General features: G+C 46.1%; 1 protein-coding gene and 1 long non-coding RNA gene across 9 annotated transcripts; one reads left to right on the top strand and one right to left on the bottom strand.

Moving 5' to 3' along the window:
- Positions 1 to 42388: 42388 nt before the first annotated feature.
- LOC138680800 (mothers against decapentaplegic homolog 4-like) lies at positions 42389 to 138173 on the bottom strand. Of its 8 annotated transcripts, none has more exons than XM_069768057.1 (13): positions 137569 to 138173; positions 130934 to 130973; positions 130167 to 130415; positions 129056 to 129230; positions 128952 to 128972; positions 128626 to 128847; positions 67863 to 68018; positions 67644 to 67748; positions 67497 to 67550; positions 67240 to 67426; positions 66992 to 67160; positions 66475 to 66613; positions 42389 to 43237 (listed from the first exon to the last, which is right to left on the bottom strand). In XM_069768057.1, the coding sequence occupies exons 3-13, from the start codon at positions 130401 to 130403 to the stop codon at positions 43026 to 43028; spliced, it is 1677 nt and encodes a 558-aa protein (XP_069624158.1). In that variant the 5' UTR covers positions 130404 to 130415; positions 130934 to 130973; positions 137569 to 138173; the 3' UTR covers positions 42389 to 43025. The 8 variants fall into 8 exon arrangements, with proteins under 8 accessions (XP_069624158.1, XP_069624161.1, XP_069624174.1 ...); XM_069768060.1 differs by lacking the exon at positions 130934 to 130973 and adding an exon at positions 133242 to 133597 and having other exon boundaries at positions 137569 to 138127; XM_069768073.1 differs by having other exon boundaries at positions 67240 to 67423; positions 137569 to 138071.
- On the top strand, positions 100631 to 116842 carry LOC138680856 (uncharacterized). Its single transcript, XR_011321814.1, has 2 exons — positions 100631 to 100690; positions 116667 to 116842. It is a non-coding gene; the product is annotated as an uncharacterized lncRNA (long non-coding RNA).
- Positions 138174 to 144179: the final 6006 nt, after the last annotated feature.

The raw sequence follows: 144179 nt of genomic DNA, 5'->3' as shown, positions 1-144179 counted from the left end.
GTAAGTCTCCACACAGCATCATCCAATAGAAGTCCTAAAGCCAAAGCTGCAGCTTTAAATGTATCCTGCAATACTCTGTTAACTGTTTTCAAATCCTCATAACTTGTAGCTTCTTTGACACGCAATATCTTTCTTGATCCTTGACACTAACAGTATACATGCGTCCAATTATTCAGCTAACTCCTCGTTGTCTTGGATTCCAAGTTTTATTCCAATTGTAATGCTTTGGAATCTCTCGGTACAAATACTGCCTTGCATTTTTGTCACGTTGGTTCAGCAAAAACCATTCCATTAATGTTGACGTCGTGCTTAAAGTTTTTGAGACATCTTTGACTTCAGCATCTTCAAAGAAATAAAGCTGCTGCTGATTTGGCAAATAAATAGCGAAACGTATAATGGCATAGGACTGTGAATGCATTGGAAACGCAAATATCCTCCAAGCAGCTTCTGGAGCACTGACGTATCTTGAGTCAACAAAAGTTGATGATTCATCATGATTGACTGTTTTCTGTTGTATTTCAAGGTTAGCTTTGTCATGCCCCTTGTAGATGTACTTGAAAAGATATTTGTCACAGATCTCTTCTTCGTGGTGTCACTTATTCGTCATTTGCCTGCTCGCACACATGACTTGGGGTTGTGCCTGCAAGGGTTAATCTATTTCCCCACTCTCAGTCCAGCATTCAACCTCTGTCCTATGCTGTAATGGGAGCATAAATCATACACCGACCCAGGCCACACACCCGTTCATACACGCTGCCACCACTCATCGAATACACGGGCGATGAGTCCCAGAAATAACTAATAAAAATATGTTTATCACTCATAAGGCTCACACACCTCTAGACTATGGATTCTTTAGAACATTCAAGGTTCAACTTATTAAAGTTTATACTTTAATAGCAAAAGGTTCAATGCTTACAATAGGAAAAAGGTATAAAAATATAATAAGACATACAACTTATGCAAACAATGTAAACAATCACAGGATAAACTTACAGAAATCATCTAACTGCTTTCTGCTCCCTGAGGGGGGGTGAATGGAATTGTGGAACACATCAGCTTCTCAGGCTGCCCTCACATGTGAACACAATTCTCTGTCTGCAGCCTAAATTTATAACTTTGGTCTGAGGTCAGGTTTCTAGACCGGCTCCTCCGGCCAATATCATAACTGCTGCCTGTTTGATTGGGCCACGGCCGTGCTACTAATGAATATATATTATTTTCCGCTGGAGACTTGTGAGATGGTTCCCAGGAATAGCTAACCCTCAAGCCGCAATTAGCATCTCCCCTCTAAGCACTCAGAGGTGTCAGGTGTTCCTTTGTTCTTGGCTCTAGCTAGGCCTCCTGGTGAGATCTGGAGACAGAGGTCTTAAGGTACCGTTACACTAAGCGACGCTTCAGCGATAGACAACGATCCGACCTAAACTAGATCGCTGGAGCGTCGCTGTTAGGTCGCTGTAGACTTCATACACAGCAACTCCAGAACGATGCAGGAGCGATCCAGTGACGTAACGGCGACTCACTTATCGTTCACGCTCCATGTAAAAACGTTGCTGGCGTCGTTGCTTTTGCTGTCAAACATGATGATACACGCCGATCTAGCGACCAAATAAAGTTCTGGACTTCTAGCTCTGACCAGCGATATAACAGCGGGATCCAGATCGCTGCTGCGTGTCAAACACGAGATCGCTATCCAGGACGCTGCAACGTCACAGATTGTTGTCGTTCTCGTTGCAAAGTTGCTGAGTGTGACGGTACCTTTACTCATCCCAAGGAAGTACCTATCAACACCTAGGTGCGACTTGCCTTCAGAACAGATGCTACATTATCACTAGTCACGCATATGACATATGACATATGCTTCCTACACACAGATATATATATATATATATACATACACACACACACATATATTTCACCACAATATTTTAAACTTATTGAAGCAGATTTCTACGTTGATGTGACAGTTGTAGCGTTTTGATAAGTACGGGTTGTATGGGACTATCCATGATTTATTTATAATTTTTTTGTTGCAAACAATGTTATCAATGTGTTGTCGCCGGTAGGATGGGTAGCCATCCAAGTCTTTAATAGTTTGCTGTTTCAACTCCTTTGGAAACCCTTTTGTACACTTTCCGTTTTCCATGCATAGACTTTTTAGATTTGCTACACCACATGGGCCATGAACCATATGAGACTACAATATTATACAGTTCAGGATACTTTTCTTGGTTAGGAATTTCAGCCCACACTATGTTGTCAATTTCTTCCTCCGTACGAAACTTGGAATCTGCGTCCAAGATAATTAGTATATGCGCATGTGGGAGACCTCGTTTCTGAAACTCTGACATGTACCATTGCTACGACTGTTCCAAAAAGCCCATTTTTTATGTCTTTCAAAAGGCTGCTGAGTTTCAGACGAAATACGAATGTCCGGTCTGTGTTCAACTTTTTGCCAGGGTTCTAGATTTTCGATAATTTCCTGCCATTTAGGATTACAGGTCATTGTCACAAAAGTGTCAGGTCTTCCATACTTTGTTACTATTGTCATTGCATCTTGATAACGCTGTTGCATGTTGCGGGGGCTACCTTCAAACGATGACGGGAGAATTACTGTTTTTCCAATTGGAATTCCTTTTTCAATTGATTGTTTTTGCAAGTGTTCTTGAAGAACGCAGTAGTCTTCAACTTTAAGTTGTTTTTGGTTCATTCTTATGAAATTTAGACAATTAGCTTAAATTTGAACATGCGTCAACTACGTACTGTTGTGTCAGTTTCCCACCGTTTAAAATAGGATTGAAGCAACTTCGGACAGACAGGAGAAAACTGTAGTATTGCAACTGTGTAATTCTTCTTGAAGTTCCTTGCTGGTTTAGGTTTTCAAGCCACCCTTGATCACCTCTTGGAAAGAATAGCGGATACAGAAGAGCATCAAGGTTGCTGTGCAAAATGCTAATTCGTTGTGTCTTAGGAGCCAAAGGATTGTTTTGTTTTAAACGATGTTTAAATCCCGTGCCAATCAGCGACAGGTGCAGTCTGGCCGCGAATTGGCACGGGATTTGAAGCACGATTCACTGAATGGTCGCGGCACGCCCAATCAGAGACAGGCGCAGTCTGGTCTGAAGCGTGGTTCAAATCCCGCGCCAATTCATGGCCAGACTGCGCCTGTTGCTGATTGGTCACGGCCAGACGGGCATAACCAATCAGTGAAGCGGTGTTTAAATCCCACGCCAATCAGCGACAGGTGCAGTCCGGCCACGAATTGATGCGGAATTTAAACACCTCTTCACTGATTGGCGTGGGTTTTAACGACAGTGTGCGACCAATGTCGGTGATCTACGTGGCATAGTTACTGACAGAAAATGTTCATTAAACGTGACAGAACTATGACTCAGTGTGACTGACAGAAAGTGTTCATTAAACGTGACTGAACTACGTGGCACTATGACTGACAGAAAGTGTTCATTAAACGTGACTGAACTACGTGGAACTATGACTGACAGAAAGTGTTCATTAAACGTGACTGAACTACGTGGAACTATGACTGACAGAAAGTGTTCATTAAACGTGACTGAACTACGTGGAACTATGACTGACAGAAAATGTTTATTAAACGTGACTGAACTACGTGGCACTATGACTGACAGAAAATGTTCATTAAACGTGACTGAACTACGTGGCACTATGACTGACAAAGTGTTCATTAAACGTGACTGAACTACGTGGCACTATGACTGACAGAAAATGTTCATTAAACGTGACTGAACTACGTGGCACTATGACTGACAGAAAATGTTCATTAAATGTGACTGAACTACGTGGCACTATGACTGACAGAAAGTGTTCATTAAACGTGACTGAACTATGTTGCACTATGACTGACAGAAAATGTTCATTAAACGTGACTAAACTATGTCACATTGTGACTGACAAAGTGTTCATTAAACGTAACTGAGTGACAGAAAACGTTCATTAAACATAACTGAACTGTTACTCAATGTGACTGACCGAAAGTGTTCATTAAATTTGACCGAACTACATGGCACCGTGACTGACCTGACAGAACTTATTCAGTAAACTTCAGTGAACTACGTCTCACTGTGAGTGGGGGTTAAATTGCGCGCCAATATCACTGATTGGTTGCGGCAATCAGAAAAGCTTGGTTCAAATCCCGCGCCAATTCGCAGCCGGACTGGGCCTGTTCACCCCAGGCCTCGAATTGGCGCGCAATTTAAATCACGCTTTGCTGATTGTCGCGGCACGCCGGCGGCGACCAATCAGCGACAGGCGCAGTCCAGCCGCGAAATGGAGCAGCAATGTCGCTGATTGGTCACGCAGTGCATTGCGGTCTCGCGAGATGATGATGTAGCAGTCTCGCGAGACCAGAACGTCATCATCTCGCGAGATCGCAATGTATGGACCCGAGCGCCGCAAGGAGCGGGAAAGGCCTGGGCTGGATCCGGGGGGCCAACAGAAGGTGAGTATATAATGATTTTTTATTTTTTTTTTACCATTTTTAACATTAGATCTTTTTACTATTGATGCTAATAGTAAAAAGTTGGTCACACAGGGTTAAAAGGAGCATTAACGGACTGCGTTACACCGTGGCATAATGTGGTGTGGTAACGCTGCCATTAACCCTGTGTGAGCGCTGACTGGAGGGGAGTATGGAGGGGGCACTGACTGCAGGGGAGTAGGGAGCGGCCATTTTGCCGCAGGACTGTGCCCGTTGCTGATTGGTCGTGGCTGTTTTACCGCGACCAATCAGCGACTTGGGATTTCCGTTACAGACAGAAAGACAGACAGAAAGACGGAAGTGACCCTTAGACAATTATATAGTAGATGGAGTTTGGCTAAAGAGCCTCAAAGTCATTACATTTAACCATTGTTTTGTCCGTGAATGTGAATATACAGTGGGGCAAAAAAGTATTTAGTCAGTCAGAAATAGTGCAAGTTCCACCACTTAAAAAGAGGAGAGGCGTCTGTAATTTACATCATAGGTAGACCTCAACTATGGGAGACAAACTGAGAAAAAAAAAAATCAAGAAAATCACATTGTCTGTTTTTTTAACAATTTATTTGCATATTATGGTGGAAAATAAGTATTTGGTCAGAAACAAACAATCAAGATTTCTGGCTCTCACAGACCTGTAACTTCTTCTTTAAGAGTCTCCTCTTTCCTCCACTCATTACCTGTAGTAATGGCACCTGTATAAACTTGTTATCAGTATAAAAAGACACCTGTGCACACCCTCAAACAGTCTGACTCCAAACTCCACTATGGTGAAGACCAAAGAGCTGTCAAAGGACACCAGAAACAAAGTTGTAGCCCTGCACCAGGCTGGGAAGACTGAATCTGCAATAGCCAACCAGCTTGGAGTGAAGAAATCAACAGTGGGAGCAATAATTAGAAAATGGAAGACATACAAGACCACTGATAATCTCCCTCGATCTGGGACTCCACGCAAAATCCCACCCCGTGGGGTCAGAATGATCACAAGAACGGTGCGCAAAAATCCCAGAACCACGCGGGGGGACCTAGTGAATGAATTGCAGAGAGCTGGGACCAATGTAACAAGGCCTACCATAAGTAACGCACTACGCCACCATGGACTCAGATCCTGCAGTGCCAGACTTGTCCCACTGCTTAAGCCAGTACATGTCCGGGCCCGTCTGAAGTTTGCTAGAGAGCATTTGGATGATCCAGAGGAGTTTTGGGAGAATGTCCTATGGTCTGATGAAACCAAACTGGAACTGTTTGGTAGAAACACAACTTGTCGTGTTTGGAGGAAAAAGAATACTGAGTTGCATCCATCAAACACCATACCTACTGTAAAGCATGGTGGTGGAAACGTCATGCTTTGGGGCTGTTTCTCTGCAAAGGGGCCAGGACGACTGATCCGGGTACATGAAAGAATGAATGGGGCCATGTATCGTGAGATTTTGAGTGCAAACCTCCTTCCATCAGCAAGGGCATTGAAGATGAAACGTGGCTGGGTCTTTCAACATGACAATGATCCAAAGCACACCGCCAGGGCTACGAAGGAGTGGCTTCGTAAGAAGCATTTCAAGGTCCTGGAGTGGCCTAGCCAGTCTCCAGATCTCAACCCTATAGAAAACCTTTGGAGGGAGTTGAAAGTCCATGTTGCCAAGCGAAAAGCCAAAAACATCACTGCTCTAGAGGAGATCTGCATGGAGGAATGGGCCAACATACCAACAACAGTGTGTGGCAACCTTGTGAAGACTTACAGAAAACGTTTGACCTCTGTTATTGCCAACAAAGGATATATTACAAAGTATTGAGATGAAATTTTGTTTCTGACCAAATACTTATTTTCCACCATAATATGCAAATAAATTGTTAAAAAACAGACAATGTGATTTTCTGGATTTTTTTTTCTCAGTTTGTCTCCCATAGTTGAGGTCTACCTATGATGTAAATTACAGACGCCTCATCTTTTTAAGTGGTGGAACTTGCACTATTGCTGACTGACTAAATACTTTTTTGCCCCACTGTATGTATGCTTTTCTATTCAGTTATCCAAGAAGTATCGTTTCACCTTGCGGAGATCGACATGCTAAGCATGCCGAGATGAGGAGAAAGCCACAATGCTCCTCTGGATAATATGCTAATCATGCAAATTGTCTCTTCAGAGGAAGAGAGCTAAAACTCTATAGTGCCACCTATTGGAAGGTAGCAATCCTACAAGTCAATGTTGACCCTTTAACGAGCCTTGTCACATGACTTAGGATAATAGCCAAACCAGAATCTCAATTTGCAGACACTGTTGCGGGGTACTGCCCCTCGTCAGTGCAAAGCAGAAATCTGGTTTGGCTGTGTGAGAGGCGTCAGACCGTTATCCAAGAAGTATTTTCTCCTTGCGGAGATCGACATGCTAAGCATGCCGAGACTTCAAGCCACAATGCTCCTCTGGGTAATATGCTAATTATGCAAATTGTCTCTTCAGAGAGGAAGAGAGCTAGAACTCTAGTGCCAATAGGTGGGACAGGAGGGACATTGCGTCTCGTAAGGATATGGCGGGGGAGATCCCTTGCTCGAGATACCAACCCCACCATCTTTTGGATTTTCTCTAAGGGTAGACAACACTCCTGATGGACAAAATCTAGTATGATGCCCAGATATTCCTGCACCTGGTTTGGTACTAATTTGGACTTTGCCAGGTTCAAAAGCCAGCCCAAGTTTTTTTTTAAGGAACGCATGACCTTTTCCAACTGAGCTTTGCAATATTGGGGGGGAGTTGCCGATTACCAGGAAGTCGTCTAGATATGGAACGATTAGGGTGTCTTGGTCTCTAGGTGGGCCATTACCTCTGACACTAGTTTGGTGAACACTCGAGGCGCTATGGCCCGTCCAAAGGGAAGGGCCACAAATTGGTAATGTCTTATTACCCCCTTAATTTAGACTGCTACCCTGAGGAATTTTTGATAGTCTCTGTGGATGGGGACATGATAATATGCGTCCTTTAGATCTAGCACAGGAAACATTTTTACTGACATTTTTGTTTCCATTTTGAATGGCTGCACTCTTAAGTGTTTGTTTAGACACTTCAAGTTTATAATTGGCCTGTAGGACCCATCCGGTTTCTTTCTGAGGAAAAGGGGAGAGTAAAGCCCCCGTCACACATAGCGAGATCGCTAGCGAGATCGCTGCTGAGTCACAAGTTTTGTGACGCAACAGCGACCTCAGTAGCGATCTCGCTATGTGTGACACGTAGCAGCGACCAGGCCCCTGCTGTGAGATCGCTGGTCGTGTCGGAATGGCCTGGACCTTTTTTTGATAGTTGAGGTCCCGCTGGGTAGCACACATCGCTGTGTTTGACACCTTACCAATGACCTCATGACAGGACGTCCCTCATTAAGGTCTGTTAATCGTCATGAAATAGCTGCCATGTGACATCGTTGTACAGGTCGCCGCATCGCTGCTGCGTCGTTGGGGAGATCTCACAGTTTGACATCTCACCAGCGACCACATAGCGACGCAGCAGCGATCCCTGACAGGTCGTATCGTTGTCGGGATCGCTTTAGCGTCGCTAAGTGTGACGGCGCCTTAAAACCCTTTCCCTCTTTCTTGGAGGGGAACCTCCAGAAGAACTCCTTTCCTCGACAGTCCCATAACTTCTTGTTCCAAAGCTAGTTGTTCCTCCATTGAGGATCGCCGAGATGTTATCAGTAAGGATGGTTGAGGGTGTGGAATTTGAGTTTTAGTCCCAATTTAATTATGTCCAGTATCCAGGAACTGTTTGTTAATTTCTCCCATGCTGAAAGAGGGACAACCTTCCCCCCCCACCTGGGAAAAGAGTTCATTGGGAGGTTTTTCTTATTGTCATTGGGGCCTTTGTTGAACATGAACCCCTTATTCTTTTTGCCTTCCCATCGATCTTGTGTTCTTGGTGGCCTTCTACGGAAAAACCCCTTACTCCGAAAGGGCCGCTTGTAGGATGGGTAAGATAGGATAGAGAAGGACTTTTTCTTATCCCCCGCCTTATCCAGGATGTCATCCAGGGTGGAACCAAATAGCAACTCTCCCTCACTGGGAATGGTGCATAGGTTTGATTTGGTCTTGAGATCCCCTGGCCAACAGTTATGCCAAAGGGCTCGGCAAGCTGCATTAGAAAAGACTGCTGATCTGGCAGCAAGTCTGACAGAGTCTACGGAAGCATCCGCCAGGAAAGCAGCCACCCCCCTCATTACTGGCAAAGTGTTCAATATAATGTCTCGAGATGTTTTCCCTTTAAGCTGAGATTCTAATTGATCCAGCCAGACCATTAGGGAACGGGATGTACAGGTGGCAGCTACTACTGGTTTTAGCCGTCCCCCGGCTGCTTCCCATGAACCTTTCAGGAATGCATGTCTTTTTGTCCATGGGGTCTTTTAACCCCTTCCCGACCTGTGACACGGCGTATGCGTCATGAAAGTCGGTGCCAATCCGACCTGTGACGCATATGCGGTGTCACAGAATGATCGCGTCCCTGCAGATCGGGTGAAAGGGTTAACTCCAATTACACCCGATCTGCAAGGACAGGGGGAGTGGTAGTACAGCCCAGGGGGGGGTGGCTTCATTCCCCCGTGGCCACGATCGCTCTGATTGGCTGTTGAAAGTGAAACTGCCAATCAGAGCGATTTGTAATATTTCACCTATTAAAACTGGTGAAATATTACAATCCAGCCATGGCCGATGCTGCAATATCATCGGCCAAGGCTGGAAACACTGATGTGCCCCCACCCCACCGATCGCCCCCTCAAGTCCTCCGATCAGTCCTGCACACTGCTCCGCTCCGTCCTCCTGTCCGCTCCCCCCGTGCTCATGTCCGCTCCCCCCGTGCTCCAATTCCACCCCCGTACTCCAATCCAACCCCCTGCACTCCGATCCATCCCCCGTGCTCCGATCCACCCCCGTGCTCCGATCCACCCCCCGTGCTCCGATCCACCCCCCGTGCTCCGATCCACCCCCCGTGCTCCGATCCACCCCCCGTGCTCCGATCCACCCCCCGCGCTCCGATCCACCCCCCGCGCTCCGATCCACCCCCCATGCTCCCCCCATCCCATCATACTTACTGAGCCTCCCGCGGTCTGTCCGTCTTCTCCATGGGCGCCACCATCTTCCAAAATGGCGGGCGCATGCGCGGTGCGCCTGCCGAATCTGCCGGCCGATTCATTCCAATGTGCATTTTGATCACTGTGATAAAACCTATCACAGTGATCAAAATAAAAAAAATAGTAAATGACCCCCCCCTTTGTCACCCCCATAGGTAGGGACAATAATAAAGAATTTTTTTTTTGCCACTAAGGTTGGGGTAAGAACTAGGGTTAGGGTTTCAGTATGTGCACACGTATTCTGGTCCTCTACGGATTTTTCTGCAGTGGATTTAATAAATCCGCAGTGCTAAACCGTTATCGTTTTTCTGCGCATTTCACTGCGGTTTTACAACTGCGATTTTCTATTGGAGCAGTTGTAAAACCGCTGCGGAATCCGCAGAAAGAAATGACATGCTGCGGAATGTAAACAGCTGCGTTTCCGTGCAGTTTTTCTGCAGCATGTGTACAGCGATTTTTGTTTCCCATAGGTTTACATTGAAATGTAAACTCATGGGAAACTGCTGCAGATCCGCAGCGTTTTCTGCAGCGTGTGCACATACCTTTAGAATTAGGCTATGTGCACACGGTGCGGATTTGGCTGCGGATCCGCAGTGGATTGGCCGCTGCGGATTCGCAGCAGTGTTCCATCAGGTTTACAGTACCATGTAAACCTATGGAAAACCAAATCCGCTGTGTCCATGGTGCGGAAAATACCGCGCGGAAACGTTGCGTTGTATTTTCCGCAGCATGTCAATTCTTTGTGCGGATTCCGCAGCGTTTTACACCTGTTCCTCAATAGGAATCCGCAGGTGAAATCCGCACAAAAAACACTGGAAATCCGCGGTAAATCTGCAGGTAAAACGCAGTGCCTTTTACCCGCGGATTTTTCAAAAATGGTGCTGAAAAATCTCACAACGTGGGCACATAGCCTTAGGGTTAGGGTTGGAATTAGGGTTGTGGTTAGGGGTGTGATTAGGGTTACGGGTGTGTTGGGGTTAGGGCTGTGATTAGGGTTATAACTACAGTTGGGATTAGGGTTAGGGGTGTGTTGTGCTTAGTGTTGGAGGTAGAATTGAGGGGTTTCCACTGTTTAGGCACATCAGGGGGTCTCCAAACGCAACATGGCGCCACCATTGATTCCAGCCAATCTTGTATTCAAAAAGTCAAATGGTGCTCCCTCACTTCCGAGCCCCGATGTGTTCCCAAACAGTGGTTTACCCCCACATATGGGGTACCAGCATACTCAGGACAAACTGCGCAACAATAACTGGGGTCCAATTTCTCCTGTTACCCTTGTGAAAATAAAAAATTGCTTGCTAAAACATAATTTTTGAGGAAAGAAAAATGATTTTTTATTTTCACGGCTCTGCGTTGTAAACGTCTGTGAAGCACTTGGGGGTTCAAAGTGCTCACGACATATCTAGATAAGTTCCTTGGGGGCTCTAGTTTCCAAAATGGGGTCACTTGTGGGGGGTTTCTACTGTTTAGGCACTCCAGGGGCTCTGCAAACACAATGTGACGCCCGCAGACCAATCCATCTAAGTCTGCATTTCAAAAGTCACTACTTCCCTTCTGAGCCCCGACGTGCGCCCAAGCAGTGGTTTACCCCCACACATGGGGTATCGGCGTACTCAGGAGAAACTGGACAACAACTTTTGGGGTCCAATTTCTCCTGTAACCCTTGGGAAAATAAAAAATTCAGGGCTAAAAAATTTTTGAGGAAAGAAAAAGTATTTATTATTTTCACGGCTCTGCGTTATAAACTTCTGTGAAGCACTTGGGGGTTCAAAGTGCTCACCACATATCTAGATAAGTTCCTTTCGGGTCTAGTTTCCAAAATGGGGTCACTTGTGGGGGGTTTCTACTGTTTAGCCACATCAGGGGCTCTGCAAACGCAACGTGACGCCCGCAGAGCATTCCATCAAAGTCTGCATTTCAAAACGTCACTACTTCACTTCCGAGCCCCGGCATGTGCCCAATCAGTGGTATACCCCCACATATGGGGTATCAGCGCACTCAGGAGAAACTGGACAACTTTTGGGGTCAAATTTCTCCTGTTACCCTTCGGAAAATAAAAAATTGCGGGCTAAAAAAATCATTTTTGAGAAAAGAATTTTTTTTTTTTTTCATGGCTCTGCGTTATAAACTTCTGGGAAACACTTGGGGGTTCAAAGTGCTCACAACACATCTAGATTAGTTCCTTTGGGGGTCTAGTTTCCAAAATGGGGTCATTTGTGGGGGATCTCCAATGTTTAGGCACACAGGGGCTCTCCAAACGCGACATGGTGTCCGCTAACAATCGGAGCTAATTTTCCATTTAAAAAGCCAAATGGCGTGCCTTCCCTTCCGAGCCCTGCCGTGCGCCCAAACAGTGGTTTACCCCCACATATGGGGTATCCGCGTACTCAGGACAACATCATTTGTGGTCCAATTTCTCCTATTACCCTTGGCAAAATAGGAAATTCCAGGCTAAAAAAATCATTTTTGAGGAAAGAAAAATTATTTTTTATTTTCATGGCTCTGCGTTATAAACTTCTGTGAAGCACCTGGGGGTTTAAAGTGCTCAATATGCATCTAGATAAGTTCCTTGGGGGGGGGGGGGTCTAGTTTCCAAAATGGGGTCACATGTGGGGGAGCTCCAATGTTTAGGCACACAGGGGCTCTCCATATGCGACATGGTGTCCGCTAACAATTGGAGCTAATTTTCCATTCAAAAAGTCAAATGGCGCGCCTTCTCTTCCGAGCCCTGCCGTGTGCCCAAACAGTGGTTTACCCCCACATATGAGGTATCGGCATACTCGGGAGAAATTGCCCAACAAATTTTAGGATCCATTTTATCCTATTGCCCATGTGAAAATGAAAAAAATTGAGGCGAAAAGAAATTTTTTGTGAAAAAAAAGTACTTTTTCATTTTTACGGATCAATTTGTGAAGCACTTGAGGGTTTAAAATGCTCACTAGGCATCTAGATAAGTTCCTTGGGGGGTCCAGTTTCTAAAATGGGGTCACTTGTGGGGGAGCTCCAATGTTTAGGCACACAGGGGCTCTCCAAACGTGACATGGTGTCCGCTAAAGAGTGGAGCCAATTTTTCATTCAAAAAGTCAAATGGCGCTCCTTCCCTTCCAAGCCCTGCCGTGCGCCCAAACAGTGGTTTCCCTGTTATGATCTGGTGGTTAGGACAAGAATGGACCTGATAGTCAAGAGCACCCGGAAAGACCTGATAGCTACAAAGACACAGGACAAGCTCTGGGAAGTGGAAACTCTGCTGACCGCAATCCCTAATCCTATCACACACACTAGAAATAGCCGTGGATTGCTCCCAACGCTCCCTATGCAACTCGTCACAGCCTCAGAACTAGCTAGCCCTAAAGATAGGAAAATAAAGCCTACCTTGCCTCAGAGAAATTCCCCAAAGGAAAAGGCAGCCCCAGGGGCTGGCTGGCAAATTTTAGCTTGGGGGGCAGGCACACAACAGTGGCCCAGAAGTTGTGGCGGCCCATTTTTAAACAACTTGTAGCATGTGGGGTAGCACGGTGGCACAGTGGATGGGGCAGCACGGTGGCGCAGTGGTTAGTACAACAGCCTTGCAGCGCTGGAGTCCTGGGTTCAAGCCCCACTACGGACAACATCTGCAAAGAGTTTGCGTGGGTTTCCTCCGGGTTCTTCGGTTTCCTCCCACATTCCAAAGACATACTGATAGGGAATTTAGAATGTGAGCCCCAATGGGGACAGCGATGATAATGTGTGCAACCTGTAAAGCGCTGCGTGAGTTTGCGTGGGTTTCCTCCGGGTTCTTCGGTTTCCTCCCACATTCCAAAGACATACTGATAGGGAATTTAGAATGTGAGCCCCAATGGGGACAGCGATGATAATGTGTGCAACCTGTAAAGCGCTGCGGAATGTGTTAGCGCTATGTAAAAATAAAGATTATTATTATGCTGCATAAAACAGCAACCAAGCTTACCAAATAGATACGGGAGCAAAACCGAGCTTAACACATTGATATGGGAACAGAACTGAGCTCAGGACATGTACAGTATATGGGAACAGAATCATGCTTACTACAGACACACAGATACAAGAACAGATTCGGTTATCAGAAACATACGTTTGTTGCCTGGAAGTTGCATTTTATCCTCATAATTTCTGCCACATTCAAACTGCATATTTTCTGTACTTGTCACGTGACCGCTCCATACATGATGCACACGCAAGTATGAGCCAACCTCGCATTTAAATTTCTCTCAGTTGTTACCACAACATTTGCTCGTGATTGGTTATATGCAAACTGAATAAATACTTGATGAGCACAGAGAGAGTGAAATCAATGGTATGTTAGTAGTATATTACAAACTGTGAGGGTATGTGCCCACGATCAGTAATTGCTGCAGGTTTGACGCTGTGTACTTATGCAGCGTCAAACCCACAGCGGCCGGATGGTACAGCAAAGTGGATGGGATGTCAAGACATCCCATGTCCACTATGCGTCCATAGTCGCCTGCGGATCACCCGCGGACACGGACATGCAGCGCGTCTCTCCAAACCACAGCATGTCTATTTCTCTTGTGGAGCGGCTAGTGACCGCAAGAAAAATTTCACCAATAGAATGTATTAGACGTGGTGAATCTGCACGGTTCAGTGAACACATGCGGATTCACCTGCGTTCAATAGACAGCAGCGCTTTGGACATAGCGGACATGCTCTGCATCCACAGCGCTGCCAATTCCCGATGGTGTGCACCCGGCCTTAATCTTCTGCATGTGAAGGCAGATTCACACAAGTGTACATAAAATCATTTAATGAGTTTCAATCCAGAAAAGTCGGACGACTTTTTCTCACTTGTCATCTGTGTGCTGTCCATTTTTTTTTTTTTTTTTTTTTTTTTACAGGAGCAGCTATTGATCATTTACAGGAAAAAAAAAAGGGAACATTTAAACAAAAGAAAATAACTCCAAGTAAATCAAACTTCTGTGAAAGGAAACTGTCCACTTAGGCTACTTTCACATTAGCGTCGTGCACTGCACGTCGCTATGCGTCGTTTTGCAAAAAAAACGCATCCTGCAAAAGTGCTTGCAGGATGCGTTTTTTCTCCATTGACTTACATTAGCGCCGCATTGCGACGCTTTGCCACACGTCGCAACCGTCATGCGACGGTTGCGCCGTGTTGTGGCGGACTGTCAGCAGCAAAAAAGTTACATGTAATGTTTTTTTCAGCATTGTGCCCGCCATTTCCGACCGCGCGTGCGCTGCCGGAACTCCGCCCCCTCCTCACAATGGGGCGTTGAAAAACAGCATCCACTGCCCCCGTTGTGCGGCGCATTCACTGCTAGCGTCGGTACGTCGGGCCGACGCGCTGCGACGGGCCGAGTACGACGCTAGTGTGAAAGTAGCTAGGAAGCAACACTGACAATCAATTTCACGCACTCGGATTCGTTTGCCAATCCGCTCACGGATCCGCAGCCAAATCCGCAACGTGTGCATATAGCCTTACATTTCTTTGCCACCACAACATAGCAATAAAATGCATTAAGAGACGATCAAACTATCAATAAATAATAAAAACGTCAGCTCAGGACACAAAAAATAAGTTATTACCCAGTCCCTAATCCCAAAAAACTGGAAACGCTACAGGTCTCTGAAAATTATGATAAATGTCCCAAAAAAAAAAAAATTTTATACAAATTTTGGAATTTTTTTGCCCAACTTAAATAAAAAATAAACTACACATGTTGGGTATCTGCGCACTCATACTGACCTGCAGAATCATATTGCCAGGTCAGTTTTACCATATAGTAGACATGGTACATAAAAACATCCAATAAACAATTTTGGAATTGCATTGTTTTACAATTTCGCTGCACTTGAAATTTTTCCCCCATTTTCCAATACACTATATGGAAAAGTCAATGGTACCATTCAAAAGTACAACTCGCCCTGCAAAAAATTAGCCCTAATACAGCTATATTGATGAAAAAAATAAGAAATATATGGCTCCTGGAAAAAGGAGAGGAAAAAATGAAAACGGAAAACGGCCCCTGGGCGGAAGGGGTAAAAGGGGGTGGTCTGAAACGAAATTTGAAGTTCATCCTAAATGTCTATATCTAATGTAATCATTGAATCACATTTCTAAAATATTTTAAGTAACAATGTACGACGGCTCCCTCTCTGCTGTAGCTCTTCTTTTTTTTCCACTTCCATTCTGAATACATTAAATTTGCGACCCCTTAGCGCATGCTGGGATACTCCAACGGATCTTATCAGGGGGCTCGGCTGCGGTCACTAGGGAATTTTTAATTAAAAGTATACTAGAAAAATGATTCTAATTATTAAATTAAAGGGGTTGTCCAGTCTTAGGCTACAAGTCTGCAGTCACTCTATGAGACTGCAGACTTGTGAATCTTCACATTGGGTGCACCACACGCTGTGAGGATTCTCAGGAGCCAAAAGCCGCAGACACATGTCTGCTAGTATGTGATTTACATACTTCCGTCCACATTCCAGCTAGCCTGTTTCCGCCTCTCTCAGTATACTGGCATTGAGTGAAGCTGCGAACATCTAGTCGGCATGTGACCGCATGTATGAAAATGATACATACTGTCAGTCATGTGCCCACAGCTCCTGGCTCCAGAGAAGCCTCACACCGTGCAGCGTGACATAAAGTGACTGCAAACTTGTAACCTAAGGCAAGACAAGTAGACAACCCCTTTAAATAGACATTTAGGGTGAAATGTTGTTGCAGACCGCCAGACCACCCCTTTAGCCTCTGCATGCTTTCATCCAGATCCACAAACTTCTCATTTGCTCAGGGAAAATTCACAGAGCTCGTGACACACAGTGTACAGTGTAACACCCCCAGCCCATCACACCACATACTGTACAGTGCAGCACAGTGTAGGATTCCCCAGCAAATAGCATTACATACAATGCAGCACAGTGTAGGATTCCCCAGGCCATAGCATTACATACAGCTCAGCACAGTATAGGATTCCCCAGGCCATAGCATTACATACAGCTCAGCACAGTATAGGATTCCCCAGGCCATAGCATTACATACAGCGCAGCACAGTATAGGATTCCCCAGGCCATAGCATTACATACAGCGCAGCACAGTGTAGGATTCCCCAGGCCATAGCATTACATACAGCGCAGCACAGTGTAGGATTCCCCAGGCCATAGCATTACATACAGCGCAGCACAGTATAGGATTCCCCAGGCCATAGCATTACATACAGCGCAGCACAGTATAGGATTCCCCAGGCCATAGCATTACATACAGCGCAGCACAGTGTAGGATTCCCCACCCCATCGCATTACATACAGCGCAGCACAGTGTAGGCTTCCCCACCCCATAGCATTACATACAGCGCAGCACAGTATAGGATTCCCCAGGCCATAGCATTACATACAGCGCAGCACAGTGTAGGATTCCCCAGGCCATAGCATTACATACAGCGCAGCACAGTGTAGGATTCCCCAGGCCATAGCATTACATACAGCGCAGCACAGTGTAGGATTCCCCAGGCCATAGCATTACATACAGCGCAGCACAGTATAGGATTCCCCAGGCCATAGCATTACATACAGCGCAGCACAGTATAGGATTCCCCAGGCCATAGCATTACATACAGCGCAGCACAGTGTAGGATTCCCCACCCCATCGCATTACATACAGCGCAGCACAGTGTAGGCTTCCCCACCCCATAGCATTACATACAGCGCAGCACAGTATAGGATTCCCCAGGCCATAGCATTACATACAGCGCAGCACAGTATAGGATTCCCCAGGCCATAGCATTACATACAGCGCAGCACAGTGTAGGATTCCCCAGGCCATAGCATTACATACAGCGCAGCACAGTATAGGATTCCCCAGGCCATAGCATTACATACAGCGCAGCACAGTATGGGATTCCCCAGGCCATAGCATTACATACAGCGCAGCACAGTGTAGGATTCCCCAGGCCATAGCATTACATACAGCGCAGCACAGTATAGGATTCCCCAGGCCATAGCATTACATACAGCGCAGCACAGTGTAGGATTCCCCAAGCCATAGCATTACATACAGCGCAGCACAGTATAGGATTCCCCAGGCCATAGCATTACATACAGCGCAGCACAGTATAGGATTCCCCAGGCCATAGCATTACATACAGCGCAGCACAGCATAGGATTCCCCAGGCCATAGCATTACATACAGCGCAGCACAGTATAGGATTCCCCAGGCCATAGCATTACATACAGCGCAGCACAGTATAGGATTCCCCACCCCATAGCATTACATACAGCGCAGCACAGTGTAGGATTCCCCACCCCATAGCATTACATACAGCGCAGCACAGTGTAGGCTTCCCCACCCCATAGCATTACATACAGCGCAGCACAGTGTAGGCTTCCCCACCCCATAGCATTACATACAGCACAGTGTAGGATTCCCCAGCCCATAGCATTACATACAGCGCAGCACAGTATAGGATTCCCCAGCCCATAGCATTACATACAGCGCAGCACAGTGTAGGATTCCCCACCCCATAGCATTACATACAGCGCAGCACAGTGTAGGCTTCCCCACCCCATAGCATTACATACAGCGCAGCACAGTATAGGATTCCCCAGGCCATAGCATTACATACAGCGCAGCACAGTATAGGATTCCCCAGGCCATAGCATTACATACAGCGCAGCGCAGCACAGTATAGGATTCCCCAGGCCATAGCATTACATACAGCGCAGCACAGTATAGGATTCCCCAGGCCATAGCATTACATACAGCGCAGCACAGTATAGGATTCCCCAGGCCATAGCATTACATACAGCGCAGCACAGTATAGGATTCCCCACCCCATAGCATTACATACAGCGCAGCACAGTGTAGGATTCCCCACCCCATAGCATTACATACAGCGCAGCATAGTGTAGGCTTCCCCACCCCATAGCATTACATACAGCGCAGCACAGTGTAGGCTTCCCCACCCCATAGCATTACATACAGCGCAGCACAGTATAGGATTCCCCAGGCCATAGCATTACATACAGCGCAGCACAGTATAGGATTCCCCAGGCCATAGCATTACATACAGCGCAGCACAGTATAGGATTCCCCAGGCCATAGCATTACATACAGCGCAGCACAGTGTAGGATTCCCCACCCCATAGCATTACATACAGCGCAGCACAGTGTAGGATTCCCCACCCCATAGCATTACATACAGCGCAGCACAGTGTAGGCTTCCCCAGGCCATAGCATTACATACAGCGCAGCACAGTGTAGGATTCCCCAGGCCATAGCATTACATACAGCGCAGCACAGTATAGGATTCCCCAGGCCATAGCATTACATACAGCTCAGCACAGTATAGGATTCCCCAGGCCATAGCATTACATACAGCTCAGCACAGTATAGGATTCCCCAGGCCATAGCATTACATACAGCGCAGCACAGTATAGGATTCCCCAGGCCATAGCATTACATACAGCGCAGCACAGTGTAGGATTCCCCAGGCCATAGCATTACATACAGCGCAGCACAGTGTAGGATTCCCCAGGCCATAGCATTACATACAGCGCAGCACAGTGTAGGATTCCCCACCCCATCGCATTACATACAGCGCAGCACAGTATAGGATTCCCCAGGCCATAGCATTACATACAGCGCAGCACAGTGTAGGATTCCCCAGGCCATAGCATTACATACAGCGCAGCACAGTGTAGGATTCCCCAGGCCATAGCATTACATACAGCGCAGCACAGTGTAGGATTCCCCAGGCCATAGCATTACATACAGCGCAGCACAGTATAGGATTCCCCAGGCCATAGCATTACATACAGCGCAGCACAGTATGGGATTCCCCAGGCCATAGCATTACATACAGCGCAGCACAGTGTAGGATTCCCCAGGCCATAGCATTACATACAGCGCAGCACAGTATAGGATTCCCCAGGCCATAGCATTACATACAGCGCAGCACAGTGTAGGATTCCCCAAGCCATAGCATTACATACAGCGCAGCACAGTATAGGATTCCCCAGGCCATAGCATTACATACAGCGCAGCACAGTATAGGATTCCCCAGGCCATAGCATTACATACAGCGCAGCACAGCATAGGATTCCCCAGGCCATAGCATTACATACAGCGCAGCACAGTATAGGATTCCCCAGGCCATAGCATTACATACAGCGCAGCACAGTATAGGATTCCCCACCCCATAGCATTACATACAGCGCAGCACAGTGTAGGATTCCCCACCCCATAGCATTACATACAGCGCAGCACAGTGTAGGCTTCCCCACCCCATAGCATTACATACAGCACAGTGTAGGATTCCCCAGCCCATAGCATTACATACAGCGCAGCACAGTATAGGATTCCCCAGCCCATCGCATTACATACAGCGCAGCACAGTATAGGATTCCCCAGGCCATAGCATTACATACAGCGCAGCACAGTATAGGATTCCCCAGGCCATAGCATTACATACAGCGCAGCACAGTATAGGATTCCCCAGGCCATAGCATTACATACAGCGCAGCACAGTATAGGATTCCCCAGGCCATAGCATTACATACAGCGCAGCACAGTATAGGATTCCCCACCCCATAGCATTACATACAGCGCAGCACAGTGTAGGATTCCCCACCCCATAGCATTACATACAGCGCAGCATAGTGTAGGCTTCCCCACCCCATAGCATTACATACAGCGCAGCACAGTGTAGGCTTCCCCACCCCATAGCATTACATACAGCGCAGCACAGTATAGGATTCCCCAGGCCATAGCATTACATACAGCGCAGCACAGTATAGGATTCCCCAGGCCATAGCATTACATACAGCGCAGCACAGTATAGGATTCCCCAGGCCATAGCATTACATACAGCGCAGCACAGTGTAGGATTCCCCACCCCATAGCATTACATACAGCGCAGCACAGTGTAGGATTCCCCACCCCATAGCATTACATACAGCGCAGCACAGTGTAGGATTCCCCACCCCATAGCATTACATACAGCGCAGCATAGTGTAGGCTTCCCCACCCCATAGCATTACATACAGCGCAGCACAGTGTAGGCTTCCCCACCCCATAGCATTACATACAGCGCAGCACAGTATAGGATTCCCCAGGCCATAGCATTACATACAGCGCAGCACAGTATAGGATTCCCCAGGCCATAGCATTACATACAGCGCAGCACAGTATAGGATTCCCCAGGCCATAGCATTACATACAGCGCAGCACAGTGTAGGATTCCCCACCCCATAGCATTACATACAGCGCAGCACAGTGTAGGATTCCCCACCCCATAGCATTACATACAGCGCAGCACAGTGTAGGCTTCCCCACCCCATAGCATTACATACAGCACAGTGTAGGATTCCCCAGCCCATAGCATTACATACAGCGCAGCACAGTATAGGATTCCCCAGCCCATAGCATTACATACAGCGCAGCACAGTGTAGGATTCCCCACCCCATAGCATTACATACAGCGCAGCACAGTGTAGGCTTCCCCACCCCATAGCATTACATACAGCGCAGCACAGTGTAGGCTTCCCCACCCCATAGCATTACATACAGCGCAGCACAGTGTAGGATTCCCCAGGCCATAGCATTACATACAGCGCAGCACAGTATAGGATTCCCCAGGCCATAGCATTACATACAGCGCAGCACAGTATAGGATTCCCCAGGCCATAGCATTACATACAGCGCAGCACAGTGTAGGATTCCCCACCCCATAGCATTACATACAGCGCAGCACAGTGTAGGATTCCCCACCCCATAGCATTACATACAGCGCAGCACAGTGTAGGCTTCCCCACCCCATAGCATTACATACAGCGCAGCACAGTGTAGGCTTCCCCACCCCATAGCATTACATACAGCACAGTGTAGGATTCCCCAGCCCATAGCATTACATACAGCGCAGCACAGTATAGGATTCCCCAGCCCATAGCATTACATACAGCGCAGCACAGTGTAGGATTCCCCACCCCATAGCATTACATACAGCGCAGCACAGTGTAGGCTTCCCCACCCCATAGCATTACATACAGCGCAGCACAGTGTAGGCTTCCCCACCCCATAGCATTACATACAGCGCAGCACAGTGTAGGATTCCCCAGGCCATAGCATTACATACAGCGCAGCACAGTATAGGATTCCCCAGGCCATAGCATTACATACAGCGCAGCACAGTATAGGATTCCCCAGGCCATAGCATTACATACAGCGCAGCACAGTGTAGGATTCCCCACCCCATAGCATTACATACAGCGCAGCACAGTGTAGGATTCCCCACCCCATAGCATTACATACAGCGCAGCACAGTGTAGGCTTCCCCACCCCATAGCATTACATACAGCGCAGCACAGTGTAGGCTTCCCCACCCCATAGCATTACATACAGCACAGTGTAGGATTCCCCAGCCCATAGCATTACATACAGCGCAGCACAGTATAGGATTCCCCAGCCCATAGCATTACATACAGCGCAGCACAGTGTAGGATTCCCCACCCCATAGCATTACATACAGCGCAGCACAGTGTAGGCTTCCCCACCCCATAGCATTACATACAGCGCAGCACAGTGTAGGCTTCCCCAGGCCATAGCATTACATACAGCGCAGCACAGTATAGGATTCCCCAGCCCATAGCATTACATACAGCGCAGCACAGTATAGGATTCCCCAGGCCATAGCATTACATACAGCGCAGCACAGTATAGGATTCCCCAGGCCATAGCATTACATACAGCGCAGCACAGTATAGGATTCCCCAGGCCATAGCATTACATACAGCGCAGCACAGTGTAGGCTTCCCCACCCCATAGCATTACATACAGCGCAGCACAGTGTAGGCTTCCCCACCCCATAGCATTACATACAGCACAGTGTAGGATTCCCCAGCCCATAGCATTACATACAGCGCAGCACAGTATAGGATTCCCCAGCCCATAGCATTACATACAGCGCAGCACAGTGTAGGATTCCCCACCCCATAGCATTACATACAGCGCAGCACAGTGTAGGCTTCCCCACCCCATAGCATTACATACAGCGCAGCACAGTGTAGGCTTCCCCACCCCATAGCATTACATACAGCGCAGCACAGTGTAGGATTCCCCAGGCCATAGCATTACATACAGCGCAGCACAGTATAGGATTCCCCAGGCCATAGCATTACATACAGCGCAGCACAGTATAGGATTCCCCAGGCCATAGCATTACATTCAGCGCAGCACAGTATAGGATTCCCCAGGCCATAGAATTACATACAGCGCAGCACAGTGTAGGCTTCCCCACCCCATAGCATTACATACAGCGCAGCACAGTGTAGGCTTCCCCACCCCATAGCATTACATACAGCGCAGCACAGTGTAGGCTTCCCCACCCCATAGCATTACATACACACAGTGTAGGATTCCCCAGCCCATAGCATTACATACAGCGCAGCACAGTGTAGGATTCCCCACCCCATAGCATTACATACAGCGCAGCACAGTGTAGGATTCCCCACCCCATAGCATTACATACAGCGCAGCACAGTGTAGGATTCCCCAGGCCATAGCATTACATACAGCGCAGCACAGTGTAGGCTTCCCCACCCCATAGCATTACATACAGCGCAGCACAGTGACGGCTTCCCCACCCCATAGCATTACATACAGCGCAGCACAGTGTAGGCTTCCCCACCCCATAGCATTACATACAATGCAGCACAGTGTAGGATTCCCCATCCCATAGCATTACATACAGCACAGTGTAGGATTCCCCAGCCCATAGCATTACATACAGCGCAGCACAGTGTAGGATTCCCCAGGCCATAGCATTACATACAGCGCAGCACAGTATAGGATTCCCCAGGCCATAGCATTACATACAGCGCAGCACAGTATAGGATTCCCCAGGCCATAGCATTACATACAGCGCAGCACAGTATAGGATTCCCCAGGCCATAGCATTACATACAGCGCAGCACAGTGTAGGATTCCCCAGCCCATAGCATTACATACAGCGCAGCACAGTGTAGGATTCCCCACCCCATAGCATTACATACAGCGCAGCACAGTGTAGGATTCCCCACCCCATAGCATTACATACAGCGCAGCACAGTGTAGGATTCCCCAGGCCATAGCATTACATACAGCGCAGCACAGTATAGGATTCCCCAGGCCATAGCATTACATACAGCGCAGCACAGTATAGGATTCCCCAGGCCATAGCATTACATACAGCGCAGCACAGTATAGGATTCCCCAGGCCATAGCATTACATACAGCGCAGCACAGTATAGGATTCCCCAGGCCATAGCATTACATACAGCGCAGCACAGTATAGGATTCCCCAGGCCATAGAATTACATACAGCGCAGCACAGTGTAGGCTTCCCCACCCCATAGCATTACATACAGCGCAGCACAGTGTAGGATTCCCCAGGCCATAGCATTACATACAGCGCAGCACAGTGTAGGCTTCCCCACCCCATAGCATTACATACACACAGTGTAGGATTCCCCACCCCATAGCATTACATACAGCGCAGCACAGTGTAGGATTCCCCACCCCATAGCATTACATACAGCGCAGCACAGTGTAGGATTCCCCAGGCCATAGCATTACATACAGCGCAGCACAGTATAGGATTCCCCAGGCCATAGCATTACATACAGCGCAGCACAGTATAGGATTCCCCAGGCCATAGCATTACATACAGCGCAGCACAGTATAGGATTCCCCAGGCCATAGCATTACATACAGCGCAGCACAGTATAGGATTCCCCAGGCCATAGCATTACATACAGCGCAGCACAGTATAGGATTCCCCAGGCCATAGAATTACATACAGCGCAGCACAGTGTAGGCTTCCCCACCCCATAGCATTACATACAGCGCAGCACAGTGTAGGATTCCCCAGGCCATAGCATTACATACAGCGCAGCACAGTGTAGGCTTCCCCACCCCATAGCATTACATACACACAGTGTAGGATTCCCCAGCCCATAGCATTACATACAGCGCAGCACAGTGTAGGATTCCCCACCCCATAGCATTACATACAGCGCAGCACAGTGTAGGATTCCCCACCCCATAGCATTACATACAGCGCAGCACAGTGTAGGATTCCCCACCCCATAGCATTACATACAGCGCAGCACAGTGTAGGATTCCCCACCCCATAGCATTATATACAGCGCAGCACAGTGTAGGCTTCCCCACCCCATAGCATTACATACAGCGCAGCACAGTGTAGGCTTCCCCACCCCATAGCATTACATACAGCACAGTGTAGGATTCCCCAGCCCATAGCATTACATACAGCGCAGCACAGTATAGGATTCCCCAGCCCATAGCATTACATACAGCGCAGCACAGTGTAGGATTCCCCACCCCATAGCATTACATACAGCGCAGCACAGTGTAGGCTTCCCCACCCCATAGCATTACATACAGCGCAGCACAGTGTAGGCTTCCCCACCCCATAGCATTACATACAGCGCAGCACAGTGTAGGATTCCCCAGGCCATAGCATTACATACAGCGCAGCACAGTATAGGATTCCCCAGGCCATAGCATTACATACAGCGCAGCACAGTATAGGATTCCCCAGGCCATAGCATTACATACAGCGCAGCACAGTATAGGATTCCCCAGCCCATAGCATTAGTCTCACATCCCCACACACAGTGTAGTAGCACCCCAGCCCCTTATAACATACATGGTAACATACAGCCATCACCTCATATACTTGTTAGCAGCAGACCCTTACTATAGCCCCTCCCCCAGCCCACCTCAGTACACAGTAATGCACACAAGGAAACCTGTTACCACACCACCTTCCCTCACTACACACAGACTATTAGATGCTTTTTGCATCTTACCATTATTTCCCGTCCAGAGGCTGCTGTGTGCAGCAGGAGAAGGAGAGAAGCCACAACGGCAGCCCAGCAGGAGGCAGAGCCAGCACCGAGCACCGCACATGTCCCGGCTGCAGGGGTCCAGGGAAGGGAAGGAGCCCATGAATCCTCACCAGCCGCTGCTGCTGACAGGAAGTGCCGGCGTCCTGGCTGCAGAATTTAAAGGTGCAGTGCTTCTAAAGCAGCAAGTGGTCAGGAGGCCCTAAATAGCTGCTCAGGGACTGGCCCGGGGGGCATATGCCACCCTGCCACCTGGCCCAGTCCGCCCCTGGGCAGCCCCCACATATATTGACTGAGTAAGATGAAATCACAAACACAGAGATGAAATAGATTTAGCAAAGAGAGGCCCGACTTACTGAACAGACAGAGGATAGGAAAGGTAACTTTGCGGTCAGCACAAAAACCTACAAAAAGCCACGCAGAGAGTGCAGGGAAAAAAAAAACCTTCCGCACCGACTCACGGTGCGGAGGCGCCCCTCTGCGTCCCAGAGCTTCCAGCAAGCAAGGCAATATTCACAATAGCAAGCTGGACAGAAAAAATAGCAAACAAGAAAATAGCAAAGAGGAACTTAGCTTCTGCTGGAGAAAACAGGTAACCAGAACGATCCAGGAGCGAACTAGACCAATAGTACAACATTGACAGCTGGCATGGGGCAAAGATCTAAGTGGAGTTAAATAGAGCAGCCCACTAACGACTTAACCTCGTCACCTGTGGAAGGAAACTCAGAAACACCCACAGCCACCAGAGGAAGTCCATGGACAGAACCAGCCGAAGTACCATTCATGACCACAGGAGGGAGCCCGACAACAGAATTCACAACATTTCCCCCCACATGAGGTATCAGCGTACTCAGGACAAATTGCACAACAACTTTCATTGTTCAGTTTCTCCTTTTACCATTGGGAAAATAAAAAAAATTGTTGCTAAAACATCATTTTTGTGACTAAAAAGTTAAATGTTCATTTTTTCCTTCCATGTTGCTTCTGCTGCTGTGAAGCACCTGAAGGGTTAATAAACTTCTTGAATGTGGTTTTGTGCACCTTGAGGGGTGCAGTTTTTAGAATGGTGTCACTTTTGGGTATTTTCAGCCATATAGACCCCTCAAATGTGAGGTGGTCCCTAAAAAAATGGTTTTGTAAATTTCGTTGTAAAAATGAGAAATCGCTGGTCAAATTTTAACCCTTATAACTTCCTAGCAAAAACAAAATTTTGTTTCCAAAATTGTTCTGATGTAAAGTAGACATGTGGGAAATGTTATGTATTAACTATTTTGTGTCACAGAACTCTGTTTTAACAGAAAATTCAAAATGGAAATTTGGCGAAAATTTTGAAAATTTCGCAATTTACACATTTTTATCACAAATAAATGCAGAATTTATTGACCTAAATTTACCACTAACATGAAGCCCAATATGTCACAAAAAAACAATCTCAGAACCGCTAGGATCCGTTGAAGCGATCCTGAGTTATTACCTCATAAAGGGACACTGGTCAGAATTGCAAAAAACGGCCAGGTCATTAAGGTCAAAATAGGCTGGGTCATGAAGGGGTTAAGACTCCCATATCCTCCAACTCGAGGGTGAACTTTTTAGATGCCTTGGCGAAGGCTACGTCTAATTTGGGTGCTTTTTCCCAAAAGGAGCATGTCGGGTACTTAAAGGGGTATTTCCTTTTGGGTGTAAGTATGGCCTTCCTTATGGGTTTTTTCCATTCCTTTTTAATCAAGGCCTGAATTTTTTCATTAAGCGGGAAGGCTCTTCCTTTCTTCTGTTCAAGGCCTCCGAACATAATATCTTGTACTGTTTTTTGGGGGGTGAGGATCAGTTAATCCCATTGTGTTCCTAACTGCCTTAACGAAGCTATGTGTCTCTTCTGGCGGAAAACAGGTGCGACCTCCAGAGGAAGATTATGTTGATGATGAATTAGAGGTATCTGAATCACCTTCACTATCCATGTCACTAGACCTGGGTTCAGGAGACCTGTCTGGTCTTCCTTCGCTTTTTACCCACCTGGGTTTTAATTACCGATCTAAGTTCTGTTGCAAACCCGGGAAGCCCTTCACAGACTGTTCTACACATGAGCTACAAAGTCTTTTTTCCCACATGGAGGGCAAATCTTCCCCACAGAGCGCACAGATCCTGTGTTTAGATTTCCCTGAACTTTTTCTCGCCTGAAGAAAAAAAAAAAAAAAAATAGGGCCCTGTTAGCCGTGAACTTTCATGAAGATCTGGGAAACACACATTCGCCAGAAGACTCGCTACACTCATCAGGAGGGCGTTAAACTAGAAGAAGAGGGGACGGGAAGAAAAACATTAGACTCGAACAAAGACGACCCAGGAAAACATACTCAGAAGGGAGGTAAGAACATTTCTAAAACAATCCACAGTGAGGAGATTGGAACAAAACAAAATCCTCTAAACTGCATGCTCGCAAACGCCAGAAGCCTGACAAACAAGATGGAAGAACTAGAAGCAGAAATATCTACAGGTAACTTTGACATAGTGGGAATAACCGAGACATGGTTAGATGAAAGCTATGACTGGGCAGTTAACTTACAGGGTTACAGTCTGTTTAGAAAGGATCGTAAAAATCGGAGAGGAGGAGGGGTTTGTCTCTATGTAAAGTCTTGTCTAAAGTCCACTTTAAGGGAGGATATTAGTGAAGGGAATGAGGATGTCGAGTCCATATGGGTTGAAATTCATGGAGGGAAAAATGGTAACAAAATTCTCATTGGGGTCTGTTACAAACCCCCAAATATAACAGAAAGCATGGAAAGTCTACTTCTAAAGCAGATAGATGAAGCTGCAACCCATAATGAGGTCCTGGTTATGGGGGACTTTAACTACCCGGATATTAACTGGGAAACAGAAACCTGTGAAACCCATAAAGGCAACAGGTTTCTGCTAATAACCAAGAAAAATTATCTTTCACAATTGGTGCAGAATCCAACCAGAGGAGCAGCACTTTTAGACCTAATACTATCTAATAGACCTGACAGAATAACAAATCTGCAGGTGGTTGGGCATTTAGGAAATAGCGACCACAATATTGTGCAGTTTCACCTGTCTTTCACTAGGGGGACTTGTCAGGGAGTCACAAAAACATTGAACTTTAGGAAGGCAAAGTTTGAACAGCTTAGAGATGCCCTTAATCTGGTAGACTGGGACAATATCCTCAGAAATGAGAATACAGATAATAAATGGGAAATGTTTAAGAACATCCTAAATAGGCAGTGTAAGCGGTTTATACCTTGTGGGAATAAAAGGACTAGAAATAGGAAAAACCCAATGTGGCTAAACAAAGAAGTAAGACAGGCAATTAACAGTAAAAAGAAAGCATTTGCACTACTAAAGCAGGATGGCACCATTGAAGCTCTAAAAAACTATAGGGAGAAAAATACTTTATCTAAAAAACTAATTAAAGCTGCCAAAAAGGAAACAGAGAAGCACATTGCTAAGGAGAGTAAAACTAATCCCAAACTGTTCTTCAACTATATCAATAGTAAAAGAATAAAAACTGAAAATGTAGGCCCCTTAAAAAATAGTGAGGAAAGAATGGTTGTAGATGACGAGGAAAAAGCTAACATATTAACCCCTTCCCGACCTTTGACGCCACGTAGGCGTCATGAAAGTCGGTGCCAATCCGACCCATGACGCCTATGCGGCGTCATGGAAAGATCGCGTCCCTGCAGATCGGGTGAAAGGGTTAACTCCCATTTCACCCGATCTGCAGGGACAGGGGGAGTGGTAGTTTAGCCCAGGGGGGGTGGCTTCACCCCCTCGTGGCTACGATCGCTCTGATTGGCTGTTGAAAGTGAAACTGCCAATCAGAGCGATTTGTAATATTTCACCCATTATAACGGGTGAAATATTACAATCCAGCCATGGCCGATGCTGAAATATCATCGGCCATGGCTGGAAATACTAGTGTGCCCCCACCCCACCCCTCCGATCGCCCCCCCACCCCCCCGATCTGGCCGGTACACTGCTCCGGCTCCCCTCCGCCCTGTGCTCCGCTCCCCCCCGTGCTCGTGTCCGCTCCCCCCGTGCTCCAATCACCCCCCCGTGCTCCAATCACCCCCCCTGCACTCCGATCCACCCCCCCCCCGTGCTCCGTTCCACCCCCCCGTGCTCCATTCCAGCCCCCCCGTGCTCCGTTCCACGCCCCCCGCGCTCCGTTCCACCCCTCCCGCGCTCCGATTCCCCCCCCGTGCTCCGATCCCCCCCCCCCGTGGTCCCCCCCCACCCTATCATACTTACCGATCCAGCCGTGGTCCCGTCCGTCTTCTCCCGGGCGCCGCCATCTTCCAAAATGGCGGGCGCATGTGCAGTGCGCCCGCCGAATCTGCCGGCCGGCAGATTCGTTCCAAAGTGCATTTTGATCACTGAGATATAATCTATCTCAGTGATCAAAATAAAAAAAATAATAAATGACCCCCCCCCCCCTTTGTCACCCCCATAGGTAGGGACAATAAAAAAATAAAGAAATTTTTTTTTTCCACTAATGTTAGAATAGGGTTAGGGTTAGGGGTAGGGTTAGGGGTAGGGTTAGGGGTAGGGTTAGGGGTAGGGGTAGGGTTAGGGGTAGGGGTAGGGTTAGGGGTAGGGTTAGGGTTAGGGCTAGGGTTAGGGGTAGGGTTAGGGGTAGGGTTAGGGTTAGGAATGTGCACACGTATTCTGGTCCTCTGCGGATTTTTCCGCTGCGGATTTGATAAATCCGCAGCGCTAAACCGCTGCGGATTTATGGCGGATTTACCGCGTTTTTTTCTGCGCATTTCACTGCGGTTTTACAATTGCGATTTTCTATTGGAGCAGTTGTAAAACCGCTGCGGAATCCGCACAAAGAAGTGACATGCTGCGGAATGTAAACCGCTGCGTTTCCGTGCAGTTTTTCCGCAGCATGTGTACAGCGATTTTTGTTTCCCATAGGTTTACATTGAACTGTACACTCATGGGAAACTGCTGCGGATCCGCAGCGTTTTCCGCAGCGTGTGCACATACCTTTAGAATTAGGCTATGTGCACACGGTGCGGATTTGGCTGCGGATTCGCAGCAGTGTTCCATCAGGTTTACAGTACCATGTAAACATATGAAAAACCAAATCCGCTGTGCCCGTGATGCGGAAAATACCGCGCGGGAACGCTGCGTTGTATTTTCCGCAGCATGTGAATTCTTTGTGCGGATTCCGCAGCGTTTTACACCTGTTCCTCAATAGGAATCCGCAGGTGAAATCCGCACAAAAAACACTGGAAATCCGCGGAAAATCCGCAGGTAAAACACAGTGCCTTTTACCCGCAGATTTTTCAAAAATGGTGCGGAAATATCTCACACGAATCCGCAACGTGGGCACATAGCCTTAGGGTTAGGGTTGGAATTAGGGTTGTGGTTAGGGTTAGGGGTGTGTTGGGGTTAGTGTTGTGGTTAGGGGTGTGTTGCGGTTAGGGTTGTGACTAGGATTATGGCTACAGTTGGGATTAGGGTTAGGGGTGTGTTGGGGTTAGTGTTGGAGTTAGAATTGAGGGGTTACCACTGTTTAGGCACATCAGGGGTCTCCAAACGCAACATGGCGCCACCATTGATTCCAGCCAATCTCGTATTCAAAAAGTCAAATGGTGCTCCCTCACTTCCGAGCCCTGACGTGTGCCCAAACAGTGGTTTACCCCCACATATGGGGTACCAGCATACTCAGGACAAACTGCGCAACAATTACTGGGGTCCAATTTCTCCTGTTACCCTTGTGAATCTAAAAAAATGCTTGCTAAAACATAATTTTTGAGGAAAGAAAAATGATTTTTTATTTTCACGGATCTGTGTTGTAAACGTCTGTGAAGCACTTGGGGGTTCAAAGTGCTCACCACATATCTAGATAAGTTCCTTGGGGGGTCTAGTTTCTAAAATGGGGTCACTTGTGGGGGGTTTCTACTGTTTAGGCACACCAGGGGCTCTGCAAACGCAACGTGACACCCGCAGACCATTCCATCAAAGTCTGCATTTCAAAAGTCACTACTTCCCTTCTGAGCCCCGACGTGTGCCCAAACAGTGGTTTACCCCCACATATGGGGTATCAGCGTACTCAGGAGAAACTGGACAACAACTTTTGGGGTCCAATTTCTCCTGTAACCCTTGGGAAAATAAAAAATTCTGGGCTAAATAATTATTTTTGAGGAAAGAAAACGTATTTATTATTTTCACGGCTCTGCATTATAAACTTCTATGAAGCACTTGGGGGTTCAAAGTGCTCACCACACATCTAGATAAGTTCCTTTCAGGGTCTAGTTTCCAAAATGGGGTCACTTGTGGGGGGTTTCTACTGTTTAGGCACATCAGGGGCTCTGCAAACGCAACGTGACGCCCGCAGAGCATTCCATCAAAGTCTGCATTTCAAAACGTCACTACTTCAATTCCAAGCCCCGGCATGTGCCCAAACAGTAGTTTACCCCCACATATGGGGTATCACCGTACTCAGGAGAAACTGGACAACAAATATTGGGGTCAAATTTCTCCTGTTACCCTTGGGAAAAATAAAAAACTCTGGGCTAAATAATTATTTTTGAGGAAAGAAAACGTATTTATTATTTTCACGGCTCTGCATTATAAACTTCTATGAAGCACTTGGGGGTTCAAAGTGCTCACCACACATCTAGATAAGTTCCTTTGGGGGTCTAGTTTCCAAAATGGGGTCACTTGTGGGGGGTTTCTACTGTTAAGCCACATCAGGGGCTCTGCAAACGCAACGTGACGCCCACAGAGCATTCCATCAAAGTCTGCATTTCAAAACGTCACTACTTCACTTCCGAGCCCCGGCATGTGCCCAAACAGTGATTTACCCCCACATATGGGGTATCAGCGTACTCAGGAGAAACTGGACAACAACTTTTGGGGTCAAATTTCTCCTGTTACCCTTGGGAAAATAAAAAATTGCAGGCTAAAAGATCATTTTTGAGAAAATAATTTTTTTTTTTTTTTTCATGGCTCTGCGTTATAAACTTCTGTGAAGCACTTGGGGGTTCAAAGTCCTCACCACACATCTAGATTAGTTCCTTTGGGGGTCTAGTTTCTAAAATGGTGTCATTTCTGGGGGATCTCCAATGTTTAGGCACACAGGGGCTCTCCAAACGTGACATGGTGTCCGCTAATGATTGGAGCTAATTTTCCATTTAAAAAGCCAAATGGCGTGCCATCCCTTCCGAGCCCTGCCGTGCGCCCAAACAGTGGTTTACCCCCACATATGGGGTATCAGCGTACTCAGGACAAACTGGACAACAATATTTGGGGTCCAATTTCTCCTATTATCCTTGGCAAAATAGGAAATTCCAGGCTAAAAAATCATTTTTGAGGAAAGAAAAATTATTTTTTATTTTCATGGCTCTGCGTTATAAACTTCTGTGAAGCACCTGGGGGTTTAAAGTGCTCAATATGCATCTAGATAAGTTCCTTGGGGGGTCTAGTTTCCAAAATGGGGTCACTTGTGCGGGAGCTCCAATGTTTAGGCACACAGGGGCTCTCCAAACGCGACATGGTGTCCGCTAACAATTGGAGCTAATTTTCCATTCAAAAAGTCAAATGGCGCGCCTTCTCTTCCGAGCCCTGCCGAGTGCCCAAACAGTGGTTTACCCCCACATATGAGGTATCGGCGTACTCGGGAGAAATTGCCCAACAAATTTTATGATCCATTTTATCCTACTGCCCATGTGAAAATGAAAAAATTGAGGCGAAAAGAATTTTTTTGTGAAAAAAAAGTACTTTTTCATTTTTACAGATCAATTTGTGAAGCACCTGAGGGTTTAAAGTGCTCACTAGGCATCTAAATTAGTTCCTTTGGGGGTCTAGTTTCCAAAATGGGGTCACTTGTGGGGGAGCGCCAATGTTTAGGCACACAGGAGCTATCCAAACGCGACATGGTGTCCGCTAACGATGGAAATAATTTTTCATTCAAAAAGTCAAATGGCGCTCCTTCCCTTCCGAGCCTTACCATGTGCCCAAACAGTGGTTTACCTCCACATGTGAGGTATTGGTGTACTCAGGAGAAATTGCCCAACACATTTTAGGATCCATTTTATCCTGTTGCCCATGTGAAAATGAAAAAATTGAGGCTAAAAGAATTTTTTTGTGAAAAAAAAGTACTTTTTCATTTTTACGGATCAATTTGTGAAGCACCTGGGGGTTCAAAGTGCTCACTATGCATCTAGATAAGTTCCTTGGGGCGTCTAGTTTCCAAAATGGGGTCACTTGTGGGGGAGCTCCAATTTTTAGGCACACGGGGGCTCTCCAAACGTGACATGGTGTCCGCTAAAGAGTGGAGCCAATTTTTGATTCAAAAAGTCAAATGGCGCTCCTTCCCTTCCAAGCCCTGCCGTGCGCCAAAACAGTGGTTTACCCCCACATATGAGGTATCAGCGTACTCAGGACAAATTGGACAACAACTTTCGTGGTTCAGTTTCTCCTTTTACCATTGGGAAAATAAAAAAATTGTTGCTAAAAGATAATTTTTGTGACTAAAAAGTTAAATGTTCATTTTTTCCTTCCATGTTGCTTCTGCTGCTGTGAAGCACCTGAAGGGTTAATAAACTTCTTGAATGTGGTTTTGAGTACCTTGAGGGGTGCAGTTTTTAGAATGGTGTCACTTTTGGGTATTTTCAGCCATATAGACCCCTCAAACTGACTTCAAATGTGAGGTGGTCCCTAAAAAAAATGGTTTTGTAAATTTCGTTGTAAAAATGACAAATCGCTGGTCGAATTTTAACCCTTATAACTTCCTAACAAAAAAAAATTTTGTTTCCAAAATTGTGCTGATGTAAAGTAAACATGTGGGAAATGTTATTTATTAACTATTTTGTGTCACATATCTCTCTGGTTTAACAGAATAAAAATTCAAAATGTGAAAATTGCGAAATTTTCAAAATTTTCGCCAAATTTCCGTGTTTATCACAAATAAATGCAGAATTTATTGACCTAAATTTACCACTAACATGAAGCCCAATATGTCACGAAAAAACAATCTCAGAACCGCTAGGATCCGTTGAAGCGTTCCTGAGTTATTACCTCATAAAGGGACACTGGTCAGAATTGCAAAAAACGGCAAGGTCTTTAAGGTCAAAATAGGCTGGGTCTTGAAGGGGTTAAACACCTTCTTCTCCACGGTATTCACGGTGGAAAATGAAATGCTAGGTGAAATCTCAAGAAACAATGAAAACCCTATATTAAGAGTCACCAATCTAACCCAAGAAGAGGTGCGAAACCGGCTAAATAAGATTAAAATAGATAAATCTCCGGGTCCGGATGGCATACACCCACGAGTACTAAGAGAACTAAGTAATGTAATAGATAAACCATTATTTCTTATTTTTAGTGACTCTATAGCGACAGGGTCTGTTCCGCAGGACTGGCGCATAGCAAATGTGGTGCCAATATTCAAAAAGGGCTCTAAAAGTGAACCTGGAAATTATAGGCCAGTAAGTCTAACCTCTATTGTTGGTAAAATATTTGAAGGGTTTCTGAGGGATGTTATTCTGGATTATCTCAATGAGAATAACTGTTTAACTCCATATCAGCATGGGTTTATGAGAAATCGCTCCTGTCAAACCAATCTAATCAGTTTTTATGAAGAGGTAAGCTATAGACTGGACCACGGTGAGTCATTGGACGTGGTATATCTCGATTTTTCCAAAGCGTTTGATACCGTGCTGCACAAGAGGTTGGTACACAAAATGAGAATGCTTGGTCTGGGGGAAAATGTGTGTAAATGGGTTAGTAACTGGCTTAGTGATAGAAAGCAGAGGGTGGTTATAAATGGTATAGTCTCTAACTGGGTCGCTGTGACCAGTGGGGTACCGCAGGGGTCAGTATTGGGACCTGTTCTCTTCAACATATTCATTAATGATCTGGTAGAAGGTTTACACAGTAAAATATCGATATTTGCAGATGATACAAAACTATGTAAAGCAGTTAATACAAGAGAAGATAGTATTCTGCTACAGATGGATCTGGATAAGTTGGAAACTTGGGCTGAAAGGTGGCAGATGAGGTTTAACAATGATAAATGTAAGGTTATACACATGGGAAGAGGGAATCAATATCACCATTACACACTGAACGGGTGTTGTGAATTCTGTGGCTGAGTTCACTTCTGTGGTCACAAGTGGTATTGCAGTCTCTGGGCTTCCTCCCTCAGGTGTTTTGGTGAGCTCGTTGGCTGCCTTGCTATTTAGCTCCACCTGAGTCTGTCTTCCTTGCTCCTTGTCAATGTTCCAGTGTTGGATCTGAGCTACTGCATCTTTCCTTGGGCCTGCTGCTCTGCTAGATAAGTGCTTCTAGTTTGTTTTCTGTTTTTTCTGTCCAGCTTGTTATTATCTTTTGCTGGAAGCTCTGAGAAGCAAAGGGGTGCACCGCCGTGCTGTTAGTTCGGAACGGTGGGTCTTTTTGCCCCTTTGCGTGGTTTTCGTTTTAGGGTTTTTTGTAGACTGCATAGTTCTCTTTGCTATCCTCGCTCTGTCTAGAATATCGGGCCTCACTTTGCTGAATCTATTTCATTCCTACGTTTGTCTTTTCATCTTGCTAACAGTCATTATATGTGGGGGCTGCCTATTCCTTTGGGGTATTTCTCTGAGGTAAGTCAGGCTTGTATTTCTATCTTCAGGCTAGTCAGCTCCTCAGGCAGTGCCGAGTTGCATAGGTAGTTGATAGGCGCAATCCACTGCTGCTTCCAGTTGTGTGAGGATAGATCAGGTACTGCAGTCTACAGAGATTCCACGTCTCAGAGCTCGTCCTATTGATTTGGATTATGCTAAACGTTGTGGATTTTTCTTGGAGCCTTTGCGGTGTCCTATTCCGTTGAGAGGAATTGATGCTACACCTCTGGCCAAGAATAAGCCTCAGTACTGGGCCCAGCTGACCATGTGCATGGCTCCTGCACATCAGGAAGTTATTCGCTTTTTGGTACTGCATAATTTGCATGATGTGGTCGTGTTGGGGTTGCCATGGCTACAAACCCATAATCCAGTATTGGATTGGAACTCTATGTCGGTAACCAGCTGGGGTTGTCAGGGAGTACATGGTGATGTTCCATTTTTGTCTATTTCGTCATCCATTCCTTCTGACATCCCAGAGTTCTTGTCGGACTTTCAGGATGTATTTGAAGAGTCCAAGTCTGATGCCCTTCCTCCGCATAGGAATTGTGATTGTGCTATCGATTTGATTCCTGGTAGTAAATTCCCTAAGGGTCGTTTATTTAATTTGTCCGTACCTGAACACACCGCTATGCGCAGTTATGTGAAGGAGTCCCTGGAGAAGGGACATATTCGCCCATCGTCGTCACCATTGGGAGCAGGGTTCTTTTTTGTAGCCAAGAAGGATGGTTCGCTAAGACCGTGTATTGATTACCGCCTTCTTAATAAGATCACTGTTAAGTTTCAGTATCCCTTGCCATTGATTTCTGACTTGTTTGCTCGGATTAAGGGGGCTAGTTGGTTTACTAAGATTGATCTTCGTGGTGCGTATAATCTGGTGAGAATCAGGCAGGGAGATGAATGGAAAACGGCATTTAATACGCCCGAGGGTCATTTTGAGTATCTGGTGATGCCGTTCGGACTTGCCAATGCTCCATCTGTTTTTCAGTCTTTTATGCATGACATTTTCCGTGAGTATCTGGATAAATTCTTGATTGTTTACTTGGATGACATTTTGATCTTCTCAGATGATTGGGAGTCTCATGTGAAGCAAGTCAGAATGGTTTTCCAGGTACTGCGTGCTAATTCCTTGTTCGTGAAGGGATCAAAGTGTCTCTTCGGTGTGCAGAAAGTTTCATTTTTGGGGTTCATCTTTTCCCCTTCTACTATCGAGATGGATCCGGTTAAGGTTCAGGCCATCCAGGATTGGACTCAGCCGACATCTCTAAAAAGTTTGCAGAAATTCCTGGGCTTTGCTAATTTTTATCGTCGCTTCATCTGTAATTTTTCTAGCATTGCCAGACCATTGACCGATTTGACCAAGAAGGGTGCTGATTTGGTTAATTGGTCTTCTGCTGCCGTGGAAGCTTTTCAGGAGTTGAAGCGTCGTTTTTGCTGTGCCCCTGTGTTGTGTCAACCTGATGTTTCTCTTCCGTTCCAGGTCGAGGTTGATGCTTCTGAGATTGGTGCAGGGGCGGTTTTGTCACAGAGAGGTTCTGGTTGCTCAGTGTTCAAACCATGTGCTTTCTTTTCCAGGAAATTTTCTGCTGCTGAGCGTAATTATGATGTGGGCAACCGAGAGTTGCTGGCCATGAAGTGGGCATTCGAGGAGTGGCGTCATTGGCTTGAGGGTGCTAAGCATCGCGTGGTGGTTTTGACTGATCATAAGAACCTTACTTATCTTGAGTCTGCCAAGCGCTTGAATCCTAGACAGGCCCGTTGGTCGTTATTTTTTGCTCGTTTTGATTTTGTGATTTCATACCTTCCGGGCTCTAAAAATGTGAAGGCGGATGCTCTGTCTAGGAGTTTTGTGCCCGACTCTCCGGGGTTATCTGAGCCGGCGAGTATCCTCAAGGAAGGAGTCATTGTGTCTGCCATCTCCCCTGATTTGCGGAGAGTGTTGCAGAAATTTCAGGCTAATAAACCTGATCGTTGTCCGGCCGAGAAACTGTTCGTCCCTGATAGGTGGACTAGTAAAGTTATCTCTGAACTTCATTGTTCGGTGCTGGCCGGTCATCCAGGAATCTTTGGTACCAGGGAGTTGGTTGCTAGATCCTTCTGGTGGCCATCTCTGTCACGGGATGTGCGTGCTTTTGTGCAGTCCTGTGGAATTTGTGCTAGGGCTAAGCCCTGCTGTTCACGTGCCAGTGGGTTGCTTTTGCCCTTGCCGGTCCCGAAGAGGCCTTGGACACATATTTCGATGGATTTCATTTCTGACCTTCCCGTTTCTCAAAAGATGTCTGTCATTTGGGTGGTCTGTGATCGCTTTTCTAAAATGGTCCATCTGGTGCCCTTGGTTAAATTGCCTTCCTCCTCTGATTTGGTGCCTTTGTTCTTCCAGCATGTGGTTCGTTTACATGGCATTCCTGAGAATATTGTTTCTGACAGAGGTTCCCAGTTTGTCTCGAGGTTCTGGCGAGCCTTTTGTGGTAGGATGGGCATTGACCTATCTTTTTCCTCGGCCTTCCATCCTCAGACTAATGGCCAGACCGAACGAACCAATCAGACCTTGGAAACATATCTGAGATGTTTTGTTTCCGCTGACCAGGATGATTGGGTGTCATTTTTGCCGTTGGCTGAGTTCGCCCTTAATAATCGGGCCAGCTCGGCTACCTTGGTCTCTCCATTTTTCTGCAATTCTGGGTTCCATCCTCGTTTCTCTTCAGGACAGGTTGAGTCTTCGGACTGTCCTGGTGTGGATTATGTGGTGGACAGGTTGCAGCAGATCTGGACTCAGGTAGTGGACAATTTGACCTTGTCCCAGGAGAAGGCTCAGCTTTTCGCTAATCGCAGACGCCGTGTGGGACCCCGACTTCGTGTTGGGGATCTGGTTTGGTTATCTTCTCGTCATATACCTATGAAGGTTTCCTCTCCTAAATTTAAACCTCGTTTTATTGGTCCGTATAGGATTTCTGAGATTCTCAATCCGGTGTCTTTTCGTCTGACCCTCCCAGACTCCTTTTCCATACATAATGTATTCCATAGGTCGTTGTTGAGGAGATACGTGGCACCTATGGTTCCATCTGTGGAGCCTCCTGCCCCTGTTTTGGTGGAGGGGGAATTGGAGTATATTGTGGAGAAGATTTTGGATTCTCGTGTCTCTAGACGGAAACTCCAGTATCTGGTCAAATGGAAGGGTTATGCTCAGGAAGATAATTCCTGGGTTTTTGCCTCTGATGTCCATGCCCCAGATCTTGTTCGTGCCTTTCATGTGGCTCATCCTGGTCGGCCTGGGGGTTCTGGTGAGGGTTCGGTGACCCCTCCTCAAGGGGGGGGTACTGTTGTGAATTCTGTGGCTGAGTTCACTTCTGTGGTCACAAGTGGTATTGCAGTCTCTGGGCTTCCTCCCTCAGGTGTTTTGGTGAGCTCGTTGGCTGCCTTGCTATTTAGCTCCACCTGAGTCTGTCTTCCTTGCTCCTTGTCAATGTTCCAGTGTTGGATCTGAGCTACTGCATCTTTCCTTGGGCCTGCTGCTCTGCTAGATAAGTGCTTCTAGTTTGTTTTCTGTTTTTTCTGTCCAGCTTGTTATTATCTTTTGCTGGAAGCTCTGAGAAGCAAAGGGGTGCACCGCCGTGCTGTTAGTTCGGAACGGTGGGTCTTTTTGCCCCTTTGCGTGGTTTTCGTTTTAGGGTTTTTTGTAGACTGCATAGTTCTCTTTGCTATCCTCGCTCTGTCTAGAATATCGGGCCTCACTTTGCTGAATCTATTTCATTCCTACGTTTGTCTTTTCATCTTGCTAACAGTCATTATATGTGGGGGCTGCCTATTCCTTTGGGGTATTTCTCTGAGGTAAGTCAGGCTTGTATTTCTATCTTCAGGCTAGTCAGCTCCTCAGGCAGTGCCGAGTTGCATAGGTAGTTGATAGGCGCAATCCACTGCTGCTTCCAGTTGTGTGAGGATAGATCAGGTACTGCAGTCTACAGAGATTCCACGTCTCAGAGCTCGTCCTATTGTTTTGGGTTATTGCCAGATCTCTGTATGTGCGCTGATTACTGCACGCTGTGTTGCCTGATTGCCAGCCATAACAACGGGAAACCACTGGGTAAATCTGACAGGGAGAAGGACTTGGGGATCCTAGTTAATGATAAACTTACCTGGAGCAGCCAGTGCCAGGCAGCAGCTGCCAAGGCAAACAGGATCATGGGGTGCATTAAAAGAGGTCTGGATACACATGATGAGAGCATTATACTGCCTCTGTACAAATCCCTAGTTAGACCGCACATGGAGTACTGTGTCCAGTTTTGGGCACCGGTGCTCAGGAAGGATATAATGGAACTAGAGAGAGTACAAAGGAGGGCAACAAAATTAATAAAGGGGATGGGAGAACTACAATACCCAGATAGATTAGCGAAATTAGGATTATTTAGTCTAGAAAAAAGACGACTGAGGGGCGATCTAATAACCATGTATAAGTATATAAGGGGACAATACAAATATCTCGCTGAGGATCTGTTTATACCAAGGAAGGTGACGGGCACAAGGGGGCATTCTTTCCGTCTGGAGGAGAGAAGGTTTTTCCACCAACATAGAAGAGGATTCTTTACTGTTAGGGCAGTGAGAATCTGGAATTGCTTGCCTGAGGAGGTGGTGATGGCGAACTCAGTCGAGGGGTTCAAGAGAGGCCTGGATGTCTTCCTGGAGCAGAACAATATTGTATCATACAATTATTAGGTTCTGTAGAAGGACGTAGATCTGGGGATTTATTATGATGGAATATAGGCTGAACTGGATGGACAAATGTCTTTTTTCGGCCTTACTAACTATGTTACCATGTTACTCACCACCTGGCGGAAGAGTACTGGTTGGGGATGATCCGTATCCACTGTAGGATTCTCCCTCACGCCGGACGCCACGCCGAAGCCTTTGCTGTGCTGGGATTCTAAGCACCCTTTCCCGGTGGTATCGTGTTGCTGGTTGTGGGAAGTTTGTTTTCCTTTCACCTGTGGCCGCCGTTTTTGCTGCTGCTGTGGTGGTGATCTGGACTGCGGGGATTTCAACTCTGGCAGTCCAGATCGCTCGATTTCTGGGGAACACTGGCCGAGCTCCATTAGAGGCACTGGGCCAGAGCACTGTCCCCCTTAAATAGTGCTGTGACTGGATTACCTAGTCCTGCGCCAGCGTGCCATTACGCCCTGACTGGTTACCCAGTCATGCCTTGCACCTATTCGCCTGATCACGCTCACGCACTGACCGGCTCACAGAGGTGCTTTGCGGTGGAGCCGCCCCGAACAAAGAGACGTGCCTCTCTGCACAGGATTCCTGGTTCCCAGAACCCCCGGGAGACCCAGGGACGGCAGCCATCATTCTGGGGGAGGCAGCTGCCTGTTACTGCCTCCCCCTCGCGGTGGCGTGCTGTCGGCGACCTGTCGCCATGAAGAGGATTTCTGGGAGAGGCGGCCTCGTGGTACTCTTCCTTGCCGCCACTCCCCGCACACCCTAGAGGCTCATTAACCCCAGCGGTGGCGCTTCGGGTAACCACGCCAGCTGAGGCAGGGAACCCCCACTGCCTGGATCGGTCCAACTGGCCCCGGCATCCCACGATGATTCTAGGTAAGCTTGTGACGACTGCAGGTTCCCTATCAAGGACAGGAAACCAAACGGATGATAGAGATACCGCTTTTTTATCAGTAGGTTTCCTGTCCTTGATGGGCGAATCCCCTCTCTCCGTGGTGCAGTCATGGGGGACAGAGAAAAGAACAATTTACATTTTACTCAAAAATATACCTATAAAGAGAAAAAATCAGGCAAACTGGCAAAAATTAAGAGACCACTGCAAAATTTTCAGAGCTGTAAAGTGCCGTGATCAACTGAAGAGGAAGAGATGTGTGAGGTTTATATTGAGCCGCATGATCACATGAAGAAGAGACGTGTGAGGATTATATACTGCCGCGATCACATGAAGAGAATTGTGAGGATTATATGGAGCTGTGATCACGAGGAAGAGACATGTGTGGACTATATAGAGCCGTGATCACATGAGGAAGAAAGGACGTAAGGATTATATAGAGCTGCAATCACGAGGAAGAGACATGTGAGGATTATATAGAGCCACAATCACGAGGAAGAGATGTGTGAGGATTATATAGATGCGCGGTCAACCGGAAGTAGAGACGTGTGAGGATTATATAGAGCCGTGATCATGTCATAGCAGGCTTATTGATTTGTGTTCTGTCTTTTGACGTCTGTTCATACAGGTCATAGGACTTTTAAGCAATAGTAGATAAATATTTTATTTAATATAAGTCAGTTTGAATGTGGAAATCCCATCAAAAAGCAGGGTAGTATTTTTGGCTTTGCTCTTATTAAGATACAGTCCATATTCTGTCCTTGTAAAGCAACTTATATATAAAATTTATGATTGTCCCTTCGATGTCAGGATCCTGCAAGTGAACTGTCCCAATAATGGCATAAAAAAAACACAACTACTACTACCACATTTTTCTTTTGTTCTACAATTTGGAGACAATCTAAAGCTTCTCATGGTTCCCACCAGGCGTATGACTTGTGATATTCTGAGCAGAGAGTGGTTCCTTCATCGTGTGCAATTAAGAGAGTTAAAATAAAGAATTATCGTAAAGTGTTTTCATTGTCCACAACCCGATGCAAATCTCATGTTAGATTCTTTAAACATTTTGTTGAGCAAGACAAACCCAGGGCAAGGTTTAGCCCATGTAGTTCACTTCTCAAAGCTGTTGTCTGCCAGTAAAGTTCATTTTTATCAACAATAACTACAACAGTAGAAGATATCTGGCTCATCCTCGGTAGCAGGCTGCACCACCTAGTGAGATTTCCTTTGGCAGTAAGAAGCCAATTACAGCATCCATGTCTCTTCTCAGTACCCTTTGATGGCTAGTTGACTGTATTAGGATCCGCCATTGGTAACGTATGAAGAACTTCATCTAGGAGTTGAAGAGATCGGTGGAGGTGAACTTCTATCCAGCATGGTGTCTGTTTGATACTCTGACGGGGGTAGTCAGGACCCCAGCCTTTAACAAAACTGAGGCGGAGAATGCAGAGTCGACGGAGATCATCAACTCCAATACCGGCAGCTGCCGATAAACCTGTGTGGGGAACACAAAAAATAAATAAAATATCATGGCAAAGCAAAGGCACGATAAGTATATGGGCCAGAGTTGCCACCATGACCATTCATCCCGACTACATACAACACAGGAATGGAGGTCTGATAATTCATGTAAAGGGATTTTTAGAGATAAAAATTGTCAGAGGATCCAGCTCTCGACAAACGCAATGGAAGTGGTTGTAGCTTATGGGCATGGAAATTCCGGTATGTGCACAATGTTTAGGAACTTTAACCCCTTAACGACCACTGATACACTGTTTAACGGCTGCAGTTAAGGGTAATTATTCTTCAGCCCTGCTTTTTAATGGCGCTGAGAAATAAAGGTATAGCGTCCCTCAGTGTCGCAAAATCTCCGGGGTAGCCGAGACCCTGGAGAACATGATCAGTCCGATTTTCTGTTTCAATAGATTATTTTTCCAAAAAGTTTTTTTTTTTTGAACAACAACAACAACAAGCTGTGCATGTGGTATATCACTTCTATCTTTTAAGTACCGTATTTTCCGGCGTATAAGAACTTTTTAACCCCTGAAAATCTTCTTAAAAGTCGGGGGTCGTCTTATACGCCGGGTGTCATCTTGTAAGCCGGGTGCAGACCAATGTGTATATGGTGGGTGGGGTGGGGTTGGGGGAGTGGTCCCGATGACGAAGAGAGGGGGCGTCTCACAGGAAAGTATGAGGGGAGTATCACCCTATTACCTCATTGTAGCAGCGTGGGGTCTCTGTGCTGGGGAGCGGCTGCTCCTCTTTGCGCCGCGTGGGTGCTGTGGGGCGGCGGCGTATCTTCGTGCGTCAGGGCTCTGTGGGGCGGCGTATCTTTGTGCAGAGTCGGGGCTCCTCCGGCATTTCCTCAAAGCCCGGAGGCACCGGCAGCTCCATTGCTGCGATGCGGTGGCCTCCGGGAAAATGGCCGCTGGGGGCGGCGCATCTTCAGATTCAGATCTCGTCCCGAGATCTCGGGAGACGAGATCTGAGTCTGAGCATGCGCCGCCCCTAGCGGCCACTTTCCCGGAGGCAACCACATCGCAGCAATGGAGATGCCGGTGCCTCTGGGCTTTGAGGAAATGTTGGAGGAGCACCGACTCTGCACTAAGATACGCCGCCCCACAGCACAGAGCCCTGACGCTGCACGAAGATATGCCGCCGCCCCACAGCACATCACCCACGCGGCACAAAGAGGAGCAGCCGCCGCCGCTCCCCAGCATAGAGACCCCACGCTGCTACAATGAGGTAATAGGATACTCCACTCACACTTTCCTGTAAGACGCCCCCTCTCTTCATCATAGGGACCACTCCCCCCCAAAAAAAAGGGCACATTAGTCACCGGCCCTATAAGACGACACATGGCATATACGAAGACCCCCCTTTTAAGAAGATTTTATATTTTAACTGGAAAAGTTGGGGGGTCGTCTTATACGCCGGAAAATAGGGTATATCTTCTTTCAATATTTTACTATACTTACGACATATTTATCGTAATGGGAGAGATGGACATGGGAACGGCAAGGAGGGGGGATTATAAGAGTAAGGCTGTGTGCACATGTTGCGTTTTTTCGCTATAAAAAACGCACACATATGCAATCCTATCATTTAGAATGCATTCTGCAATTTTTGTGCACATGATGCGTTTTTTTTCTGCGAAAAAAAACGCATAGCGGTAAAAAACACAGCATGTTCATTAATTTTGCGTTTTTCCCGCTATATAATGCATTGGGAAAGCTCTGGAAAAAATCCGGTAAAAACGTGGAAAAAAAAACGCATGCAGTTTTCTTGCAGAAAATGTCCGGTTTTCTTCAGGAATTTTCTGCAAGAAATTCTTACGTGTGCACATACCCTAAAGAAATGGGTATATACAAATCTAGGATAAACAGGAGTAAATGCTGCATAATTCATTTTCTCAAAAAACAAAACAACAATAAAAATATCTGTTGAAACAAGTATAAACATACTATTACCTATTAAAGAAAATACAATTATACCAACTTTATATCCACCAATAATACACAATATATTTACCTTTATTTACGTTTCAAATAATTCTACTTTTAATAAAATAAATTCTTGCATTCCAAGCTGTGAGGATTTAAAATGGCCACTTACTAAAGACTAAAAGGACAAATGGACATAGAGCAGAGTCCACAGCTCTAAGAGACAGAGACTTTTTCCAGCACGGAGCACCGGTTTTGCTGTGTTTAACCCCTTCCCGACATGCGCAGTACTAGTATGGCGCATGTCGGGTCCCCTGCTTTGATGTGGGCTCCGGCGCTGAGCCCACATCAAAGTCGCAACATGTCAACTGTTTTGTACAGCTGACATGTGCGCGCAATAGCGGCGGGTGAAATCGCGATTCACCCGCCGCTATTAACCTGTTAAATGCCGCTGTCAAACACGCGGCTGGAAATGAGCACATCGCCGACCCCCTCCCATGGAGGCTATAGAAGCATGGCAAAAGTAAAAAAAAAAAAAAAAGATGTTTTTAAAAATATTAAAAAAATAACAAAAAATAAAAAAGTTTAAATCACCCCTCTTTCACCCCATCCAAAATAAAAAAAATCAAACCTACACATATTTGGTATAGCCGCGTTCAGAATCGCCCGATCTATCAATAAAAAAAAAAAGCATTAACCTGATCCCTAAACAGCGTAGCGAGAAAAAAATTAAAAAACACTAGAATTACATTTTTTTGGTCACCGCGACATTGCATTAAAATGCAATAACGAGCGATCAAAAGAATGTATCTGCACAAAAGTGGCATCATTAAAAACGTCAGCTCGGCACGCAAAAAATAAGCCCTCACCTGACCCCAGATCACAAAAAATGGAGTTGCTACGGGTATCGGAAAATGGGGCTTTTGTTTATTTTTTTTAGCAAAGTTCTGATTTTTTTTTCACCACTTAGACACCTAACATGTCTAAGTTATTTTTTATCTATGAACTCGTACTGACCTGGAGAATCATAATGGCAGGTCAGTTTTAGCATTTAGTGAAGCTAGCAAAAAAGCCAATCAAAAAACAAGTGTGGGATTGCACTTTTTTGGCAATTTCACCGCAATTTGAATTTTGTTTCCCGTTTTCTAGTACAAAACATGGTAAAACCAATGGTGTCGTTCAAAAGTACAACTCGTCCTGCAAAAAAATAAGCCCTCACATGACCATACTGACGGAAAAATAAAAAAGTTATGGCTCTGGGAAGGAGGGGAGCGAAAAACGAAAACACAAAAACGGGACGCGGCGGGAAGGGAGAGGGAGAGGGAGAGGGAGAGAGAGAGAGAGAGAGCTGGTCGTGATCGTTGGAAAGTCCTTGTGTGGTCGCTGGAGAGCTGTCACACAGACAGCTCTCCAGCGACCAACGATGCCAAAGTCCCCGGTTAACCAGGGTGTTCACTGGTAACCAGGGTAAATATACTTTCCGGCCGCTGTGCTCACAGTGAGTGCAGGAAAGCACAGCGCCGGAGGACAGACAGCGGAAGGTAAGTATGAAGCGTTTGGGTTTTTTACTTTTAGGATGGTAACCAGGGTAAACATCGGGTTACTAAGCGCGGCCCTGCACTTAGTAACCCGATGTTTACCCTGGTTATCGGCATCGTTGGTCGCTGGAGAGCGGTCTGTGTGACAGCTCTCCAGCGACCAAACAGCGACGCTGCAGCGATTGACATCGTTGTCGGTATCGCTGCAGCGTCGCTTAGTGTGAAGGTACCTTAAATGCAAAGCAATCATCCCATCAATCCCCTCGGTATCTCAAGGTCTTGCATCATAGTACTCCCACTCCTAGGCCCATTGTGTGGAAGGAAATAGTAGACCCAGGGAAGCCGTCACCACAGGGGGTCTCACATCAGCTTCTGGTGATGGAATAGGTTTTGTTCTGTGAACTAAAGAATAATGTTTAAGGGGAGGGAGAAACAAACACAGGGTGTTGAATCAGGCAGTTTTTGAGGAACTTCGATGGATCCCAGCTGCGAAGGATGGATTAAATATGGAGTTTTGGAGACTGATTGTTCGCTGGAGGGTTATCCATGAACTATGGTCGTGATATCCATATTGCCTGGAGGAACATAGGCTGTGACCGCACACTATACCAACTGGAGATACCAAAAGCTGTGGGCCAACGAAAAGTTGGGAGACAGTGGGTATTTCCTGGTACAGGGCCAGTGAAACTACCGATCTCAGATTGGGAACTTGTGGACTGAGGACATTGTACGTTGGCCATCTACATGGATCTGTTGTACAACCATGGATATATGGAATAAAAATAGCTGCATCGTTAACCTGCCTAGGTGATTTTTATAAGCCACAAGCTCACATCTTCACACAAGCCTACATTTCTTTTGCAATTGTTAATTCTCCCATTGCAAAGGAGGTATCCTTGGCACCCACCCGAAAACTTCTCATATTAATTTTGTTTCCTACTCTCCGATGATTAGAGGGGACTAGGTGAATAGTGTTGTGAATTCTTTATTTCAGGGGGCCCAATTTTTTGAGTATTTGGGAAATCTATTGTATATTATGGCATGATTAAATTCGTACACATTATGTGTAGCTATTCTTTCTATGATGTCCTCTATTTTTGAAGGGTCTTTCCTTTACCAATGGGATGCAATTAAACGATTTGTTACCATTATTATATGTGAGACGATATAGATATTTTCTTTTGGGAAATAAATTATCCCTAGTGATAGAATTGTTAATTGTGGAGTCTTATATTATTGTGTGTAATCTGTTATATCATTTGTTCCACTTTTTTTTTCCATGTTTCTTTAATCGAGGTACATTCCCAAAAGATATGCTTGAGGTCTCCCTTTTTCCCTGCATTTCGTCCAACACAATGGTGACTGTGCTGGGAAGATTTTAAGTCTAGGGGGGTAAAGTACCATCTTGTGATGAGTTTATAATAAGCTTCATGCAGGGTAGCGCACGTATTGGATTTACATAGTGTTTTAATAGATTTTTCCCTTTGTTCTGAATCTTGAGTAAAGTTCAGATCTTTCTCCCAGTTGGTCATGTTAGTTGTCTATTTAAGAACAGTGTCGCTATCAAAAAGTTTATATACAGCTCTGGCAAAAAATAAGACCACTGCAAAATGTTCAGTTTGTCTGATTTTTCTCTTTTTAGGTATATTTTTGAGTAAAATGTATATTGTTCTTTTATTTTATAAACTACTGACAACATGTCTCCAAAGTTCCAAGCAATTAATTTTGCATTTATTTTCTGAAAATGAGAAATGGTCAAAATAACAAAAAAAATGCATTGCATGCAGACCTCAAATAATGCAAAAAACAAAAACAAAAAAACAAGTGCATAATTATTTAGAAACAACAATACTAATGTTTTGACTCCAGGAAGAGTTCAGAAATCAATATTTTGTGGAATAACCATGATTTTTAATTACAGCTTTCATGTGTCTTGGCATGCTTTCCACCAGTCTTTCACACTGCTTTTGGGTGACCTTATGCCACTCCTGGTACAAAAATTTAAGCAGCTCTTTGTTTCATGGCTTGTGACTATCCATCTTCCTCTTGATTACTGTAGTGAAATATGTATATGTATACATATATGTGCAGTGAACCATGTATAGGTTTATTGTGTGACTAGTAATGATGTAACATCTGTCCTGAAGGCTGCAAGTCTCACCCAGGTGTTAATATGCATTTTCCTGACACAGCAGACTTCTGTCTCCAATCTCACCAGAGGGTCGTGCTGGGAACAAAGAAAAAAGGGAACATTTGACATCTCCTAGCTCTTTGAAGAGAGATGTCAATTACAGCCTGACACTATCCATGGGAAGCTTTACACACAGATCAAATAATATATTCATTGGGGGAGATCAAAACCAAGCAATTAGAATATCAACTTGAGGGGCTGGTCTAGAAATGTGACCTCCAGGGTGACTCTATAAATTTGGGTTGTATACATTCAAAATTGTTCACATGTGAGGGCAGCCAGGGAAGCTGATGTGATCCAGTCTATATTCATCCTACCCTCAGGGAGCAGAAGCAGACTACAAGTTAGCTATTTTTGTAAGTTTTCTCCTGTTTATTTTATACTGTTTTGCATACCTGTAGGTCTTTTTATTACCATATTTTTGTATCTTTTTCTTTACTGTAAGCACTGTACTTTTTGTATTAAAGCATAAACTTTAACAGTTGAACCTTGTATGTTCTAAAGAATCCATAGCCTAAGATGTGTGAGCCTTATGAGTGGTAGACAGCATTAGTAGTGTTTCCTGGACTCATTGCCCGTGTTTCGGTGAGTGGTGGCAGTGTGTATGAGAGGGTGTGTGGCCTGGGTCGGTGTGTGATTTATGCTCCCATTACAGCATAGGACAGAGGTTGAATGCTAGATAGAGAGGGGAGATAGATTAACCCTTGCAGGCACAACCCCATGTCACGTGCTGAGAGCGGATACGTGACGAATTAGCGGCAGCACAGAGAGGGACCCGTGACAATTACATTCCACAGGTTTTCAATGGGGTTCAGGCCTGGAGATTGGGCTAACCACAACAGAGATTTGATGTGGTGGTCTTTCATCCACACCTTGATTGACCTAGCTGTGTGGCACGGCAACAGAGTTGGGGAACATTGCCTGAGCAGAAGGAATAAACTTTTTCCAAGATAACCTTGTATGTGGCTTGATTCATATGTCCTTTGCAAAGATTAGCCTGCTCAATTCCAGCCTTGCTGAACATTCCCAGATCAACACCTGGTCGTTTAATGGTTAGATGGAGAATTGGAGAGGCATACAAGCCACAGTGTCTTGCACCCACTGTGAAATTTGGAGGAGGATCGGTCATGATCTGGGGATGCTTCAGCAAGGCTGGAATTGGGAAGGTTGTTCTTTGCGCAGGACGTATGAATCAAGTCGCATATAAGGTTATCCTTGAAAAATAGTTGATTCCTTCTGCTCAGGCAATGTTCCCCATCTCTGAGGACTGTTTTTTTTTCCAGCAGGACAATGCACCATGCCACACCGCTAGGTCAAAGTGTGGATGAAGGACCACCACATGAAATCCCTGTCATGGCCAGCGCAATCTCCAGACCTGAACCCTATTGAAAACCTCTGGAATGTAATCAAGAGGAAGAAGGATAGTCACAAGCCATCAAACAAAGAACTGCTTTAATTTTTGTACCAGGCATAAGGTACCGTATATACTTGAGTATAAGCCGACCCCCCTAATTTTGCCACAAAAAACTGGGAAAACTTAATGACTCGAGTGAGTATAAGCCTAGCTACCGGTAAATGTCAAAAGTCTATCTAATTGAAGCTTGTAGGGTTGGAAATTGTGGCAGTTCAAGAGATAAATCTAAGATATGGGTTAAAATGATAGATTTTAATCACTTGTTATTGTTTAATACTTTTTCAAGTAATACCCATCATGTGTTATCATTACTGTTGATCTATTTTTGATTTTGCTGCATAAAGTTGGTTATATAGTAGTTCATGATATTTGGTACACTTAAGCCTCCATTATTTTTTTTTTTTGCAGTGTATGGTGTTTGCAACCCTTGGTCTTTTACGGCTCCAAATAAATCCAGAAACCTGGGTTTGTAGTTTCTGTAGCCAGTTTTGAGAAACCTCAAGGGGATTGTTCTGAATACATAAAGTATGCCCTTATTTTTCCCAACCAAGATATGTCTTGTTTGGCAAACTTTATGATATAAATCTTTATGCTGTTCTGAATTAAGGCCAGATTTGTATTTATTAAGTATTTTGTTTTCTTAGTTACAGTATATACTCGAGTATAAGCCGACCCGAGTATAAGCCGACCCACCTAATTTTGCCACAAAAAACTGGGAAAGCTTAATGACTTGAGTATAAGCCTAGGGTGGGAAATGCAGCAGCTACCGGTAAATGTCAAAAGTAAAAATAAATACCAATAAAAGTAAAATTAATTGAGACATCAGTAGGTTAAGTGTTTTTGAATATCCATATTGAATCAGGAGCCCCATATAATGCTCCATAAAGTTTATGATGGCCCCATAAGATGCTCCATATTAAAATATGCCCCATATTATCTTGCATAAAGGTTAATAATGGCCCCATAAGATGCTCCATATACACATTTGCCCAATATAATTCTGCACAAATGTTGATTATGGCCCCTTAAGGATATTTGCCCCATATAGTGCTGCACAAACCTTGACTATGTCCCCATTAGATGCTCCATACAGACACTTGCCCCATATAATTTTCCACAAACGTTATGGCCCCATAAGATGCTCCATACAGACATTTGCCCCATATAGTGCTGCACAAACGTTATGGCCCCATAATATACTCCATACAGACATTTGCCCCATATAGTGCTGCACAAACGTTATGGCCCCATAATATACTCCATACAGACATTTGCCCCATATAGTGCTGCACAAACGTTATGGCCCCATAATATACTCCATACAGACATTTGCCCCATACAGTGCTGCACAAACGTTATGGCCCCATAAGATGCTCCATACAGACACTTGCCCCATATAGTGCGGCACAAACGTTGATTATGGCCCCATAAGATGCTCCATAGACACTTGCCCCCATATAGTAATGCACTTGCCCCATATAGTGCTGCACAAATGTTATGGCCCCATATGATGCTCCATACAGACACTTGCCCCATTTGCTGTTGCTGCGATAAAAAACAAAAGTCACATAGTCACCTCTCCATCGCTCAGGCCCCTGGCACTTTCAATATTCACCTGCTCCTCGTTCCAGCACCGCTCCATCTTCAGCATCTTCTGCACAAACGATCAGGCAGAGGGTGCGCACTAACCACGTCATCGCGCCCTCTGACCTGAGCGTCACTGCAGAAGACGGAGCGGCGCCCAGAACGAGGAGCAGGTGAATATCGCGCAGCGCTGCGCTCCCCATTATACTCACCTGCTCCTGGAGCTGTGCAGTCCCTGCTTCCCCGGCGCAGGCAGTTTCTTTCTGTACTGAGCTGTCACCGTTACTGCTCATTGCAGTAATGAATAAGCGGCTCTGCCCCTATGGGAGGTGGAGCAGCATATTCATTACTGTAATGAGAAGTACCATGTGACCACTCAGTACAGGAAACTGCCGGCGCCTGCGAAAAGACGTGCAGGGACCGCACCAGGAGCAGGTGAGTATAATTAGACAGCCCCCGCTCCCCCTCCCCTGCCGACCCTGTGTATGACTTGAGTATAAGCTGAGAGGGGGACTTTCAGCCCAAAAAATGGGCTGAAAATCTCAGCTTATACTCGAGTATATACGGTATTTGAATTCACAAACATGGTATAGTGTCTTTTTCCTATACATACTTGAAATTATTTCTTAATACTCTCCTTTTGTTCCTCATGTAACCACAAGTCCAAAATTTGTGATTTGTTCTGGTTGATTTTATAAAATGAGATCTTGGAAATGTTATCTATTGTTTTGGTTCTCTCACTAAGTGATTCTAAAGGATTAGATATGGTGAGAATTACATTGTCTGCAAACAGACTTATTTTATAATTTGTGACTTTTGTTGGAATACCTTTAATTTGAAGATTTATGCAAATTTCTGTGAATGGCTCCATTAGGCCGGGTTCACATTGCGTTAATAGCAGCCCGTTCAACACATACATTAAACGGGCTGCTATTAACGCAAGTGCCGTTATGGCAGTGCGCTAGCGCAGATAGAGCATCTGCTAGTTCTATCTGCGCTAGCGGTGTCTGACCCGGAAACGCTGCAGCCCGCGTCTCAGGGTCCGTCACTCAATGACGGCACATCGCTAGTGCACGCCCATTGTGGGTGTGCGCTAGCGATGCGTCCGACATTGTATTCAATGGCGCCGTTATACGGACCGCTTTACACCGTATTATGTCGCGGTGTAACGTAGTTCGTCTAACGGGACACGTAGAACGCAGTGTGAACCCAGCCTTACTATTGCAAATTATATGGGGGAGAGAGGGCAACCGTGTCTTACTTGAGCTGAGGGATTTTTATACAGCGCCATTATTTCAGTCATGATGGGACCACTAAAGCCAAATTTTTCAACAGTGGAAGTGAGAAATCCCCAATGAATCCTATCAAATGCCTTCTCTGCATCCAGGGTGAAGAGCCGAGAAGGCATTTGCTCAACTTCTACTAGGCTAATGAGGTTGATAAGCCTTCTGGTAGGCATCAGAGGCCTCTCGACCACATGCAAATCCTACTTGGTCTTGGTGTATAATTTTGGTTAATATTTTTTTTAGTCTATTGGCAATAGCTTTTGAGTATATTTTTTCTGACATGTGATGTATGCTGATGATTTTACATTAGGTGAGTCACTAAAATCCGTTCTTATTCTCTGCTGGTTTGGACTATTTGAAGGAGATGAGTATTCAGAATCTTCTTCATCTTGGTGAAAAACCTCCTCTGCTGCAGCTGCCCCTTTAAGGCATTGCTTGATTCCAGTGTTTTTCTTTTAACACTGTTTGTGAGGGGTTTGTATTTCCATTTCTGATCCCTCTGTCTGTGAGGCTATGTGCACACGTTCAGGATTTCTCGCAGAAAATTCCTGAGAATTCCGGACATTTTCTGCAAGAAATCCGCAAGAAAACCGCATGCGTTTTTGCCGCAGTTTTTACGCGTTTTTGCCGCGGTTTTTTCCGGACACTTCCCAATGCATTTTGGAGTGGGAAATCCGCAAAAAAAACGGAAAATTAATTAACATGCTGCGTTTTTTACATGCAGAATTCATTCTAAATGATGGGATGCTTATTGTATGCGGTTTTTTTTGCAGTTTTATAGCGTTATTATCGGGAAAAACCGCAAAAAAACCCGCAACGTGTGCACACAGCCTGAAAGCTTATCTGCTGCTGTCCTCAACTGTACCAGAGGTTTGTGTACATAATGAGTCATCAGACACATTCTGCCCGGACTGCTTGTAGCTGCTGTTCTTTACTTCCTAACTCCATGAGGAGCTGCCTGATGTCATCCCTTCATCTGCTTTCTGTAAAGACCAGTGCCTTGTCTGCGTCTGGTATGGGGTAGCAACCACACAGGGAGCCAATCACTAGTCAGTGCCAGCCCACTTAACGAAGTATTATAAATGTTTAAAACCAATACCAAAGTAAATATCAGACATATGAGTGAACATATAATATATACATACAGAACATCGCAATGCAAATCGCTACATTAATCCAAACAAAACAGTGCGGGTGCATGATATTTATCTTATAAACGTTGCATCCTCGTTTCCATGACAATGAATAGCCAATCTGGTATCTCTTCTTCAGCGCTTCCTATAAAGCTTCTACCAATCCTGGTTAGTGGAGCAGTTTTCCAGATTAAACCAACCGGATTCCTTCATATAGTTTAAGTGCTGAATATTATCCAATCCAATTACCCCTTACTTTAGTGGTTTGTTACATACTCACATTCCGATGTCTGTCATGTCCCCCGCCGTCAGCTTCCCTGCACAGACTGTCAGCGCCGGCCGTAAAGCAGACAGGCTGCTTTACGGCCGGCGCTGACAGTCAGTGCAGAGAAGCTGATGGCGGGGGACGTGACAGACATCGGAATGTGAGTATGTAGTGTTTTTTTTTACTTTTACAATGGTAACCAGGATAAATATCGGGTTACTAAGCGCGGCCCTGCACTTAGTAACCCGATGTTTACCCTGGTTACCCGGGGACTTCGGCATCGTTGAAGACAGTTTCAACGATGTCGAAGTCGTTCCCCTGATCATTGGTCGCTGGAGAGCTGTCTGTGTGACAGCTCTCCAGCGACCACACAACGACTTACCAACGATCACGGCCAGGTCGTATAGCTGGTCGTGATAGTTGGTAAGTCGTTTAGTGTAACGGTACCCTTAGTGCATCTTCTCCCCTATGCAGCACTCTCTGAGTGTGGGTGCTTTGATGTCCTATCTTCCTGTCCTATCTTCCAAAGACATACTGATAGGGAACCTAGATTGTGAGCCCCATTGGGGACAGTGATGATAATGTGTGCAAACTGTAAAGCGCTGCGGAATATGTTAGCGCTATATAAAAATAAAGATTATTATTATTATTATCTTCTCCTTTTTTCAGGCAGCTCTTATTAGGTGTTGGTAGTGCTGGAAATGGATCTTGAACAGGACCCAGGACAGGGGTACAGCCTTCCCTTTGTCCTGTGGGTGTCTCAAGCCACGCTTTACCCGCAGGCTGAGGAAGTTTGCTGTAGGCCACAACTTTCTTGGGGGAATCTCTTCCTCCTTTGGGGGTCTTTGGGGCCCATAGGCAGCATCTTTGTAGTCCAGGAGGGTTTATGAACCTGGACGGCGACTTATTTTCTTCAATAGTCTGCTTTGAACGACCTTTATTTATATAGCTTTTTCCCTGGCAGCTCAGACTTACTGCTGCTGCATGGACTGAGAGCAGACCACACCCCCACCAATCCGATTTAATTAATTTCTCTCTCCTCTGACATGATCTAACATCAGAGGTGAGACAAATGGGGTCCCCCCGAGCCCCCTCCCGGTACCTCTGCAATCCCCAGGCCCTCCTGCTCCATCCCTCCACGTCACCTTCCTGGAAGAAAATAGCGCGCGCATTCGTAGTGCGCCCGCCGAGATCTGCCGGCCGGTAGCTGGGAACAATAGGAGAGTTTTCCTTTTGATCACTTGATAAGGTCTATCACAGGGATAAAAAAAAAGTAGTAAATCAAACTCCCCTTTGTCACCCTCATAGTTAGATAAAAATAATAAAATTGTAAATTTTTCCATTCTCTGCAATTAGGGTTAAAGCTGTGGTCAGGATTAGGGTTGTGGTTAGGGTTGGGATTAGGGTTAAGTTGTGTTAGGGCTGTGTTAGGGTTGGAGTTTAGAATTGGGGGGAGGATTTAAACAGTAAAAAAAAATTAGGACGATATGACGGCCAGTGTTGAACGCAAGTGCTCACTCTACTCGAGGTTGCGCTCGGTGCATATTTGAGCACCCAGGGCAAAGTCGATACCCGCATGTTATTTTTGTGGTGTCTAATATTCACAAAACACGCGGGACAGGGACTTGAGCATGTCACTCGAGCACCCGTGATATTCGGTGCATAGCCGAGCACCCGATGCAAGCTGCAGTAGCAAGTACTTGTGCTCAACACTAATGACAATATTAGGTCATCATATTAAATAGGTTATCAAATTCTGTGACATACCTGTGGGTTAAAAATGCTCACTATAACCCCGCATAAAATCCTTGAGAGTGTGGTTTCCAAAATGGGGTCACTTGTGGGTGGGGGGAGGGGGGGGGTTTCCACTGTTTAGGCACATCAGGGGATCTCCAAACACTACATGGTGCCTGCTATCAATTCCAACCAATTTTGCATTCAAAAAGTAAAACCATACTCTCTCCCTTCTGAGCCCTGCCATGAACCCAAACAGTGGCTTTCCCCACATACAGGGTATTGGCGTACTTAGGAGAAATTGCACAATAAGTTATGTGGTCCATTTTCTCTTGACACCTTTGTGAAAATAAAACAGTTTGGGTCTAATGTACATTTTTAATGAAAAAATGTAAACGTTATTTTTTTTTTTTCTTCCACATTGCTTTAGTTCACGTGAAACTGCCTGAAGGGTTAATAAACTTATTGAATGTGGTTTTGAGCACCTAGAGGGGTGCAGTTTTTAGAATGGTGTCACTTTTGGGTACTTTGTCATATAGACCCCTCAAAGTCACTCCAAATGTGAGGTGGTCCCTAAAAAGAAATGGTTTTGTAAATTTTAACATCCTAAAAAAAAAAATTGTTTCCAAAAATTGTGCTGATGTAAAGTAGACATGTGGGAATTGTTATTTATTAACTATATTGTGTGACATGACTAATTAACCCCTTCAAGACCCAGCCTATTTTGACCTTAAAGACCTTGCCGTTTTTTGCAATTCTGACCAGTGTCCCTTTATGAGGTAATAACTCAGGAACGCTTCAACGGATCCTAGCGGTTCTGAGATTGTTTTTTCGTGACATATTGGGCTTCATGTTAGTGGTAAATTTAGGTCAATAAATTCTGCATTTATTTGTGATAAACACGGAAATTTGGCGAAAATTTTGAAAATTTCGCAATTTTCACATTTTGAATTTTTATTCTGTTAAACCAGAGAGATATGTGACACAAAATAGTTAATAAATAACATTTCCCACATGTTTACTTTACATCAGCACAATTTTGGAAACAAAATTTTTTTTTGTTAGGAAGTTATAAGGGTTAAAATTCGACCAGCGATTTGTCATTTTTACAACGAAATTTACAAAACCATTTTTTTAGGGACCACCTCACATTTGAAGTCAGTTTGAGGGGTCTATATGGCTGAAAATACCCAAAAGTGACACCATTCTAAAAACTGCACCCCTCAAGGTACTCAAAACCACATTCCAGAAGTTTATTAACCCTTCAGGTGCTTCACAGAAGCAGAAGCAACATGGAAGGAAAAAATGAACATTTAACTTTTTAGTCACAAAAATTATCTTTTAGCAACAATTTTTTTATTTTCCCAATGGTAAAAGGAGAAACTGAACCACGAAAGTTGTTGTCCAATTTGTCCTGAGTACGCTGATACCTCATATGTGGGGGTAAACCACTGTTTTGGCGCACGGCAGGGCTTGGAAGGGAAGGAGCGCCATTTGACTTTTTGAATCAAAAATTGGCTCCACTCTTTAGCGGACACCATGTCACGTTTGGAGAGCCCCCGTGTGCCTAAAAATTGGAGCTCCCCCACAAGTGACCCCATTTTGGAAACTAGACGCCCCAAGGAACTTATCTAGATGCATAGTGAGCACTTTGAACCCCCAGGTGCTTCACAAATTGATCCGTAAAAATGAAAAAGTACTTTTTTTTCGCAAAAAAATTCTTTTAGCCTCAATTTTTTCATTTTCACATGGGCAACAGGATAAAATGGATCCTAAAATGTGTTGGGCAATTTCTCCTGAGTACACCAATACCTCACATGTGGAGGTAAACCACTGTTTGGGCACATGGTAAGGCTCGGAAGGGAAGGAGCGCCATTTGACTTTTTGAATGAAAAATTATTTCCATCGTTAGCGGACACCATGTCGCGTTTGGATAGCTCCTGTGTGCCTAAACATTGGCGCTCCCCCACAAGTGACCCCATTTTGGAAACCAGACCCCCCAAGGAACTAATTTGGATGCCTAGTGAGCACTTTAAAACCTCAGGTGCTTCACAAATTGATCTGTAAAAATGAAAAAGTAATTTTTTTTCACAAAAAAATTCTTTTCGCCTCAATTTTTTCATTTTCACATGGGCAGTAGGATAAAATGGATCATAAAATTTGTTGGGCAATTTCTCCCGAGTACGCCGATACCTCATATGTGGGGGTAAACCACTGTTTGGGCACTCGGCAGGGCTCGGAAGAGAAGGCGCGCCATTTGACTTTTTGAATGGAAAATTAGCTCCAATTGTTAGCGGACACCATGTCGCGTTTGGAGAGCCCCTGTGTGCCTAAACATTGGAGCTCCCCCACAAGTGACCCCATTTTGGAAACTAGACCCCCCAAGGAACTTATCTAGATGCATATTGAGCACTTTAAACCCCCAGGTGCTTCACAGAAGTTTATAACGCAGAGCCATGAAAATAAAAAATAATTTTTCTTTCCTCAAAAATGATTTTTTAGCCTGGAATTTCCTATTTTGCCAAGGATAATAGGAGAAATTGGACCCCAAATATTGTTGTCCAGTTTGTCCTGAGTACGCTGATACCCCATATGTGGGGGTAAACCACTGTTTGGGCGCACGGCAGGGCTCGGAAGGGATGGCACGCCATTTGGCTTTTTAAATGGAAAATTAGCTCCAATCATTAGCGGACACCATGTCACGTTTGGAGAGCCCCTGTGTGCCTAAACATTGGAGATCCCCCAGAAATGACACCATTTTAGAAACTAGACCCCCAAAGGAACTAATCTAGATGTGTGGTGAGGACTTTGAACCCCCAAGTGCTTCACAGAAGTTTATAACGCAGAGCCATGAAAATAAAAAAAAAAATTATTTTCTCAAAAATGATCTTTTAGCCTGCAATTTTTTATTTTCCCAAGGGTAACAGGAGAAATTTGACCCCAAAAGTTGTTGTCCAGTTTCTCCTGAGTACGCTGATACCCCATATGTGGGGGTAAATCACTGTTTGGGCACATGCCGGGGCTCGGAAGTGAAGTAGTGACGTTTTGAAATGCAGACTTTGATGGAATGCTCTGTGGGCGTCACGTTGCATTTGCAGAGCCCCTGATGTGGCTTAACAGTAGAAACCCCCCACAAGTGACCCCATTTTGGAAACTAGACCCCCAAAGGAACTTATCTAGATGTGTGGTGAGCACTTTGAACCCCCAAGTGCTTCATAGAAGTTTATAATGCAGAGCCGTGAAAATAATAAATACGTTTTCTTTCCTCAAAAATAATTATTTAGCCCAGAATTTTTTAATTTTCCCAAGGGTAACAGGAGAAATTTGACCCCAATATTTGTTGTCCAGTTTCTCCTGAGTATGGTGATACCCCATATGTGGGGGTAAACCACTGTTTGGGCACATGCCGGGGCTCGGAATTGAAGTAGTGACGTTTTGAAATGCAGACTTTGATGGAATGCTCTGCGGGCGTCACGTTGCGTTTGCAGAGCCCCTGATGTGCCTAAACAGTAGAAACCCCCCACAAGTGACCCCATTTTGGAAACTAGACCCTGAAAGGAACTTATCTAGATGTGTGGTGAGCACTTTGAACCCCCAAGTGCTTCATAGAAGTTTATAATGCAGAGCCGTGAAAATAATAAATACGTTTTCTTTCCTCAAAAATAATTATTTAGCCCAGAATTTTTTATTTTCCCAAGGGTTACAGGAGAAATTGGACCCCAAAAGTTGTTGTCCAGTTTCTCCTGAGTACGCTGATACCCCATATGTGGGGGTAAACCACTGTTTGGGCACACGTCGGGGCTCAGAAGGGAAGTAGTGACTTTTGAAATGCAGACTTTGATGGAATGGTCTGCGGGTGTCAAGTTGCGTTTGCAGAGCCCCTGGTGTGCCTAAACAGTAGAAACCCCCCACAAGTGACCCCATTTTAGAAACTAGACCCCCCAAGGAACTTATCTAGATATGTGGTGAGCACTTTGAACCCCCAAGTGCTTCACAGACGTTTACAACGCAGAGCCGTGAAAATAAAAAATCATTTTTCTTTCCTCAAAAATTATGTTTTAGCAAGCATTTTTTTAGATTCACAAGGGTAACAGGAGAAATTGGACCCCAGTAATTGTTGCGCAGTTTGTCCTGAGTATGCTGGTACCCCATATGTGGGGGTAAACCACTGTTTGGGCACACGTCAGGGCTCGGAAGTGAGGGAGCACCATTTGACTTTTTGAATACGAGATTGGCTGGAATCAATGGTGGCGCCATGTTGCGTTTGGAGACCCCTGATGTGCCTAAACAGTGGAAACCCCTCAATTCTAACTCCAACACTAACCCCAACACACCCCTAACTCTAATCCCAACTGTAGCCATAACCCTAATCACAACCCAAACCCCAACACACCCCTAACCACAACACTAACCCCAACACACCCCTAACCCTAACCACAACCCTAATTCCAACCCTAACCCTAAGGCTATGTGCCCACGTTGCGGATTCGTGTGAGATATTTCCGCACCATTTTTGAAAAATCTGCGGGTAAAAGGCACTGCGTTTTACCTGCGGATTTTCCGCGGATTTCCAGTGTTTTTTGTGCGGATTTCACCTGCGGATTCCTATTGAGGAACAGGTGTAAAACGCTGCGGAATCCGCACAAAGAATTGACATGCTGCGGAAAATACAACGCAGCGTTCCCGCGCGGTATTTTCCGCACCATGGGCACAGCGGATTTGGTTTTTCATATGTTTACATGGTACTGTAAACCTGATGGAACACTGCTGCGAATCCGCAGCCAAATCCGCACCGTGTGCACATGGCCTAATTCTAAAGGTATGTGCACACGCTGCGGAAAACGCTGCGGATCCGCAGCAGTTTCCCATGAGTGTACATTTCAATGTAAACCTATGGGAAACAAAAATCGCTGTGCACATGCTGCGGAAAAACTGCACGGAAACGCAGCGGTTTACATTCCGCAGCATGTCACTTCTTTGTGCGGATTCAGCAGCGGTTTTACAACTGCTCCAATAGAAAATCGCAATTGTAAAACCGCAGTGAAATGCGCAGAAAAAAACGCGGTAAATCCGCCATAAATCCGCAGCGGTTTAGCACTGCGGATTTATCAAATCCGCAGCGGAAAAATCCGCAGAGGACCAGAATACGTGTGCACATTCCTAACCCTAACCCTAGCCCTAACCCTACCCCTACCCCTAACCCTACCCCTAACCCTACCCCTAACCCTAGCCCTACCCCTACCCCTAACCCTACCCCTACCCCTAACCCTACCCCTACCCCTAACCCTAACCCTATTCTAACATTAGTGGAAAAAAAAAATTTCTTTATTTTTTTTAGTGTCCCTACCTATGGGGGTGACAAAGGGGGGGGGTCATTTATTATTTTTTTTATTTTGATCACTGAGATAGATTATATCTCAGTGATCAAAATGCACTTTGGAACGAATCTGCCGGCCGGCAGATTCGGCGGGCGCACTGCGCATGCGCCCGCCATTTTGGAAGATGGCGGCGCCCGGGAGAAGACGGACGGGACCACGGCTGGATCGGTAAGTATGATAGGGTGGGGGGGGACCACGGGGGGGGGGGATCGGAGCACGGGGGGGGGAATCGGAGCGCGGGAGGGGTGGAACGGAGCGCGGGGGGCGTGGAACGGAGCACGGGGGGGCTGGAACGGAGCACGGGGGGGTGGAACGGAGCACGGGGGGGGGGTGGATCGGAGTGCAGGGGGGGTGATTGGAGCACGGGGGGGTGATTGGAGCACGGGGGGAGCGGACACGAGCACGGGGGGGAGCGGAGCACAGGACGGAGGGGAGCCGGAGCAGTGTACCGGCCAGATCGGGGGGGTGGGGGGGCGATCGGAGGGGTGGGGTGGGGGCACACTAGTATTTCCAGCCATGGCCGATGATATTTCAGCATCGGCCATGGCTGGATTGTAATATTTCACCCGTTATAATGGGTGAAATATTACAAATCGCTCTGATTGGCAGTTTCACTTTCAACAGCCAATCAGAGCGATCGTAGCCACGAGGGGGTGAAGCCACCCCCCCTGGGCTAAACTACCACTCCCCCTGTCCCTGCAGATCGGGTGAAATGGGAGTTAACCCTTTCACCCGATCTGCAGGGACGCGATCTTTCCATGACGCCGCATAGGCGTCATGGGTTGGAATGGCACCGACTTTCATGACGCCTACGTGGCGTCATGGGTCGGGAAGGGGTTAAAGGGTACAAAAATTAAAAGTTTGAAAATTGCAAAATTTTTGCCAAATTTCCGTTTTTTTCCCCCACAAATAAAACGCAAGTCATATCCATAAGGAAAACAAGAGCTGGGGGGAATTACGGATATCTCACCACCGCCACCAATCTGTGACGGAACTTACAGTTGCAGCTCTGTGGCCCTTACCCTCAGGTTAGTCAGGGAACTGCACATAGGATAAGTAGTCGTGAGAGAGGCTGCCCTGTCACATACTGGTTATCAAGGCACTCCGCAGTGAGGGCGGTATATATATCACCTGGGACTGGTGTATATATTAGATGCATTTGTCAAGTTACCATTTCTTTTAGCTTGTGGGCCCAGGGAAGCGCTCAAATCCACAGGTAATTTCTTAGTTTCTCGTCCGTCTCCACAAGTGAGGTGAAGCGGCTTCCGTGGCAGAACAGCGACAATGGCTAAATCTGTATAGCTAGCTTTTAACCCTTAGCGCAACCCCTCCCATATTTGCCACCGCCCCTCAGGGTTGGACTGAACTCTCCTCCCTTGACCTCCTAAGACCAGGTTCACATTGGGTCAATGGCAATGCGCTGACGGCATCCGTTACACAGCGTAACGAACACTATGTAACGGATGCGTTAGCGCGCCCATTGACTGCCACTATGTAGCGCATCGCTAAAGCATGTTATAATCGGCTGCAGCATTTCCAGTTCCGTCACCGATAGCACAGATGGAGTATCTGAGCACAGATGGAGCATCTGCGTTATCGCATAACAAGATCTTTACAAGGCATGCGTTGAAACGCAATATGAACCCTGCCTAATTGAAATTGATCCCAATATCTAGGATGGGTCACAACTTCCAAGTGGGAGGTCCAAACGGAACGACTGACGTCTCAACGGGTTCGTTGGGGCTGGACCGATATGGAGAGTCCAAACTTGGGTTGGCAAAGGCTATGTGCACACATTGCTGATTTGCCTGTGGAGTTTCCTGTGCAGATTCTGAATTTCTTGGCAGAAAACGCAGGTCAGAATCTGCTCCTTTTTTTGGTATGTGCACACGTTGCAGATTTTTGTGCAGATTTCTTCCTTTTTTTACCCCTGCAGATTTCTATTATGGAATGGGTGCAGAAACGCAGCAGTTCTGCACAAAGAATTGACATAGTGCTTTTTTAAATCTGCTGCGTTTTCTGTGCAGATTTTTCCGCACCATTAGCACAGGATTTTTATTTTGCCATTGATTTACATTGTACTGTAAATCACTTGCAGATCTGCAGCGTTTCTGCGCGGAAAAAAAAGCTGCAGATCTGCAGGAAATCTGCAACGTGTGGACATAGCCTCAGTGGTTCTGGAGAGCCAATCTAGATAGCTTGGTATGCAGGACAGCTAGAGAACGAGGAGACCCAGGTGTGTGGAGGGCTTCCAGGATTCTGGTGGCATATTGGACTCAACCCTGAGATGCTCGGTACTCATAATTCATCTCTAGGTATTGGAGCCTGTCTATGCCTTCCATCCATAGCTTACAGCCCTGCACAAAAGACGGCAGGGAGTCCCAGCTCTGTTCCTCCTTGCCTTAATTAACAGGTGCCCTCTAATTCTCCGGCCATATGGCAAAGTCCTGCTATTTTGGGAATTAGTGTACTTATCCCAAGGGTGGGGGGCTACTGTTCTGGGGGCAGAAGGAGATTTCTGGAGAATATATTGGGCCTGAATTAATAAATCCGAAATTGAGTATCCCTCGTCCCTCACAATATCAAAGACATTTTACCACTAACATGTACAATATGTCACAAAAAAAAAAAAAAAAGGCACAATCTCAGGCCGGCATCACACTAGCAAGTTTTACGGACGCATGAGAGGTGCAGAAAATACGGATTGCATACGGTACAATGATTCTCTATGGCCCAGCTCCTATCTGTCGTATTTTACTGATCCGTATTATACGGTCTTCTACGGCCGTAGAAAATCGCAGCATACTGCGTTTGTCACCGTATTGCACAAAAAAAATAAAATAAATAAATCGCCAGTCTATGGGGGCGAGAAAATTACGGATTACACACGGACCAGCAGTGTGACTTGCGAGAAATACGCAGCGGTGTTCTATAGAAAAGCCGGCAATCCAGTGCGGTGTACAGTAAAATCACACTGACAGGTTAGAATAGAATAGCTAAGATTATATATATATATCTCAATATTTCATACAGCGCTAGATAGGAGAAAGGCCGGTAATTCAATTGCCGGCTTTTCCTATCTCCTTCACAAACCCGACATGACATGTGACATGGTTTACATACAGTAAACCATCTCATATCCCTTTTTTTTTTGCATATTCCACACTACTAATGTTAGTGTGTATGTGCAAGATTTGGGCGCTCTAGCTATTAAATTAAAGGGTTAAATCGTGGAAAACATTGGCGTGGGCTCCCGCGCAATTTTCTCCGCCCTCTGCTGGATGTCCTCATATGAACTCAAGCCTGGGAACTTTTCAGAATATTTTGCCAGGCTCGAGTTCATATGAGGACATCCAGCAGAGGGCGCCTCACCGCGACTCAAGGTAACTACAGGTCATTCCCCTGCATTCCATTCATTCGCCTGTTTTTACAGGCAGGGGCGGCTGCATTAGCAGGCTTCTTCTTGTAAAATTAGTTAACCCCTTCAGATGGATTTACATCATGGGACGTGATAGAACGACGGAAGGTATGGGATATTGTTGATTTATTTTTCCTTTTTTGCAGAACGAGGGTCTTCAGGTGGATTAGGAGTCTAATAAAATAATAAAACACCCTTTGTCTTTATTTCATTAAAATACTTTGTAATAATGCGTGTGTTTTATTAACCATTTCCAACTATTGGATTAATAATGGATAGGTGTCATAATTGACGCCTCTCCATTATTAATCTGGCTTAATGTCACCTTATAATAGCAAGGTGACATTAACCCTTCATTACCCCATATCCCACCACTACACGGGAGTGGGAAGAGAGGCTAAGTGCCAGAATAGGCGCATCTTCCAGATGTGCCTTTTCTGGGGTGGCTGGGGGCAGATGTTTTTAGCCAGGGGGGGGCAATACCATGGACCCTCTCTAGGCTATTAATATCTGCCCTCAGTCACTGGCTTTACCATTCTGGCAGAGAAAATTGCGCGGGAGCCCACGCCAATTTTTTCCGCGATTTAACCCTTTAATTTAATAGCTAGAGTACCCAAATTTTGCACATACACACTACTAGCATTAGTAGTGTGGAATGTGCAAAAAAAAAAAAAAAAAAAAGGGATATGAGATGGTTTACTGGTATGTGTAAACCATGTCTCATATCATGTCGGGCTTGTGAAGGAGATAGCAAAAGCCGGCAATTGAATTACCGGTTTTAAGCTATCTAGTGCTGTATGATATATTAATATATATGTATTTGTATATCTCACTGATATATATATATATATATGTGTATATGTGTATGTATGTATGTATATATATATATATATATATATATATATATATATACACACACACACACACACACACAGTATATATGTTTTTACGATTATTTGAGCACATGGATCCATTGTATGTCCGCATGTCGGTTTTGCAAGCCTGCGAGAAAATCTCGCAGTACGGATGTCATACGGATTACATACGGATGATGCCATGCGCAAAATACGCTGACACACCCTGCCTACGGATGACATACGGATCACTATTTTGGGGACTTTTCTGCGTATTACGGCCGTAAATAACAGACCGTATTTTCATACGCTGAGTGTGACGCCGGCCTCAGAATCAGTGGGATAAATTGAAGCATTCCAGAGCTATTACCTCTCAAAGTGACACTGGGCAGAATTGTAAAAATTGGCCTGGTCATTAAGGTCAATTTTGGCTCGGTCACTAAGGGCTTAACCTGTGGATTCATCAACTTTTATTAAGAGCTGCTCATACTCACTGACAGCTGGAGCGATGCCACCCACAGATCCCGGGCCTGGGATTGATCCAGAGACCGCTGCTGCCTGGGCTGCTGCGGCTGCCTGTGCTGTGGCGGCCTGTTGCTGCATTTGTCGATGACACTGTCGCAGATCAAACACCTAAAACAGAAGTATGATGTAATTTCTGATAGATGAATCAGATTCCAAGTCACGTTAAAAATTTCTCCCATAATTATTATTTTAGCGCCTTTTATTCCATGTGAGGACGGGTATACATAGTATAAAAAAAAAAAAAAGTACAATAATATTAAACAATACAAGTCACGACTGGTACAGTAGGAGAGAGGACCATGCCCGCGAGGGCTCACAACCTACAAGGGATGGGTGAGGATACAGTAGGTGAGGGCAAATAGAAGATTCCTGGGACCCTCTCAACAATCATGAGATTAAGGGTCCTAAATGGAGTGGCAGTGCTCCATCGTTGATACTCGGCAGGCACAATACATGTGCCGATAAGATTGAGCCTGGAATAATCACCTTAATATATGCTCCGGGGTAAATCTTGTGCACGGCATCCCCAGGTGCTCTGCCCGCTTCTCTATCCAAGTAGTAGCTCTGCACGAACACGGCGTGATCACTGAGGCACCTCATCCAGACGTCGCCCTCTCCACGACACTCTAACTGGACACCTTTCCCAATGTGCAGCCTGAGAAACAAGATGACAATTGTCTGTTGATCCCGGTGGCAAACGCATATCTGATGCACGCCTTTAACCTCGGCCTCACCTCGCCCGCTCACTCATATCTGTACGATGCACGTTGGAGAGCTGCCCGAGGCAGAATCTGTCCCCTCCGGATGGGTCTACATATCCGTCCACAGTCACCACGGGACAGTTCGAGGGCACCTTGAAGATCTCTCCCACCTGAATGTCCATTTCAAAATATGCAACCGAGCACCAGAACTCTGGTCCTGCTAGAAACAAACATAATTAACACTCAGAGATTGGGGTGTACAGTGGGAAGAAATGGACCTGATGACTTACCTGGGTGATTGGAGACTGGGTGTGAATACTGGGGGGAGCTAGGATGAAGAGGCCCTACAGAGACGTAAGAAAACAGTTAGCCGCAAAGTTACTGGGAAACCTCTTAGCAATTCTAGCGGTGGCAGCCAGTTGCAGCGACAGACGTACAGTAATGGTTAGGGTGGTGTAGCGGCGGCTGTTGGCTTCCCCTCCCATTAGGCTGGGACACAGGATTGGGAGAATAGGCTGCCGTGCTGTTTCCTGTCCAAGTAGCTGCAGAAAAGCAACCGAGAAGAAAACGAAGGGTGAAACTCCGACAAGTTCTCAAAATTTACAGTCTTACTCTATTGTATATGTAAAAAGAACCGCACCATGAGCGATACTCACTGTGATAAGGCTGCTTGGGGGGTGACTGGTACCCATTACTCTGCAGGTTATGGTTAGGCGTAGAAGGGGGAGAAGTTGAAATCATCTGCTGAGGAGGGCTGATGGGTAAAATGCCTTCACTATGTGATAACGAAGAAAGTGTGCAACCAGGGGCAACTGAGGTAAAATGAGAAAATAAAAAATGTGATGCAAGATTGCAACCAAACACCTACAAACCAGATAAGTAGAACTGTGAACACAGCAGTATCACCGCTGTGTATCCTGGTGATCTGGGTGTAGTACTGATCACTATAGTCACCTCTCACCAGTGATGTAAATACAGTAATATCACGGCTCTATATATTGGTGATCTGGGTGTAGTACTTATCACTATACACCCATTACCAGTAGTATACAGTGGGTATGGAAAGTATTCAGACCCCTTTACATTTTTCACTCTTTGTTTTATTTTATTGAAGCCATTTGGTAAATCCAAAAAAGTTCATTTTTTCTCATTAATGTACACTCTGCACCCCATCTTGACTGAAAAAAACCAAAAAAAAAACAAATGTAAATTTTTTTGCAAATTAATTAAAAAGGGAAAAAAAAACTGAAATATCACATGGGTACAGGGTATTCAGACCCTTTGCTTAGACACTTATATTTAAGTCACATGCTGTGCATTTCCTTGAGATGGTTCAGTCCAGCTGTGTTTAATTAAATTGATAGGACTTAATTTGGAAAGGCACACACCTGTGTGACCTCACAGCTCACAGTGCATGTCAGACCAAATGACAATCATGAGGTCAAAGGAACTGGCCAAGGAGCTCAGAGACAGAATTGTGGCAAGGCAGAGATCTGGCCAAAGTTACAAAAGAATTTCTGCAGTACTCAAGGTTCCTAAGAGCACAGTGGCCTCTATAATCCTTAAATGGAAGAAGTTTGACACCACCAGAAGTCTTCCTAGACCTGGCAGTCCAGGCAAACTGAGCAATCGCGGGTGAAGAGCCTTGGTGAGAGAGGTAAAGAAGAACCCCAAGATCACTGTGGCTGAGCTCCAGAGATGCAACAGGGAGATGGGAGAAAGTCTCACAAAGTCAACTATCATTGCAGCCTTCAACCAGTTGGACCTTTATGGTAGAGTCCAGAAAAATGTGTATGACCCGGCGATGAAGAATCCGCTGCACCTTCAGAGATCTTGTATTATAAAACTTCAATTTTATTGAAGAATAGTTAAAAAATATAAAAGAACATAGTCAAATCAGCCAGTGGACTTCTGGAAGTTTATAACACAAGGCCTCTGTTGCAGCGGATTCTTCATCGCCGGGTCATACATTTTTCTGGATTTCGTTGCTGTGGCTGCTGAGCCGCGACCCTGGCTGACAAACGGACTCCTGGAGTGAGACGAGAACAGTGAGCTGACTAAAAATTTTCTTCTTGTTAAGCTGTTTATGGAAGAGTGGTCCGACGGAAGCCTCTCCTCAGTGCAAGACATATGAAAGCCCACATAGAGTTTGCTTAACCCCTTAATCCCATATGACGTACTATCCTGTCAAGGTGACCTGGGACTTAATTCCCAGTGACGGGATAGTATGTCATATGCGATCGGCCGCGCTCTCGGGGGGAGCGCGGCCGAGTATCAGCTGACTATCGCAGCTGACATCCAGCACTATGTGCCAGGAGCGGTCACGGACCGCTCCCGGCACATTAACCCCAGGCACACCGCGATCAAACATGATCGCAGTGTTCCGGGGGCATAGGGAAGCATCACGCAGGGAGGGGGCTCCCTGTGTGCTTCCCTGAAACGATCGGTACAAGGCAATGTGCTCACCTTGTACCGAGCGTCTCCTCCCTGCAGGCCCCGGATCCAAAATGGCCGCTGGGCTACTTCCGGGTCCTGCAGGGACTACGTCCATGTCCAGAGCGGGCGCTGGTAACCAAGGAGCAGGGCACGCCAGATCGCTGATCTGACACAGTGCTCTGCAAAGATCACCCCCCCCCTAAAAAAAAAAAAAAATGAATAGCTGGTTTTTGGTTATTCTGCCTCACAAAAATCGGAATAAAAAAACAATCAAAAAAATGTCACGTGCCCGAAAATGTTACCAATAAAAACGTCAACTCGTCCCGCAAAAAACAAGACCTCATATAACTCTGTGGACCAAAGTATGGAAAAATTATAGGTCTCAAAATGTGGTTAAGCAAAAAATATTTTTTGCAATAAAAATCGTCTTTTCGTGTGTGACGGCTGCCAACCATAAAAATCCGCTAGAAAACCCGCTATAAAAGTAAATCAAACCCCCCTTCATCACCCCCTTAGTTAGAGAAACATAAAAAAAACTTAAAAAAATGTATTTATTTCCATTTTCCCATTAGGGTTAGGGCTAAAGTTAGGGTTAGGGCTTGGATTACATTTACGGTTGGGATGGCGTCCGATCTCCATTCCAGCCAATTCTGCGTTGAAAAAGTAAACCAGTGGTCCTTCCCTTCCGAGCTCTCCCGTGCACCCAAACAGGGGTTTACCCCCACATATGAGGGGTATCAGCATACTCAAGACAAATTGGACAACAACTATTGGGGTCCAGTCTCTTGGTACCCTTGGGAAAATAAAAATTTGGAAACCGGTGCCGGCAGCCATCTCCTCTCAGCGGAAACCAGGGACGCCTCCGGCCGGGGCTCCCTAGGTGTCGCGTCAGCTGCCATACGCCTCCCCACTCTCTCCCCCGCACATTCCGCAGCAGCAAGTAGCGGACTCCGGATCTTTTCTTTCCCCCCCTCGCATACCCACGCCGACAGGACACACATCCCAGAGGCATCGTGAGTCGTGACACCAAGACTACACGTGCACCAACAGCAGGGTAAGCACCGTCCTGCAGTGCAGTTTTATGCGTACAGTTCAGTCACTTTATTAAGGGGTACTTATTACCATTATCAACATCTACTTCCTGTCATTACTTCCATACTTGCGGGGCTCAGTTGCCGGCTATACGCCTCCAGCACCACCTAGTATTGAAGCCCTAAGCGCGGCATCACACTTTCTTGTGGTATAGCATTACTTATCTCCAGGATAGGCACAGATCCTGTAAGTGATCCCAGCAGCTAGGGGTATATATTGCGTCACTTATTCTCACTTGCATCGGGCACGTGCCCACATTGAGGTGAGCGCCAGTGTGTTTTATTTCTTCTAAATGTTCATTTTTATATAAACATTCCAAAAATTCCTGTAAAACACCTGAAGGGTTAAAGGGCCACTGTCCCCCCCCTCCAGCCATTATAAACTAAAAGAGCCACCTTGTGCAGCAGTAATGCTGCATTTTAACAAGGTGGCTCTTTTAGTTTTGTGTTCATGTATTACTAAAATAAAGCGCTTTGAAACTTTTCAAAAATACCTATCTTTGTCCACGGAGGCGGGTCCTCAATCCCCAGCTTGAACGGTACTCTGCCATCACGCACATCTTCAGGGGCTTTCGACGCCGCCCCCTCCGCGCTGTTTTCTCTTCAAAACCGGCACCTGCGCTGTGTAAAACATTGTGGGGCAGGCGCAGTAAGCTCTGGCGGTCTGACGTCCCAGCCAGGCTTGCAGACTGTGCCTGTGCAGGCAGTGCGGCCACCCGCCTCAGGAATCCCTGCCCCGCACTGTGTTACGCATTATGCACAGTGCGGGGCTGGGATTCCGGGGCATGCGCACTGCGTGTGTCAGACTGTTACCCAGGTCCCCCGCCTTACAGCCTCTGTCTATTCAGCTGATCGTCCCGGCGATTGCTATGAGGAGGAGGCACGATCAGCTGAATAGACAGAGGCTGTAAGGCGGGGGACCTGGGTGACAGTCTGACACACGCAGTACGCATGCCCAGGAATCCCAGCCCCGCCCTGTGCATAATGCATAACACAGTGCGGGGCAGGGATTCCCGAGGTGGGTGGCCGCACTGCCAGCACAGGCACAGTCTTCAAGCCTGGCTGGGACGTCAGACCGCCAGAACTTACTGCGCCTGCCCCACAAAGTTTTACACAGCGCAGGTGCCGGTTTTGAAGAGAAAACAGCGTGGAGGGGGCGGCGCCGAAAGCCCCTGAAGATGTGAGTGACGGCAGAGTACCGTTCAAGCTGGGGATTGAGGATCCGCCTCCGTGGACAAAGATAGGTATTTTTGAAAAGTTTCAATGCGCTTTATTTTAGTAATACATGAACACAAGACTAAAAGAGCCACCTTGTTAGAATGCAGCATTACTGCTGCACAAGGTGGCTCTTTTAGTTTATAACGGCTGGAGGGGGGTGACAGTGGCCCTTTAATAAACTTCTTGAATGTGGTTTTGAGCATCTTGAGGGGTGCAGTTTTTAGCATGGTGTCACACTTGGTTATTTTCTATCATATAGACCCCTCAAAATGACTTCAAATGTGATGTGGTCCCTAAAAAATATTGGTGTTGTAAAAATGAGAAATTGCTGGTCAACTTTTAACCCTTATAACTCCCTAACAAAAAAAATTTTTGGTTCCAAAATTGTGCTGATGTAAAGTAGACATGTGGGAAAGGTTACTTATTAATTATTTTACATGACATATCTCTGATTTAAGGACATAAAAATTCAAAGTTGGAAAATTGCAAAATTTTCAAATTTTTTGCCAAATTTCCATTTTCTCTAGTCACCTTCCACGACGGCATACGGAGGTTGCCTCTTTGCCCTAATGGGGAACAGGAAATGGAGAGGTTAAAAGGCCCTCCCTCCTCCCCCTGACCAGTGTCTTTCCTGTTCCCCATGGGACAGGAGAGGTTTACTACGTATGCAGTGGTGGCCGGTAACTACTGCTACAAGCTCTACCTAAAATGTAACCGGGCAGCATGGGGTCGTATCTTACCTCCCCCCGTTATGCTGCTCCCGTCGCGCCGCGCTGCGGTGTCCTCGGGACCTGGTCCTAGCCTACCCGCGCCCCCGTGAGGGCAAAGCAGGCTAGAGTTTCCATCCGGAGTCCTCCTGGAGCTCTCCGGTTTCCTCCCCTCCACATGCCGCTGGCGACCCGGAAGTGATCGCGCGCGTCACTTCCGGTCCTTTCTGCGCTCCCTGGAGGCACTTCCGCCGGCGGTGTCTCGTGCAGGACGGTGTCCTCCACCCTGGACCATGAAGGGGGGGGGGGTCGAGAGGATTTTTTGAATCGCTAGGGGCAGGGACATGCCACAGTGCATAAAACCTGCCAGAAGACGTAGCAGGTAAGACTATCCTGACATGGAGAGCAATACCTGCCCTGCGCGTGCAGAGCCCAGCGCTGCCCCTGCCACAGTAAGTGGTGCAGGGACAGGGGGTCCCTAGTTAGTGACTTGGGGGTATTATTAGTATGACTCTCTCTCCCCTCTCATCGCAGGGAGAAAAGTCTACCCCCAAAACTACTACTAAAAAGAAGTGTGCCATCTGTAACATTAAGCTGCCACCATTATGGGAGAAGAAACTCTGCAGGACCTGTACTGATAAGATTGTCATGACAGAGCAACCTTCTTTACTGGAAGAAATACGCTCTTTGGTCAAACAAGAGGTGCAATCCTCCCTAGCGGCCTTTACCCCCCCCCCACCCCCTCCACCACTCTCTCCAGCCAAAAAAAAAAAAAAAATGAAGATCCAGGAGGATGATTCGGAGTCTGAATCGGACCTCTCCTATGCCTCATCCTCGGGTCGACGGGAGGAACCTACGTCCCCTATATCTGCTGAAGCTAGAAAGTATCTTTTCTCTTCAGAATGGGTTGAGGATCTAGTAGCTGCCGTACGTAGTACTATGGGGCTGGAGGAAGAGCCAGAGCCACAGTCCATACAGGACCAGATGTTTGGCGGTATATCTAAAGGTAAACGGGTGGGGTTCCCAATCCACTCAAACATCAGGGCAGTTCAAAAAACAACAACCTGAAGAACATATCTGCCAGAATATGTTCCTGGGCAGAAAGACATCTGTTATCCCTGACGGCAGTTCACCTGAAAGGCTCATCCAACACTCAGGCGGATTATCTAAGCCGTCAAGACATACATCCCGGAGAATGGTGTCTGAGCAACCGAAGTTTTGAGATGCTGGTGAACAAATGGGGTCTTCCAGAAATCGACCTCTTTGCATCCCGGCAAAATGCGAAAGTCGAAGTCTTCTTCTCCCTAAACCCCAGAGACGGCTCCAGAGGAGTGGATGCATTGGCCCAGGAATGGAATTTTCGACTGGCCTATGCGTTTCCTCCAATTCCGATATTGGCAAAGGTCTTACAGAAAGTTCGGGAAGAACGAACACCAACTATATTGGTAGCCCCATTGTGGCCAAAGAGGAGTTGGTACAACCTGATAGTGGATTTACAGGTGGATGGGCCATTCCAGTTTCCGATGGAAGAAAATCTTCTTTCTCAAGGACCAATACATCTCCTAGACGTCCACAAATGGAATCTGGCGGCATGGCTACTGAAGCCCAGGTGTTGAGAGCCAAAGGACTATCAGAAGCAGTGGTTTCCACACTTCAAAAATCAAGGAAACCGGTGACCATTGCTATATATAATAAAATCTGGAAGAAATTCTCATCCTTTTGTCTTCCCAAAGTACCAGATCCCTTTAATCCGAATCTGTCGCAAATTCTAGATTTTTTGCAAAAAGGCTTAGAAATAGGCCTCAGGCCGAGCACCCTAAAAGTCCAAGTTTCCGCACTCAGTTCAATATTTGACCAGGAACTGGCAAATTAATCGCTGGATTAAGAGGTTCATGATTTCAGCCTCTAGGATGAATCCTAAAAAACAAATAACAGTACCTTTATGGGACCTGAATCTGGTATTACAAGGACTTACAGGTGCACCCTTCGAACCATTATCCTCCTGCTCGCAGAAAAATCTGATTTATAAAACAATTTTTCTAGTGGCCATTACCTCAGCAAGGAGGGTAGGAGAATTACAGGCTCTCTCAATGAGAGAACCATACTTGTCTATCCGAGATGACTCTATAATACTGCGCCTTGACCCCTCCTTTCTTCCAAAAGTCGTATCAGATTTCCACCGCTCTCAGGAAATCATTTTACCTTCTTTTTGCCAAAATCCAAAAGAAGAAAAAATTCATACTCTGGATGTCAGACGCATTGTATTATTTTACCTAGAGCAAACCAGCTCTTACAGAATTGATCAGAATCTGTTTGTCCATCCATCAGGACAAAATAAAGGAAAGAAAGTAGCAAAAAGCACTATTGCCAACTGGATCAAGAAAGCAATAGCAGAACTTGCTCAAGATAAAACCCCTCCAGTGGGAATCAAGGCTCATTCGACTAGATCAACCTCAGTCTCCTGGGCAGAAAGAGCAGGTGCATCATCAGAGCAAATCTGCAGGGCAGCCACATGGTCTTCGTTGCATACTTTCTCCAGACATTACAGGCTTGATGTAATGCCCAACAAGGATTTAGCCTTCGGCCGGAAAGTCCTCCAGGCCGTTGTACCTCCCTAGCGCCAAAATTAGTTGGTATTCCTCCGTATGCTGTCGTGGAAGGTGACTAGAGAAAATAGAATTATTCTTACCGTTAATTCGGTTTCTAGGAACCTTCCACGACGGTGCTAGTTCCCTCCCTATATACTCCTGGATTTTAATCTGGGATTCAAGGTAAACCGGTGCTATGGTTTTCAGTTATAAGTCACTGGTGAGGGGGAGGTGGGAGGGCCTTTTAACCTCTCCATTTCCTGTTCCCCATTAGGGCAAAGAGGCAACCTCCGTATGCCGTTGTGGAAGGTTCCTAGAAACCGAATTAACTGTAAGAATAATTCTATTTTTTTCACAAATAAACGCAAGTTATATCGAAGAAATTTTACCACTATCATGAAGTACAATATGTCACGAGAAAACAATGTCAGAATCGCCAAGATCCGTTGAAGCGTTCCAGAGTTATAACCTCATAAAAGGGACAGTGGTCAGAATTGTAAAAATTGGCCCGGTCATTAACGTGTAAACTACCCTTGGGGCTTAAGGGGTTAAAAAAAATAATCAATCACTGGTCTGATGAGATGAAGATAGAATTATCACCAGAAAGGTCTAAGTGGTATGTGTGGAGAAAAACAGGCCCTGCTCATCACATGCCCAATACAACCCCAACAGTGGAACATGGTCGTGTTAGCAACATGCTATGGGGGCATTTTTCAGCCGCAGGGACAGGACGACTGGTTGCCATTGAAAGAAACACGAATGTGGCCAAGTACAGAATTATCCTGGATGAAAACCTCTTCCAGAGTGCTCTGGACCTCAGACTTAGCCGAAGGATCACCTTCCAACAATACAATGACCCTATGCGCACAACTAAAAAAACAAAGGCGTGGCTTCAGAAGAACTCTATGACCATTCCTGACTGGCCCAACCAGAGCCCTGACTTAAACCCAATTGAGCATCTCTGGAGAGACCTGAAAATGGCTGTCCACCAACGTTCACCATCCAACCTGAGGGAACTGAAGAGGATCTGAAAGGAAGAATGGCAGAGGATCCCCAAATCCAGGCGTGAAAAGCTTCTTGCATCATTCCAGGGGTGGGATTGAAATTTTTAACAGGTTCTGTGTTTGTGTGTAGGAAAACCACACCCATTTTTTAAGCCAAACCCATTTACACACACCTTTTCCTCAAACATATACAAGTAGGGGCGCAGTCAAACCATACCTCCCAACTTTTGAAGGGAGAGGGATAAAGTTAGTGGCGCACGCAGCTGCAAATTTTAGGCCACGCCTTGATCACACCCATTACACAACTAGTCACACCCATATCCACATCCCAACCACACCCATTTAGCACTGCTGATCACACTATTGCATAAACAATAATTAGAAAAAATAAAATGGCCTCACATGATGCTCAATACTGTATAATGGCCACACATGATGCTCCATACTGTATAATGTACACATGATGCTCCATACTGTATAATGGCCACACATGATGCTCAATACTATATCATGGCCCCACATGATGCTCCATACTGTATAATGGCCACACGATGCTGGGTACAGTATAATGGCCACACATGATATTGCGTACAGTGTAATGGCCACACAGTTACTCCTACACACGCGGCTCCGTTCCGTACACCTTGCACACACTGCTCCGCTCCGTACAAACGGCTCTGCTCCGTACACCTCTGGCTATGCTCCGTACACCTTGCGCACACACAGCACCACTCCGTACACCTCGTTCACACACAACTCTGCTCCTTACACCTCATACACACCCGGCTCCGCTCAGCACACCTCATACACACACGGCTCCACTCCGTGTACACACAGCTCCCCTCCATACACAAACAACTCCGCTATGTGCACCTCATACACACACCCGGCTCTGCTCTGTACACCTCATACACGGACAGCTCCACTCCGTACACCTTGCGCACACTCGGCTCCGCTCACCTCACACAACCGCCTACGTTCTGTGCACCTCATAAAAAACGGCTCTGCTACATCCACACTATAAACCCCTCCTGACCCCACACGTAAGCTTACCCTCATCACCATGACAGCATGGCAGAGTCCTGCAATACAAGGAGTACCTTGATCATGTGACTCCTGACTCCTCCCCTCCTGTGACCTCAACACAGGTCCTGTGCACCTAGCAGCGGAAGCCATGTATGTGGTGTGCGGCTCTTTGCGAGTGGAGGGATGCGGTTCTGCAGTGCGAGACCCTCTCAAAATCGGGACGGTTGGGAGACGTGGTACCGGATCGCGGCTCTGAATCTCCCAGATTCGGGGAATCGGCTGCTTTTTTAAACAAGCGGTTCCATCGAACCGGGGAGAACCGGCCGAATCCCACCCCTGCATCATTCCCAAGAAGACTCATGACTGTACTAGCTCAAAAGGGTGCTTCAGTATTGAACATTGAACAAAGAGTCTGAATACTTATGTCCATGTGATATTTCAGTTTTTTTTTTATAAAATTTGCAAAAATTTCTACATTTGTTTTTTTTCAGTCAAGATGGGGTGCATTTTTTCTGGAAAAAAAAAAAAAAAATGGAAATATGGCAATAATTTTGCAGTTTTCCAACTTTGAATTTTCATGCCCTTAATCCCTTCACGACATGCCCCTACGGCCTCTCATGGAGGCTATTGAAGCATGTCAAAAGTTAAAGTGTTTTTAACCCCTTTCTGACATCGGACGTACTATCCCGTCGAGGTGGGGTGGGCCCCCATGACCATGGACGGGATAGTACGTCCAGCGCGATCGGCGGCGCTCACGGGGGGAGCGCCGCCGATCGCGGCCGGGTGTCAGCTGCCTATCGCAGCTGACATCCGGCACTATGTGCCAGGAGCGGTCACGGACCGCCCCCGGCACATTAACCCCTGGCACACCGCGATCAAAGATGATCGCGATGTGCCGGCGGTGCAGGGAAGCATCGCGCAGGGAGGGGGCTCCCCTGAGCCCCCCGCAGCAACGCGATGTGATCGCGTTGCTGCGAGGGTCTTACCTCCCTCCCTGCCTGCTCGAGCCCCGGATCCAAGATGGCCGCGGATCCGGGTCCTGCAGGGAGGGAGGTGGCTTCACAGAGCCTGCTCAGAGCAGGCACTGTGAAGCAGCCTGCACTGCTCTCAGATCGGTGATCTGACAGAGTGCTGTGCAAACTGTCAGATCACCGATCTGTGATGTCCCCCCCTGGGACAAAGTAAAAAAAAAAAATTTTTTCAAATGTGTAAAAAAATAAAAATAAAAAAAAATTATTCCAAAATAATGAAAAAAAAAAATAAAATATTATTCCCATAAATACATTTCTTTATCTAAATAAAAAAAACAAAACAATAAAAGTACATATATTTAGTATCGCCGCGTCCGTAACGGCCCGACCTATAAAACTGGCCCACTAGTTAAACCCCTTCAGTAAACACCGTAAGAAAAAAAAAAAAAAACGAGGCAAAAAGCAACGCTTTATTATCATACCGCCGAACAAAAAGTGGAATAACACGCGATCAAAAAGACAGATATAAATAACCATGGTACCGCTGAAAACGTCATCTTGTCCCGCAAAAAACGAGCCGCCATACAGCATCATCAGCAAAAAAAATAAAAAAGTTATAGTCCTGAGAATAAAGCGATGCAAAAATAATTATTTTTTCTATAAAATAGTTTTTATCGTATAAAAGCGCCAAAACACAAAAAAATGATATAAATGAGGTGTCGCTGTAATCGTACTGACCCGAAGAATAAAACTGCTTTATCAATTTTACCAAACGCGGAACGGTATAAACGCCTCCCCCAAAAGAAATTCATGAATAGCTGGTTTTTGGTCATTCTGCCTCACAAAAATCGGAATAAAAAGCGATAAAAAAAAATGTCACGTGCCCGAAAAGGTTACCAATAAAAACGTCAACTCGTCCCGCAAAAAAACAAGACCTCACATGACTCTGGACCAAAATATGGAAAAATTATAGCTCTCAAAATGTGGTAACGCAAAAAATATTTTTTTGCAATAAAAAGCGTCTTTCAGAGTGTGACGGCTGCCAATCATAAAAATCCGCTAAATAACCAGCTATAAAAGTAAATCAAACCCCCCTTCATCACCCCCTTAGTTAGGGAAAAATTAAAAAAATGTATTTATTTCCATTTTCCCGCTAGGGTTAGGGTTAGGGCTAGGGTTGGGGCTAAAGTTAGGGTTCGGGTTGGGGCTTAAGTTACAGTTAGGGTTTAGATTACATTTACAGTTGGGAATAGGGTTGGGATTAGGGTTACTGTTGGGATTAGGGTTAGGGGTGTGTTTGGATTAGGGTTTCAGTTATAATTGTGGGGTTTCCACTGTTTAGGCACATCAGGGGCTCTCCAAACGCAACATGGCGACCGATCTCAATTCCAGCCAATTCTGCGTTGAAAAAGTAAAACAGTGCTTCTTCCCTTCCGAGCTCTCCCGTGTGCCCAAACAGGGGTTTACCCCAACATATGGGGTATCAGCGTACTCAGGACAAATAGGACAACAACTTTTGGGGTCCAATTTCTCCTGTTACCCTTGGGAAAATACAAAACTGGGGGCTAAAAAATAATTTTGGGGGGAAAGATTTTTTTTTTAATTTTCACGGCTCTGCGTTAAACTGTAGTGAAACACTTGGGGGTTCAAAGCTATCACAACACATCTAGATGAGTTCCTTAGGGGGTCTAGTTTCCAAAATGGTGTCACTTGTGGGGAGTTTCTACTGTTTAGGTACATTAGGGGCTCTGCAAACGCAATGTGACACCTGCAGACCATTCCATCTAAGTCTGCATTCAAACGGTGCTCCTTCCCTTCCGAGCTCTCCCATCCGCCCAAACAGTGGTTTACTCCCACATATGGGCTATCAGCGTACTCAGGACAAATTGTACAACAACTTTTGGGGTCCAATTTCTTCTCTTACCCTTGGGAAAATAAAAAATTGGGGGCGAAAAGATAATTTTTGTGAAAAAATATGATTTTTTATTTTTACGGTTCTACATTATAAACTTCTGTGAAGCACTTGGTGGGTCAAAGTGCTCAACACACCTCTAGATAAGCTCCTTAGGGGGTCTACTTTCCAAAATGGTGTCACTTGTGGGGGGTTTCAATGATTAGGCACATCAGGGGCTCTCCAAAGGAAACATGGCGTCCCATCTCAATTCCAGTCAATTTTGCATTGAAAAGTCAAATGGCGCTCCTTCGCTTCCGAGCTCTGCCATGCGCCCAAACAGTGGTTTACCCCCACATGTGGGGTATTGGCGTACTCAGGACAAATTGTACAACAATGTTTGGGGTCCATTTTCTCCTGTTACCCTTGGTAAAATAAAACAAATTGGAGCTGAATTAAATTTTTTGTGAAAAAAAGTTAAATGTTCATTTTTATTTAAACATTCAAAAAATTCCTGTGAAGCACCAGAAGGGTTAATAAACTTCTTGAATATGGTTTTGAGCACCTTGAGGGGTGTAGTTTTTAGAATGGTGTCACACTTGGGCATTTTCTATCATATAGACCCCTCAAAATGACTTCAAATGAGATGTGGTCCCTAAAAAAAAAAAAATGGTGTTGTAGAAATGAGAAATTGCTGGTCAACTTTTAACCCTTATAACTCCCTAACAAAAAAAAATTTTGGTTCCAAAATTGTGCTGATGTAAAGTAGACATGTGGGAAATGTTACTTATTAAGTATTTTGTGTGACATATCTCTGTGATTTTCATAATTTTCGCCAAATTTCCGTTTTTTTCACAAATAAACGCAGGTACTATCAAAGAATTTTTACCATTGTCATGAAGTACAATATGTCACGAGAAAACAATGTCAGAATCACTGGGATCCGTTGAAGCGTTCCAGAGTTATAACCTCATAAAGGGACAGTGGTCAGAATTGTAAAAATTGGCCCGGTCATTAACGTGCAAACCACCCTTGGGGGTAAAGGGGTTAAAAATATGAAAAAAAAATTAAAAAAAAAAATCCAAAAAAGTTTAACCCCTTAACGACCGCCGATACGCCTTTTAACGGCGGCAGTTAAGGGTACTTAAAGGGCACCGGTCACCCCGTTTTTTCAGTATGAGATAAAAATACCGTTAAATAGGGCCTGAGCTGTGCTTTACAATAGGGTATTTTTTGTCCCCTGATTCCCCACCTATGCTGCCGAAATACCTTACAAAAGTCGCCGTTTTCGCCTGTCAATCAGGCTGGTCTGGTCAAAAGGGCGTGGTCACAGCACTGTTTCTCCCCCACATCTTGCTTATCTTCCCGTTGGTGGCGTAGTGCTTCTCGCATGCGCAAGTGCACTGCGCAGCTGTAGAAAAAGAGCGCGATCTGCGCTATTCAGTGGTTTATCGGTGGGCGCGGCCATCTTGCTGAGGCCACGCGTGCGCAGATAGAGTGTTCTGCTTTCCTGAAGCCGAGATGCAAACTCATGTAAAGCACAGCTCAGGCCCTATTTAACGGTATTTTTATCTCATACTAATAAAACGGGGTGACAGGTTCCCTTTAAACCACAGTGCCGTTAATTAACGGCGCTGTGTAAAAAGTGAATAGCGCCCCTTAGAGTCGGATTTTTTCTAGGGTCTCGGTTGCCGGGGGTAGCCGAGACCCCAGAGAACATGATTCAGGGTTTTTTTTTTTTTTTTTTAACGACCACCAGGTTGCGATCGCCGGTAATTAACCGTTTACCGGCGGTCGCAAAAAAAACCCCCAAAAAGCGATTTCCGATTTAATTTCTCTGTCCTTCGATATGATCCCATCATAGGACAGAGAAATGGGGTCCCCGATACTCACATGTCTCCCCTGGTGCTCCTCGTGGCTCTCGATGGGCGCCGCCATCTTGTACCGGCCCAAAAATGGCGGGCGCATGCGTAGAGCGCCCGCCGGCCGGCATCCGGAAGATCTTTGGGGTCTCGGCTGCTGGGAACATGAACGGGGTCGGTTTTTACCGACACCAGTTTTGCGATCGCCAGTAATTAACTGTTTACCGGCGGCCAAAAAAAAAAAAAAGGCGGTGTAATTCTCTGTCCTCTGATGTGATCGCAAATCAGAGGACAGAGAAACAGGGGGATTCGGGGACCCCATCACACTTACCGGTGTCCCTGGGTCCTCCTGCGTCCTCTCCTTCCCGCCGCCTTCTTCATCCGGTAAGAAAATGGCGGGTGCAAGCGCAGTGCGCCCGCCATGATCTGCCAGCCGGCAGCTAGAGGAATTGGGGCTAAATTTAGGGTTTGGGCTAGGGTAGCACTTCTTTCACACTTGCGTCGGTACGGGGCCGTCGCAATGCGTCGGCCCGACGTACTGACCCACGTTGTGAAAACTGTGCACAACATGGGCAGCAGATGCAGTTTTTCAACGCATCCGCTGCCCAGTCTATGTCCTGGGGAGGGGGCGGAGTTACGGCCACGCATGCGCGGTCGGAAATGGCGGACGCGACGTACAAAAAAACGTTACATTGAACTTTTTTTTTTTTTTGTGATGATGGTCCGCCAAAACTGTTATGATTCGGTGACCTTGGAGCAGCATGAAAACTTTCACTGGAGTAAGTGGTCACTACATTGACCACAATTCTGATCTTAATACCGCAACTAGAAGTAGCCGTGGAGTGTACCTAACAATCCTAGACACCTCGTCACAGCCGGAGGACTAAATACCCCATAAGATGGAAATAGGAATACTATCTTGCCTCAGAGCAGAACCCCAAAGGATAGACAGCCCCCCACAAATATTGGCGGGGAGTCGGAGAGGAAAAAACACACAGGCAGAAAAACAGGATTTAGCACACAAGGCCACTCTAGCTAAAATAGGACAGGATAGGACAGAGTTCTGTGCGGTCAGTACTAAAACCCTTCAAAAATATCCACAGCAGAATATACAAAAACTTCCTCCATCGAACTAAAGACGTAGGAGCGTATATCTGCAACTCCAGCAAATCCTACATTCAGAGCAGGAATACAATCAAAAACAAGCACACAGCCAGTGTGCCACAGGAAAAGAAACAAGACACTTATCTTTGCTGAAGTGGCAGCCAAGCAGGAGAAGCCAGGCAGAGATCAATCATATCCAAAAGACATTGACAACTGGCAAGGACTAAAGAGTCCTGCAAGCCTAAATACCCCAGTCAGAACTGCAATTAGCAGATACACCTGTCCAAGACTGCTGTTCAGGAACAACTGCATTACCATCTGCTACCACCAGAGGGAGCTCAAAAAGCAGAATTCACAACAGTACCCCCCCCTTGATAAGGGGTCACCGAACCCTCACCAGAGCCCCCAGGCCGATCAGGATGAGCCAGATGAAAGGCACAAACCAAATCAGCAGCATGGACATCAGAGGCAAAAACCCAAGAATTATCCTCCTGGCCATAACCCTTCCATTTGACCAGGTACTGAAGCTTCCGCCTCGAAAAACGGGAATCCAAAATCTTCTCAACAACATATTCCAACTCCCCATCAACCAACACAGGGGCCAGGGGATCAACAGAGGGAACAACGGGCTCCACATATTTCCGCAATAAAGATCTATGGAAGACATTATGGATAGCAAAAGAGGCCGGAAGCGCCAGTCGAAAAGACACCGGATTAATAATCTCAGAAATCCTATAAGGACCAATAAACCGAGGCTTAAACTTACTACACCAGCGAAAAAAAAAGGGGAGTATCGACACCAAAATGGGTAGACAAAAGATAACAATATTTTATTAATAAATAAATACAACAGAAATAACAAACACATAAAAAAGCATGATAGCTGTAAAAAAAATTCCATCATGCAGAGAGGAGGAAAACCAGCCAGTACACTAATGGTAAAGCACACAGATGCAAAATAAGAACTGGGTAGATATCAGAAAAGTTAATTAATTAGAGTGATCCCGGATGTTAAAGTACCTACCATGAGGGATCATCCCTCCGGTGCCACAAAGGCGCCATATGGTAGTTGAAGGTCAACACGCGTTTCACGTTCGTAGCTTTTTCAAAGGGGGAGTGAAAAAGCTACGAACGCGAAACGCGCGTCAGGGGTAGTGGGAAGACCACGCTGATGCAGACTTATGATGGGTAAGTACACAGTACGTTGGTGATACGTGTATATCCAGGATTATATGACCTTCAACTACCATATGGCGCCTTTGTGGCACCGGAGGGATTATCCCTCATGGTAGGTACTTTAACATCCGGGATCACTCTAATTAATTAATTTTTCTGATATCTACCCAGGTCTTATTTTGCATCTGTGTGCTTTACCATTAGTGTACTGGCTGGTTTTCCTCCTCTCCGCATGATGGAATTTTTGTTACAGTCTATCATGCTTTTTTATGTGTTTGTTATTTCTGTTGTATTTATTTATTAATAAAATATTGTTATCTTTTGTCTACCCATTTTGGTGTCGATACTCCCCCCTTTTTTTTGCTGGTGTAGTATATTTGTATTTGGGAGCGACACTCCTGTTTAGATTTAATTGCTTGATGATAGGGAGAGTTGTTTTGGTATATTCTGACCATGCTCTCGGCCACTTATTGCATTAGATGCTTACTGATTATTGTAAAGGCTTAAACTTAGGAGAAGAAACCTTCATAGGAACATGACGGGAAGATAACCAGACCAGATCCCCAACCCGAAGCCGGGAACCAACACACCGACAACGATTAGCAAAACGTTGAGCCTCCTCCTGAGACAACACCAACTTGTCCACCACATGAGCCCAAATCTGCTGCAATCTGTCCACCACAGAATCCACACCAGGACAGTCAGAAGGCTCAACCTGCCCAGAAGAAAAACGAGGATGAAAACCAAAAATTACAGAAGAAAGGCGAAACCAAGGTAGCCGAACTAGCCCGATTATTAAGGGCAAACTCGGCCAATGGCAAGAAAGCCACCCAATCATCCTGATCAGCAGACACAAAGCATCTCAAATAAGTCTCTAAAGTCTGATTAGTTCGCTCGGTCTGGCCATTTGTCTGAGGATGAAATGCAGAAGAAAAAGACAAATCAATGCCCAGCCTAGCACAAAAGGCCCGCCAAAACCTAGAAACAAACTGGGAGCCTCTGTCGGACACAATATTCTCCGGAATACCATGCAAACGAACCAAATGCTGAAAAAACAACGGAACCAAATCTGAAGAGGAAGGCAATTTAGGCAAAGGCACCAAATGAACCATCTTAGAGAACCGGTCACAAACAACCCAGATAACAGACATCTTCTGGGAGACCGGAAGATCAGAAATAAAATCCATCGAAATATGCGTCCAGGGCCTCTCAGGGACTGGCAATGGCAAAAGCAACCCACTAGCACGGGAACAACAAGGCTTGGCCCGCGCACAAGTCCCACAGGACTGCACAAAAGAACGCACATCACGCGACAAAGAAGGCCACCAAAAGGACCTACCAACCAAGTCTCTGGTACCAAAAATGCCAGGATGACCAGCCAACACGGAACAGTGAATCTCAGAAATCACTCTACTAGTCCATCTGTCAGGAACAAACAGTTTCCCCACTGGACAGCGGTCAGGTTTGTCAGCCTGAAATTCCTGAAGAACCAGTCGTAAATCAGGGGAAATGGCAGAAAGGACCACCCATTCTTTCAGAATACCGACCGGTTCTAAGACCCCAGGAGAATCAGGCAAAAAACTCCTAGAAAGGGCATCAGCCTTAATATTCTTAGAACCCGGAAGGTACGAGACCACAAAATCAAAACGGGAAAAAAACAAGGACCATCGAGCCTGTCTAGGATTCAGCCGTTTGGCAGACTCAAGGTAAATCAAATTCTTATGATCGGTCAAGACCACAATACGGTGCTTAGCTCCCTCAAGCCAATGTCGCCACTCCTCAAACGCCCACTTCATAGCCAACAACTCCCGATTGCCGACATCATTATTGCGTTCAGCAGGCGAAAACTTACGGGAAAAGAAGGCACACGGTTTCATTAAGGAACCAACAGGATCCCTCTGAGACAAAACGGCCCCTGCCCCAATCTCAGAAGCGTCAACCTCAACATGAAGAGAAACATCCGGTTGGCGCAACACCGGAGCAGAAGTAAATCGACGTTTAAGCTCCTGAAAGGCAGAGACAGCCGCAGAGGACCAATTCGCCACATCAGCGCCTTTCTTCGTCAAATCGGTCAAGGGTTTAACCACGCTGGAAAAATTAGCAATGAAACGGCGATAATAATTTGCAAAACCCAAAAATTTCCGAAGGCTCTTCACGGATGTGGGCTGAATCCAATCATGAAAGGCCTGAACCTTAACTGGATCTATCTCTATAGACGAGGGAGAAAAAATAAAGCCCAAAAAAGAAATCTTCTGCACCCCAAAGAGACACTTAGACCCTTTCACAAACAAAGCATTGTCACGAAGGATCTGAAATACCATCCTGACCTGTTGCACATGAAACTCCCAATCATCGGAAAAAATCAAAATATCGTCCAAATATACAATCAAGAACTTATCAAGATAAGTCCGGAAGATATCATGCATGAAGGACTGAAAAACAGATGGAGCATTAGAGAGTCCGAATGGCATCACAAAGTATTCAAAATGGCCTTCGGGCGTGTTAAACGCAGTTTTCCATTCATCACCCTGCTTAATACGAACAAGATTATATGCCCCTCGAAGGTCAATCTTCGTAAACCAACTAGCTCCCTTAATCCTAGCAAACAAATCGGAAAGCAAAGGTAAAGGGTATTGAAACTTGACCGTGATCTTATTCAAGAGGCGATAATCTATACAGGGTCTCAAGGAACCATCTTTTTTAGCAACAAAAAAGAACCCCGCTCCCAACGGTGAAGAAGATGGTCGAATATGCCCTTTCTCCAAAGACTCCTTAATATAGCTCTGCATGGCTGTATGTTCAGGCACAGACAGATTGAAAAGTCGACCCTTCGGAAACTTACAGCCTGGAATCAAGTCAATAGCACAATCGCAGTCCCTGTGCGGTGGAAGGAAACTGGACTTGGGCTCATCGAATACATCCTGAAAATCAGACAAAAACTCTGGAATTTCAGAAGAGGAAGAAGAGGAGATTGACATAAAAGGAACATCATTATGAACCCCCTGACAACCCCAACTAGTCACAGACATGGACTTCCAATCCAACACAGGATTATGTACCTGCAACCACGGAAAACCCAGCACGATAGCATCATGCAAGTTATGCAACACCAGAAATCGACAATCTTCCTGATGGGCTGGCGCCATGCACATGGTCACCTGTGTCCAAAACTGGGGCTAATTTTTAGCCAAGGGTGTAGCATCAATGCCCCTTAAAGGAATAGGGTTCTGCAAAGGCTGCAAGGGAAAACCACAACGCTTTGCAAACTCAAAGTCCATTAAAGGGACACTGTCACCTGAATTTGGAGGGAACAATCTTCAGCCATGGAGGCGGGGTTTTGGGTTTTTTTTATTCACCCTTTCCTTACCCGCTGGCTGCATGCTGGCTGCAATATTGGATTGAAGTTCATTCTCTGTCCTCCGTAGTACATGCCTGCACAAGGTAATCTTGCCTTGCGCAGGCATGTACTACGGACAACAGAGAATGAACTTCAATCCAATATTGCAGCCAGCATGCAGCCAGCGGGTAAGGAAAGGGTGAATCAAAAACCCCAAAACCCCGCCTCCATGGCTGAAGATTGTTCCCTCCAAATTCAGGTGACAGTGTCCCTTTAAGTTCAAGGCGGCGCCTGAATCCACAAACGCCATGACAGAAAATGATGACAATGAGCAGATAAAGGACACGGATAACAGAAATTTAGGTTGTACAGTACTGATGGTAATTGAACTGGCGATCCTCTTTGTCCGCTTAGGGCAGACAGAACTGACATGAGAAGCGTCGCCACAATAATAACACAACCTATTCTGATGTCTGAAACCTTGTCGTTCCGTTCTAGACAGAATCCTATCACACTGCATAGGCTCAGGAATTTGATCTGAGGATAACGCCACAGCGCGCACAGTTCTGGGCTCCCGCAAGCGCCGGTCAATCTGAATGGCCAGAGACATAGAAATCACTCAGACCGGAAGGCGTGGGAAACCCCACCGTAACATCTTTAATGGATTCAGAAAGACCCTTTCTGAAAATTGCCGCCAAAGCATCATTATTCCATTTAGTCAACACAGACCATTTCCTGAATTTCTGACAATACAATTCTGCCGCCTCTTTACCCTGAGACAGGGCCAACAAGGTTTTCTCAGCTTGATCCACAGAATTAGGTTCATCATATAATAATCCCAAAGCCTGAAAAAAAAAAAGTCTACATTAAAGCAAAGCCGAATTCCCAGATTCCAGGGAAAATGCCCAATCCTGCGGGTCGCCACGCAGCAGGGATATGACGATTTTTACCTGCTGAGTGGAATCACCGGAGGATCGAGGTCTCAAAGCAAAAAACAGTTTACAGTTGTTTTTAAAACTCAAAAATTTGGACCTGTCACCAGAAAACAAATCAGGAGTAGGAATCTTCGGTTCTAAAACAGGAGTTTGAACAATATAATCAGAAATACCCTGCACCCTAGCAGCAAGCTGGTCTACACGAGAAGCTAATTCCTGAACATTCATGCTAGCACAAGGCTCTTCAGCCACCCAGAGATAAAGAGGGAGGAGAAGACAAAGTAGACTGAAGAAAAAAAAATGGCTCAAGACCTTTCTTCCCTTCTTCTGAGATGCATTTAACTCATTATGGGCCAGTTGTACTGTTATGATTCGGTGACCTTGGAGCAGCATGAAAACTTTCACTGGAGTAAGTGGTCACTATATTGACCACAATCCTGATCTTAATACCGCAACTAGAAGTAGCCGTGGAGTGTACCTAACAATCCTAGACACCTCGTCTGTTATGAAAGGCAATTCAGTATCACAATGGACATGGAGGTCAGAGCACATACAGTGATCTGACAATAACCCAAAATAATAGAACGAGCTCTGAGACGTGGGAACTCTGCAGACCGCAATCCCTGATCCTCTCCAAACACAACTAGAGGCAGCCGTGGATTGCGCCTAACGCTACCTATGCAACTCGGCACAGCCTGAGAAACTAACTAGCCTGAAGATAGAAAAAATAAGCCTACCTTGCCTCAGAGAAATACCCCAAAGGAAAAGGCAGCCCCCCACATATAATGACTGTGAGTAAGATGAAAAGACAAACGTAGGGATGAAATAGATTCAGCAAAGTGAGGCCCGATATTCTAGACAGAACGAGGATAGGAAAGATAACTTTGCGGTCTACACAAAACCCTAAAGAAAACCACGCAAAGGGGCAAAAAGACCCTCCGTACCGAACTAACGGCACGGAGGTACACCCTTTGCGTCCCAGAGCTTCCAGCAAAACAAATAGACAAGCTGGACAGAAAAAATAGCAACAAATAGCAAAGAAGCACTTAGCTATGCAGAGCAGCAGGCCACAGGAATGATCCAGAGAAACACAAGTCCAACACTGGAACATTGACAGGAAGCATGAATCAAAGCATTAGGTGGGGTTAAGTAGAGAAGCACCTAACGACCTCACCAGATCACCTGAGGGAGGAAACTCAGAAGCAGCAGTACCAGTTTCCTCCACAAACGGAAGCTCCCAGAGAGAAATCAGCCGAAGTACCACTTGTGACCACAGGAGGGAGCTCTGCCACAAAATTCACAACACTCGTCACAGCCGGAGGACTAAATACCCCATAAGATGGAAATAGGAATACTATCTTGCCTCAGAGCAGAACCCCAAAGGATAGACAGCCCCCCACAAATATTGGCGGGGAGTCGGAGAGGAAAAACATACACAGGCAGAAAAACAGGATTTAGCACACGAGGCCACTCTAGCTAAAATAGGACAGGATAGGACAGAGTTCTGTGCGGTCAGTATTAAAACCCTTCAAAAATATCCACAGCAGAATATACAAAAACTTCCTCCATCTAACTAAAGACGTAGGAGCGTATATCTGCAATTCCAGCGAATCCTACATTCAGAGCAGGAATACAATCAAAAACAAGCACACAGCCAGTGTGCCACAGGAAAAGAAACAGACACTTATCTTTGCTGAAATGGCAGCCAAGCAGGAGAAGCCAGGCAGAGATCAATCATATCCAAAAGACATTGACAACTGGCAAGGACTAAAGAGTCCTGCAAGCCTAAATACCCCAGTCAGAACTGCAATTAGCAGATACACCTGTCCAAGACTGCAGTTCAGGAACAACTGCATTACCATCTGCTACCACCAGAGGGAGCTCAAAAGCAGAATTCACAACACAAAACATAACGGATCCAGTGCACGATGGACGCAACGTGTGGCCATCGTCGCGATCCGTCGGCAATACAAGTCTATGGGCAAAAATTGCATCCTGCGGGCACATTTGCAGGATCCGTTTTTTGTCCAAAACGACTGATTGCGACAGATGCCACACGACGCAAGTGTGAATGTAGCCTTAGGGCTAAATTTAGGGTTAGAGTTGGGATTAGGGTTTGGATTAGGGTTTGGATTAGGGTTAGGGTTGGCATTAGGGTTACGTTTGGGATTAGGGTTAGGTTTGGGTTGGGATTAGGGTTAAGGTTGAGGTTAGGGTTGAGATTAGGATTAGGGGTGTGTTGGATTTAGGGTTTTGATTAGGGTTATGTTTGTGATTATCGTTAGGGTTGTGATTAGGATTATGGATCGAGTTGGGATTAGGGTTAGGGGTGTGTTGGGGTTAGGTTTGGAGTTAGAATTGGGGGGTTTCCACTGTTTAGGTACATCAGGGGGTCTCCAAACACGGCAGCCAATTTTGCGCTCAAAAAGTCAAATGGGGCTCCCTCCCTTCTGAGCTCTGCCGTGCGCCCAAACAGTGGTTTATCCCCACATATGGGGCATCAGCGTACTCGGGATAAATTGGACAACAACTTTTGGTGTCCAATTTCTCCTTTTACCCTTGTGAAAATAAAAACTTGGGGGCTAACAAATCTTTTTTGTGGAAAAAATATGATTTTTTTTATTTTCAAGGCTCTACATTATAAACTTTTGTGAAGCAGTTGGGGGTTCATAGTGCTCACCGCACATCTAGATAAGCTCTTTTGGGGGTCTAGTTTCCAAAATGGGGTCACTTGAGGGGGGTTTCTACTGTTTAGGCATATCAGGAGCTCTGCAAATGCAACATGACGCCCGCAGACCATCCCATCAAAGTCTGCATTCCAAGCAGCGCTCCTTCCCTTCCGAGCTCCGATGGGTGCCCAAACAGCGCCCCCCCACATATCATCGCGGCGGCCATTTTCCTGAAGCCGAGATGCGAACTCTGCTTCAGGAAAATGGCCGCCGCAATCTCCATCTGCGCACGCGCGGCATCCCGTGGCCATTTTCCTGAAGCCCCGGGCAGCAGAGGACTCCATCTGCGCACGCGCGGCCTCAGGAAGATGGCCGCCCCGACCGATCACCAGGGAAATAGCGCCGATCGCGCATATTTTTCTTCACCTGCGCAGTGGATTCAGCAGTTGGGCATGCGCAAACCACTACGCCACCAACGGAAAGATATGCAAGATCTGGGGGAAGAAACAGCGATGTCACCACGCCCATATGACCAGACCAGCCTGATTGACAGGCGAAAACGGCGATTTTGGTAAGGTATTTCGGCAGCATAGGTGGGGAATCGGGGTACACAAAATACACTATTGTAACGCACAGCTCAGGCCCTATTTAACAGTATTTTTATCTCATACTGAAAAAAACGGGGTGACAGGTTCCCTTTAAAGTGCTCACCACACATCTAGATAAGTTCCATGGGGGGTCTAGTTTCCAAAATGGGGTCACTTGTGGGGGGTTTCCACTGTTTAGGCACATCAGGGGCTCTTCAAACGCAACATGGCGTCCGATCTCAATTCCAGTCAATTTTGCATTGAAAAGTCAAATGGCGCTCCCTCGCTTCCGAGCTCTGCCATGCGCGCAAACAGTGGTTTACCCCCACATATGAGGTATCGACATACTCATGAGAAATTGCACAACTTTTGTGGTCTAATTTCTCCTGTTACCCTTGTGAAAATAAGAATTTGTGGGCGATCATTTTTGTGTAAACAAATGCGATTTTTTATTTTCACGGCTCTACGTTATAAACTTCTGTGAAGCACTTCAGGGTTCAAAGTGCTCACCACACATCTAGATAAGTTTCTTAAGGGGTCTAGTTTCCAAAATGGTGTCACTTGTGGGGAGTTTCCACTGTTTAGGCACATCAGGGGTTCTCCAAACGCAACATGGCATCCGATCTCAATTCCAGCCAATTCTGCATTGAAAAAGTCAAATGGCGCTCCATCTCTTCCAAGCTCTGCGGTGCACCCAAACAGTGGTTTACCCCCACATATGGGGTATCGGCGTATTCAGGAGAAATTGCACAACAAAATTTATGGTTAAATTTCTGTTTTTACACTTGTGAAAATAAAAAAAAATAAAAAAATATTTCTGAAGTAAAATGTTTGCAAAAAAAAAGTAAAATGTTCATTTTTTCCTTCCACATTGTTTCAGTTCCTGTGAAGCACATAAAGGGTTAATAAACTTCTTTAATGTGGTTTTGAGCACCTTGAGGGGTGCAGTTTTTAGAATGGTGTCACACTTGGTTATTTTCTATCATATAGACCCCTCAAAAAGACTTCAAATGTGATGTGGTCCCTAAAAAAAAAAAAAAAAAAAAAAAAGTTGTAAAAAGGAGATATTGCTGGTCATCTTTTAACCCTTATAACTCCCTAACAAAAAAAAAATTTTGTTTCCAAAATTGTGCTGGTGTAAAGTAGACATGTGAGAAATGTTATGTATTAACTATTTTGTGTGACATTTCTCTGATTTAAGGGCATAAAAATACAAAGTTTGACAATTGCAAAATTTTAAAAATTTTCACCATATTTACATTTTTTTCATAAATAATCGCAAGTAATATTGAAGAAATGTTACCACTAACATGAAGTACAATATGTCATGAAAAAACAAACAAACAATCTCAAAATCAGCGGGATCCGTTAAAGCGTTCCAGAGTTATAACCTCATAAAGTTGACAGTGGTCAGAATTGTAAACATTGGTTCGGTTATTAAGTACCAAATTGGCTCTGTCACTAAGGGGTTAAATCACCCCCCCTTCCCCCCCCTTCGCCCTATCCAAAATAAAACAAACCAAAAAAAATAATCAAACATACACATATTTGTTATCGATATGTTCAGATTCACCCGATCAATATAAAAAAAAAAGGCATTAACCTGATGGCTAAACAGCGCAGCGAGAAAAAAAATTTGAAACGCCAGAATTACGTTTTTTTGGTCGCCGCAACATTGCATTAAAATGCAATAACGGGCGATCAAAATAACGTATCTGCACAAAAGTGGTATCATTAAAAACGTCAGCTCGGCACGCAAAAAATAAGCCCTCAACTGATCCGAGATCCCGAAAAATGGAGACGGGTATTGGAAAATGGCGCTTTTTTTTTTTTTTAAGCAAAGTTTAGAATTTTTTTTTTTCACCACTTAGATAAAAAATAACCTAGACATGTTTGGTGTCTATGAACTCGTAATGACCCGGAAAATCACAATGGCAGGTCAGGTTTAGCATTTAGTGTACCTAGCAAAAAAAGCCAAACAAAAAACCAGTGTGGGATTGCACTTCTCTTGCAATTTCACAACACTAGGAATTTTTTTCCTGTTTTCTAGTACCAGACATAGTAAAACCAATGATGTCGTTCAAAAGTACAACTCGTCCCGCAAAAAATAAGCCCTCACATGACCATACTGACGGAAAAATAAAAAAAGTTATGGCTCTGAGAAGGAGGGGAGCGAAAAACAAAAACGCAAAAACAAAAAAGGGCCGCATCTTGAAGGGGTTAAGTCACACAGATGTGTCACACAACATACTCACGGTAAGTAACATTTCCCACATGTCTACTTTACATCAGCACAATTTTGGAACCAAATTTTTTTTTGTTAGGGAGGGTTAAAAGTTGACCAGCAATTTCTCATTTTTACAACACCAGTTATTTTTTTAGGGACCACATCACATTTGAAGTCACTTTAGGGGTCTATATGATTGAAAATACACAAAAGTGACACCATTATAAAAACTGCACCCCTCACGGTGCGCAAAAACCACATTCAAGGAAGTTTATTAACCCTTCTGGTGCATCATAGGAATTGTAGGAATGTTTAAAAAAATATATAATAAATTATACAGTACAGACCAAAAGTTTGGACACACCTTTTCATTTAAAGAAATTTCTGTATTTTCATGACTATGAAAATTGTACATTCACACTGAAGGCATCAAAACTATGAATTAACACATGTGGAATTATATACTTAATAAACAACTGAAAATAGGTCTTATATTCTAGGTTCTTCAAAGTTACATAGTTACATAGCTATTAAGGTTGAAGGAAGACTATAAGTCCATCTAGTTCAACCCATAGCCTAACCTAACATGCCCTAACATGTTGATCCAGAGGAAGGCAAAAAAAAACCCATGTGGCAAAGAGTAAGCACCACATTGGGGAAAAAATTCCTTCCCGACTCCACATACGGCAATCAGACTAGTTCCCTGGATCAACGCCCTATCAAGGAATCTAGTGTATGTACCCTGTAACATTATACTTTTCCAGAAAGGCATCCAGTCCCCTCTTAAATTTAAGTAATGAATCACTCATTACAACATCATACGGCAGAGAGTTCCATAGTCTCACTGCTCTTACAGTAAAGAATCCACATCTGTTATTATGCTTAAACCTTTTTTCCTCCAAACGCAGAGGATGCCCCCTAGTCCCGGTTTCAGGTCTATGATTAAAAAGATTATCAGAAAGGTCTTTGTACTGTCCCCTCATATTTATACATTAACATAAGATCACCCCTTAGTCTTCGTTTTTCCAAACTAAATAGCCCCAAGTGTAATAACCTATCTTGGTACTGCAGACCCCCCAGTCCTCTAATAACCTTGGTCGCTCTTCTCTGCACCCGCTCCAGTTCAGCTATGTCTTTCTTATACACCGGAGACCAGAACTGTGCACAGTATTCTAAGTGTGGTCGAACTAGTGACTTGTATAGAGGTAAAATTATGTTCTCCTCATGAGCATCTATACCTCTTTTAATGCATCCCATTATTTTATTTGCCTTTGTAGCAGCTGCCTGACACTGGCCACTGAATATGAGTTTGTCATCCACCCATACACCCAGGTCTTTTTCATTGGCGGTGTTGCCCAGAGTTTTAGAGTTAAGCACATAATTATACATCTTATTACTTCTACCCAAGTGCATGACCTTAAATTTATCCCCATTAAAGCTCATTTGCCATTTATCAGCACAAGCTTCTAGTTTACATAAATCATCCTGTAATATAAAATTGTCCTCCTCTGTATTGATTACCCTGCAGAGTTTAGTGTCATCTGCAAATATTGAAATTCTACTCTGAATGCCCCCTACATGGTCATTAATAAATGTTAAAAAGAAGATGGCCCAATACTGACCCCTGTGGTACCCCACTGCTAACCGCTACCCAGTCCGAGTGTGCTCCATTAATAAACACCCTTTGTTTCCTATCCCTGAGCCAGCTCTCAACCCACTTGCACATATTTTCCCCCTATCCCCATTATTCTCATTTTATGTATCAACCTTTTGTGTGGCACCGTATCAAAAGCTTTTGAAAAGTCCATATACACTACATCCACTGGGTTCCCTTGGTCCAATCCGGAACTTACCTCTTCATAGAAACTGATCAAATTAGTCTGACATGAACGGTCCCTAGTAAACCCAGATACTCCAGTATAGCATCCCTTAGAATGCCCTCCAGGATTTTACCCACAGTAGAGGTTAAGCTTACTGGCCTATAATTTCAGAGTTCAGTTTTTGTCCCCTTTTTGAATATTGGCACCACATTTGCTATACGCCAGTCTTGTGGTACAGACCCTGTTATTATGGAGTCTTTAAAGATTAAAATTAATGGTCTATCGATGATTGTACTTAATTCCTGCAGTACTTGAGGGTGTATCCCATCCGGGCCCGGAGATTTGTCAATTTTAGTGATTTTTAGACGCCGCCGCACTTCCTGCTGGGTTAAGCAGGTGACATTTAATTGGGAATTTTTATCACTAGTCATTTTGTCTGCCATTGAATTTTCTTGTGTAAATACTGATGAAAAAAAGTCATTTAGCATATTGGCTTTTTCCTCATCCTCATCCACCATTTCACCCAGACTATTTTTAAGGGGGCCAACACTATCATTTTTTAGTTTCTTACTATTTATGTAGTTAAAGAATATTTTAGGATTATTTTTACTCTCTCTGGCAATGGGCCTCTCTGTCTCAATCTTTGCTGCCTTGATTTGCCTTTTACAGAATTTATTAAATTTTTTGTATTTATTTAATGCCTCCTCACTACCTACTTCCTTTAATTCTCTAAATGCTTTCTTTTTGTCACTTATTGCGCCCCTTACAGCTCTATTTAGCCATATTGGTTTCCTCCTATTTCTAGTATGTTTATTCCCATACGGTATATACTGTGCACAGGTCCTATCCAGGATGCTAATAAATGTCTCCCATTTTCTTTGTGTATTTTTGTGTCTCAGGATATCGTCCCAGTTAATTGCTCCAAGATCATCTCTCATCCGTTGGAAATTTGCCCTCCTGAAGTTTAGTGTCCTTGTAACCCCTCTATTACACATCTTTTTAAAGGATACATGAAAACTTATTATTTTGTGATCTCTATTACCCAAGTGACCCCCAACCCTTATATTTGATATGCGGTAGCACCTTTTGCTTTGATGACTGCTTTGCACAGTCATGGCATTCTCTTGATGAGCTTCAAGAGGTAGTCACCGGGAATGGTCTTTCAACAATCTTGAAGGAGTTCCCAGAGATGCTTAGCATTTGTTGGCTCTTTTGCTTTCACTCTGCGGTCCAGCTCACCCCAAACCATCTCGATTGGGTTAAGGTCTGGTGACTGGAGGCCAGGTCATCTGGCGTAGCAGCCCATCACTCTCCTTCTTTGTTAAATAGCCCTTAAACAGCCTGGAGGTGTGTTTGGGGTCATTGTCCTGTTGAAAAATAAATGATGGTCCAACTAAACGCAAACCGGATGGAATAGCATGCCGCTGCAAGATGCTGTGGTAGCCATGCTTCAATTTTGAATAAATCCCCAACAGTGTCACCAGCAAAGCACCCCCACACCTCCTCCATGCTTCACGGTGGGAACCAGGCATGTAGAGTCCATCCATTCACCTCTGCGTCGCACAAAGACACGGTGGTTGGAACCAAAGATCTCAAAATTGGACTCATCAGACCAAAGCACAGATTTCCAGTGGTCTAATGTCCATTCCTTGTGTTCTTTAGGCCAAACCAGTCTCTTCTGCTTGTTGCCTGTCCTAAGCAGTGGTTTCCTAGCAGCTATTTTACCATGAAGGCTGTGGTGAAATATGTATATATATCTATGTGTGTAGTGACCTATGTTTAGGGTTATATGTGTGACTAGTGATAATGTAACATCTGTCATGAAGGCAGGTCTCACCCAGGTGGTAATGTGTATCTTCCTGAGACAAGAAGACTTCTGTCCCCAAATCTCACCAGGGGGTCATGCTGAAATCCACTAAGAAAGGGAACATTTGACACCTCCTAGCTCTTGCAAGGGAGATGTTAATTACAGCCTGATAGTATCTCTGTGATGTCTGTTACACAAAGGATCTCAAGAGAAAATAATATATTTATTGGGTTGGCGCAGCGGTGGTCCAATCAAAAACCAAGCAATTATGATATTAACCTGAGGGGCTGGTCTAGAAACCTGACCTCCAAACCAAAGTTATAAATTAGACCTGTATACAGACACGTGTTAACATGTGAGGGCAGCCAACGCTGTTGTGTTCCACCAACTTCATTCACCCCCCCCCCCCCTCAGGGAGCAGAAAGCAAACTACCAGTTACATGATTTCTGTTAGTTTCTCCTGTTTATTTTTATACTGTTTTTGCATACGTTGTATGCCTTTTTATTATATTTTTATAACTTTTTCTTACTGTAAGCACTGAACCTTTCTTGTATTAAAGTATAAAACTTGTAACAAGTTGAACCTTGAATGTTCTAAAAGAATCCATAGCCTAAGGTGTGTGAGCTTTATGAGTGATAGACATTATTAGTATTGATTTCTGGGACTCATCGCCCGTGTATTCGGAAGAGGGGTGGCAGCGTGTATGAGCAGGTATGTGGCCTGGGTCAGTGTGAATGCTGGACTGAGAGTGGGGAGTGTTGCAGGCACAACCCAAGTCACGTGTTGAGAGCGGACACGTGACAAATTAGTTACACCACGGAGTAGACATCCGTGATAATTGGTGGCAGAGCAGTGGGATAGATTTCTATTAGAGCATTAGTGCATGGTTTAAGCAATTATTACCTGTATCAAAGAATTGGTATCCTTGCGAGGAGTGCACCGGTTCTACAAGGGCTAATGAGACCTGTCAATCTGTCACTGTTGGCAATAAAGTCACCATTGGTCTCAGGGACACTGGGGCAGCGGTGACCCTGGTGCGTCCAGCCATGATAACCCCTGCCGATATCATACCAGGAAAGACTATGTCTATAACCAGGATTGGAGGGGTCAAGCCTGCCGTGCCTACGTGTACCTGGACTGGGGAGCAGGGAAAGGATTGAGGGAAGTGGGAGTATCAGAGGCTTTTCCCACCAATGTGTTGCTAGGCACAGACCTGGGGAGGATGGTGTCCCATTATGTTCTTCCCTAGCAAGTAAATGCTACAGAGAAGGTAGAAGAAAGTGACCCACCTGAGATTTCGTGCGAGGAGGGAAAATGTCCCAATGCACAGGACTGTAAATATGTGGCAGCTGTGACTCGGAGTCAGGCTGCGGCTCAGACTCAGGCCCAGAGATTAGAGGATGAGTCTCAGACAGAACTGCAAGGACAGGAGGCTCATGCTGTGGTCCCAGAGCCTCCATACATGGCAGGCCCACCAAGGTCTCTGATAGACACTCATGACTCAGCTTCAGACCAGGGCCTGGCAGTCACACAAGGCCAGGGCCTGCAAGCTGACAGTCAGAGCTTCCAGGAGGCCCTGCGGACAGTTGTCAGTCTGGAGGGGCTCAGATGTCTTGCAGACCAACCCCCTGCTGCTTCTGGCAAAGAGAGAGTACACTGGGACCAGGGCAGACTGTATACAGAGACTATCCCCATGGATACTACAGAATCTTGGGGCTAAGAAAGGCGGCTGATCGTCCTTTATCCATTTAGGGAACAATTATTGAGAATTGCCCATGAAATTCCTTTGGCTGGACACCTTGGAATACAAAAGACTAAAGCTTGTCTGACAACTTCTATTGGCCCAAGATGGGGACAGATATTGCCAATTACTGTCGATCATGTGTAGTTTGTCAGAGAATTGGAAAGCCCGGGAATATACAGAAAGCTCAATTGATACCACTGCCTGTGATCGATGAGCCTTTCCAGCGAGTGGCTGTGGATATCATAGGGCCACTTGCAATCCCTAGCAGCTCTGGCAAAAAGTACATCCTCACAGTGGTGGACTATGCTACACGATACCCGGAAGCTGTGGCACTGTCCTCCATCCGAGCAGACCAAGTGGCGGATGCTTTACTGACACTGTTCTCTCGGGTGGGTTTCCCCAGGGAAATGTTGACCGATCAGGGAACCCAGATCATGTCCGAGCTGATGGAAAGCCTCTGTGAAAGAATACAAGCATAGAATTTTGTGGCTAGCGCCTATCTTCCCCAAACCAACGGACTCTGTGAGCGTTTTAACGGACCATTAAAGCAAATGCTCAAAATGCTGGTGGAGACTGAAAGGAGAGACTGGGAGCGGTACCTTCCCCCATCTGTTAGCCTACAGAGGTACCCCAGGCGTCTACTGGATTCTCCCTCTTTGAACTGGTTTATGGGAGGAGGGTCAGGGGGCCACTTGATTTGATTAAGGACTGTTGAGAGGACGACTCCAGAACTACTGGAGTCTCAGTGGTCGAATATGTACTGCGGCTCAGAGAGAGAATGCAAAAACTGAGCAACCTGGCCCATGAGAACGTGACGCAGGCCCAAATCAACCAGAGGGTTTGGTACGACCGTAATGCGAGACTGAGGGCCTATGAGGAGGGACAGAAGGTTTGGGTGTTGGTCCCTATGTTGCAGAATAAATTGCAGGCCGCATGGGAGGGACCATACACTGTAAACAAGCGGCTAAATGATCTTAATTATGTGGTGACAATAGATGAGCATGCAAAGCATCAAAAAGTATTTCATGTGAATATGCTGAAGGCCCATCATGACAGGGAGACCTGTGTCTCACCAGTCTGTAGCCTGCCTGAAGAGGGGGAGGCTAATCTGTTACTAGATGTGGGGGCTGGGACTCAGTACATGGAGTCCCTGGAGTCAGCAGAGTTTAACCCTGAGCTATCCCACAGTCAGAGGTCTGAGCAGATGGGGGCGCGCAGCGAGTTCACCGAAGTCGTCACAGGGAAGCCTGGCAGGACGCACTTAGTTCACCATGTGGACACTGGTAATAACCCCCCCCTCCCCTCCCCAGTACGGCAGTCTGCATACCGTGTGTCAGCAGAGGTGAAGACACACAGGAGGGAACTGGTAGAGGAGATGCTGAACCTCAAGGTGATACAAAAATCACAGAGTGCCTGGGCCTCGCCTGTGGTTTTTGTCCCAAAAAAGGACCATACTACTCGGTTCTGTGTAGACTACAGGAAATTAAATGTACTGACTACATGTGAGGTCTACCCCATGCCAAGGATAGATGAGCTGTTAGAGCAGCTAGCTAAATCATCGTACCTCACCATCATGGACCCAAGTAGGGGATACTGGCAGATACCCCTGACCAGAGAAGCTCAGGAGAAGTCTGCCTTTATAATGCCATTCGGGCTGTTTGAGTTTCTGGTGATGCCCTTTGGTATGAAGAATGCCCCTGCAACCTTCCAGAGGTTGGTCAATCACTTATTGGAAGGATGTGTTGGTTTTGCTGTCGCTTCTCTCAACGACATAGCAATTTTTAGTGATTCTTGGGAGGAACACCTCGTACTTCTTTCTCAGGTGTTGCAAAGGCTTAAAACTGCAGGTCTTACTGTTAAGCCAGGACATTTCAGGTAGCCATGTGAGAAGTACAACACCTAGAACCTAGGTGGGGGGGGGGGGGTGGGGAGGACTGCTAAAACCTGAGCCAGGGAAGGTAGAAGCCATTACAGCCTGGGCCACCCCACGAACCAAGAAGCAGGTACTGTCCTTCCTGGGTGCGGTGGCTACTATAGGAGGTTTGTACCAAACTACAGTGCTCTGGCCAAACCGTTAACTGCTCTGAGCAGGAAGAAACTTCCCAAAATTGTCTCCTGGAGTCCTCAGTGTGAGGAATCATTTTCTGCCCTAAAGTCGGCATTGGTTAGTTCACCCATCCTGCAGGCCCCAGATTTCACTCGCCGGTTTATAGTGCAGACAGATGCCAGCACTTATGGGCTAGGTGCGGTTGTCAGCCAGGTGAACCAAGGAGAGGAGCACCCAATTCTTTATCTAAGCAGGAAACTCCTGCCCAGAGTAGTGGCTTATGCCACCATTGAAAAGGAATGTCTGGCAATTGTGTGGGCTCTGCAGAAGCTGCAACCATAACTCTATGGGCACAGCTTCACCGTGATCACAGATCATAACCCATTGAGTTGGCTCAGAGTAGTTGGGGACAACGGGAAAGTGATTAGATGGAGTCTGATATTACAGCAATACGATTTCACAATTCAGCATGAGAAGGGAGTCGATCATGGCAATGCTGATGGCCTATCTCGCCAAGGTGGGGCAGAATCCGATACATGCTCAGGAGCTGACCTGTAAATCAACCCCCATGCATGTTCATAAGGAGAGGGGTGTGGTGAAATATGTATATATATCTATATGAGTGTAGTGACATATGTCTAGGGTTATATGTGTGACAATGTAACATCTGTCCTGAAGGCAGTTCTCACCCAGGTATAAAGGTACCTTCACACTGAGCAACTTTAGAACGATAATGATAGCGATCCGTGACGTTGCAGCATTCTGGATAGCGATATCGTTGTGTTTGACACGCAGCAGCGATCAGGATCCTGCTGTTACATCGCTGGTCGGAGATAGAAGGCCAGAACTTTATTTCGTCGCTGGATCACCCGCTGACATTCAGCGATGTGTCCACTTGTAACCAGGGTAAACATCGGGTTACTAAGTGCAGGGCCGCGCTTAGTAACCTGATATTTACCCTGGTTACCATTGTTAATGGAAAAAAAAAAAAAAAAACACTACATACTTACATTCCGGTGTCTGTCGCGTCCCCCGGCATCAGCTTCCCTGCACTGTGTCAGCGCCGGCCGTAAAGCAGAGCACAGCGGTGACGTCACCGCTCTGCTTTACGGCCGGCGCTGACACAGTGCCGGGAAGCTGACGCCGGGGGACGCGACAGACACCGGAATGGAAGTATGTAGTGTTTTTTTTTTTTTCACATTTACAATGGTAACCAGGGTAAACATCGGGTTACTAAGCGCGGCCATGCGCTTAGTAACCCGATGTTTACCCTGGTTACCCGGGGACTTCGGCATCGTTGGTCGCTGGAGAGCTGTCTGTGTGACAGCTCTCCAGCGACCACACAACGACTAAACAGCGACGCTGCAGCGATCGGCATTGTTGTCTATATCGCTGCAGCGTTGCTTAATGTGACGGTACCTTTAATGTATATCTTCCTGAGACAAGCAGACTTCTGTCCCCAAATCTCACCAGGATGTCGTGCTGAGATAAAAGAAGAAAGAACATTTGACACCTCATAGCACTTCCAAGGGAGATGTAAATTACAGCCTGATAGTATCTCTGTGACGGCTGTTACACAAAGAATCTCAAGAGAGAAATGCTAATTACTTACAGGTAATGATTATCCAGAGCCATGACAGAACCACACATTGAGATGGTATCCGCCCCCAGGAACAGGAAACCTGTAGCAGAGATAAAAGAAGGGGGCGGCACTTCTCTCCTCAGTTTTGTGTCAGAGTATGCAAGGTAACCGCTAAATTAATACATCAGTATGTTTGTATGTATGTAATGTTGTTGTTTTTTTTTTTTTATATATTTTTTTTGTGTGCATCACACAACCATCACCAAGATAGGGTGGGAACTAATGCGGTGCTGTCATGGCTCTGGAAAATCAAATTACCAGTAAGAAATTATCATTTTTTCCCTTCCCCATGACAGCACCGCACATTGAGAGGAAGAAATAGCATGGAATCCTAGGGTGGGACAACAGCAGATAACACTTTCCTACCAAAGCCTAGATTTGAGGGTCCTAGGTCTAGCCTGTAGTGGCGGAAGAAAGTGGATGGTGAAGAAGATACTGCTGCTCTGCAAATCTGTTCCACAGATGCATTAGCCCTTTCAGCCCAAGATGTGGCTATGGCCCTTGTAGAGTGAGCCCTTATTCCCAGTGGGGGAGTCTGACCTGAGGAAGAGTAAGATGGTGAAATAGCCATACGAAGCCACCGTGCAATAGATGATTTTGAGGCTTTCTTACCCGTTTGCCCCCTGGAAGGAGACGAAAAGGGATGACTACTGTCGCCATGGTTTTGACATTTCTATAAATTGGAGTATGCAACATCAAGGCAATGGAAGGCTTGTTCTCCTTGGGATTTTAGATTTGCACAAAATGAAGGCAGTATTTCCTGGTCCCTGCGAAATTTAGAAATGACCTTTGAGAAGAAGGTCGGGTCAGTTCTTATGATTACTCTGTCCTCCATAAAGGTAGTATATGGAGGATTTACCGAAACGGCTTGCAGCTCACAGATACGCCGAGCCGACATCAGGGCAACCAGGAGCACTGTTTTTAAAGTTAAGGCCTTCTCTGAAATAGAAGAGGCTCGAAAGGAGGAGAGGTTAAGGCATTTAGGACTAAATATAGATCCCAGGGAGCCACCTTTGGTAACAATTTTGAGGGTCTCGCTGCAAGTGAGGCACGGATAAACCGGTAGACCCAGGGGTGAACTGCAAGTTTTTGGTCAAATAGAGCACCCAAGGAAGAGACTTGTACCTTTAGGGTGTTAGTAGATAACCCTTTTTCTAGCCCTTTTTGTAGGAATTCTAGTATCTCTTTCAGCTGGACTTTTTGGCTTGTATTGGACAACTGTCGTCCCGAGAATTCCAGGAACTTTTCCAATATCTTTTGGTACTTGTCTGATGTTACTTTCTTCCTGCTGGTGAGCAGAGTGTCTACTAAAGAGTTTGGGAAACCCTTTGCTAGTAATAGTTCCCTCAAGTTACAAGCGGTGAGATGGAGTCTGTACTTGAGGATGTAGGACCGGGCCCTGGTGTAGAAGGTTTGGGATGTCTGGGAGGATCCATGTGTCCGAGATAGACATGCGTCTGAGCCATGTGAACCATGCCCTTTTCGGCCAAAATGGTGCCACAAGGATTATCCGTGCCCTGTCCTCTCGAATCTTCTTTAGAACTATCGGAATCAGTGGAATTGGAGGGAATGCATGTAACAACCCTGTCGGCATCACTGCATGGCCTTCCATTCCCCACCTGCCTGCTACATCTACTCACTCACCCAGTGCCATGCTGTGAGATCTGTCTGCTGCTGGTTCCATGCCATGTGCTTCATGGCGGCCTGCTCTGTGTACACTTCCTGGCCATGTGCATAGGGGGGCGGCGCCAGCCACTCAGGATTCTTATTGAGACTGTGTGCACCTCCCTAAGGTGCTTCTGGCCAATTGCCAAGAGGCCTCCTGTATATAGGGCAGCTCCACCCTGTGGTCTGGGCCTGTGCAATGTGTTTGCTCAGTTAGTGTTTTGCTTCTGAGTTTGCCAGGTCTAGCTCTATGTTACTCCCTCTCTGGAGGCTTTTCTCTGTGCTTTTGCCTTGATCTTTGTCTTCCCTCCAGGAGGCAGAATATCCTGGTCCCTGTGTCTTGTTCCATTGCCTTGTCTGTACTTAGTCTTATCTCGGTCTCCTTGTCTGTGGCTTCCTTCCCTGCTGTGTCTTTCCTTGTGTTCTCAGTCTGCTTACACTCCGCACTCTTGCGGCTCTGCCTGCTCTGCATCTTGGTGGCTTTACCGCTGCTCCGCACTTCTGCGGTTCTGCTCTGTCTTACTCTGCTCCGCTCCCGTTGCTGCAGAAACCTCTTGCTGCAGTTCCTCTCTGCAATCCTTGCGGTTCCACTTGGCTTAGCTTCTGCAGTATCTCTTGCTGCAGCTTCTCTCCACATTCTTTGTGGCTCTGCTCCGCTTTTGTCGCTACGCTACCGCTTGCTGCTTTTCCATTCCTATCTGCAGTCTTTCACTCCTCTCCTGTGTGAACAGGTCCCTACCTGTTTCTCCAAACTATATATCCCTACCTGTTCCTTCATCTCACTCACAATTGGACTGCACTCGGGTGTCATCTGAGTGCAGCCTGATTCTAATATCTCATCAGCTAGTCCTGTGTTTCCTGTCGTCCAAGCCAGTCCTGTCTCCTGCCGTCCTAAGTCAGTCCTGTGTCTCCTGCCGTCCTAGCAAGCCCTGTGTTCTCTGCCGTGTCTCTGCCAGCCCTGTGTTCCAAACTACATATCTGTACCTGCATGTCCAGTGTGAACAGGCCCTTACCTGTTCCTTCATATACCACATCAACCAATCCTGTGTTCTCTGCCGTGCCTCCCAATCCTGTGTTCCTGCCAGTCCTGCCGTTCCTGCCCTGCCTTCCAGTCCTGTGTTCCTGCTGTCCTAGCCAGTCCTGTTTCCTGCCGTGTCTCTGCCAGCCCTGTGTTCTCTGCTGTGTCTCTGCCAGCCCTGTCTCAGCCGTGCCAGCCTACTAGTCTGTGTTCCAGCCGTGCTCTTCTGCCAGTCCTGCCTAATGCCCGCACCAATCCTGGTGTTCCTGTCTCCCAAGTGGGATCAGCAGCCACAGCCAGACACCACCCTGGAGTAGCACCTGGCAGCTGCCTGCTGCACAAGCCTGTCCTCACCATCAGAGGCTCCAGTGAAAACCCAGGCAGCTGTTATAGTCACGCCCCTTCCAGGGTAGTCTGGTTTGTGGCACAGTGGGGCCACAAAACCCCCGAGCTCACGCCCACCAGTCAGGGCGTGAGCGTAACAATGCATACCCTAGGTGAAAGTTCCACCGATGCAGCAGTGCATCTACTCCCTCCGGGTGTTCTTTTGGATTGAGGGAGTAGAACCTGTTTACCTGTCGGTTTTTTCTTGTGGCAAATAAATCTATTTCCGGTATGCCCCAGATTTTCCCAAACACGTCTTGGTTCATGGACCACTTCCCCTGGGGTAATACATGACGGCTTAAAAGTCCGCCACCAGATTCTCTGTTCCCTTTAAGTGTGTTCCTGATAAGGACAAAAGGTTGCTTTCTGCCCACTCAAACAGTTGTTTGGCTTCTGACATCAGGGATGTTGATCTTGTTCCCCCTTGATGTTTTATATAAGCTGGCACTGTTGTCGGATAGTATTGTGATGTGTTTCCCTTTGACTCTCGCCTGCATGAAGAAGTGCTCGCCTTACCGCTGGCAATTCTTTTAGGTTGATGGATGCTGTTCTCATTGAGGGTTCCCACGGACCCTGTAGAAATAGGTCTGGCAGATGTGCTCCCCAAACTAATGGCCCTGCATTTGTAGTTAGTACTACCGGGTTTTGGATTGACCATGATACCGCATTTTTAAAATTTTACAGGCTCAGCCACCACTTTAAGGATTCTTGCGCCTGTGGTGATAGAAAAAAACTTCCGATTCAGGTTGCATGGAACCACTGACTGTTTGGACAATATCTGGTGTTGTAGTTGTCTTGTATGGACTTGTCCCCACTTTACTGCCGGAATTGTTGCTGTTAGGACTCCTAGCAGTGACATCGCGGACCTGGGAAGAAATGGGTTGAGTCCTCTGTACCTCGTGTCTTTTTTGAAGGACGGAGTGGACTTTATTATCTGGGAGAAAGCATTTTTGATCGATCGAATTCAATTGGATTCCCAGAAATTCCTGTATCTAGGTTGGATCTAATCTTGACTTTTTGAAGTTTATTATCCAGCCCAGATTTGTTAGTATTTCTAGCACCCTTGTGACAGCCTTCCCTCATTTTTGTTTGTCGTCTGCTACAACAAGAAAGTCGTCTAAATAGGGGACCAGGAGTATATCTTCCTTCCTTATTTAGGATGCCATTTCCGATATTTTTGTAAATATACGGGGAGCTATTGAGACCCTGAAGGGAAGGCACTGATATTGTAGGCGAGTGGGAACTTGAGCAATTTCCACTACCAATCTTAGGTATTGTTGGTGCTCTTCGCAGATTGGCAGATGGTAATAGGTGCCGGTTAGGTCTATTACCACCATGTAACACCCTAGACTGAGAAATTTCACTTCCGACCTTAATGTCTCCATCTTGAATTTTTCCACCCGGATATATCGGTTTAACAATTTTAGATTGAATATCGTTCTCATTGAACCATCTGGTTTTGGTGTAAGGAAAAGGGTACTGTAGAATCCTTCTCCCACCTGCTGATGAGGTACCTTTTTTAACACTTTTCTGTAGGAGTATCCGAACTTCCTTCTCTAACGTGGTCTGATTTTTCTTGGCCACCTGGGTGAATATTATTCTCCGTGGTGGGGTTTTGGTAAAACTCAGTCGCAGGCCCTTGGATAATATATTTGTTATCCATCGAGAGGCAGGTAATGCTTCCCACTGATGGAGGAAATTTCGGAGCCTTCCTCCTACTGGATTCCTGGCGTCATTGCTGTTTTGGGTGTGATCTAGGGGGAGGCTTATTGAAGAGGAATCCCTTATCTTTCCTCCAGGGTCTTCCTCACATGGACCTATCCTCAGAGTGTCCCTGACCCCCTTTATTTCCTGATCCTCGAAAGGACGAACGAGATCCACCCCAACGGCGTTTAAAGAAGGGAGGGAGTGGAAACCGTTTCTTTTTATCTGACGCTTTCTCCAATAGCTCATCTAATGTTTTTCCAAAGAGGTATTGACCCTTCGCAAGGGACAGCACAAAGTCTGCGTTCCAGTTTTTTTTAGCCATAATGCCCTCCTTCCTGAGTTTGATCGGGCACACACACGGGCAGCACACCGAAAGGAGTCCACCGACGCATCCACTAGAAAACCTGCCGCTTTCGGTATTGAGGGTATTGCCGCTAACAGTCTTTCTCTTGGGCATTTTTTAATTTGCTCACTTAATTCCTCCACGAGCAGAGCACGAGCTGTGCAAGTGGCGGCATTCCCTGGTTTAAATGACCACGCCGACTCCTCCCAAGCAGATTTTAAGAAGGCATCGTCCTTTTTGTCAAGGGGGTATTTTAGGGCACCCATATCCTCAAATACTAAGGCTATCCCTTTAGATGTGCTGGCGATGGCTGCATCTAACCTTGGGGCTTACTCCCATTTATCACAAACTTCTTCGTCAACCGAATATTTGCGTTTTAGTGTCTGTGGTACGGACATCTTTTTGGTGGGTTTTTTCCACTCTCTTAATAAGATTTAGGATGTTTTCAGGGAAAGGAAAAAAACTTTAGCAATTTAGAGGGAAAAAAACGTAAACATAGCATCTTGTTCCGTGCGTTTTTCCCTGAGCGTTTCAACCCCAATAGTGGACCTAACCAATTTTAGCAATTCCCCAATATTCGCATAAGAAATCAGGGTGGCCACACTCCTCATCCGATGAGTCTAGATCGGATATTTCGGAGGGGGTTAATTCTCCCAGCTCTTCCTTTGAGTCTCTATCAGAGCTTTGGGATTTTTTTAGTGGTATGGGGAGGGGTGGGTTTTTCAGAGCTGATTGTTCCTTTAACGGCTCTTTTACGGACATCTTCACCTCATCCCTAATGATGGTTTTAATGCTTTGGAGTAGAGATGGCGACTCTTCGGCTACTGTTTTTTCAATACATGGCCGACATTTGTTTTTCGCATGTTTTAGGGAGGGTTTCCCTGCATAACGCACACAACTTATTCTTATGCTTTTTGGTGGCCTTTCTACCCTATAATATAAACATGAGATAGGACTGTCAGTAATAGTGTGCTTCGCCTTACAAAGGCACTCACCCACCGAACCCATGAATACGACGACAGGCTGTGGGTCCTCTTATGGAGCACGTCCATCTGCAATGGGGTCCGCCATGCTCGAGTCTGCCCGCTGGTTACTGTGCGCTGCCTTGTTTTTTGTTTTTTTTTTATATGAGTGGAGCGGTGTACGCGCTCCTGGAACAACTTCTGCCTGGAAGCGTCCAGCACACCCTCTCACTCCGGCTTGTGACGTCACTTCCGGCGCGACCGGAAGTCGTCACCCATTCAGTCGGCGCCAGCATCGTGATGGGCACGCCTGCATCCCGGCCCAGCCTCCCGACCGGAGCGGCCGCTGGGGAGTCCAGGAAGGGGACAAGCGCGGCCAGACCGCTCCCCATGGCCGGGATCACAGACGTGCACCACCGCGCCCAGCCCCTCCCCCGGGGGATCCCTCTGAAGGTATTTCTGTACAGGAAAGGAACAGGAAACCAAAAACTGAGGAGAGAAGTGCCACCCCCATCTTTTATCTCTGTTACAGGTTTGCTGTTCCTGGGGGCGGATACCATCTCAATGTGCGGTGCTGTCATGGGGAAGGGAAAAATAAGATATTCATTGGGGGGCGTGGCCGTGGTCCAATCAAAAACCAAGCGATTATGATATTAACCTGAGGGGCTGGTCTAGAAACCTGACCTCCAGACCAAAGCTATAAATTAGACCTGTATACAGAGACACGTGTTCACATGTGAGGGCAGTCGACGCTGATGTGTTCCACCAACTCCATTCACCCCCTCAGGGAGCAGAAAGCAAACCACCAGTTAGATGATTTCTGTAAGTTTCTCCTGTTTATTTTTATACTGTTTTGCATAAGTTGTATGTCTTTATTATCATATTTTTATAACTTTCTTACTGTAAGCACTGAACGTTTCTTGTATTAAAGTATAAAACTTTAACAAGTTGAACCTTGAATGTTCTAAAAGAATCTAGAGCCTAAGGTGTGTGAGCCTTATGAGTGGTAGACATTAGTATTAATATTTCTGGGACTCATCGCCCGTGTATTTGGTGAGTGGTGGCAGCATGTATAAGCGGGTGTGTGGCCTAGGTCGGGGTGTGATGTATGCTCCCATTACAGCATAGGACCGAGTTTGAATGCTGGACTGAGTGTGGAGATTAACCCTTGCAGGCACAACCCAAGCCAAGTGCGGAGATCGGACACGCAACGAATTAGTTACACTAAAGAGTAGGGATCCGTGGCAAAGGCCTGCTGCACAAAGTCTCCTCTTAGGCCTCTTTCATACTTACATCTTTGAGCTCCCATTGAAATCCGCCGATTTAAAAAAACAAAAAAAAAAACAGGATGCTGGATCCTGTTTTTTCTCAGACTTGCATTAGTGACGGATGGCCATCTGTTTAATCCGTCATGCACTGGATAAGTCGGAAAATTGCTGTCCGACGGACGGCGACAACGCACAGAGGAACTTTTTTCTGTTCGTCGGAAAATCGCTCAGCGACGGATACTGTGTTGTCCGTCGTTGGCTATAATGGAAGCCTATGGACGCAGGATCCGTCGCTGACTGTCAAAAGCAGGAATCCAGTGATGGGTTCTGTCTTTTGAAACGGAGAATGCGTGGAAGAAGTTCAAGTTAGTGAAATTCTCTCTCGCTCTCTCTCTTTTTACTATTGATGCTGCCTATGCAGCAAAAATAGTAAAACAATAATGTTTTTTTTTTTTTTTTTTTTAAATAGCAATTTTCTCACCTGCCGGCGTCCCGCGCAGCATTACCAATGCTGGCGATGGATCCGGCAGCTGGCGTTCCCAGTAATACATTGCGAAATGACCCGATGACATTGCGGTCTCGCGAGACCGCTACATCAGAGGTCACTGCACGCAAGGCATTACTAGGAACGGGAGCATTGGAACGCTGCGCAGGACGCCAGAAGGTAAGAACATTTTATTATTTTTATCCTGGGTTGTGTTGTGCATGCGTTTTCGCAGCGGAAAACCACTGTGAAGACGCATACACAAACATAGCCTCAACTTGCACTTGGGGACACTTTCAAAATTGGCCCAACTTTTCAGACTGACTGACCTTCATTTCTTAAAGTAATGATGGCCACTCATTTTTCTTTACTTAGAATTTGTATTATGGCAAGAAAAAAGCAGCTAACAGTCTATTCAGTAGGACTACAAGCTGTGTATCCACCAGACTTCTGCACAACACAACTGATGGTCCCAACACAATTTATAAGGCAAGAAATCCCACTTATTAAAACTTATTGACAGGGCACACCTGTGAAGTGAAAACCATTGCCGGTGACTACCTCTTGAAGCTCATCAAGAGAATGCCAAGAGTGTGGAAAGCAGTCATCAAAGCAAAAGGTGGCTACTTTGAAGAACCTAGAATATAAGACATATTTCAGTTGTTCCACAGTTTTTTGTTAAGTATATAATTCCACATGTGTTAAATCATAGTTTTGATGTCTTCAGTGTGAATGTACAACTTTCATAGTCATGAAAATATAGATAGAGTCCAAACTTTTGGTCTGTACTAAATATTATACAGTTAGGGCCAGAAATATTTGGACAGTGACACAATTTTCGCGAGTTGGGCTCTGCATGCCACCACATTGGATTTGAAATGAAACCTCTACAACAGAATTCAAGTGCAGATTGTAACGTTTAATTTGAAGGGTTGAACAAAAATATCTGATAGAAAAATGTAGGAATTGTACACATTTCTTTACAAACACTCCACATTTTAGGAGGTCAAAAGTAATTGGACAAATAAACATAACCCAAACAAAATATTTTTATTTTCAATATTTTGTTGCAAATCCTTTGGAGGCAATCACTGCCTTAAGTCTGGAACCCATGGACATCACCAAACGCTGGGTTTCCTCCTTCTTAATGCTTTGCCAGGCCTTTACAGCCGCAGCCTTCAGGTCTTGCTTGTTTGTGGGTCTTTCCGTCTTAAGTCTGGATTTGAGCAAGTGAAATGCATGCTCAATTGGGTTTAGATCTGGAGATTGACTTGGCCATTGCAGAATGTTCCACTTTTTGGCACTCATGAACTCCTGGGTAGCTTTGGATGTATGCTTGGGGTCATTGTCCATCTGTACTATGAAGCGCCGTCCAATCAACTTTGCAGCATTTGGCTGAATCTGGGCTGAAAGTATATCCCGGTACACTTCAGAATTCATCCGGCTACTCTTGTCTGCTCTTATGTCATCAATAAACACAAGTGACCCAGTGCCATTGAAAGCCATGCATGCCCATGCCATCACGTTGCCTCCACCATGTTTTACAGAGGATGTGGTGTGCCTTGGATCATGTGCCGTTCCCTTTCTTCTCCAAACTTTTTTCTTCCCATCATTCTGGTACAGGTTGATCTTTGTCTCATCTGTCCATAGAATACTTTTCCAGAACTGAGCTGGCTTCTTGAGGTGTTTTTCTGCAAATTTAACTCTGGCCTGTCTATTTTTGGTATTGATGAATGGTTTGCATCTAGAAGTGAACCCTTTGTATTTACTGTCATGGAGTCTTCTCTTTACTGTTGACTTAGAGACAGATACACCTACTTCACTGAGAGTGTTCTGGACTTCAGTTGATGTTGTGAACGGGTTCTTCTTCACCAAATTAAGTATGCGGCGATCATCCACCACTGTTGTCATCCATGGACGCCCAGGCCTTTTTGAGTTCCCAAGCTCACCAGTCAATTCCTCTTTTCTCAGAATGTACCCAACTGTTGATTTTGCTACTCCAAGCATGTCTGCTATCTCTCTGATGGATTTTTTCTTTTTTTTTTCAGCCTCAGGATGTTCTGCTTCACCTCAATTGAGAGTTCCTTTGACCACATGTCTGCTCACAGCAACAGCTTCCAAATGCAAAACCACACACCTGGAATCCACCCCTGACCTTTTAACTACTTCATTGATTACAGGTTAACGAGGGAGACGCCTTCAGAGTTAATTGCAGCCCTTAGAGTCCATTGTCCAATTACTTTTGGTCCCTTGAAAAAGAGGACGCTATGCATTACAGAGCTATGATTCCTAAACCCTTTCTCCGATTTGGATGTGGAAACTATCATATTGCAGCTGGGAGTGTGCACTTTCAGCCCATATTATATATATAATTGTATTTCTGAACATGTTTTTGTAAACAGCTAAAATAACAAAACTTGTGTCACTGTCCAAATATTTCTGGCCCTAACTGTATATACACACACACATATATACGAGAGTACATATATATACATACATACACACACACACATACATACAATCGAATATAAGCCGACCCGAGTGTAAGCTGACCCCTATAAATTTTGCCACAAAAAACTGGGAAAACTTAATGGCTTGAGTAGAAGCCTAGGGTGGAAAATGCAGCAGCTACCGGTAAATGTCAAAAGTAAAAATAGATACCAATAAAAGTAAAATTAATTGAGACATCAGTAGGTTAAGTCTTTTTGAATATCCATATTGAATCACGAGCCTCATATAATGCTCCATAAAGTTTATGATGGCCCCATAAGATGCTCCATATTAAAATATGCCCCATATAATCCTGCATAAAAGTTAATAATGGCCACATAAGATGCTCCATTTGCCCAATATAATGCTCCACAAACATTGATTATGGCCCCATAAGATGCTCCATAAAAATATTTGCCCCATATAATCCTGCACAAACGTTGATTATGCCCCATAATATGCTCCATATAGACACTTGCCCCATATGCTGTTGCTGCGATAAACATAAACAAAAAAAAAACAACACATACTCACATCTCAGTTGCTCAGGCCCCTGACACTTGCTATATTCACCTAACTTTGTTCCAGCGCCGCTCCATCTTCAGCATCTTCTGCACTGACGTTCAGGCAGAGGGCGCGCACTAAACACGTCATCGCGTCCTCTGACCTGAGCATCACTGAAGACGGAGTTGCGTCGGAACGAGGAGCACGTGAATGCAGCACTGCGTCCCCTCCTCCTTATACTCACCTGCTCCTGGCGCGGTGCAGTCCCTGCTTCCCCAGGTCATTACAGTAATGAATATGCAGCTCCACCACTATGGGAGGTGGAGCCGCATATTCATTACTGTAATGAGCGGTACCATGTGACCACTCAGTACAGGAAGAAGCTGGGGCACCGGGGAAGCAGGAACCGCGTGAGGAGTAGGTCAGTATAATTAGACAGCCCCCTCCCCTGCCGACCCCTGGGTATGACTCGAGTATAAGCCGAGAGGGCTTACATATACATACATATATATATATATATATATATATATATATATATATATATATATATATATATATATATATATATATATATATATATATAGGTTTTTCCGTCTGTCTGTCTGTCTTGGAAATCCCGCCTCTGATTGGTCGAGGCCTCGACCAATCAGCGACGGGCACAGCATTGACGTAGAAATCCCGCGCCTCTGATTGGTCGAGGCCGCCAGGCCTCGACCAATCAGTGACCGGCACAGCGACGATGACGTCATAAAGGACGTAGACATCCCGCGTCTGATTGGTCGAGGCCTCGACCAATCAGCAACGGGCACAGCGACGATGATGTCATAAAGGACGTAGAGCCTGGCGGCCTCGACCAATCAGCGACGGGCACAGTATCGACGTAGATGTCATAATGGTTGCCATGGCGACGATGTCATAAAGGTTGCCTCAACCAATCAGCGACGGGCACAGTCTGCCGCGAATTCTGGAATCATCATTGTCCATATACTACGGGGACATGCATATTCTAGAATACCCGATGCGTTAGAATCGGGCCACAATTTAATATATATATCAGGGAACAGCCATGGGGGCCAATATGGCCCGCTCTTATGCAAATTTAGTCATGGACGTCATCTATGTGTCCCACCACTAACAACATGTGTTGGCGATATATCGATGACGTCTTCCTCCTATGGACGGGATCTCAAGAAGAATTGGGACAGTTTCATCAGTTTCTCAATACAATAGATCAGACAATTAAGTTTACGTTGGTATCATCTAAAACGGATATACAATTCCCAGATGCGTTGGTTAGGCAAAAAGGTGAGTTGACTACGACACTATTTGTAAAAAATACTGATAAAAATAATTTACTAGTGTATGATAGCCAGCATCCGCGTAATATCATCCGCGTAATATCTTTAAATCAATACCATTGAGTCAATTACTTAGAATAAGGCATATAGTTAAAGAAGAAAAGGAGGTGGACAATGTAGTGGATTCTTTGATAAAAAAGTTTTTGAATAGAGGATATTCCAGGAGGTTATTGGATGTAACTAAGAGAAAAGTGATGAAACAGGAAAGGATTGAATTGATCAACAAGTAATAGGAATAAGAAGCTCCACAATCAGGTTCCTTTGATTACTACTTATGGTGAAGAAAGTAGGGAGGTGGCAAATATCATAAGGAAGCATTGGGGAATGTTGGGAAGATGTCTTCCTGACATAAAAGAATTCAAGGCACCTCCATTATACTCATACAAAAAGTAGGAATATTGGGGATTATTTGATCAGATCAGATATTGGCCCTATGAGGAAAAGTGTACAAATGTCCCTAACAGGGGTGAGAAAAAAAATGGATGTTTTCCCTGTCTGAACTGCATAAATTGTACATGCATGCTTAAAGGTACGACGTTTCAGCACCCTGAAACAGGAAGAGTAAACGAGATTAAGCAATTTTTGGCATGCAGTTCAGATTACGTGATATATCTTCTCACGTGTCCATGTAACTTATGGTATATCGGTGAGACAACCTGTGAGTTTAAGACTAGGATGATTCAGCACCGATATACCATAAGAAAAAAACAGATCTTCCGGTTCCGAAACACTTTACGGATTTTAAACACGCTGAAAAAGAACTCAAATGTAGAATTAAAGATGCAGTACTAATCCAGAGATGAGGGGGCAGTAGAGAGCAAATCCTCAAGAAGAAAGAGTTAAATGTGGATTTATGAATTAAATACCCTTAGGCTGTGTTCACACTTTGCGGTTTTTTCGCGGGTTTTTCCCGATAAAAACGCTATAAAACCGCAAAGAAAAACGCATACAATAAGCATCCCATCATTTAGAATGAATTCCGGATGTTTTGTGCACATGATGCGTTTTTTTCCGCAAAAAAAACGCATACCGCACAAAATCCGGACATGCTCTATCTTTTTGCGGATTTCCCACTCCAAAATGCATTGGGAAGTGTCCGGAAAAAACCGCGGCAAAAACGAGGCAAAACCGCGGCAAAAACGCATGCGGTTTTCTTGCGGATTTCATGCAGAAAATGTCCGGAATTCTCAGGAATTTTCTGCATGAATTCCTGAACGTGTGCACATAGCCTTAAGCCGAAGGGTTTAAATATTGACTTTATAAGTACGGTATATGTTTATAGTCCAATGAGTGATGTTGTGAGGTAGCATTGCTGTTATTTTAAATTTGGGGGTTCTGTTTTTTATACATACCCCTAATTTTATATATGTTTTATATTTTTTTCTAGGCGCATTGCTGTCCATTAATGATGTGCTTGCCATGGAACAACATGCCAACACGGAGGACGGAAATCTATATTAATGAAATGAATGAACAAAATATTATAATATTAACAAAATTGTATTTTTTTCTGAATGGATTATGGCCAATAAATGAATAAATTCTGAATAACCATCTACATTACTAGATTGTTGTTGTTTAATTCTAACCATGTGATAATTACTTGGGACAATGGTGCTACTGCTTTTAGCTATCACATTTGATGCAATCTTGACCTGGAGGGGTTCAGTGCGTCATGTGGATGCTATTCTGACTCCCGGAGATTGCCTGAATAAGGTGTCATCCGGAGTGTTAGGGCGGGATTATGCTCCACGAGTCTGTCCAGCAAGTTGTTTATTCATTTAAGAAGGTTAGCGGTGGATGGTTACACATCTGAACTTTCGGATCAGTGTGTTGTGGTGGGGGCGCTGTATATACTATTTTAGTTACCTGCCACAACAAAGATGGTGGTGTGGTGCGCTTGTGCGCAAGCGCCATCCAGAAAATGCCACGCACAGTAGCTGATTGGCTGTTGATCCATTACACTGTAATGACACGTTCGGACATGCGCACTGAGTCGGCTAGAACGCTCAGTAGCGAACATGGCGTCCTCTATAAGCGGCATGGTTCCTTATGGGTGAGTGGAGACATATGAATAATACAATAGGTTATTGGACAGTACAATGTGCGATAGTGATGTTGAAGCACATGCAAATATATGTATGTATAAATGAATACATGAGCACGCAACTATGTAACACGGATGCACTTTATATAGATGAGAGTCAATGTGGATGATATGTAATGCACTAGTACATTTTGTAATTGGATATATGTACTGCACTTTAAGTATGAATTATGAATGGCAATTAAGGATTGTTAAAATGCCTAGAAATATGCACTTTGGAGTAACACCCACTGCTTGAGAAAGGCTCATTTGGAGCCGAAACGTTGCCCAGACATGTGGGTTCAATAAATCCTGCACAGATTTTTCAGCTAATATGGAGTGCTGCCTGCTTTTTTGAAATTTGTATACTTTGGACAATCCATGGACAGATTGCCTGGGGGCCTTGCACCCGAAGATAAGTAAATGAACTGTGTGCTGTTCCTATTTTTTTATAATATATACATATCTATCTATATATATTTATTATTATGCTCGAGTGTAATATATAATATATATCTAATATATAAAGCTGAATGTGTGTGGGTGTGGGTGTGTGTGTGTGTGTTTGTTTGTTTGTCCGGGATTGGCATCTGCACCGTCGTAACTACAGCGACAAAATTTTGCAGTCACACGTCTGGACCCAGAGAGCATCATAGGCTAGGCTGTGAGGCGAAATTTTAACCCCACACGTTCCAATTCACCAAACAATTTTGCCCCTATCTACATCATGGGGAAAAAGTGAAAGGAAAAGTGTTGGAGGCAAATTGACAGCTGCCAGATGTGAACAAGGGGGACTTAAAGAGTGAGGGCGATGGCGCCAAAGAGTATATACCGTACAGTTGCTAAGGTGGGTCCCTGACATGGGATACTCACCACACACGGGGATATGAACACACACACAAAATGCACCACACACTACCACGTGCTTGAACACATATACCACTCTCAGCACACATTTCACCACACATACACCAACCTCGCCACAGGCAAAACTCACCACACATGCAAAACTCACCTAATGGAAAACTCGCCACACGCAAAACTTGCACACACGGAAAAATTGCCACATGCACAAAAGTTGCAAAAGTTGCCTACTACAAACTGCAAACTACAAGAGCAACAAAATGCGCCTCACGCTACGACGTGCTTGAACACACATCACCCTCAGCACACATTTCACCACACATACACCAACCTCGCCACATAAAAGTCGAAACACAAAAGTCGCCACTCAAAACTAGCCACGCGCAAAACTAGGCTCTCACGCAAAACTAACCACACATGCAAAACTCACCTCATGAAAAACTCGCCACACGCAAAACTTGCACACGCGGAAAAATTGCCACATGCACAAAAGTTGCAACACATGCAAAAGTTGCCTCACACAAAACTTGCACATACTCAAAAGGCACCACACATAAAACTCGCCATGCGCAAAACTTGCTGCACACAACTTACTACACGCATGTCGCCACACAAAACTCATCTCACAAAAGTCACTACATGCAACTCAACACACACAACTTGACACATGAAACTCGCCCTAAAACACACACAAGTCTGGTATTATCCTTCAAAAATAAAAATCTGATTAATAAGCAGACAAACTACAAGAGCAATAAATATACCATATAGGAAATACGGTAGCTGTCAGTCACATGACCTGTCTATTATGTGTGAGCTAATATATACTGCCAGGGGGAGAGGGCTTCCTGTTGGTTGGAGATTTATCAGGCTGCCAATTTAGCTTACAAATACTGAGGTAAAAATACTGACCAAATAACGTGTGAACGCGATCTAATACAGGGGAGATGACATACAGGTGTATACTATATATAAGGTAGATGACAGTATATACATGTGTGAGGTGAAAATGAGGGGTGTGAGGTGAAAATGAGGGGTGTGAGGTGAAAATCTGTGTGTGTATATATATATATATATATATATATATATATATATATATATATATATATATATATATATATATATATATATATATATATATTTTTTTTTTTATTTATTTTTTTTTTTTTAACTAAAAATTACTTCAGTTCCACTTTTCGTTTTATTTTTCCCAAGGGTAACAGGAGAAATTGGACCCCAAAAGTTATTGTTCAATTTGTCTCGAGTACGCCGATACCCCATATGGGGGGGCCCCACTGGGTGCACAGCAGAGCTTGGAAAAGGAGCGCCATTTGACTTTTGCAGCGAAAAATTGGCTGGAATTGAGATCGGACGCCATGAATTTCTCTGGGGGAAGGGGGGGGGGAGGGGGGTCAGTACGATGACCGTGATACCTCATTTATATCATTTATATTAGGTTTTGGCGCTTTTATACAATATAAACCATTTTATATAAAAAAACAACTTTTTGACTTTTCCGGTCATGGAGCTGTATGGCAGCTTGTTTTTTGCGAGACAAAATGACGTTTTCAGCGGTACCATGTTTATTTATATCTGTCTTTTTGATCGTGCGTTATTCCACTTTTTGTTCAGCGGTATAATGATAAATAAAGCATTGTTATTTTTGCCTTTTTTTTTTATGGTGTTCAGTAAAGGGGTTAACTAGTGGGACAGCTTAACAGAGCGGGTCGTTAAGGACGCAGGGGTACCAAATATGAGTACTTTTATTGTTTTGATTTATTTCCACTCAAATAGTTATTTTTTTATTATTATTTTTTAAAATATTTTTATAATTATTTTTTTTAAATTTATTCTTATTTTTACACTGTGTCCCACTATGGGACACTCATTTTTTGCAGGCTCTTCGCTTCTATAGTATGCAGATCTGCATGCTACAGAAGCTATCAGTGCTGCAGCTTCTGTGCACTAACCTTAGAGACTTCTTGACATGCACTGCGAATGACAGGAAGTCTCTCAGCTCTGGAGACCCGGATGTCGTAATGACGACATCAGGTGTCCATGGCAGCGATCGGGACCCCGCTGAGTGCCTTCGATCCAAAGGCATAGGTGCTGTCATGTCAGCACCTGTGCCGGCTTGGGAACGCTGCGATCATGTTAGATCGCAGTGTACCGGGGGTTAAAGTGTCGGGTGTCAGCTGTGAGAATCAGCTGACACCCAACTCCGATCGGCAATGACACACTTTTCCGTCCATGGGAAGTAAGTCCCAGGTCACATGGACGAAATAGTACGTCCAATGCAAGAAGGGGGTTAATGAGAAAAATTTTTTTTTGAAATTACCAAATGGCTGCAATGAAACAGAGTAAAAAATTTAAAGGAGTCTGAATACTTTCCGCACCCACTGTATCACCGCTCTATATCCTGGTGATCTGAATATAGTATTGATCACTATACACCTCTCACAAGTAATATATCAGCGCTCTATATCCTGGTGATCTGGGTGTAGTACTGATCACTGTGAGATATGGGAAAATGATATCTAATTGATATCTGATGGAATCCCCTATCAGATACAGCTTGGCCCAAAATACTTTCTCCCAAACTCAGCCCCCACCTTTGAAATTCCCCAAGGCCAAAATGGAAGTCAAATACACATCAAACAATGAGACCTCATTATCCAGGAAAGGCACTTCCTTGGACAGAGCAGACCAATGGTCTTTTTAATTAGCTGAAGCAAAAAGGCCTTTGAAATGGTCTCCGGGGGGAGGGGCAAAAGACATAGGCATGGCTTCCTTTGTTGGATTCAGGCTGAAACGCAAACATATTGGCACCACATATCCCAACAGCACAAGGCTCTGAGATACTAAATCTAGAAAATGACCTATAATAAAAGAATGCAATATCTCTGAACCTAGCCAAGCACATAATCGTTATCTGCATTCCTTTCCCCACAAACAGATACCATCCGGCCACCTCTAGAACGCTGTGTTATTGAGTTATAAAGCATAGGTACCAGAAATTAATACGGTAGCCATATTTGGTCTCCATGCACAGATAAAATCCAGCAGAATCCAGTGGCGCGGCCGCCATCCCATTTAGAGCTTGGGACAGAAAGTTACGGCCATCCACAGTTCTGGCCAGAAAACCATGCTCTCCGATCTGGGAGGAGAGGTTGCACAGCCCAGGGGTTGGCGCAGCGTGTCAGAAGGAGCAGCATCTCAGCGATTAAATTTAAAATTAGTCTAATCCCCACATCTGCACGCTCAGTTGATTATACACTACCCAGGGCTGGTTTACATATATATCAACCGCCTGGACCAGTGATATGTATTCCCCCCTCACTGGGAGCTCCTCAATAACTCGTACCTTTAAGGGAAGCCTCTCCGGCGACTATTTGCAGTCGTGCAGTTCCCTGACTGACCTGGGGAAGTGGTGGCGCCAGAGAGCCGATCCCTGCTGGGTCATTCTCTCCCCTCCCCAGTGGTGAATGAAGTCAACATACCCTTTCCCCTGTACGATCCATCACATATTGGTGGCAGCGGTGGGATTGAGATAACAGTGTGTGGGGGACCCCTACTCCCAGACACTAAGGACTAACAGCAGTAGCTTTTGCTGCTGGGGTCCTAAGATCAGCTCAGCACTAGACAGTCCGAGTGGAAGTACTTTAGGTGTGTGTGCGCTCGGGTTGCTGCCATGTCCATGCCCGAGGGCTGAAAAGGCTGGCTGCAGGCACTCAAAGCCGGGTAAGAATGATGGCCGGGGAGCTATCCCATAATGCGGAGAATGACTGTACTGGTTCCAACAAGGTGGTGGTGGGTGGGGGTCTTGCCCGGGCTCCCCAAGCGACTTACCGCCAATGCCCTACCCTGCAGCAGGAGAAGGTCCTCCTACTGCCCTTCTACCTGGACAGCTTAGGTCGGAGGCCCTCTATCAAGCTGCCCTGACCAGTCTCGAGGCAAGGCACGAGGAAGCCTCCACAGCCCTCCTGAAAGCGGCAGAGTGCCAGGCAGATCAAGAGGCGGCAGAGCACAAAGCAGAGCGGGAGCGCGAGGAGGTGGGACACCGTGAAGCTGCAGAGAGCCAGTTTCAGCTGGAGTTAGCTCAGCAGGGTTCCCTACCACCTCCGAAGCACAAGACTGCCAAAGCCCGAGCCAAAGACATCCCCTTGCTAAAGAAGGACAGAGACCTGGACTCCTTTCTGCGAGCCTTTGAGTGGACCTGCCGACAGCACCATCTGGCCTCTGAACAGTGGGCCAGGTACCTGACCCCCCATTTGATGGGGGGGGGGGGGGGGGGGGGGAGTTGATGTACCTGCCGGGGCAGAGCAGGACTGTGAGAGCATCAAACAGGCCCTGATCCAGTAGTTCAACCTCACCCCGGAGTCTTAGCACAGGAAATTCCAGAGCCTGCAAGAAGGTCCCAAGGACACCTGGGCCGACTACATGCGGGCCCTCCTGTGAGCTGCAGAGCACTGGACCAAGGGTCTGGAGCTCACCACCGGCCAGGAGATCTGGAGGAGTTTGTCACAGACAAGAATTGCTAACGGCCCAGAGGACCTCCAGCAGTACCTCCGTGACCGGAAACCAAAGGGGGCCGCCCACAGCACCTGGAGAGGGGGTAAGACTCATCCTGCCTGTTTCCACTGCCCCTAGAATACAAGGGGTGCCCCCACTGCTCTCCTTCCCAGGCCAGGGGTAGAACCCAGGAGAGGTCACCTCTGCAAGCAACCCGGACACTTCAGCACCATGTGTTCACAGCGCCCCAAGGCCCCGTCCTCATTCCCAAAACAGTCCAGGTAGGTGTGTGTGTGTGTGTGTGTGTGTGTGTGTAGGTGTGTGTGTAGGTGTGTGTGTAGGTGTGTGTGTAGGTGTGTGTGTAGGTGTGTGTGTAGGTGTGTGTGTAGGTGTGTGTGTAGGTGTGTGTGTAGGTGTGTGTGTAGGTGTGTGTGTAGGTGTGTGTGTAGGTGTGTGTGTAGGTGTGTGTGTAGGTGTGTGTGTAGGTGTTGGGAGGTCCCGTGACAATTTCCAGGACTGTGGGACACCAGGGCCGAGATGACCCTCGTGCGGCCCGAGATGGTGTCCCCCCAGGACTTAATACATGTGCCGTCTCCGGGATTGGAGGCTACAAACCCGGCACTGCCCGTCGTCAAGGTTTTTTTTGGACTGGGGCACCGAGAGGGCAATGAGGGAGGTGGGAGTGTCAACGAATATTCCACAAATGTTTTACTTGGGACAAATTTGGGGTGGCTAGTGTCACAGTATGTGGCTACTGAAACACCAAGTTCTGATCCCTTGCTGTGTCCTGACTGTCTACTGCTAGTAATGTTGTTAATGTATTGCCTGTGCCTCCTGCGTTAAGGGGGGAGGTGGGATCTGAGAGTCACTCCTGTGCTGACAGGACACATGCAGCGCAGGAAGATGAGACAAAGAGAGGACACAGGTGTGAGAATGCCTCCAGGAGTGAGGAGACCCTGTGCTCTGAAGGTACACGTAGGGGGCAGGTAGCTGCAAGGCCAGAACCAGAGTTGGTGGGAGGGGCTGCCACAGGGATTGTAGGACCCTTAGAGGAGTCCAGACTGCTGGGAGGAACGTATCAATGGGGTTGAGGCTGTCACAGGAGATGTGGAGATTTCAGGCAAGGCCCCAAGGCAGGAGGTTCCCACCCCCAGGATGTGGATGCCAGGAGACCAGGTTGGTCCACCTGACTCGGCGACTTGTGTGGAAGCCGAGGGAAGGCATGCACTACTCAGGGGTACAGCGATTGTGTCCGCTGTCACCAGGAGTGGGAGTGCTGGAGTCCAAGGAGATCCGATGACCTTCCCCCTTCCAACCAAGTGGCGGCTGAGTCAGAGGGGAGCAAAGGAGACAGGTCCCAGGCAACTGACAGAAGACGTGGCAGTTTAATCTATTCTGGCCACGTTTAGTCAAGGGTTTCAGTCAGCGTTGGAAGCCAACGACAGCCTCAAAGCTCTTAAGGAGCAGGCGGCACAGCCTTTCACGGACATAGACCTTGGGCGGGTGGTCTGGGACCAGGGACCTGTGTACCGGATGTCGGTTCAGCAAGAGTCACCAGAGGCATGGCATAGGGACCGACATTTAGTGGTATCCTATCCATTCCGGGCGGAGTTGAGGATTGCACATATGGTTCCGATGGCCGGACACTTAAGGATCACTAAGACCAAGGCCAGGCTAGCTCAGCATTTCTAGTGGCCTAAAATGGGAGCCAAAGTGGCTGCCTACTGCCGTCCGTGTGACACTTGTCAGAGTGGGGGAAGGTGGGGCGGCACCCCAAAGCCCCACTGGTGCCATTGCCCATCATTGAAGAGTCTTTCCGGAGGGTGGCTGTGGATCTCATCGGACCACTGTCCGTTCCCAGCCACTTTGGGAAATGCTTCATACTGACAGTAGTAGATTATGCCACCCGGAAGCGGTAGCCTTGTCCATTCAGGCCGACAAGATGGCCAGCGCCTTACTGTAGATTTTGTCCCAAGTGGGATTTTCCCAGGAAATGCTCACTGACCGAGGGACCCAGCTCATGTCATAGATGGAGTCCCTTTGTAAGCAAATACAAGTGCAACATCTGGTGGCCAGCCCGTACCATACACAGAGTAATGGTCTGTGCAAGTGGTTCAATGGCACTCTCAAGCATATGCTTAAGATGTTGGTTGATTCCCACGGGAGCGACTGGGAGCAGTACCTTCCACACCTACCATTTGCCTACCGGGAGGCTCGACAGGCCTTTACGGGGTTCACCCCCCCGAGCTCCTGTATGGGCGGCGTGTACGAGGGCCCCTTCTTCTGGTGAAAGTGGCATGGGAAGGAGACTTGGCCACCCTTGGAGTGACGGTCGTTGAATACGTTGTGCACTTCCGGGACAGCGGCTGGTGCAGGACAATATGGCCCAGGCTGACCAGGAGCGCTAGTACGACCAGAATGCTTGTGAAAGGACCTAGCAGGTGGGTCAAAGTGTGGGTACTGGTCCCCGTACCACAGGACAAGCTTCAGGCAGCCTGGGAGGGCCCATACCTTGTGCACCAGCAGCTTAATAATGTCAAGTACCTGGTCACCCCATACAATGCCCGTGGAAGGAAGAAGGCCTTCCACATGAACATGATGAAAGCACATCATGAGCGGGAGACCTGTGCCCATCCTGTGAGCAACCTTCCCGATGAGGGGGAGGCAGAAACTCTCCTGGATCTGCTCACCCAGGCCAAGGCAGGCGGATCCATTGAGGACGTAGAGGTTGGCCACCAGCTCTCCGAGGGTCCAACGGTCCCCAGCTGGCGGTTACACTACACCCCTTCTGGGAGCTGGTCAGCAGCCTTCCCAGAAGGACCGAGTTGTCTGTCCATCACTTGGCCACTGGGGATCACCCCCCCCCCATCACCCCCCCGATTCGGTGGTCAGCATATCGGGTCTCCCTCGAGGTGCGACAGCAGATGCGCCAGGAGATTAACGAGATGCTGAAGCTGGGGGTGATCCAGGCATCCAACAGCACGTGGGCATCACCTGTAGTCCTCTTTCCCAAAAAGGAATGAACAACCTGGTTCTGCGTGGACTAAAGGGGGCTCAATGCTGTCACGGTCATCGATGCGATCCCTATGCCACGCATCAATGACTTACTCGATCAGTTAGCCAGGGCCAAGTAACTGACCATCATGGATCTGAGCCGGGGACATTGGCAGATCACTCTGACCCTCGAGCGCTCTGCCTTCATCACCCCGTTTGGACTGTACGAGTCCACCGTGATGCCATTCAGCATGAAGAATGCCCATGCCACTTTCTTTTCAGCGGATGGTCAACAAGCTGCTCCAGGGACTTGAAGGGTACGCAGCTGTGTGATGAGGGAACCGCCGCCATCTTGGACGGGCATACTAACAGAGATTGGCGTGACTCCATTTTGTCTCCTGGTCACAGGTCTGCAGAGAGGAGTGCTCCTGGCCCCCACCTTTTCTAATGAATAAAGTCCCTATTAGTATGGTAATGGGCTGAGCACAGTGTGGCAGGCAGATAGCATTTCAAAGCCTGAGTGAGGAAGCCACACCAGCAGGGGACATGGAGGTGCTTGGGGGCTTAATTAAAGCACGCACGTCGAGTGGCCACAGGATACACATCTATTATGGCCATCCAGTTGAACCGTCTCCAACATGGAATCGTGAATTATGGACGCATCGTCCGAGGTACCGGCTCATAAAAAATATCCCCCTCACCCTAAAGAAATTGCGCATCTGACAGTGCGACTCCCGGGCCCGTGGGAGCTCTGAAACCCGAGATATAGAGATCAGCCTCCCACAGCGGCCGAATGGGTCCAGGTTTGATCCCTGTACGACCGGCAGAACAAACCACGTGCGCTGGTACTGCCCGTGTACTGATCTGATCATCCTGAGAGAAGTTATCCCATTTATTAGATATTGGAATAAATCTTGCCGGGAGGCAGAGTGGTGGAGATTGCTAAGCCCACCCAGCTACAGGGGGAGGGGCATAGAAGGTTTAAGAGCCAAGGACACTTGGAGAGTGGGACTGACTCCACAGAAGATGATGATGATATCTTAAGGAACAGGGTATGCCAGCCAGAGGGGAGCAAGCACACACTTTCTGGGGCTACCCGGCAACTAAGTCTTGGACCTGCGGAATGCCCGGCTTCCACAAGCGACCTTCAACCTGGTAAATTGACCTCCAGCTGTATAACTTAAGCCCTGTATTGTGATTGTTATATTTTACTCTGACTGTAATTCTTGATATATTTTGACTGTATATTACTTGTAATTACCTAGTGCGCCCTTAAGGCAATTAAATCATAAATTAATTTTTGGCTGATCCTTTTACTCTGATTGCGAATCTTAGAATACCCAGCGTGGGTAACAGGGCAGTCTCCCTGGCAGCCATTTGCTCTAGGTGCAGTTCCCTTATTGACCTGAGAGACAAAGGGGGCGCCAGAGAGCTGTGCCTGTGTAGAGACGTCACGGATTGGTGACGTGGGAGGAACTGGTAATCCTTCACAAGCTGCATACCTGGATGATATTGCCAACTTGTCCCACATAGGAACATCACCTACAGCATCTGACGCAGGTGCTTAGGCAGATCCACCGGGCAGGTTTGACCATCAAGCCGGAAAAGTGCCAGCTAGGCATGAGCGAGGTCCTCTACCTGGGTCACCGGGTAGGCAGGAAGAGGGGGTTTCTGAAGTCAGAACTCGGGAAAGTGGATACCATCGCATCCTGGCCCACCCCCAGGACGAAGAAACAAGTGATGTCCTTCTTGGGGACCGCTGGGCCCATCGGACCTCACCAAGAAAAAGCTGCCTCTCGCGGTAGACTGGTCAGTCACCTGTGAAACCGCTTTTCAGGTGCTCAAGACGGCTCTCTCCAGTTCACCAGTACTACAAGCCGCTGATTTTGCGCGGCCGTTTGTAGTACAGACTGATGCCAGTGATTTTGGCCTCAGTGAAGTTGCTCAGCCAGATCAACACAGCGGGCCAGGAGCATCCTGTTCTGTACCCGAGCAGGAAGCTATGGCCGAGAGAGGTGGCCTACACCACGATTGAAAAGCAGTGACTGACAATTGTGTGGGCCCTGCAGCGTCTGCAGCCATATTTGTACGGGTATCCCTTCATCAAGGATGACAGACCACGACCCCCTCAGCTGGTTATACACGGTCTCCTGGACAAATGGGAGGTTGCTGTGTTGGAGCCTGGCGCTCGGGTACGGGTTATCCCAGAAAGAAGACATTGCGGGAGTGCACTCGGGGGAAGACAGGAATGTGATGCCCCCCTAGCGCCGTCTAAAGGGGGGTATGGGGAAATTATATCTAATTGATATCATATACCTGTATCTTTCTAGTGCGCCTTTTGGTGATTAAATATAAAATTAATCTTGGGCTGCTCTTTTATCTCGATTCACAAATCCCCACGCTCGGTTTGTTATTATATGCTACCCGGGTTGGTTTCCGACCCAATATAAGCCTGTTGTTGGACGGGGCTTATATCCGACAAGGAACTGGTAGCCGCATACCGTACTGTGTTAGTGAGGAACTCTGACAGCTGGGAGGTTTACATATATATCCCTAGCCTGGACAGGTGACATATATCCCCCCTCACTGGGAGCTCCTCATTAACTCGTACCTATAAGGGAAGCCTCTCCGGTGACCATTTGCCCTCGGTGCAGTTCCCTGACTGACCTAGGATAAGTGGTGGCGCCAGAGAGCAGATCCCTGCTGGGTCATTCTCTACCCTCCCAAGAGGTGAGTGAAGTCGACACACCACTTCCCCTGTATGATCCGTCACATTCACTATACACCTCTCACCAGTAATATATCACTGCTCTATATCCTGGTGATCTGGGTGTAGTACTGATCACTATAAAACTATCACAGAAGCTTAGGTTCTCAAGCTAACACTTACCGGAGGGTGATATGGGTATATTAGTGTACATGCCAACAGTTGTCTGTGGGCTTTTGGGCAATGTTAGAGGAGGAAGAGCTGGTCGGTAAGTGTCAGGCGGCATCTGAGGTAGGGCAGAATGGTTTATGGAGGGCTGAAGCTCTTGTAACGTTGAGTGACAAGATGGAATATCCATCTCACAGTCATTTGAAAATTCCTCCTTCACCGTCCGACAAGGGGTGCCTTGTAGAAGAAAAAAAAAAAAAAAAGTAATGTAAAAATGTAAGTGAGGAAACGGTCAGTGGGGAGACTCGAGTATGGGGAAGAATAGTAAACATGGAACCCACCGGAACTCTGGATACTTAGCCCTGTAACACAAGAACATCACACTGGTTAGTAAGTATCCCATAACACAAGAGTCTCATCAGCACCACATGACGCCCACACTCACCGATGCCCGGGGACACCACCCGCTCATAGTGGTACGGGTTCACGCACACGCTGTCATACTTCAGGTCAAACGCGTATTGGCAGAACTTCACATGTTTCAGCTCGTTCTTGTGCAAGTCAGGCCAGCGCCACAGCCGGGCATAGATCACATGCGGGAATCCTTTCCTGCCCGCCACCTATGGAAGAGAGAAAAACCATCACCAGGAATGCCATGTCCAGGGATAGGAGGCATTCACAGTGATGTCACTGCTGATCTCTAGAGATGTATAGGAGGCAGTCTCAGAGATGTCACCACTGATCGTGAATGACAAAGGGTTAATATAACACTGTAGAGTGACAAGAATCCCCACAGAGGACAGAACACCCCAGTCCAGGAATGTGGGCATACCACCGCTGCTCTACACAGTCCTGTTTATATGAGCCATGGAGGCTCAGCTCCATTCACTACTCCTCTCACACTCTGCTCCCTGGAGGACTCTGTGCAGACAAAACATCCACCCCCTTCCATCCTGCCAGACAGTGACTCATCACTACATCAAATGGAGAGGCTGCAAAACCAGGAGTAGGAGGGAAGGAAGGCAGAAAGTAAGAAGAGCAAAAAATAAAAAAGTAAAGAGAAAACTAATCAAGTGTGAGCAAAAGAGAGCACGGAAGTGCAAAAGAAAGAACAAAAGAATGATCAAGAGCAAAAAAGTGAGCAAGTGCAAAAGAAAGTGAGCGAGTGCAAAAGAAAGCGAGCGAGTGCAAAAGAAAGCGAGCGAGTGCAAAAGAAAGCGAGCGAGTGCAAAAGAAAGCGAGCGAGTGCAAAAGAAAGCGAGCAACAGAATGAGAAAGCACGAAAGAGAGCAAGTGCAAAAGAATGCGAGGAAAAGAATGAGCAAGAAGCAAAAAAAAGCGAGCCAGATATCTAAAGTTAGTAAGAGAGATTTGGATGACAAAGAAAAAGCAAGAACAAGAGAAAGAAAAAAAAAAAAAAGTGAGGCGAAAGTAAATGTTGTAAGGAGACCTTCAAAGAGTGCATCTGACTGCAGGAGAGGGCTCAGGAGACAGGGCAGAGAAGAGCCTCTCTCCCTCTCCATCCAGAAAAATAGGTCCAGGACCCCCCCCAGTACCTGCAACCTGCCATCCAGGGTTCGTTGGATGGTCACGCACTTGCTGGGGTGCACTCCATTGGTTGTAATGGCAGTGATGAGGGAGTCCAGCTCATCTTTCTTCTCCTTGAGCTTCTTGACCAGACTCTCGATGGCGCGCTTGGCGAAGCCCTCATTATCTCCTCCTTGCCGGTGGCACATTAGACTGTGCACAATGCTGAGGCAGGCGTCGTTGCTGTTTGGGGGGGTGAGTGACATGGCAGGGATCGCCTGCAAGAGATGGACAGAGGGTGGGTGAGAAGGAGTATAGAGCAGCCGCGAAGCGGACACATCGCACAGCAGCAGAGAAATGCTCTCACTGCCTGACTGTACGGTGAGTCACCAGCAGACCAGGGAGAGACTACTGCAACCAGCAGCAGAGCATGCTGAGCGCTGTAGTCCTACAGGTCACACACTCATCTAGCCACAGGAGTGACAATGTATGTCTACAGCATGCGAGGCTTACCACACACCGAGCTAAGGCCCTGTCCATGCACAGGATCCCCTCCCCCTTATTTATTTTTAATACAAGTTTTCTCCTTGCAGAGATGAGGAGGCGGGGGTCCCAGGAATACAGCAGACAAGGACCACACGCGACAGGCACAGAGATGCCACCTCCACTTTTTTATGTACTGTCCCTTTAAGAATCTGCAGCATGCATAAGCTTTAAGTAGCGGTGCCCATCTTTAGCAGCACTACAACTCCCAGCATGCCTAAACACATCCACACACTATAAAGCGAAGGCTCACCCTTTTGAAGAATTCTTCCCCACATAGACCAGTGCAGCACCTGGTGGAGATAGGGGACAGTCTCACTTCCAGATCCAAACCCAATAACGCCATTCCTGGGGTCTTACATGCGGCTGCGGGTGCCAGCACACTGCTATGTTACCAGCCTTAACTGCCCCCAGGTGATTGCAATAATCTCTGGAGGGGTATTTAACCCTTCAGTGACAGGAGGCAAGGTGTCTGGGTAGTGCCTGCTCTCACACGTGACTTGGGGTTGTGCCTGCAAGGGTTAATCTATCTCCCCACTCAGTCCAGCATTCATCCTCTGTCCTATGCTGTAATGGGAGCATAATCATATATGTTGAGGGGGCACCATGATATAAAGAGTGGGATCTCAACCCTGACCAACAGCATATGTAACCAAAAACAACAAAGAAGAAAGTGAAGGTCATACAAACGGGGATCACCACACAGAGGATTCAGCAAAATTAGACACAGCTTTTATTGATGTATATTAATACACATGAAACATGCAAAAGAAAAACACACAATTTAAAAACAATTAAAAAGGGAACATACTTGTCCCTAATAAACACAGCCCATAATAAGGATTACACCTGCGCCAGAAAAATCAGGCCAATACCCTGTAGGAGGATGCCTATATGGACACCACCGTACATACACATGCAATACAATAGGGCAAACCCATAAATGAGTCCTTAGAGGTAGAGACAAAAGCACAATCCTATCAAAACATAGCATAATGCAGTTCACACAATCAGTGCTGCTACTAATGCAGCCAAAAATGCTACCCCTAGTAAGGTAATATCCCTAATCGGCATACACAGGAGTAATCGTCCCGACTCACATCACCAAATAAGGCTCCGGGCGGCCGGAAATGACGTCATCACCGACCCCCGTCACATGATCGGGGTCGGCGATGTGTCAGGATGGTAACCATAGAGGTCCTAGAGACCTCTATGGTTACTGATCACCGGTGGCTGTGAGCGCCACCCTGTGGTCGGCGCTCACAGCACACCTCCATTTCTGCTACATAGCAGCGATCAGCAGATCGCTGCTATGTAGCAGAGGCGATCGAGTTGTGCCTGCTTCTAGCCTCCCATGGAGGCTATTGAAGCATGGCAAAAGTAAAAAAAAAAAAAAGTGAAAAAAAAAAAAATATATATATAAAAGTTTAAATCACCCCCCTTTCGCCCCAATCAAAATAAATCAATTAAAAAAAAAAAAATCAAATCTACACATATTTGGTATCGCCGCGCTCAGAATCGCCCGATTTTAAAAAAAGCATTAACCTGATCGCTAAACGGTGTAGCGAGAAAAAAAAAAAATCGAAACGCCAGAATTACGTTTTTAGGTCGCCCCGACATTGCATTAAAATGCAATAACGGGCGATCAAAAGAACGTGTCTGCACAAAAATGCTATCATTAAAAACGTCATCTCGGCACGCAAAAAATAAGCCCTCAACCGACCCCAGATCACGAAAAATGGAGCAAATTTTTTTTTTTTTTTTTTTTATAGCAAAGTTTGGAATTTTTTTTTCACCACTTAGATAAAAAATAACCTAGTCATGTTAGGTGTCTATGAACTCGTACTGACCTGGAGAATCATAATGGCAGGTCAATTTTAGCATTTAGTGAACCTAGCAAAAAAGCCAAACAAAAAACAAGTGTGGGATTGCACTTTTTTTGCAATTTCACCGCACTTGGAATTTTTTCCCCGTTTTCTAGTACACGACATGCTAAAACCAATGATGTCGTTCAAAAGTACAACTCGTCCCGCAAAAAATAAGCCCTCACATGGCCAAATTGACGGAAAAATAAAAAAAGTTATGGCTCTGGGAAGGAGGGGAGTGAAAAACGAACACGGAAAAACGAAAAATCCCAAGATCATGAAGGGGTTAATATACATCAATAAAAGCGGTGTCTAATTTTGCTGAATCCTCTGTGTGGTGATCCCCGTTTGTATGACCTTCACTTTCTTCTTCGTTGTTTTTGGTAATGGGAGCATAAATCACACACCGACCCAGGCCACACACCCGCTCATACACGCTGCCACCACTCATCGAATACACGGGCGATGAGTCCTGGAAAATAATAATAATCCTAATAAAAATATGTCTATCACTCATAAGGCTCACACACCTTAGGCTATGGATTCTTTTAGAACATTCAAGGTTCAACTTGTTAAAGTTTTATACTTTAATAACAAAAGGTTCAATGCTTACATTAAGAAAAAGGTATAAAAATACGATAATAAAAAGACCTACAACTTATGCAAACAGCATCAAAATAAACAGCAGAAACTTACAGAAATTATCTAACTGGTACCTGCTTTCTGCTCCCTGAGGGTAGGAAGAATGTAGATTGGATCACACCAGCTTCTCAGGCTGCCCCCATCATGTGAACACAATTCTCTGTCTGCAGCCTAAATTTATAACTTTGGTCTGAGGTCAGGTTTCTAGACCGGTCCCCCAGGTTAATATCATAACTGCGGTCTGTTTGATTGGGCACGGCCGCTCTACTAATGAATATATATTATTTTCCTCTTGAGACACTTGTGACCAAATTCCCAGGAATAGATAACCTCAGGCCGCAATTAGCATCTCCCCTCCAAGCACTAGGAGGTGTCAAGTGTTCCTTTCTTCTTGGCCATAGCCAGACCTCCTGGTGAGATATGGAGACAATTTCTACTAGTCCCAAGGAAGTACCTATTAACACCTAGGTGCGACTTGCCTTCAGGACAGATGCTACATTATCACTAGTCACACATATAACCCTAGACATATGTCACTACACACAAAATAAATATATATATATATATATATATATATATATATATATATATATATATATATATATATTTATTTCACCACAGGGGGTAACAGATGGGACACTTCAAACTAGAGGACTCTGGCCTAAGGTGCGCTCCCCCTAGGTGGTCACAAGCACCGCCCTTCACTCTCAGCCATTCAGATGGTGGGAAGAGGGGTCACATGACACAATATGTATCATAGTTTAAGGCTTAAGGCTCTCACTTCAATGGAGGCCGCTGGTCCCATGAGTTCTGCTGTTGGTCGTATACTATACTAAGGGTATTCATGATCTTTATAGGGCCACTCTTGTCAATCGCTTCACTAATTCTAGCTGACATAGGGTCTAATCAGTTAAAGGGTCCAGCAATGCTATCGTGTCAAAAGTGCCCCAACGTGGGTTTAGGAAAGTAAAGGGCTCCCTTATATACACGGGGTCTTGACTGTAGAGTAGGACACAGGTGTGGACTTGGGTGGGTTGTGAGAACAGACAAGGTCTTGGGTGAGTAACAGAGGACACATGTGGGTTTGGGTGAGTTTGGGGGTGCATGAGCGTGTGGTCTGGTGGGGATTAGATGTGAGCTTGACTGGGTCAGGACGACACAGATATGGGTTAGGATAAAAAGTGCACAGACGTGGGGTCCAGACTATAGAGGGGGCACAGATATGGGGTCTGGTGTGTTTGGGGTGCATACACCGTGGGTGGGTTCGGAAAGGCAGAGGGTGCACACACTCTGGGGGTGGGGTAGGAACGACAGAGGTTGCACACACACACCAGGGGTCGGGACGGCAGAGGGTGCACACACACACACCGGGGGGGGTCGGGACGGCAGAGGGTGCGCACACACACACACACACACACACCGGGGGGGGGGGGGGGGGGGTCGGGACGTCAGAGGGTGCGCACACACACACACCGGGGGGGTCGGGACGGCAGAGGGTGCGCACAAACACACACACCGGGGGGGTCGGGACGGCAGAGGGTGCGCACACACACACACACACCGGGGGGGGGGGGTGGGGGTCGGGACGTCAGAGGGTGCGCACACACACACACCGGGGGGGTCGGGACGGCAGAGGGTGCGCACAAACACACACACCGGGGGGGTCGGGACGGCAGAGGGTGCGCACAGCTGGTGTCAGGACGGCAGAGGGTGCACACACCAGGGGTCGAGACTGTAGATGAGGCACAGACTCGGGGTTTGTAACTGTATGGGTGGCACACACGGGAGTTGGGATTGTAGAGGATGCAGACGTGGGATCAGGACTGAAGATGGGGCACAGATGTGGACTTGAAACTGTAAAGGTGGCACAGAATTTGAGTCAGGACAGTAATAATAATAATAATAATAATAATTTTTATTTATATAGCGCCAACATATTCCGCAGCGCTTTACAAATTATAGAGGGGACTTGTACATACAATAGACATTACAGCATAACAGAAATACAGTTCAAAACAGATATCAAGAGGAGTGAGGGCCCTGCTCGTAAGCTTACAAACTATGAGGAAAAGGGGAGACACGAGAGGTGGATGGTAACAATTGCTATAGTTATTCGGACCAGCCATAGTGTAAGGCTTGGGTGTTCATGTAAAGCTGCATGAACCAGTTAATTAATTTTTTTTTTTTTTTTTTTTAATATAGGCCACACAGGGATCGTTAGGTTAATGCATTGAGGCGGTAGGCCAGTCTGAACAAATGAGTTTTTAGGGTACGCTTAAAACTGTGGGGATTGGGGATTAATCGTATTATCCTAGGTAGTGCATTCCAAAGAATCGGCGCAGCACGTGTAAAGTCTTGGAGACGGGAGTGGGAGGTTCTGATTATTGAGGATGCTAACCTGAGGTCATCAGCGGAGCGGAGGGCACGGGTAGGGTGGTAGACTGAGACCAGAGAGGAGATGTAGGGTGGTGCTGAGCCATGGAGTGCTTTGTGGATGAGGGTAGTAGTTTTGTACTGGATTCTTGAGTGGATGGGTAACCAGTGTAATGACTGGCACAAGGTAGAGGCATCGGTGTAACGGTTGGTGAGGAATATGATCCTGGCAGCAGCATTCAGGACAGATTGGAGCGGGGAGAGTTTGGTAAGAGGGAGGCCGATTAGTAGAGAGTTACAATAGTCCAGACGAGAATGAATAAGTGAAACAGTAAGAGTTTTTGCAGAGTCGAAAGTAAGAAAAGGGCGAATTCTAGAAATGTTTTTGAGATGCAGGTAAGAAGAGCGAGCCAGTGATCGGATGTGGGGGGTGAATGAAAGGTCAGAATCAAGGATGACCCCAAGGCAGCGGGCATGTTGCTTTGGAGTAATGGTGGAACCGCAAACGGAGATGGCAATGTCAGGCAAAGGTAGGTTAGTAGAGGGAGAAAACACGAGGAGTTCAGTTTTTGACAGGTTTAGTTTCAGATAGAGGGAGGACATGATGCTAGAGACAGCGGTAAGACAATCACTGGTGTTTTCTAATAAGGCAGGCGTGAGATCAGGAGAAGAAGTGTATAGTTGGGTGTCGTCAGCATAGAGATGGTACTGGAAGCCAAATCTACTGATTGTTTGTCCAATAGGGGCAGTATACAAAGAGAAGAGGAGGGGGCCTAGGACTGATCCTTGAGGAACCCCAACAGTAAGGGGAAGGTGAGAGGAGGAGGAACCAGCGAAACATACAGTGAAGGATCGGTCAGAGAGATAGGAGGAGAACCAGGAGAGAACGGTGTCCTTGAGGCCGATGGAGCGGAGCATAGTGAGGAGGAGCTGATGATCCACAGTATCAAATGCTGCAGAGAGATCCAAGAGAATTAGCATGGAGTAGTGACCATTAGATTTAGCTGTTAGTAGGTCATTAGAGACTTTAGTGAGGGCAGTTTCAGTAGAGTGTAAAGAGCGGAAACCAGATTGAAGAGGGTCGAGAAGAGAGTTATCTGAGAGATAGCGGGTAAGACGGGAGTGGACCAGGCGTTCGAGGAGTTTAGAGATGAAGGGAAGATTAGAGACAGGTCTATAATTAGCGGCACAGTTTTGGTCGAGGGATGGTTTTTTAAGTAATGGATGTATGATGGCATGCTTAAATGAGGAGGGAAAAATACCGGAAGTGAGGGAAAGGTTGAATATTTTTGTTAGGTGAGAGGTGACAGCCGGGGAAAGGGACTGGAGGAAATGTGACGGAATGGGGTCACTGGTGCAAGTGGTCGGGCGAGAAGATGCAAGGAGCCTGCTTACTTCTTCTTCTGTAACTGGTTCAAAGTCAGAGAGTGAACTAGATGCAGTGGGGGAGGGAGGACAGTGCATGGTATGAAGAGATTGGGAGATGATTTCCTGTCGAATATGGTCAATTTTTTCTTTGAAGTAATTGGCCAGATTGTCAGCACGGAGATCCGTGGTTGGGGCCTGCGCTCTTGGGTTGAGTAGGGACTGGAACGTGTCAAAGAGACGTTTAGGGTTATTGGACAGGGAGGTGATGAGGGTGTTGAAGTAGGTTTGTTTGGAGAGGTGAAGGGCAGAATTGTATGTCTTTAGCATGAACTTATAATGGATGAAATCTTCGGGTAATTAGATTTTCTCCACAGACGTTCTGCGCACCTGGAGCACCGCTGCAGGAAACGTGTTGCGACAAGTAGATGCGACAAGATTTGTGCTTGGATGAATTGACGGGCACAGACGTGGGGTCGGGACTGTAGAGGGGGCACAGACGTGGGGTCGGGACTGTAGAGGGGGCACAGACGTGGGGTCGGGACTGTAGAGGGGGCACAGACGTGGGGCCTGGACTGCAGAAGAGGGGGGGGGGGGGGCACAGACGTGAGGCACTGGTTTATCACACATACATTATACTTACGTGTGACAGATTTAGTTGGTATTGTAGGGGCCCCAGGTCATCGTCCACTACTGATGTCACCTGCAATCAGTGCTGAAGTCCTCTGTGCTGTGACCACACTTACTGCTGCTGTTTGCGCCCCTGCAAGTCTGACTCTTTTCCAGATCAGTGACGCTCTACATCAGTAACGTGCTCTTCATCGTACCCTCTGTAGCTGCCACCTTCTTGCCCCGTTCCCCTGCAGACCCTCTGCATCCCCAGCTCTTTGATTTCTGCCCCTAGCAGCTCCTCGGTTTCTGCCACCACAGACCCTCGTTTTCTACACCTTTTCTGTCCCCACAGACCCTCGGTTTCTGCACCTTTTCTGCTCCCACAGACCAGCAGGTCCTACAACTTTTCTGCTCCCACAGACCCTCGGTTTCTGACCCTTTCCTCTTCAGAACTTGTTTTCGCTCCGTTATTTATAACAATAGGAGAAGCCGGTGTTGACGTCAGGAGCTTCCTCGGCGGCAGCCACCAATCAGAGCGCGTCTTCTAAGACAACCCCGTCCCTCCATCCAATGGCTGAGCTCATCTCTCGCAGGTGCTGTCTGCGCTTGTTTACTTTCCTCGTTTCCTGTGGGGCGGAGCCGGCGCGTGTTGTGTCTGGAGCAGCTGCTCGGCTGTTGCACCGCGCACGGCATGCTGGGAGGTGTAGTTTTGGCCTGGTGTAGAGCGTGGGCCACGTGGTGAGTGGTGCAGGTGCAGATGTGGATTCTGCCTGTTACAGAACGACTTTGACCTCATCTTAGATTTGAAAGTGCAAAGTGTAGTGAAAATGGTGGAATGTGGGCCCCTAAGGGCACCCATCTTCAAATACCTTAAGCCAGCACATGGCCGTGAAGGAAACTGCCTTACAGCCTCGTTCACATCCAGTGCACCAAGCACTAAGGGTATGTTTCCACGGTCAGTAAACGCTGCGGATATGGCACTGCGTACAGCTGTAGCGTCAAACCTGCAGCAGCCAGATGTTACAGCATAGTGGAGGGGAAGTCAAGAAATCCCATCTCCACTATGAGTTAAAAGATGCCCACGGCTCCCTGCGTAACCGGACATGCAGCGTACCTTTCCAGACCGCAGCAAGTCTACTTATGTTGCGGAGTCATCACAACATAAATTTCCCATAGACTACATTACATGCGTTAAAACCACATTATCTTTTATTCACATGCGTAGTAAGTGTGGAAACGCAGCTTACTACGCATGTGAACTAATTTACATGATGTCTTACCTTGTGCCACAACCAGAAGTTTGCATCCACTGCAGTTCTCGCGATGAGATCAGCTGACCACGAGAACTGCAGTGCACGTGACTGCCGTGGTTATCTCCGGTTACTAACAAAGTTCACGAGCAGCTGATTGTGAGAACTGCCGTACATGTGACTGCTGGGGTTATCTCCGGTCACTAACAATGTTTTCACGAGCAGCTGATTGTGAGAACTGCCGTACATGTGACTGCTGGGGTTATCTCCGGTCACTAACAATGTTTTCACGAGCAGCTGATTGTGAGAACTGCCGTACATGTGACTGCTGGGGTTATCTCCGGTCACTAACAAAGTTCACGAGCAGCTGATTGTGCAAACTGACGTGCACGTGACTGCCGGGGTTATCTCCGGTCACTAACAAAGTTCACGAGCAGCTGATTGTGCAAACTGACGTGCACGTGACTGCCGGGGTTATCTCCGGTCACTAACAAAGTTCACGAGCAGCTGATTGTGAGAACTGCTGTGCATGTGACTGCTGGGGTTATCTCCGGTCACTAACAATGTTTTCACGAGCAGCTGATTGTGAGAACTGCCGTACATGTGACTGCTGGGGTTATCTCTGGTCACTAACAATGTTTTCACAAGCATCTGATTGTAAGAACTGCCGTACATGTGACTGCCGGGGTTATCTCCGGTCACTAACAAAGTTTTCACGAGCAGCTGATTGTGAGAACTGCCGTGCATGTGACTGCCGGGGTTATCTCCGGTCACTAACAAAGTTCACGAGCAGCTGATTGTGAGAACTGCCGTACATGTGACTGCCGTGGTAATCTCCGGTCACTAACAAAGTTCACGAGCAGCTGATTGTGAGAACTGCCGTACATGTGACTGCTGGGGTTATCTCCGGTCACTAACAAAGTTCACGAGCAGCTGATTGTGAGAACTGCCGTACATGTGACTGCCGTGGTAATCTCCGGTCACTAACAAAGTTCACGAGCAGCTGATTGTGAGAACTGCCGTACATGTGACTGCCGTGGTTATCTCCGGTCACTAACAATGTTTTCACGAGCAGCTGATTGTGCAAACTGACGTGCACGTGACTGCCGGGGTTATCTCCGGTCACTAACAAAGTTCACGAGCAGCTGATTGTGAGAACTGCTGTGCATGTGACTGCAGGGGTTATCTCCGGTCACTAGCAATGTTTTCACGAGCAGCTGATTGTGCGAACTGCCGTGCAGGTGACTGCTGGGGTTATCTCTGGTCACTAACAATGTTTTCACGAGCAGCTGATTGTGAGAACTGCCGTGTATGTGACTGCCGGGGTTATCTCCGGTCACTAACAAAGTTTTCACGAGCAGCTGATTGTGAGAACTGCCGTGCATGTGACTGCCGGGGTTATCTCCGGTCACTAACAAAGTTCACGAGCAGCTGATTGTGAGAACTGCCGTACATGTGACTGCTGGGGTTATCTCCGGTCACTAACAAAGTTCACGAGCAGCTGATTGTGAGAACTGCCGTACATGTGACTGCTGGGGTTATCTCCGGTCACTAACAAAGTTCACGAGCAGCTGATTGTGAGAACTGCCGTACATGTGACTGCTGGGGTTATCTCCGGTCACTAACAATGTTTTCACGAGCAGCTGATTGTGCGAACTGCCGTGCAGGTGACTGCTGGGGTTATCTCTGGTCACTAACAATGTTTTCACAAGCATCTGATTGTGCGAACTGCCATGCAGGTGACTGCCGGAGACCAAGTTATCTCCAGTGGTCATCTACAAGCTCTGCTGTGTCTAGAGGTCAGGCTGGATGGTGACATCATGCCACCATTCAGCCAAAGGCATCCAGATGTAGCAGAGCTGGACTTGTTGTGGGATACTCGGGAATTGGACTACATCAGACAGGGAGTACTTGTGTTATTTATTTATCTGTTTTGCAGGAGATTGACAATTAGGGGATTAGGGCGATGCAGTAAGTATGGTAAATTAAGATTATCAAAAGGACTTTATTTTGGGTTTGTCTTTATTTAACATATAACTGTAGGATTAGTAATGAATAGGTGTCTAAGGGTATGTGTCAACCCGCAGCTGCCAGATGTTACAGCATAGTGGAGGGGATTTTATAAAATCCCGTCTCCACTATGCGTGCGAACACGCATCCGGCGGCCCTGTGTTAACGGACATGCGGCACGACTTTTTAGAATGCAGCATGTCTGTTTAGCTTGCGGCGATACTGTCGCCGCAAGGTAAATCACAGGGCCCTATGTATGGGGTGCAGTGAATCCGGATGTGTTCACTGAACACATGCAGAATCACCGCGCGTACAGAAGGGGGCGGCGCCGGGTTTCCGCTCCATCCAAAGCGCAGTCATTACAGAACGTGGACACGCACCCTTATAGACACTTCTCCATTACTAATCTGTGGGCTTGATGTCACCTGACAATACAAAGATGACATAAACCCCCCAAAATATTACCCACTTGCCACCACTACAGGGCAAGTGGGAAGAGCCAGGTAAAGTGCCACAATTGGCGCATCTTTGGATGTGCCAGTTGTAGGCTGCTATTTTTAGTCTGGAGGGCCAAAATCCATGGGCCTTGCCAGCCTGAGAATACCAGACCGCAGCTGTCTGCTTTTTCCTTGGCTAGATAACAAAAGGGGACCACGGGCTGTTTTTTTTGGACGGGATCCTACTATTTTTGCTAACCAAGGTAAGCAGACTGCTGCAGCCTGGTGTTATCAGGCTGGCAAGGTTTATGGATATTGGATCGTCACCAGCCTGAAAATACCAGGACGCAGCTGGCTGCTTTACTCTGGCTGGTTAACAAATAGGGGGACCCCACGCCGTTTTTATAACCCTTTTACCCGCAGGGGTGGTTTGCATGTTAATGACCAGGCCAATTTTTACAATTCTGACCACTGTCCCTTTATGAGGTTATAACTCTGGAGCGCTTCAACGGATCCCGGTGATTCTGACATTGTTTTCTTGTGAACAATTATAGAACCAGAAACACATGGGCTACTTGCACATTGAACAAGTCTGTAGGAACGTGTTCACACCACCAAGAAACTTGAAGACACAAAAGAGCACTGTGAGGTCAAAAATACTCTGTTGTAAAAAAATCACAGTAATAAGCAAGTGCTTAGTCAAAAGATGGAAAAAACGGTATTTAGGTGATCATTTTTTTTGCAAAAAAATGTATGCTAAGCTGCTCCACCAATCGTCAATGTATACCCTTATAGAGCAGTCCTAACTAATGTATATAATCCCTAGTTGATGTATTTAAAAATCTGATCATCTGTATAGTACCTGTATAAGCAGGGTTCAAAGAGGGAATATCCATGTGGACCTGCTAGATGGAACAGATTTAGTGCAAATGATCCACAAAAGGAGTGGCGGACTCCCCGGTCTTGTATAGAAGCAAGAGAACAATTATAGAACCAGAAACACATGGGCTACTTTCTCATTGAACAAGTCTGTAGGAACATGTTCACACCACCAAGAAACTTGAAGACACAAAAGAGCACAGTGAGGTCAAAAATACTCTGTTGTAAAAAAGTCACAGTAATAAGCAACTGCTAGTCAAAAGATGGAAAAAAAGCTGTTCCATCTAGCAGGTCCAGGTGGGTATTCCCTCTCTGAACCCTGCAAAAAACAGGATAAAGTGCTTGGCAGTTAGATAATGGCAGTTGGACGGGGCAGGAGATAGGTAAGGTGCATAAGTTTTTCATACAAACATGCTGCTTGGTCAGTCGTACTACATTATGCATTGATCATATCAATCTGCTTCTTATTTGTTTTTACTTCTGCTTTCTCTCAACTCACCCGTCCTTTAAAGGGAACCTGTCACCCCGTTTTTTCAGATTGAGCTATAAATACTGTTAAATAGGGCCTGCGCTGTGCGTTACTATAGTGTATGTAGTGTACCCTGATTCCCCATGTATGCTGAGAAATACATTACCAAAGTCGCCGTTTTCGCCTGTCAATCAGGCTGGTCTGGTCAGGTGGGCGTGTTCACAGCGCTCTTTTCTTCCCCAGCTTTCCGTTGGTGGCGTAGTGGTGTGCGCATGTCCAAGGTCCGAATTCCCTGCGCCCACGTGAAGACACAGCGCGCGATCTGCGCTGTAATCCCTTGCATCGGTGGGGGCGGCCATCTTCCTGGGGCCGCGCGTGCGCAGATGGAGTGCTCTGCTGCACGGGGCTTCAGGAAAATGGCCGTGGGATGCCGCGCGTGCGCATTAGAGATCGCGGCGGCCATTTTCCCAAAGCCGAGTTTGCATCTCGGCTTTGGGAAAATGGCCGCCGCGATCTCTAATGCGCACGCGCTGCATCCCGCGGCCATTTTCCTGAAGCCCCGTGCAGCAGAGCACTCCATCTGCGCACGCGCGGCCCCAGGAAGATGGCCGCCCCCACCGATGCAAGGTATTACAGCGCAGATCGCGCGCTGTGTCTTCACGTGGGCGCAGGGAATTCGGACCTTGGACATGCGCACACCACTACGCCACCAACGGAAAGCTGGTGAAGAAAAGAGCGCTGTGAACACCCCCACCTGACCAGACCAGCCTGATTGACAGGCGAAAACGCGACTTTGGTAATGTATTTCTCAGCATACATGGGGAATCAGGGTACACTACATACACTATAGTAACGCACAGCGCAGGCCCTATTTAACAGTATTTATAGCTCAATCTGAAAAAACGGGGTGACAGGTTCCCTTTAAGGCCGGTTTCACATTTGCGGTTGTGTCCGCAGTGTTTCTTCCGCAATTATCCGCATGCGTTGTGTATTCCTATAGTTAACATTAGAGACGCATGTGTCTGCGATCGGTTGCGTTTTGCCGCGTTTGACAACTCATGCATTGTTTCATCGTCTGCGGTTTGGCGCGGTGAACGCTACATAGTAGTAATTACATGTAGTAATTTTAGAGGCGTCAGTTTGCTGCCTAGAAACGTATGCGGTTGTTAGCAGATGGAATGCGGCCAAAAAACGCATTGCTGTCTATGGGAACGCATGCGGCTGCAAGCACATGCGATTGCTTGCGTTTGTGAACACATGCGTTGCACCACAGGAAAACATGTCTAGACACTGATTAGCCACCCCCCACATACAAAGTGATAAAGGGTGGGACTGGACATTTGCAGGTCACTACTCAACAGACTGGGAACAAGAGCAGACGCAGCAGACCAGACACAGGAAGGAATCTACACTCTGAACAATGTGAGTATATCCTAGCCAATGCCTTTATTTTCTATTTTCTGTCTTGACATGTCCTAATTTCTGCCATTTCTTTCTTTCTGAATGCATCAGAATGTAATCTTCTGAGGAGGAGGAGCAACGGCCTCGGCCTGCACAAGCCGAACATGTCAGTGAAGTGAGTACTCAACTCCTCAGA

This window comes from Ranitomeya imitator, chromosome 1 (assembly GCF_032444005.1).
Source record: "Ranitomeya imitator isolate aRanImi1 chromosome 1, aRanImi1.pri, whole genome shotgun sequence".
NCBI classification, from domain to species: domain Eukaryota; kingdom Metazoa; phylum Chordata; class Amphibia; order Anura; family Dendrobatidae; genus Ranitomeya; species Ranitomeya imitator.
The sequence above is the reverse complement of the archived record's forward strand: the minus strand, read 5'-3'. Positions and strand labels throughout refer to the sequence as shown.

What these genes read in the sequence shown, in the direction of transcription:
- LOC138680800 (XM_069768057.1), bottom strand. Translation starts at nt 130,403, where the DNA reads ATGTCACTCACCCCCCCAAACAGCAACGACGCCTGCCTCAGCATTGTG. An exon ending in GGTGGTGTCCCCGGGCATCG is followed by an intron (nt 128,973 to 129,055) that starts GTGAGTGTGGGC and finishes CTTGTGTTACAG; the next exon opens with GGCTAAGTATCCAGAGTTCC. An exon ending in TGGCATCGCTCCAGCTGTCA is followed by an intron (nt 43,238 to 66,474) that starts GTGAGTATGAGC and finishes TTCCCCACACAG; the next exon opens with GTTTATCGGCAGCTGCCGGT.